This window comes from Pyxicephalus adspersus, chromosome 9, assembly GCF_032062135.1.
Source record: "Pyxicephalus adspersus chromosome 9, UCB_Pads_2.0, whole genome shotgun sequence".
Lineage (NCBI taxonomy): Eukaryota > Metazoa > Chordata > Amphibia > Anura > Pyxicephalidae > Pyxicephalus > Pyxicephalus adspersus.
In genome coordinates this window covers 10,399,478-10,540,198 of record NC_092866.1, presented here as the reverse complement: position 1 = coordinate 10,540,198, position 140,721 = coordinate 10,399,478, and the positions used below count along the sequence as shown (strand labels likewise).

At 39.1% G+C, this 140,721-nt stretch overlaps 3 protein-coding genes across 3 annotated transcripts; 2 read left to right on the top strand and 1 right to left on the bottom strand.

Moving 5' to 3' along the window:
• Positions 1-50,464: 50,464 nt before the first annotated feature.
• PSMD7 (proteasome 26S subunit, non-ATPase 7) lies at positions 50,465-57,376 on the top strand. The gene is made up of 7 exons (XM_072422550.1): positions 50,465-50,622; positions 52,784-52,875; positions 53,815-53,907; positions 54,720-54,817; positions 54,920-55,000; positions 55,482-55,573; positions 56,865-57,376. Exons 1-7 carry the CDS (start codon positions 50,549-50,551, stop codon positions 57,295-57,297), a joined length of 963 nt encoding a protein of 320 aa, XP_072278651.1. The 5' UTR covers positions 50,465-50,548; the 3' UTR covers positions 57,298-57,376.
• A 16,291-nt stretch (positions 57,377-73,667) lies between these two features.
• On the bottom strand, positions 73,668-128,891 carry WWP2 (WW domain containing E3 ubiquitin protein ligase 2). The gene is made up of 22 exons (XM_072422549.1): positions 128,841-128,891; positions 125,215-125,286; positions 112,976-113,098; positions 112,819-112,876; positions 109,539-109,618; positions 107,914-108,106; positions 102,155-102,244; positions 101,848-102,022; positions 97,749-97,803; positions 88,222-88,303; positions 87,324-87,452; positions 86,524-86,608; positions 86,241-86,312; positions 85,052-85,140; positions 83,324-83,483; positions 83,106-83,239; positions 82,223-82,363; positions 79,963-80,083; positions 78,921-79,025; positions 78,317-78,413; positions 77,728-77,800; positions 73,668-76,483 (listed from the first exon to the last, which is right to left on the bottom strand). The coding sequence occupies exons 2-22, from the start codon at positions 125,273-125,275 to the stop codon at positions 76,384-76,386; spliced, it is 2,223 nt and encodes a 740-aa protein (XP_072278650.1). The 5' UTR covers positions 125,276-125,286; positions 128,841-128,891; the 3' UTR covers positions 73,668-76,383.
• Positions 128,892-131,686: 2,795 nt separating this feature from the next.
• NOB1 (NIN1 (RPN12) binding protein 1 homolog) lies at positions 131,687-140,216 on the top strand. The gene is made up of 9 exons (XM_072422548.1): positions 131,687-131,845; positions 131,923-132,055; positions 134,479-134,612; positions 135,109-135,180; positions 135,277-135,417; positions 136,905-137,156; positions 137,257-137,354; positions 138,261-138,405; positions 139,185-140,216. The coding sequence occupies exons 1-9, from the start codon at positions 131,777-131,779 to the stop codon at positions 139,452-139,454; spliced, it is 1,314 nt and encodes a 437-aa protein (XP_072278649.1). The 5' UTR covers positions 131,687-131,776; the 3' UTR covers positions 139,455-140,216.
• Positions 140,217-140,721: the final 505 nt, after the last annotated feature.

Genomic DNA, 140,721 nt, shown 5'->3' with positions numbered 1-140,721 from the left:
TCAATGCAAAGGAACTCAATACAAAATTTTGAATTTCACGCCCCGCCTCCCTCCCGGGCCGACGCACGCAGCGACGTCACCAGGAAACACCTGGAACAAGACGGATGGACGATCGCAGCGGGACCAGGTAAGTGATCCAAAAACCCAAACTTTTCTCACTGTATTTACATACAGTGAGAAAAGTTCGGGCTTATCGAAAATAGTAACTTTTTTTAGCCCGTACCAAGGTCGGGCTTATCGGTCAGGTGGTTAAAGAGGAAGTAAACTCAAAACTACCCAAAACAAAAACAATCCACTTACCTTCAATCCAGCAGAGCAGTCGATCCGTCCGGAGGTTTCCTCCATCGGGTCATGCGTCGTCCCGTTATCCGTCTTTGGGCGGGTGATTTTATGTAAAGTGAAAATTCTTTGTTTAGGTACGCTTAAATCCTTTAAAGTTTATTACATCATAAATATTTTTTAAAAACTTCTTATCTTATACTTCTAATACTTACTGGATTTCAGTGACATAATGATATCATGATTAAGGCAACTACAAAACTTGTCGTTAGCAGACTTGTAATGAAGGGGGACATCTTCAGTTTACACACCCAGAGCCAAGTCCAAGAGGCGCACAACACGGCACACCATCTACCTAAACAGGAGCCCAGGGACCCAATAACCATCTAAATTAGTGTTTCTCTAACTTTTTAACATGGGGTAAACCCTTGAAATAACATTAAGGTCTTGGGGAACCCCTGATTTAATTAATTTATCCACAGATCACAGTATATTAGTATGGGGTTCAGTAGAAAGAATGCCTCCTAAATTGCTAACTAGTGGGAGGAATGTTCCCCTTACAGATAGCCAAAAGATCATTGGTGTCACTTAAACTGACCTGAGTGGCACAAACTGCTCATTACTCGAGGAACCCCCAGCAACCTTTGGAGGAACCCCAGGCCTGCAGAGAACTTTGATTGGGAAGCACTGATCTATAAGCTTTCCCAAATATTTGTCACTTCAACAACGCATATCACTTGGAAAAAAGACCCCAGTGAATGCTGGACTGATATTTAATATTTAGAAGTTAATCTGTACAGCAAAAGTACAGTGTAAAAAGCTGTTTCTGTGCAGTTCTCAGCAGAAGTTTCATAGATATATACAATTAGTACCAGAACATCTGCTTTTTAACTGCTAATTACTAGGCAATGTCAGCATAAATTTAAAAAGCTAAAAACACTTTATGTGTTATCTTGGCTTGCTGTGCAGCATCATAATCCCGCATCTTCTGTGACAGATTCACTTTAATGGATCATACATGGAGTTCTTTGATGAGGAAATTTTTGGAGCGCTGCTTGTGATGGGGCTCTACACTACTGCCAATTCCAGATACACCAGACAAAAAAAAAAAACATAAAAATCAGGAAACATCTGTTAAAATATTCAAGTCAGTAAGGCCTTCCTCCAGCTGCTGGTGTCCAAAGAAAAACCTCCGAGTGGCAGTTTCAGAGTTGCAAGTCTGTTTAATAGATAAATATAATTTTTTCATGTTCTTTATCTCCTGCTATCCAAAGTTGTTTCATGAAGTAGTGGTGTTCTTAAAGCTGAGCTCCCGGCAAACAAGCTAAATACAAAGATGAAACACATGTATGGAAGCTGTTTACCTGACAAAACCTTGTATCTTTACATCCAGTTTTCAAATTTACATATCTCTGCCACATATTACAGCCCTGTCTAGAAACTCAGAGGCCCTGTTCTTTATGTTGCAAGTAAGTAACAATTTTTGTCCCCAACCTAAAAACAATGAAGCAAATGCAGCAGCAGTCAGGTAAACTAATCTCCAGCTGCTCAGTCACTGTGTCTTCACATTTGACAGCCAATTGGTACCAGTACCTCCATTGATTCTGTAAAGAGCTGCTAAAGTGAGAAGGTACAGGTAATGTCTCCCCCGAGACACTGGTTCACTGGCATGAGGAAACAGTAACCACACCACAACCTCATGGCCAGTGTGAATATAGCCTAATGTATAGGCAATAAATGTGGAAAAACAGTGAGTAGAATGAGAATCCCCAAATAAAAACAAGTGTGAAGTCCTTCCAGTGAGTTTCAGTCTACCTTCAGAATCGGTGCTTATGCTTTGCTGCTCAGGAGCTGGTCAAAGAATAATGCCTTTCAGCCTTGCTGAAAAATCATACTTCAAGTCTCAATAGAGTCATTTAACAATATACCAGGAACACATCTCATAGGATAGTATTCCAATTACTGCTTGCTTGCTTGCTGCTTGGTTGCTTTAGCCTCAGGTACAAGTAATTTCTGACCATCCACAATCATCCCTCAACTAATTGCAGTTCCACTTCATGAGAGTTCAGTTTGGCAATCAGGGTCTCCCCATCAGAATGTGTAGGCAAGTCCTGCCACGAAACCCTGGTTGAAAAACACTGTACTAGATTCTTGTGTGCACACAAGACAATTTGTGTACAATCGCTAATTACCAACTCTGATCTATCTGCAATCCATCATAGTCCAAAAAAAGACTTCTTTTCAATTGTTTGGCTGCTGAATTCGTAACATATTTCCTTCAGATCCACTTATTTTATCATATTGCAAATGAAATCAAAATAAAAATCTGCCTATATGTACAACTCTAAATTGAAACATAGACTACAAAAAAAAACTGAAAGTACAAGCTGCCTCCAGCAGCAAGACACCAGATATACCACACACAATTAGCCCCTGTTGTCCCTAACCCTGTACTTTGCCTTTTAAGTGACTGGACAAACCTTACAAATCTTGCTCCAGAAAAAAGAAAGAAGAAATGGACGAGCTTGTTCCTGCCGGCAGCTAGAAGGCCATTATGAAGCAGTGGATATTATCTCAACCTCCCACTGGATAAGGTGCACTCCCTCTTAAAAATCATATTATACAGAGTTATGATAGAGGCAAAACAAGGAGAAGACATCACACCAATTTTTCCAGAAACAGTATACTATTATCAACATAGTTTTAGAGGACAAACATTTTAAAGAATTTTAAACATTCCTCCTGATACATCATCAATATCACCTTTCAGGGTACCCCAAAAGCCAACATTGAGGAGTTGTGCGCTCTACTTTTACTATTTAGATTCTCACTTCTTGTAACTGTGAGCAGTTACAACCAGTTAACCTAATTATCATTTGTGTATTGTTGTTTCTATTGTGTCTTCCTTTATTTTTCCCTTGTAATATTGCTATCCCTGCACTGTTTAATTCATTTCACTTTTGTCAAATGCCTGGACTGAACTACTGAAGATGATCACCAGTTATCCTGTTATTCCTTTCCTTATTCAGCATTTTGGTTTTATAATTGTATCCAAAAACCCAATAGACATTTGAAAAAAACAGGTGTTCTAAATTCTATATATCTAAAATTACAATTTAAAATGCTGCTTTACATACACATTAACAACCTATATATTGCAAAATGTTGGTTTTACTTTTGTTTTGTTGGAATAAATAATTGTGTAACAGGAAATAATTTCACTGGGTTTCCAAAGTCTGCCAGCAGTGTGAATGGTTGACAGGTGCTCTTCAAGCAAAATGCTGGAAAAATCACTATATTGTCAGATTTGACTTATCTTTGTTTAAAAGCAGTTATCTGAGACAAGCACAGCACATATAAACATTTTAATGCTTTATGAGAGAAGAGTAGTAAGTACAATCCCACATGAGTTACAGTAAATGCAATAAATTGTTATGACACAGTTCTATATGAATGTAGTCCTTTTGTTGCTTTTAGCGTTCACTAAAATATACACTGTATATTTTAAAGTAACCCACAGAGAACAAAGAAAATTAAAGATGAAATTATTATCACTGGTCAGATAAAAACCCTAGGCTTATTCACTCAATCATTTATCACTTCAAGGTTACCAAGTCACTGGATTATTATTCGTGACACAAAAAAAAAAATCACTCAACCTGAAAAAGTGACCTCAAATTCAGACTGTAGATTTCTTGAAATAAATATTTAAATATAGCTTAAACTGCAGCCTCTGGTGTTAACTCTGAGTCAAGCAAAAATGTGAAAGAAGAATACGCAGAAAGAAAGAATTTCACATTATAATGCAGACAGCTAATCCCGTTTTATTTCCACAGATATCATTACAGTAAACCATCTTTTAAATTCAATCTTCTAGCCAGTTATTCCATAATTTATCACACAGAGAAATATTTTGGGACAGAAAAAGTACTGCTAGTCTTTTAAAATGTGACCCAGTCTGACATAACTGCCAAGATAAGAACAAGATATGAATGGCCACTCATTGCGATATTAAACTTTCTGGAAAAAAGGAAGAATTATTGGTCTAGGAAGCTTTATATATAAACTAGGCTGTTTCTAGCAGCACAATGAAAGAAAAAAGTGATTGTTTTTACTAAGGCAACCAATCAGGACCATTTGTTGTTTTTATCTGCATGTATACTCACCAAGTTACGTAAAGTAATATTTGTCTATGCAGAATTGCATTATGTACACTTATACAATTATCTAATCAGCTCATTATGTGGCTACAAAGCAGTGAAGGGTAATCATGCAGATACAGGCGAGTATCAGTTTTAGCTACTATTCACAATAAACACCAGACTGGTGAAAATAAGATCTCAATGATTTTGAATGTGACATGATTGTTGGTGTCATGCTCATTTAATTATTTACAGCATTCTCTAGAGCAGCCCTTTCTCAACTTTTTTTAACCTTGGGGAACCCTTAGAATACCTAAGGTCTTCCAGGGACCCATTCTACAACTACTATATCCACAGCTCACAGTACATAAGTAAGGTGGTCAGTGGGACGAATGCCTTTTACATTGCTGGCCACTGAAAAGAATGTCACCCTTACAGATAGCTAAAAAGATCATTTGTGTCACCTGACGTGAAAGACACAAATTGCTTATGGCTCAAGGAACCCCTCACAACCTCCTGAGTGAAACTAGGGTTTTACAGAACTCTAAAGTTTACTGAGGACGCCCAGTGAGTGACAGTTCTGAAGATGGAAAAGCTTTGCTTATAGAAAAGTCAAAGGATGAAATAAAGGCACACAAGCTATGTTTTACAGGATGTGGTTTTTGGACCTGCATATAGACACCTGCATACAGACACCAACTTCAAGTAGTTTACCTTTTTTTGGACACCTCTTCTATTCATACCTGATGGAGCTAGAAGCTAAAGTAACCTCCTTTACTTTATCTTTTCCCCCTCCCTTTTTTTTATTTTTTTTTTATTTGTATTTTCTATTGATATAGTTGTTTTCTACTGGACTACCTCCTCATCATTTTCTATAATAAAAATTTGTCAGGGAAAGAACAGTAGAGTATTTCTCAGGAATGGAAGGTTTGAGAGACTGAAGTCTGTATATGTTATGTCTGTTCTCAGTGTTCGTTCTCCTAGTATGATCAAGTTATCTGTATTGAGGTGAACCTTTTTTCAATGTAGAATGTTAAGCAAAAAGTCAGAAGAAAATGGGCACACTGGGTTTCAGCACACAGAAAGGCTACAATAGTAAGATTTAATTAGATAAATAATTTTATTACTGTGGGGGCAGAAAAGAATCTTAGAATGAAGAATACATAAAACCTTGAGGATGATAAACTACAACAGCAAAAAAGCAACGTTGGGTTCCAGTCCTGTCAGCAAAGGACAGAAAGCAGTGACCGCAGTGGGAAAATGTAACCAGGTCTGATATTCTTGATTTATGTTGAGGCACACAGATGATAGGCCAGTCATTGGAACTTAATTCTATAGAACAACCTTTGGTATGTGGTAGATTATGGGTTTTGCAGCATGAATGGACCTCTCACAAATCTGCAAGTAGGTTACACAGAGATCAGACATTTTTTTTCTAAAACAAATAGCAGATTAAAGTGTTTTGTCTGAGGTTCTCTTCCTTAAAAAAGCCTACTGTAAAAGTAAATCTTTGTGGTAATGCGGAAATCCTAATCTATTACACCTGATCATCCTAAAAGTCATTTTAAAATGCAGCTCTGGTTTTCATTCATTTTAACCTATTCATTTATTTTTTTAATTTGACGCTGTTGTACTTCACATTTTCCTCGGCAGCAAGCAACCATTTAAAAATAAAAGATGTGAGTTAAAATAAAATAATAGAGGATAGACTGAACGTGCTGTCTGTAAAGTAATATTTGTCTATGCAGAATTGCGGTCCTTTTAACAGCCATCGTCAAAAAATATTGTTACGAATGCAATCCCATTTATGTTAATTCCCTTCTCAGATCAAATTCAGAATAAAATTAAGGTGCACGGTTTGTTTTCAAAATACGTACAATGTAGATGTGTTAGAATGAGAATCTGTAATGCCCCATCCTATCAGGCAAATTATTTTTTAGTTAATAACTTAAGTACACTGTTAGTGAAATTACAAGTCGCTTATGACACAATAAATATACAACAAAAAAGTTGCACCATGAATTATTCAATTCTGTGACTGCAAGTTAAGAGAGGAAAAAGCACTATGGGAAAGTGATTAGCATCTGAAAAGAAAGCTATTTCCAAGCTGAAACAATCAATGTCACCTACATCTGAAGCTGCCTAGCAATGTTTTAGAAAAAAGAAGGGAAAAAATACCATTAATATACACATTTAAGTCTTTGGAGTCTCTATAAAAGCATTAAGTATTTGATTTACATTAAATACATGTTATTTTTTTTACTGTCTGTCCCAGCTGAAAAATATATCTTCTTTAATATACGTTTGTTTAATGTGCATTAAAACAATTTAAGTTCCATGAAAGTGATGAATCAGAAGGAAGTTCAAACTTTCATATCTTATTATTTTGGTGACATATTTACATAGAAAGGGATAGTTAAGCTTTTCTATGCTTGGTCTATGTAGGTAGTCTATTTAGCAATCACCGTAAATAGAATGTCAATAATGGGATAGGTGTTCTAAATGTTTATGGTAAACTTTTTTTTAAAGGTCTACAGTCTATGGCAGATTAAGGGCCAAGGTTGGCACAGTAAAAGCTTTGCCCCTGGCAGTTTACTGACATTGGTAAGGACTGCGGTAGAGAAGCGATCTCCGATCTAACACCAATTGGCAAAAAGTGTATCCTTCCTTGTAAAATGGCAGGCAGGAGCACAACCTTGACCATTTACCCTCTCCCACTCTATCTCTGGTTTAACACAGCAGCATAACATTGATTGGCGTTCTGTACTCATCACCTAGTGCTAGAGTGAGAATTAACGGTGAGCTTTCACAACCAATTGCCTTCACCAACAGGACAAGGCAGGGTTGTCCCGTCCCCTCTGCTGTTTGTCTTATCCCTGGAACCCTTTTTACAGCTTCTCGGCTCTAATGCTGACATAAAAGGAGTGCAGATCGGTCCGACTGGGCATAAAGTAGCAGCCTACGCAGACGATTTACTTTTCTATGTCACCTCCCCAGTTACTTCTCTACCAAATCTTCTGTGGAAGCTAAACAGGTTCGCTGCGCTCTCCAACTACAAAATAAATTTGCAAAAATCACAGGCTGGAGTATTACCCTTTCCCAGCCTACTAGAGAAGCGTTAGCCCCTTTTTTTACCTTCAAATGGGCCACCACATCCTTTTGGGCACCCAGATCCCTGCGAACTTGGCGCATGTAGTAGATCTCAATTTCTTACCTCTACACAACCAAATCCGGAAGGACCTTCAAAGATGGAAACAACGGGCCTTCACCTGGTTTAGGAGGTGTAATGTGTAAAAAATTAATGTGATGCCTAGGTTGTTGTATGTACTACAGGCCCTCCCAGTACGTGTTCCGAACTATATCCTGCACAAGTTTCACTCTGAATTTATAAAGTTTATTTGGTATGCAGGGTCCCTGAGAATCAAAATGAAGGTACTGAGACTCCCTAAAGCTGGGGGCGGGCTGGCATTTCCACATTTCCAGACCCCATATTATACCATCAAGCTGTACATTTGTCCAGCTTGTTGGATTGGTGCACCAATGATGGCTCCAAGCTTTGGGTTAGACTAGAGGATGCATGTTCAGATACACCAATCGACTTATTAGTCTGGGCACCAGCCGTGGCTAAAGCCACTATGACCAGACACCCATTGATTGGTGAGACCCTAAAAGTAGTTTCCAAATTCTTCACCTTCCAGAAAATAGCCACATATCCATCTCCTCTATCTTCGATTTTAGGCAACACAGGGTTTCCTAGTGGACTCTCAGACCCAATATTTTGACTGTGGCGTAAACTATGCGCTTTCAGAGATATGCATTTCCTTCAAAATGGGGATTTAGTCCACCTACCAATTTTGCAATTAGAAAAGGTGCTGCCTTCTGTGACCCCTTGGCGACATATACAGCTCTGGTATGTATTTCGGTCCCTACTGCGACCTTGCTCATTTGACCGGTCCTTACTGCCCATAGAAACCCTATGTGTCACCAAACGCTCTTTGAGGGGCATGCTATCATCATATGCATATTAAACGTTGCTAGCAGACCCCTGATTATGGGAAGCTGATCTGAACCTTCATTTTTCTGAGCAAAGGAAAATGATGCTCCACTTTTGTCATAAGGCATCTATCTATATATAACAGGTATCAAGAGACCAATTATAGGTTGGCTACCCGCTGGTATAGGACACCCGTGAAACTTGCCAAACTCTTCCCAAGTGATAGCACTTGCTGGAGGTGTGTTGCTGCATAGGACACGCTAATATATATTTTTTGGGACTGCTCCAAATTGCAGCCTTACTGGGCCTCAGTGGCCGAGGTTATCTTTAAACTCACGAATGTGGATATCAGTAACAAACCTGCCCTGGCATTTCGCCACTTTTTAGATTTATCACGGAAGATGTATAAGAGTTCCCTACTGAGACACCTTCTGAACGCAGCTAAGGCATGAATCCCAGCCAGCTGGAAGAGTACCCCCCGACTATACGGCACTGGCTAAGAAGGGTAGCCGATATTTATCATATGGAGGATATGGTTTCCACTGATTCCAAGAGAACTGATAAATTTGCCCAGACTTGGTATCACTGGATCCACTTCTATAAATGAGTGCACTAGGATGTTACAACCTTCTCAACCCGATCCACCTTCACTTTTCTATATACCTTTCTATTGTTCAAAAAATGGAGACGCCTGGGTTCCATTCTCATGCAAGATTCTGTTAAAAGTCATGTTACTTGCACTTTATTAGTTGTTGGTTATGTAATCGTGTTCTGTTGTGTATTATTCTATTGTATGAACCTTGGTGTTTCTCAATAAAAATTACTTTTCAAAAAAAACAGCAGCATGTAGATAACAGTTGTGCCCCTTGGACATCCTTGGGTCCACTAGGACTTTGCCTTGGTTGCCTTGTGGATGCTGAGACTCTGAAATGAGGACCATCTAAATTCACTTTCTAACTTCTTAACACATCGACTGATGTGACTTTCTGTTGCAGTCACTATCTATACTCCTTTCACTGTCACAATAGGTCTGATTTATAAAAGTTCTTCGAGACTGTAGATGATGGACTATCATAGGAGAACTCAAGTGATCCAGCAAACTTGGAATGCATCTGTCCGAGACTGAAAATATTTGCTAGCTAATAACAAATGATGTTTAAGAAATTAATTCCAGGTTTACTGGATCACCCAGGTTCTCATGTGATAGCCTATCTTCTCCACTCTTAGAGAGCTTTTGTTACACCTTGTTTCTGCTTTTGTATATTGCTACACTATACTTTGGCTATATGTATTAGGTTCTATATATCTTGTTCTTTGCAGCTTCCTTGCATTTTGCTTCTTTTATCATTTAATGTTTACTTTTTTAGTGGTTTAGCACTCAACCCCACAAAGGTGGCTGTATTTTTCCAGGTTCTTCCTCAGAAAGCACAGACAGCTAATCTCCAATATACCTAATGAACTCATCATCCTTACATGCAGTGAAAGAAGCATGTCTCCGCCAGAGTGTGTCTCCCTATTGAAGTGACAGTCCCCGAAACTTAGCACATACTGGCTCCTGTCCTGAAGTACTTTTTCTATGGGTCCCTCCTCTGATGACTGCTCTCTTCTTGTGGTTGAGTCTATAGTCACTGGGAACCAGACCCAGTCCTCCAGTAATATATTGTCCAGGCCTAAGCCCAGCCAGGCCTGCCCTGTCTCCCTTAGCTTCTAGACTCCAATGGTTAGTTGTCCCCCTAGTTTCAGTTTCAATTCTGCACACATTTATTGTGTTTAAAGTTTAATGGTATACCTCGAGATAAATTTTGGATTACAAGTGTCCAGCAGGTACAGTGTTGGATTTAAGGTTGGTTTGTGGCATAAAATGTACATATATATATATATATATATATATACAGTTGACAATCGAAAATCGGACCATCGATATTCCGTTTCCTTCAGTTTTCAGATATGAATTTCAATACAGGGACTGTAGTACACTGTTTGGCCACTGATGTTTTGATGGCAATGTTCTACAGAAACAGCTGTTAGCTCTTGCTTACTACACTAAATACACATTGAGACATCCCTGCTGCCTGCTTTCTGGAACTGTGTCAGATGTCCGCGGTGCTGCTAGAGGAAGGCTGGCTGTGTGTGGAGGTAAGTATAACTTTCAAAAATCCAGAATTTTCGAAAAACCAGCACTCCTCGGGTCCTGAGGTTGCTGGATTTTTGAATGCCAACTGTGTGTATATATATATTGTGAGAGGTTAAGCTCAGGATCGCCTTTGCTGGGGACACTTGTCTGATTCAACTAATTCAGATCACACACTGAGGTAAAGGTGTTAAGCTGACTTGTAGTCAGGTTTATTTGAAGGTTGCAGATAAAATAACAAAAAAAGAAAACCTTGCCTGTCAGGCACTTACTATATATCCTGATGTTCCTGTCTATCAGCTGGAGGGCTTCTCCCTGTCAGCTCCAAACAAAGCTTTCAGCAACCTTGTACTCAGGTCTGAGTTCATTCACACAGTCCAACTTTCTGTGTCCCCAGGCAGAAAGAGCTCCTCACAGGCCGACTGTCTGCACCTCCAAACAGAGCTCTCCCACACAGTCCACAGTCTCTCCAAGTTAGTCTCCTGCACAGACCCCAGTCTGTGTCTCTCCAAATTAGGCTCCTGACTGAGCTCCTGGCTCTATGTTATATCCCCACCCTCAGTGCTTCTTAATTAATTATCTCACAGGTGAGAGTCTTCCACCTGCTACTTCACACAGGAGAGGAATTTTGGCCAAATATACCTCACATAAAAGAGGAATCCTGGGCAAATATATCTCCCTTCCACCTCCAATTTTGCCTTGGTGTCACAATATATATAACATTTCTACAAAAGCCTTTTTCTAATTTAGTATAAATAAATTATGTTACCAGTTTATTCTGCAGCCAGATGATTTTCTGGGGTTGTCAAAAAACAAAGAAAAATTAAAGCCTGGGTTCTATGCGTATGCTTTACTGCCTAGTGTGAAATTTTTACATACATATCAGTAATGTTCTTATTAGCACATTATCCCACTGTTATCTATGATTTTAATATTAAGCTCATTAATGGGTTTAGGACTATTTTTCTTCTATTGTCCTAACAGCTTGGGCCTGGTACTAAGAAATCCCACCTCCTTTATATGATGCTTTGCCAACCTCCACTTGCTATACTTCTAACTCATTATGGTATTAGGCCTTTTCTGTCACCAGGGCAACTATCAAATCCTAGTTAAAATATTATTTTTTTCTAGTTAAAACATTTTATTACTATATTGGTCAGCAGTGAAATTTTCCCCTTAGCTTAACAGCTTGAAAATATAAATAACTACAGGGTGAAAATAAATCACAGGAAGTGGTTGCAGTAAGCAGTTGGGGCTGTGCATTTTTACAATCGTTTCCATAGGGAGGTCTAAAAAGTGTGGATTGCTGTGCATGTTTTAAATGCAAAATAATGCAATCCAGAAGACTGGAAACATACTGTGAGTGCAGGGTGGTATGCACCCGAACTGGATGCCATCTACCATCACCTCTCACATACAATGATGCATTCATGAGGACTGTCCATTACCAGAGAGGATCTGAAGTGGAAATTAGGTTTCACATGAATAACCCGAAGACTTAAGAAAAGAACATTTAAAAAACATATAATATACTGCCTGAGTGTGAGTGTGACTCTTGGGGAAAAGGTAGGTCCTTAAGCTGAGCTATAAGCTAAAGTACAATTGTATTTTCTGGAGAGTTTGTGCCTAGCCTATGCATGGGAAACCAATAGATTAACATTAAAACCTCTCCTAGACTACAAGCCTACCTTTCCTTTCTATACCTCAATCAGTTTCTAGGAGCAGGAGAAGCTGCCTTGTGTAAACAATGAGTTTACAAAACCACAACTTACATGGGGTTATGAACTCAAGTTAGAACGCTGGTGCTTGGCCTAGAACTCTCTCACAAGTGAGTCACATGCTCCTCCATATCCAAAAGCCTACTGCAAGTTTCTAATACAAGACCCACAGTGTTAAAAATTAGCAGGTTTACATACACAGTGGGGCCCTTTTTAAAAAGGAGAAATTCAAACTGTTCTCCAGAAGAAGGAACCCTTTTGATGCCCATGCCCTGGTTGTTGTTGTTAATGTTCTTACTATTGCTGCAAAACAAACAACCTTGTCAGATTTGGACTGGTTATTATTAGTAATAAACAGGATTTATATAGCACCAACATATTACTGTGTTTATCCTGCTTATATGCACTCCAGCGATAGCCATATTCCCCCCAAGGTAGATTTCCTGATGATGATAAAAGTGTGCCATGTCTACTTAATTTGTGCAGAATTGGCCACCAGAAACACGCATACCAGGGTGACACTGCAAAAACACAATTTATAGATAGGGAAAAAAAAAACATTGTCACCCTTTACCCAGGGATTCCTAACTTCAGACTAATCTGAATTAATCAGAGTAATTTTTAGACTGTAGACCATTTTGCTTCATTACCTGCCCTTCTTTAGTGAAATACAGTGAAATATCTGTGGATTCTGACCTTCAAGGACTTTATTTGAGAACCCCCTGCTATAAAAGGAAGTGCCTGAGTGAGGACTTTCATGGCAGCATTACCAGGAATTATAGTATTGTAAGCAGCAGATTAAACCCGATTAAAAATTATTTTTGTAATGATATGCTAAAGCTTCCACAAAATGTTAGTGATTGGGTATACATCTACATTAATAGCATTGACTACTTCCCATACTGACAAAAATCCCCTGATTTTCACTTTGGAAAAAGATGCATGAAAGGATTCCCAGAGCAGATACAAATTTTAGGCGGAAATATAAGATATAATATATTTCATTTGCAATTTGGTTAACTTAATGAAGAGCTTGCTGTGTAGTTTTTTTGTGGCTCGCAGTAAGCAGAAATGCATCCCTAAAGGGTTTCTGATCGACAAAAACCCCAATAAGAGAGGATTTAAACAAAAATAAAGAAGTGTTCTGCTTTTGGCTTATCTTGTTTTCAACTCCCATCATTTATCATGCAAATAAGACGGGGGAGCAGAGTAAAGGAAACAAGTCCTCTGTATACCGAAACCCCTCTCAGGCAAGCGATAAGATTAAATATTAGAAGGACAGGAACAGAAAATTAGCTGTCTGTACAATAACTGGGAGGGAAAACTGTTTTATTTAGCCTGAAGGGATTTTTGTTGCAAACTGACTAAATTAAAATCCAGTCTATTAAATCCAGTATCATACAGGAAAATGGCTTTTCCATGCACTTTTAGATACATTTTCATTTATCTCATTTTACGCATGATTACAATTTTAATGAGAGTTGTGCAGAATTTCCTGGCTAATTTTAAATCTCCTTTCTCTATTTTCCACTTACTGCTTGCTGGATTAACATTTGTGATAAATTGTTGGACCAGAAAGAAGATGCATTACCAACCTGAAATAAATGAGTTCATTTTGCCACTTAAAAGTGATAGTGTGAGAAAATAATGCCTGATGTCTAATTATGCTATCTGCCAACTTGATTCAAAATAAAAATGAGAATATTTTTTTTCAAACATGTGATTTCACTTAGATTTTCTTTTTTTTTGGATATCACCAGGAGAATTATTAGACAGGTCTTTTTGTTAGGAATTACAAAGACGTTTCATTTGTGACCATTATAAGTTTTTTGTTTTGGCTGTTACAAATAGTTGTAACTGTGTTGATGCAGAATGTGTTTAGATCTACTCAGTCTACATTTAAGATTAGTTTACAACAATTCTGGGAGCATTCACTTCAAAGGTGCATTCAACCTACTTCTAAGCTTCAATAAACTGTTTAGGATGTTTTTGTGTTCTCTGACTTGCATGGTTAGAGAAAACTTTGCAGAACAACGTCCAAGCCACCTTTATCTACTAATGTGCAGAAGCGCCTCTTTGTTATGGCAATTAGGTAGTCAGAAGCCAAAGAAAGGTAAGCATCATCAAAACACTGGTTCACTTGGTTGGAAGGCACACACATTGACACAAATAAACTGCATACCAAGAACACAAAAATGCTGGCATTATCACCAGAATAAACAGTAAGAGTAAAGCTACATACACACTTCCAATAATTATCGTTGGTAAACGAACGACGACGCATGCTCAGACCATGGACGATCAATGAACGACCGTACACGACAGATGGTGAACGATCGTCGTCCAATCCGATCCGCCGGTCTGGTCGTTCATTTCCAGCGACTATCCTCGTTCGTCGGCATCGTTGGTTACTTTTTTTACAAACGATTTTTGCCCAATCGATCGTTCGTTGTTCATTTCCAACGATAAAAATTGGAAGTGTGTACGCAGATAAATCTTCCAAGGCAGACACATGTTCTAGTGACACCTGTTTCCTACTTTTTAATACATTTCTAGGGCTAGAAATATTAGGAAATGTATCTAACATGAAACAGCAAACTATTTTGTTGCCTATTTTACTCTATATTTTGAATATCCTTTTTCTGCAGAACCAAAAACATTTGTATTTTCTTATTTGTTGTGCAACAAAATTTGATAAATCAATACAACAATATCACACATATATACCAGGCCTTACCTATTAAGATTTGGATGTTTAACTCAAACTTTATTAGAGTTGGACACACAGGAAAACTATAACTTGCCAACATTTTTGTATCAAAACTTTCAGAACTAAAACAAAAAAAAATGACCTGCTAGGTTGGTAGGACATTTTTACATGGCTATAGACAAATACAGGCATAGTAATGCAGGCTGTACAGACCTATTTTGGAAGAGTAATTTTCTAAGTGCTGAAAGAATTCTGTTGCACGCTGGGTGGGCTGATCCCCTGTTAAAAAGCAACAAAGATCCATAAACACCTACCATAAAATGCCATAAAGTGGCACTCCTCACATAATATCATTCCTACGTGCTGTAAGACTCTAAGGACCCATGTGATGGATAGGTATGCACTAATATTACTAATATTAGGAAGTGATAGGGCATTACAGAATACATTTTCTGACACTTACAAGCAGAAACAAAAAGGGCCCGGGACTTATGACTATGAATTTAGATAAGTAAACTGAGCTTTTAAAACTTTTTTTTTCGATTCTTTAAGAGAGATGGAATGGGAAAAGTTTTTTTTTTTTTAATTTCTCTCTGGAGAAGAAGCTTGATGTTGATTGTTGATCAGGGGACACAGGTTTGGCTTCTCTTTCCTTTACAACTCTGTCAATCCCCTCATCTTAGATTCTGTACCCAGAGCATGAAGAAAGTGCCAACCAAACATGGCTACTGCCTGCAGTGTAGACATTTACACAAATAACACAAGTAAATGTCGGTATTTTCATTTATTTTAACCTTTTACACTTTCGTTGTGTAAATGCCTGTGTTTACTTGATACAAATATTTAGCCAAAGCAAAATACACTGTGGTACTCCAATCACAGTTGTTGCAGAGGGTAAAGTGGCAAACCTACAAGGATATGGATTGTCTGCTATAATTTATGATTGATGATATATAGTGGATGCAAAGGGCAAGAAAGGGGGTGGGGGTTGGACTTAGTTATAGTTATCCTTTACACACACATGACAGAGTGTTTTAACTTCTCGATAAACAGACTTTATGAATATCCAGAAAATGGATTAAAACTTGAATAAAAGAGGGTTGAAAATCGATTTCCTTTTTACGGCTCTTCATTTCCAGCACCGTACTTACAATCTTACAAGAGTACATCGTTTTATATTACATCACAGGTGATAGTTGGAATAAGTTAATTCATTAAAAGGAAAACAAGAGCATAGGAGAATAAGACCATAATCTGCTGATTCTATTACATGAATAAATCTTAAAGGTGTCAACTACTTGAGTTACTTGCAGAGTGCTAATAAAACAGGTGTCTCTTGGCCTCTTGGCCTATGACTTCACATCGACAATATTGTGCTTCCATTTGGATAAACTTCTTTTCTAAACCAGTAGATAGGGTAATGCCTGCTGTTTTAAAAGATAAATGTAAAAAAACACTCTATGAATCCTGAATTCCCAGAAGGGTGGGCAGGCTCTCTGAAGTTTTTCCCACTAGAAATATTATTAATGTTACAGAACATTGACATGGTGTGGGACAGTTAGGAAAAGTTGTTCATGGCTTGGAACAGGCTTAGAAAGAAAAAAATTTCAACCGGCTTAGCCTTGTCAAGGTAATCGATTTCCATTGCTATTGTTGCCAAACTGTTTCATGCATGTTTTCTGTCTAGGCAGGATGTCACCCTATTGAGTTGTATGAGTTAATTTATTGGCTGGGTATAGCAAATAGTTCAACTGCCACATGTTTTATTGAGGTATCTCTCTCTCTCGATATATATATATATTACACATCTATATGTGCTTGTCACTATGATGTTATATAGGTTTATAAGTCTGAATTTGACTGGAGGCTCCAAGGTAACAGTTACAGTATTTGTCAGATACACATTTATCCATTATTTTTATGTAACCTTAAAGCGACCCTGTCAGGTAATATTTAGCTGTTACTCTGTCTGCTGCAGTTACCACAGCATTCAAGACTTCCGGCAATGGCAGATGCCTAGTTGGAATATATTGCTAAATTTACTGATAAATTATACTATCTTCTTTTTCAGATATTCCAATGACAGCAATTAAAAATGCTTTTTTACTCTTATTTTCTTACTCACAGCTTCTGGTGCACACACGAAAATGTATCCAAACATTAGGGAATATAGGACGATAGAGTAAAAGCCATGTGATCTATTAAATTTGCCATCATTGGGATTAAGCCAAAATAATTGTTACGGTGAATTAAGACAGCTGCTGAGGCAACCATGTATTGTATGCGATATGGTTGTCAACACAATGAGAACTACTCCTCAACCAAGACCTTACTTAGCTCATGTATGCTTTGTAAACCACAGTAAAAACTAACATATGTCTTCCAAGGTGGTCCACTAAGAATCATGCCGATATCACTCTACAGTATTACATTTCCAGTTTGATTTCTATAACATAGCTGTACTATTCAGTGTGGTTAATATGCATACAGCTATTGTAGGCTCTTCTCAAGGATAAACAATATGGATTCAAATGAGGGTTTAAACTGCATCGAAAAGCTTTTGAATTATAAACTGTAAATGGCATTTTAATAATTCTGGTAGACACTGTTTCTTCAAATTACATACCATTAAAATGATAAGAACTTTTACTAACTGGGTAAACATAATCCATGACACTGATAAAAAGACACAAAGCATTTGTTGAACAGAGTCTAGAAAACTGTCTCTAAACTTTATTACACTTAGTATAATAAACCGTCAACAAAAGAATGAAATGGACTGTCACATATATTTCTTACACAATGGGAGGTCAGTAGAAGCTCCTTACTGCTTAACTGTTTATATCTAGGGTAGAGGGACATCCTGAGGGCTGCTATACATTATATAGTAGCATCAAGTAGAGCAAGGTAATGATATGGAATCGTCACTCCCTCCCAGCTTTGCAGCTATAACAATGTCCACACTTCTGGAAAGATTTGAGCATGTGAGAATTTTCTTTTAATTTAGCTCAAATGAGAATTTGTGAGGCCAGGTAATGGTTTTAGACCAGAAGACCTAATTTATGCCAAAGGTGTTCAACAGGATTGTGTAGGTAACTCACTCCTTCACTATACAATATAAAGCTGCCCACAGGACACAGGGTAAAAGCCATGCTGGAGAAGAAAAAGTCTTTCCCTAAACTTTTCACACAAGGTTAAAAGTGCAGATTGTGTAAAATATTTTGTATGCTGGCACTAGCAGTTCTCTTCCCTGAATTCAGTAATTTGGAGAATTGATCACAAACCTATACAGCCATACAAGTCGATAATGGCTTGTATTCATTTTATTTTTCATATAGGTTGAGAAATGAGAATGTAAACCAATTTTAGGATACCCGGGATGCAGAAGCATCTCATATACAAACCACTTACAACTTAAATTTTAATTTTGTCTGATCTGAAATCTTTTTTTTTATATAGATCTATAGAGAATGACAATAACACAGAATAAAGCAAGTTTATTACTGGACCATAAGAGCAAAGTGCATTAAAATGCTGTTTTAGCAATACTGGTCAGCTACCAGTTTTGAAACAATATTCTTCAGACAGGAAAAAGTAAAGGTAACGGTGTAAAAAAAAAAAAAACAAACCTTGGGGGCACAATTTCCCTACAAGTAACGGAGCACTAAAGGGCTTTTGTTCCGGGTCATAATTGGGGCAACAAAAGACTTGTAAATAGTGAAGCTTGTATTGTAAATGTAATATAGAGTTAAAATCTATTTGTTTTCTGGTTCTATGCAGCCAAGAGACATTTGTTTTAAATATTAAATATTTTTTTTTTTCAATTCATAAAATTAATGCAAATGCTTAGCCAAAAAGATCTAACTTCCACAATGTGTAATTTCTTTAAATGTACGTGTTACAATAGGTAAGTCAATTATGATATAACAGATACCTATCACAAAAGTGATGTATTGAGTGATTTGTGCTCCAAGACCAGCTTCTGTACAATTCTGGGATTTGATTGGGACCCATTGGGTCTGATTTAATAAAGCTTTTCAAGACTAATGAAGATAGACATTCATGAGGGAACCTGGGTGCTGTAACAAACCTGGAATAGTTTGAAAACATTTTCCTACTAATAGCAAATTATTTTTTGGAAATCCATCTCAAGTTGATTGGATCATTGTTTAGGTTCAGCTGTATGATTAGAAGTTAAAGCTGAAGATATTTATAAACACACATTAACAAAGGTATTCATTGATAAAAACAAAGAAAAACAAATTAAATATAGTAGATGCAAGTAGTAATAATACTTGCATTTGAATTAATTTCAGCCTTTTACAACCCCTTTTATAGAAACATGCAGACTAGGCAGAGCAGTACGAGCCACTATATATGCACACAACAATAAATATGTTGACAGGATAGAAGCAAAGAGATAACTTCAACAATCTGCAGCTGTAAGGTCACAGTCCATTCACAGGCTGGGGAGTGTGCGGGGTAAACCAGCTGTCAGCAAGAAAAATCAGGTTCAGACCTAGATGGAATAAACCATGCCCAGCAGTTCTTTGTAAAATAAAACATCTGCTATCACCTTTTTGTCAAAAAAGCTTTAATACTAAGCACTATCAAATGGCAACAGTCCATTGAGACTCGGTGGACAGTACAGGCCCTCCCACTGGAGAAGGGGTGGCAGCTCGTGGAGCTTAGATACACTTATGCACAAATGGTCTGCAAAAAAGCTAGGTGATGTGCAAAATTCAGCAACTAACACTACAATCAAAAATCCTCTTTTAACTGATCTGACCATTGCATAATGTCACATACCCACTTTGTACAGTTAGAAAACACAAATGGTGTTCGGGTCATACTCTGCAATCTATAAACATGACATTGGCTGAAGTTACATGACAGTTTTATCTCTTGTTTACCTATTCCAGCTCACAAACTGTGTAATAACAAGGCTCAGTATGATGTCTGTGCTAAGTATTTATTAATAAATATCCTTCAACTATCAGGTCCCCATAAACAATCAGGATCTAGTCAGAGCGCTTACAAATCATTTACCCACTATTTAAGCTTTCTAGGCTAACGCAGCCTTTAGATAGAAGTATGACTCCTATCTGTATTATATTTATACTGTAATTGTATAAAAAAATTCTAATGTTAAAAAAAATGAAAAAAAAAAAAAAGTGTGAGTGAGTGCATATCTAAACTTTTTAACTAACATTAAAGACACTGACCCTGCAATTAGCATATATTATAGCATAGTTTCGCATTAGGCTCCTTCAAATAGGCAGGTGTGCCTGAACAATGGCAAACTTGATGTTGTTTAATAATATGTGTACATTTACATAGAAATTTCCTAATGCAACATTACTGTCCTTACATGATAAAAAAAAGTTTGCTTCCTTCACTAAAACCTTGGTTGTTGTATAATAGGGTTATGAGTTACAATTCTACCATAGGTCTTTGTCTCTTTTACAGCAGTTTTGTGTTCCAGGACTCTAAATTATTCTACCTCAAAAGGCCTGTAACCATACTCAAGCAAAAATGTACTAGCCCGATGCCTAAGAACTTTATGAAAAAAAGACCTTGGGGAGTATAACTAAGTAGAGATGCTAAAGCCACTCAAGGATTTAAAAAGGCAAAAGGAAAATACAATGTGTGAACTATAAAAGATTTGGTAAGTTTATAATGTGTTTGTTACTTTCTATGCCTCTTTTGCGGTCTTTATTGTCTTTTGTTTTGAAAAATTTTAAATAATGTTTAAAAAAAAAAGTGTACGCGCATACTCGAGTCCGGACCGCGGTAATCCGCGATCGCTGGCCGCGCGTACTTTCGCGCTTCCAGAGAGCGCGGATTTCATTGATGAATCAGGGGCATTATCTGATGCTTGTAGTACATCCTAAATAAATCATAACTCTACCTATCTGTCCTAATGTCTATCTATTCTGCTAAAGAAAAACTACATCTAGGGGTCTATTTATAAAGGAGAACAGATATTGCTATCTGTTCTCCACAGGACATTGAATTTTAGGACTCATTTTTAAAACCATAACAAACAAAACAAACCTTTTTTCTATATAAAATAAAAGTTGTAGTGATAGATCTGCTTTAAAGGTATTATTGCAAAAAAAAAAAATATATATATATATATATATATATATATATATATATATATATATAGGCTCTTTTCTACATTTGATGTATTTTGAACAAATTAAATCAACATGGGCAAAGTGAAAAGGTAGAAGCCGTCCCACTTGTCGAAGGGATGGTAGAAGATGAGATGAAATTGGCTCCTCAATTATTTCCAGTACAAACAAGCGATAATAGTGTAATAGAAATTTGCAGCATGCCGGACATTTCTGAATGTAGTGTTGTCCGCCTCTTACAACTGGTTTAGCCACAGTTAGCAATCAAAGACAGCACTTGCCCATGATGATCAATAAGTATGTCTAATAAGTAATGCGAAGCCTATTGTATTTGCTTCCAGCCTATTGAACCTTTCCACAACTACTAAACTCATAAATTTTCTATTGTAATTATGTAACACTACGAGCAGGATTTAGAGACCCAGAAAGCTGTAGAGTGAATGACATTGCCATGTTTCTCTCCAAGACACATAAGTGGCCTCTTCCCACCAATGTGCACATTTTTTAGTTTACACAATGTTGATGGGACATTTGCTTCCCATGCCACTTTAGTGCATTTAACTGCTGGAGTGATTTTTTTGATATCATAACATACCACCAGAATTTTTTCCCTGTTACATTTGGGTGTTCAGGAGATGTTCAACCAAAACAACTCTAGACATGTTCCACTAATACTGGCAGGGAGCATGAGCTAGCTGTAGTTTTGTATCCAAGGATATACCTCATTCCTAATATAATATTGTTTTACCTTGAGCTTTGGAAATAACAAACAACACAATAAGGTTGATTCATTAAAGGAATATAGGCTGTTCACACTGCAAAATGAATTATTACCTTGAAGGGGATATTTCACTTAGCTGAGCAGATGAAGCTCTGCTGACTTCAACCACCCAATTATGTACAAAAAAATATATATTTTTAGATTTCCTTGAATGCAAATAACTATTCTTTCCAATGTGAACTATCATAACATATACTAAGCCGAGTGATATATCCCTTGCAATGGGATAATTCACATTGGTAAGTGAACAAAGTGTGTATTATCTAGAATTGGTAAATATATTGGCTATAATTGTGGTATTGTTTTTGCTTCTTTCTCGTCAATAAAACTTAATAAAAAAAATACAGAGGTCTTTAGGCAGTGATTTGGGCAGAACCAGATGGTAGTACTGGACGGATCTGGGCAGATGGATGCAACAATGTAATGTAGTATAGAATAGGAGCCCTGCCAGCTTTGTATTGTGATCATTTTTGTGCTGCAGATATTTGCTTATATTCCTAATAAAACATTTGCCCTAAACTCAACAAAAAAATAAAAAATCTGAATGTACAAAATTTGAGCTTTAATACATTTTTATTTGTTGCATTAAGAAACACATCCAGCATTTTTAAAATTATCTACAGAGCTGGAACTAGGTTACAGAACACTATCCTTCATCACAGTTTTTACTCTAAGAAAGCCTTTTGTATGTGAAAGCTTAACCTTGGACAAGACCGCCATGCTCACACCCTGCCCTGAAGATCTATCTGCTCCAAAAGTAGAGGTTTACAGGGCTATATTACATAGAATTGCCATGCAGAATGAGGATGGCACTAAGGCTACGAACACACGTATAATAATTATTGTTGGAAACGAACGACTAACGCCCGACTGACCAATATTTAACAAAAAAAGTGCACAACGACTGACCAACGACGCTGATGAATGAGGAATGTTGCTGGAAACGAATGACCTCCCCGGAGGATCTGACTGGGCGACAATAGTTCGCTATCTATTGTGTGCACTTTCTCCTGTAAACGTCAATTCCTGCATCGTTCAAACGATTGTATCTAGTTTGTGTACATTATTGGTGGATTATATTTTAACAATCCTATTGTTTCAGCATGTACAGAATTGTGCACAATACGATCGTTCAAAATAATTGTGAATAATCGCTGATCGGTCGTTAATTGTTTGTTTTCTAACGACAATTATTGCACTTGTGTACCTAAACTAAGGAACCTGGTCACCCAACTCCAGCTAGCCACTCCAACGACTGGCCCCGACAGGAAATACCGCTATTATGTCAGTTACCAGACAGTGTTTCCAAGTGAATTAACCATGAAAGTAGTCAGTGACTACTTGATGTGCACAATAAATAAGGTTTGGGTATTGCTTTAGCTGAAAAAAATAACCTGCACTCTTTTATCCTTTTACTAAGATCTGTGAACAAGAAAAAGAAAAATCTCATATAAAATCTCTGCATGCCAAAATTCTAAAACAATAACTGAATGCGCTTGACGGATATGAGTTGATAATTCTGCATTGTCGCAAGCATTTATTAACGACGGCAACAGTGCTGCAATAAAATTTCTTCTGCTAAAATATAATCACAAAAATGCAGCAACAATGAAAATATTATATTTAGGTCTAAAATCATTCCAACCTATTTTGTAAATTCTGAAAATGTTCTTTCACCAGTACAGATCCAAGATGTTTACCTAATGGAATCTGTTTCTTCACTTTACCTAGATACAGCACATTATACATAAAACTGCTCAAAAACCTGACTCAGTAGAAATAAGATGCCTTAGGCAGACAAAGTAATAATAAATTACAATTCAAATCTACTTTCACAAAAGGAAAGAAACTGATGACCAGTTCTACCTAGAACATCTAGCCAAGCATTAACAATTTCTATCTTCTATTTCAACATTCTTTATAATAAGACTATTTGATACATTCAGAGAGATATTATCAAGGAAAATCACAAAATTAATTTTAACAATGCGTTGCCTATAAATATGGCTTTCCTGCCACCTTCTGGGCATGTAAATATATTCCATGTTAAATTTGTTCTAAGTAAATTCACCATTTTATAAATGATACCAATTATAACTACTGGCTTATTCACCTGTACAAAGCACAATAAAGTAGATGTTAATCCTAACTGAATTTAGTGCATAATACAGATATTCCTCACTTAACAACCAGGTTTGGTTCCCACAACCTGGTCATTAGGGGAATTGGTCGTTAAGCAAGGAGCATAAAAAACAGCCAATCTGCAAAACTGCAAGCGAGCTGTGTGTGCCAGTGACAGGTTCCCTGACAGCCTGCAGACCTGCATTGAGGAAGATCGCTACACAGGAAGGAAGATAAAGCTGAGAGGAATAAAAAAGAGACACTGCACAGCCGTACACCATACAGTTCTTGTACAGCGTACTCGTCAGAGAGCTGGCCATAAGTGCAAGCGGTCACTAAACAGGTAAGTCTTTAAATGAGGAGAAGCATGTACATGTCACAGATCTTTAAAACATAGGAAAAAGGGACATACAGGGAAGCAATGACATGCAGCATGCACAGTGGCAAAAAAAGGGATATGATTAAATTGCACTAAAAACTGTATGTGGTGTAAGGAAGTGGTCACCAACCTTTTGGATGTCACAGACTACTAATTTCACAGACACCCCACCGCGCATGCTCAGGGATCCGTGTGTCTTTTAAAGAGGGAGAAACTTCCCCCAGAGTGACATCATGACGCGAGAACCTGCCCACTCTCCCATCGCAGGTCCAGAGACACAACCCGTCCACCGCTCTGAGCCTACGATCCATAATGAAGACATGATCTGCGGCTCTGGCCAGTGCGCCCTCCCAGTCCTTCTCATGACCCAACTGGGGGCACACCGTCCAGAGCCGCGAACCACCAAACTTTTCTCATGGACCACCGGTTGGCAAACACTGGTGTAAGGAGTCACGGTACAGTAGAATCTTGCAATAGAGTCTACTCGCAATATATGCAACACACACATGCTGCAGTGGTCATACATACAAAATACTCCTTTAGTAACCCTTTCATAAACATTCTCAGAGGGACAGCAAAAGTGTCATTCTTAAAGAATTAAAAACCTCCATTTCATTTGATTTTCTCTGTACAAAATATAGACTAAGTAATACTGTCTCAGACTACCTTAAAGAACAACTTTAATAAAGTATCTTAAAACTACTTAGCAACCAGCAACTGTAGAGACAAGAGGTCAGAATTACAGAACATATTACACAACATAAAGCACAGAGATCAAGAGTATGCAATGTTCACAATAGTGCATTGAGGTCAGGGGTCATTACAAGTTGTAACTCTGTGTAAAGTGTAGGGGTCAGGGGTGTGTAACTCTATGCCATTACTTTGCGGATGACAGAATCAAGCACCCCTAAATCACTGGAGAAGATAAACTACCATGTGAGAATTTGAGTAACCCAGAAATCCTGTTCCAGGACTTAATTTGTCTAGACCAGATCCATTCCGATTGCTGGGTCAGTATATCTTATCCAGTCTTGGAGGGTTTTAATAAATTAGGTCCATTATATTTTGTGGCTAAAAGATTCCCCTTCCTCCCTATAACTGCTCTCATCCCTATGGTTAGTGGAAAATGGTATAGCGCCCCCCTCCTATCTACCGTAATCAACGGACCAGACCAGAAGACCAGACTTGCTCACTAAAGAGTCCACTAAATTCAACCAAGCAAAGAATAATATGAGTTCAAATCAATTAGGCACAGAAAAAGTTCACATGGGCAGAAACATATGCTAAAACACAATATAAAACAGTAAACAGGGAAATAGACTAGTTACAAATAAGGTAAGAAAAGAAAAATAACAAATAAAGCAAGGTAACAAGGTAGTGAAGCAAAACATCATAATGATCGCTTAAACTGCAAGAAGAGTGGAGAGAAAGAGATAAAATCTCACAGAATACTAAGGTACCTGGCTGAGTGAAAGGTGAAAAAATACAGCAATCAGACATTCTGCTGTGGATTCCTGTGTACAGTGTTTAATACAATACTAACTGTTTAAATGTTAAACAGTTAACAAACACTACAACTTAAACAGAAAAAACATCTTTTCCTATAAACCAAAGCTAAGAAGTAAAGGATCCAATTTATGTTCTAAGGAAAGATCATTAAAGTTCGCAAAGCTTTCATCACCAATTCATTTCATAAGAAACTGAATTTTAAACTTTATCCGCCTACATGCAGGGTTAATATAATCTATCGATGACCTTACTAAGCTATCCTGCTGCACATAAATTTAACTTAATTGTATCATTCTATTTAAGTTCTGAACTTGCTGTGGTGTATTAGCATATTAAGATTAACTCTGCGGGCTGTAATCACTCCACATTAATAAATGCACTTCCTAGGCCAAATTTGATAACGTTCCAGTACACCCTAGTGGTGTTACCTTCATACCCCTATAGGAGATGTGATAATTTTACATTTCCAATAATCCTTATCCACGCAGCATACTGGATAACAAATTAACCTTTTCCAAAATCCAGTAAGCAGTCAAAAATAAAAATGAATTATCTTGCATTAAGGAAAAGAATTGTTACAGGTTTTTAAAGAACGTGACATTTTCTTTTAAATTAGGAAAAAACGCCAGGAAAAAAAACGTTGCAAGGCAATATATTAGGCATATATCATGCTGATTATGGTAATTCTGCAGAATATCAGAATCTTTCCAAAATAAACATTTAGCCATTTATAACTTAGTCATTGAGGTAGCAGATGGAGTCAAACACCCTTCAGTATTACATTGATAAAAATAGCAAAGTGTTTATAATTGGATAAGTCAACAATGCCAATACTACCTTAAATTATTTTTTAAGTAAATATTCTGCCCGCTATTAAATGTATTATCTAGAAACACTTCTTAAATTCACAATATTCTCAAGCAGGGGCAACATTTTTCTCCAAGGCATTCTTACTGGACATGGTTATTGGTGGAACTTTTAATGTAAATATTTTGATAGCAGGATGTGGGGGAACAAAGAAATGAGTGTTGGTGAAACTTAGCAATAAAAATAGGAAAATGTCAAGACCTAATAAATAACAGAGTAAAATAAATCAAGGTCAGAAGAAACCATCTTTGCTAATAAAGCAACAAAAAGCATCTTGAGATGTCTGTTCTTTAACAGAACATTTTTAAAATTTTAATGTGGTAACATTCCACATCTCGGGCATGCACAGCCCAAGGTAAACAAAATGCAGATCTCACACATGTGCAATGAGATGAAGACTCCAGAGGATGAGAGTTCCCACTGTTTCCTCTGCACCAGAAAGGTGAAGAAATCGGCACTGGAACAAATGGAATTTGAATGTGGAAGGATCGAGGGCTCAGTGAAAGTAAAGGTAAGTGTCCTTACCTTTAATGAACCTCTACTGAAAGTAATAATAGTAATGTTGAAACTTAGGAACACTATACACAGCAATTAGACTATGTGAGAAAACATCAATAAATTCTTATAAAAATGGATACTATATGCATGTATGTTGTATGTTTTTGTTCTTTCAATATCCAAGAGATATATTATTTCTCAGACAAAATCATATAACCATTTTCCTATTTTTCCATGTAGCTTATGAAAATGTCACAACCTACTAATAAAAATTAATACTAAATAAATATTTTTGTTTGTGTTTTAAAGTGCTGGCAAATTCTAAAAAATTATCAAAAATTTGTAAATGGAAGGAAGCCACCACCTATGAGCTAATCTTTCTTTTTTGATCTTTTTTTTTCAGCATTTTGCTTGTTAGCATATTGGCACTGCAACTCAACCAGCTGATTGATTCTTTTTCTCCTAGCCTAAGCTTTGCTATACAAGAACTGCAAAAAATCTAATACTGAGTCTTATTTAAGTATATAGGCTACTTGCGTTTACTAGTTCCATTTGTGTTTTGGTATCTGTCTAGATTTTTTAATTTATATGTTAGGTATTTTAATTAATCGTATCAGGTGAATCTGTTTTAAAAACCTTTAACTCTGGCATTCCAATGGAACTTGCAAGAACCAGGTTTTAATGATAACTGTGACATACAATTTGTTGTCCCGGCTGGTAAACTGGTAGCATATGTACTTTACCCATTTATCATCCCGCATGGAAAATGCTTCATACTAGTAGGCAGAGTTAGAAGCCTTGAATCTTGAGCAGACAGGCTTTTAAGAGTAAGGAATAGGTCTTGGTTATGGAACAAAAGAACTCATTTTATCACTTGACTTTACCGCTTCAGAAAATAGCTCCTGGTGAGCTGGACCAGATGACAAATGAGAAGCGTATAGTTTTCTTATTGCCACTGTAAATCACCGAACTGACATAAGGTAATAGGAATGCTTTTCAATGTTTTTTTAAGTTTGCAAGAACACATCAAATATCATGCTAGTTTACATTACAACCACAACAAGTTTGCATTCAGTTCTACAAAAAGATGAAAGCATACATATTACTGACCTGTAATAAAGTATACGTTAGCCCAATGAACAGATGAACAGAATGTGGATGTATAAAACAATATGGCTAACTTTTAGTTAGGGTACGCCTGGACCTGCAGTGGGAACAAGAAATCCCACTAAGCTCCTGGGCTGGGCACCTTGGCAGCAGCACATTTTACTGAACCAGCGCACTGCCGTACCCCATTCATTTTCTATTGGGCTGCTGCGAGTAGATGCAGCATTTCCCCCAATCCAGCGGATCATTGACATGAGAAAGTGGTAACTGCGCTGCAACATCACTGCCATTTTGGACCTGACCTTATGATTTTTTTTTTTTTTTTTCTTAGCTAACCTTAGATGTAGTTGGTGATCCTAGTCCCCTAATTAAGTTAGACATTTAGACTAAAGAACATTTTGCCCTCTCTTGTGTGTTATATTCCACATAGGATAGCTGAGACAGTAGCCATTACATCTAAGCTGCTACATATTAATTTTTAGCTCTTTAGTTAAGATATACCTTCAGATGACATAGGCTATGTATTGTAGGCTATGATTTAAAATCATTTGTATTGCTATCACGCATCTGATTTTGATGTTTTGGATAAAGTAGTCATATTGATGAGATTTCTGTCCTAGAGACACAACATGAATTGAGAGAACATTTCTTCAAAGTGAGGGAAATCTCATATTGAACAGTTCTTCTTACAGTTCTAGAAACAACTGTAAAATATCATATTTTCCATCCCTCTCTCTAGGGAGACAACTAGGACAAATAGAGAGGAAGAAAATATTTAGGACAAGGACAAGGACACAAACAAAAATTAAAAACTGACAGGGTTCTTAATTCTTTCTACTCTTCAAATCTAAAATGAATTTGTTTTTTAATTAAATACACTTTAACTTTGGGGCTGATGAATATGTTTATGTTACCTACAGCACATATAACCCATTTGAATATTTGCTGTGTATACCATTCTGAAAAGCAAAAAATATCCTGCCTCAAGTGGATTATAATAGGAACAAACGCTGGCTGCAAACATCACTTCCTATTTAGCACTTTAACTTGTGATTCTTTTTTCACTGCATGATGTTCTGAGTCTGGAAGGCTCAAGGCATAATTTGAGTGCAAGGTGTCATGGCCCTGCATCCTCAAGAAGCATCACCATTCCCAATACTCACAGTCTAATGATGCAGAAACTGGTATTGATGTCATCATATCTGCACAGTTCTGCATCACTGATGACTGCTCAACCTAGGGAAGAAGAAAAGGTGGATCATGGATATCACTTCATGAAGACATCAAGAAGGAAATGACGAGACATGGAATGAGAGGGGAGCCCGATGTTTAGAATCAATGCAAAACTACTATTGTTTGTTTTCTCTTATTTACAACCTGTGCATCATGAATAATAGAATTAACTTCTGTCAAATATTTATCTGCTCTTTTAAATGATCTGAAAATAATTCCAGTTTATATTGAAGTTTGGTGACATTCAAAAATGATAATGACAGTGAAAATAAAGACATTAAAATGATAAATGACTTCATCATTATTAAGAAAAAAAGAAGACAAAGGTGAAGGAAAGGGGGGGGGGGGGGGGGACCACAGAAAAGCATAGGATGTCAGTGAAGAGTTTCACAAACCATGGAAAAAAGATGAAGATGTGTTTTGATTAACTAATCATCTTATAATGCATATCAAAGTGGCAATGTCACAACTATCCATCTGCAGCAAGTGGAACAGATAGTCTCCAATGCTAAAAGTATAACTTGCAAGAGACTGTTACAACAGAAACACAGTTCGTTATATTTAATTGGTATACATATCCATCCCATTGCTCAACCCACTGGAATATTTATTTGCTTATACATGACCGCAAATGCATACAGGAAAATAAAAAAAAAAAAAAAAAAGCAGGTAGGAAATGTTTCTGCTGAGTCTATGTCTGTCTGCATCCAGATTATTGTTAAAATACTAAATTCAGTCTTGCACAGCCATTGTGAATGATTTTTCTAAGGGTTGGAGCAGTGCCAAATATTTTCAACAATATGTAGATTACTCTTACAGAATAAATGATTTAAAAGATAGCTGTGCTTTCAAATAAAGTGCAGTTATCATGTTTTCACCCTCGCCTGACCTAAACTAACACACCACACCTTACCAGACAGGTACGATTACGACAACCATCGATAACTCTGTTTACATGGAGCACAATATTAAATGCACCTATGCATGATTGTAAGCTCTTCGGGGCCGGGTCCTCTCCTCCTGTATCATTGTCTGTATTAGTCTGTCATTTGCAACCCCTATTTAATGTACAGCGCTGCGTAATATGTTGGCGCTACATAAATCCTGTTTATTAATAATAATAATTACCGCCTCATAGACTTTAATGGGCTGGGTCTCTAGGAGAGTAGAGACAGTCTCAAAGAAGTGTGAAAGTCTTCAGGAAGGAAGGGCGTAAGTGAAGAAAAGAAAACATTAGCTTGACTTCAAAGAGATCAAACGTTCAGCAAACTTATAAATAAATCTGAATATTCCAATACACAGGGATAGTTATAAAATGTTTATTTACTGTATACAGGTAGTCCAGGGTTACATACAAGATAGGGACGGTAAGTTTGTTCTTAAGTTGAATTTGTATGTAAGTCGGAGCAGGTACATTATTTTAAAAGACGCAATTAGGACAGATGTTTGTCTCAACATATTATTAGGCAGCATGGTGTCAGTTACTGTATAAAATCCTCACTGTGAGTTAATCACAAACAAAGCAAATAAAAGGAAAAGCTTTATGGAGCCTAGACATTCAATACTTCTGGAGCAAGCTGTGCTTTTATATGCAAAAAGAAACAACTGCAGAGTTTGTCTTGGCCATTAAAGAGGTACAACGAAACGACTTCTTCTGCAAGTCATGCAAACTGACCACCAATCAAGCCTCTGTCCTGCACACGAGCAAGCAGGAAAGCCCCGTTTGTTCTTATCTAGGAGTCCTTCATATGTCGGATGTCCTTAACCTGGGGACTACCTGTATTTAGCTTTACTGGAAACATATTATCATCCTAAAGAAGTCAGAGGTCAAACGAAGTCTGACAGGTACTACTACACATTTGATTCCCTTGCCCAGACCCTAGGACACTTCTGTGTGCACTACAGACAAGGGGATGGCGAAGGTAACTTTGTATATCAGACCAAGAAGATTTCAGCAGCGGCCCTAGCTCTGCAAGAAAGTGAAAGCTGGAATCAATAGAACAGCCCTTCTTCAACCTTTTTAACGTGGTGGCAGCCCACTGCTATAAGAACCCCCTGTCATAACTACAATATTTACAACTCACAGTACATTAGCGTGGTGGTTAGTGGGAAGAATGCCTCTTACATTTCTGCCAAATGGTGTTAGACAAACTCACCTGAGAGGTCCAAATTGCTCATGGCTCAAGGAACTCCTAGTAACTTTTTAAAGGGACCCCTGATTGAGGAACACTGACCAAGAATTGCTTTTTTCTGCTTGAAATAACTGTACCAAATGAAAAGACTCCCTTATGTTTATTTACAAATTTTTTATTTTATTTAGGATAAATTAAAACCATATTTTGTACTAAAATTGGATTTTTTTAGATCATTTTAGATCATTTTACTTGCTTTTTATTAGAATAAAGTTATATAAAGGGAATATAAGGTCAGATAATAAGAAAAAGGTGGAGGGGTTTTTAAAAGCATGTGCACGGCCACTATATATTGAAATGCTGATATTTTAAGATTCAGACCCTGATAAATAGGATAGCCTCTACTTCTTGACAATCCATGTGCGTGAGTTGCTTGGATACTGGGTTATGCAGTCTCGGCTGCAAGATGCTGAATTAATGGTGTAATGGAGCAAAGCTGTGGAGTAGAAATGTCTGTACTGTTGTCTACTACAAATATTACTTGCATCAATGGGCTGAAAAATGTAAATGTCAGTGAGAAAAAAATCCTTCAGCTCAGAATACCATGTAAATACAGCTGCTGTTTATATATTTTCACTGAAACTATTTAGGTACTGGTGAATTGTACAAGTTAGGTTGCATTAGACACATCAATCAGTTTATACTGCCTGTGTCAGTAGTTGACACCACTCATTTGTGGGAGGAGTTAAAGCACAAATCCAGCCATAAATACCAAACAAAATAAACAGTCCTACAAATGGTAAAACATCAAAACCAGATTTTGATGCAATGATTATTTTCCAATCAGAGATAATCCCCTGTACTTTTTTCCTGCTAGATTTTCTAAGTCATATGGCCAGCATTTAAATCACTTCTTCCAAACCCAGATCCTGGACCTGCTCTAGCCTGTGACTGGACAGTGAAAAAAGAAGAATATAGATCCAACCTTCCTGTCATTCTGCTCTCTCCCCGTCTCAGCATTCTTCATCATGGCATATGAGCTGATTAGATGGTTTGGATTCAGAGTTTTGATGAGGGGCGCGCTAGGCACTAGGTATGCTCCTTCCATACTAATGAGTTGAGTAGTAGAATGCAAACAGCATTTCAGCACCCAGCTTCCTAAACTGTGAAAACCACATTTTCCAGAACACTAAGGCACTGATTTATTAAAGCTCTCCAAGGCTGGGGAGGAAACACTTTCATCAGTGAAGCTGGGTGAGCCAGCAAACCTGTAACAGATTTCTTAAAAGTCATTTGCTATTTATTAGCAAATATTATCAATCCTGGACCAGATCCATTCCAGGTTTGCTGGATCACCCAGCTTCACGGATGAAAATGTATTCTCTCCAGCCTTGGAGAGTTTTATTAAATCAGGTCCTAAGTGTTGACAGCACTGTAACTGTAATGCCTATATAGCATTGAATTCTATCATTCAAACATTTTAAAGGCTAAATCCTTTTATTATGAAAAATATGGCCCTTTTTAAGGTGAATCTATCATGAGAAAAGTATAAGGGCTACCACTGCCAACCTCATCCTTTTGGAAAGTTAGTCCTGCGGCTTATAAACTGAAGGCATAGACGCTTTCTGATTCTCTGAGCTTTTACATGTAAAGAGATAAATCATTCTGAGACTCATTTAGAGCACGCTTGTTTTGGGTCTAGGACTGAAACTTACTAAACCAGGGGCCAACAAAATTTTATGGCCACTAGGCCATAGGTGGGCGGGAGCATGGTAGGCCCGCCCTGACGGCTCCACCCACCACCAGGGAACGCCACCTGAAATAAAATCCCTCTCCTCCGTATGCATACTCCGGAGCCGTAGGTTGCAGGCCGCCATTCTGGGCGTATCTGGCCAGCCGTATCTGGGTTAAGGGATGGAGTTTGCCTACCCCTGTACTAAACCTAAACAACCTGGCAATTTTTATTAAGAAAAAACCTCAGTAATGCAACCTACCTTTCATGTAATTTTAGGCACACCCTGTTTGGAAGGCAGAATAGCTTACTGCTGTTAGTTTTGTTTCCCAGTCAATCACAGCAAGGATCACAAACATTTAACATGAGGAGAATTATATTATAATATAGGCATAATATAGGCATAATATAATATAGGCATAATACCATATAAAGAGTGATATCCAGATTACAAGGCAAGAGAAACAGGAACATGCTAAACCCCTAAATATAGAATTAAAAAAGATTCTGAGAGTTACACCCAGCATACAGGAAAAGGGATGTTATTATTACACAGTATTTATATAGTGCCATCATGTTACGCAGCGCTGTACAAAGTCCATAGTCATGTCACTAACTGTCCCTGAAAGGAGCTCACAATCTAATGTCCCTACCATAGTCATATGTCATTATTGTAGTCTAAGGTCAATTTTTTAGGGAGAAGCCAATTAACCTCACTGCATGCTTTTGGGAGGAAACCCACACAGACATGGTGAGAACCTGCAAACTCCATGCAGATAATGTCCTGGCTGGGAATCAAACCTGGGACCTAGTGCTGCAAAGGGCGGAGTGCTATCCCCTGAGCCGCCATGCTGCCCTCTGTACATGATGTGGTGCTGTGCGGAGTCCCTATATACAGAACAGAAACAGATTCTGACCATTACACCCAGCGTAAAGGACAAGAGTGGCCTTGTGCAAAATCCTACATACAGAATGACAAGCCATTCTGACCCAGCACACAGGACCAGAGAAGTGGCGCTGTGCAGAGTTTAGGCAATAAGAATCAAAACAGTTTCTTTATGCAAAATTTAAAACAGATACTGATTACACACGGTACAGAACAAGAGAAGTTGTACTGTGCAGAGCCCATACACACAGAATATGAACAGATACCGAGAATCATACAGAGGGGACAAGGAAAGTGGTACTGTGCAGTTTCAATATACAAAATTTTAAAAAAAAGATACCGAGAATTACACCCAGAACAAGAGAAGTGGTACTGTGCCGAGTCTATACATACAAAATAAAAACGGATACTGAGAATTCCACCCAGGGTACATACAGAATATATAATGGGAATTACACCCAGCATACAGGACCAGGGAAGTTGTACTGTGCATGGTCCATACATATTGAACATGAACAGATACTGAGAATTACACCCAGCATACAGGACCAGAGAAGTTGTACTGTGCAGGGTCCATACATACAGAACATGAACAGATACTGAGAATTACACGAACATGAACAGATACTGAGAATTACACACAGCATACAGGACCAGGGAAGTTGTACTGTGCATGGTTCATACATACTGAACATGAACAGCTACTGAGAATTACACCCAGAATACACAGGACTGGAGCAGCACAGTTCCTTACTCACAAAGAATTGTTGCCATGAACAAAATAATAAAAAAGCATTGTATGCAGTGCTCCTATGTGACATTATAATCCTTTTAGTAGCAATAAATAAAAAATATAGGTGGCACTAGGCCTCACCTTACCTCAGGCCTGCCGTCTCCTGATCCCCACACATTCTGTTCTGCCATGGCAGATGTTATTTTGAAGGTGACATACGCACAGGTTGATTTTTTCAACTTTTTCTGTAAATCACTAAAATCGATGCATTTCTTTTTGCAGGTGGTCTGGGCTCAGCAGAATTACCATATAATGTCAGGGAAATCTGGAATTCCTGTCATGTCTTCCTGAGAGAGCACCAACCAAGGCTCATGGCACTTTCCTAGTCACCAGTCCAGGTGGGCTGCTTGTCATGGGAATGCCTCAGAACTTCATGTTTGAGGAGATTTCCAAAGAGACAAAACTGAAGAGACTGAGGATCACCTCACAGTTCCTCACCTCGAGGTTCCTAGCTGCTCACTTGCCATTGGCTGAGGGGAGTCTGCAGCAACCAATCCCGGGACAGGGAGGCCAAGATCCTTCTAGAATCACTAGGCAGATCTTTGCTTTGCCCCCCACTTCCTGTTTTTCTGTCAATATCAGAATGGGGAACTCCCCAATAATTAATATGGCTAAAATAAAACTGTTTTTTCTCTAGATTAGGGCAGGCTGGAACCCCTGTCAGATTTTTATTTGGAACCTGTAAAGATTTTCTCTCACTTCCTGTCTTGTGAATCTTTTGTCAGCAGGACAGGAATTAAGGGATAAATCTCTGTAAAGGAGCCCCTTGATAAAACTTGACATAATAATAATAATAATAATAATAATAGAAATGGGATATCATAGATAATAAAGAGGAACTAAACTCAATAATGACTAAAAAAAAAATACCACTTACCTTCAATCCCGCAGAGTAGTCGATCGGTCCGGAGGTGTCTTCCGTCGGTTCTCGCGTCGTCCCGACATCCATCTCCGAGCCGTCACGACACACCTCATACCTAATAACAGTTTACTTTGCTATGAGAACAGACTGTTTAGGTTGATCACTTCCCTAGGTGAATCATTACCTTGCAAAGGATAGTTCACTTAGCTTAGTGAATGTTGTAATGGTTCAGTTTGCAATGTATACTCAATTATATGCTAGGAAATCAGAAAAAACTATTTTTTTCTCATTGCACAATTATTAGGTAGTTGAAGTAGCAGAGCTTCTCATTTACTAAACTATGTGAAAAAATCCCTGTAGCGGGAAAATATACTTAGCTATGTGAACAGCCTATAAATAACTCCAATGTCAGAAAAGAAGAGATATATTTATTATGGAGGAAGAAATTTACGGTTGCACAGGGGCCATACCAATTTTTTGCATTGATCCAAGTTTATTATAGATCCTTTTTTAGGTTGATTTAGCAGTGGCCCCACTATTTATTTATGGATCCCTAAAACTAAAACTCTTCAGCTATGGTGAGCCTATGACAGCTTTTGTCAACCTTTTTACCAAGGGGGAACCCTTGAAATAACTTTCAGTTCTCAGGAAACCCCCTGCTATACTATATCCATAAATCACAGTACATAGCATGGTGGTCAGTGGGAAGAATGTCACCCATAGAGATAGAAAAAAAGATCTTTGGTGACAAACTGATAAATGCTCAATGAACCCCTAGCAACCTCCGGAATAACCTTGGGTGAAAAACACAGGTCTACCATAAACTTGATAAAAATATTTATCAATATGATTATGACTTTTCCACAGAACAGATTTTTATGTCCTATAAAGAAATCAAAATTAATTAGGATCAGGGGTTGAAGATAAAATATGGGGTGCCGGGGGTTTGATCAAATTGGGGTTAACAAGCTGGGTGTGGCTTGATGTAAAACCTTTTCTGCTATACTAAGGTAGGACACCCAGGATTAAAATTAGGATTAGGCAGCACCATGGGATTTCAGCACCAGGGGCAGCATGTGTTAGGGGAGTGGGTATTAGTGTGCAATACCCATTTAAAGCTACAAATCTGCCCATTGCCTCCATTTTTACCTACTAGGAGTTTGGAAGCCCTTTCTATGCCCAACAACCCTTATCTAAAAGTCCGACACCAGGTATCTATTTTTTTTATTCAAGGTGAATGTTTTGACATTGCAATTTATAAATCAGGTTCAAACTAACTGGGAAACTAAAATTTAATTTTGCTTCCTGTATTTTTTGTAGATTATAAAACTGAGCACTAAAATTTCAATTTATAAGTGTTAGGAAATGTTTATCGGGCCAGGGTTTCTGTGCTGTGTGCCACTACAGTGTTCCAGTATTGTCCAGCAATGTCACTTGCAGAAGCAGAGAACAAAGAAATAGCAGCAGCCCCTGCTCCCCTTTAGCCGTGCAGCCTGAGATACTTTATCGGCATCCCCTGCACACACTCTGGGGCTGTGCACAGCGGAAGGGAATTCTAGAAGCAGGTTAGTCCCTGCGCTGTCATTGGCTGATAAGACTTTTTAGCATTTTAGTCCCCAGCCCCTGTTGTAGCATTTAGCTGGACTAATCTGTGCTGGAGAGTTTCTTGTCTGATTTACTGATGCTAACCTTGCCTATTTCTGACCCTGTAAGTTTATGCTGCCTGGACCGACCTTTTGCCTGTGACCCCAACTCTGCTTGTGTCCTATCCTTGTGTACCTCGTCTGATGGACGGATTACCTGTGTATGACCTCTGGCTCTGTATATTGGACTTTTCTCTGGGTTCTGCTTGGTTCTCCTGGTCCTCTGCCAGCTCTTCCCCAGGCACCATGCCTTGCACACTAAGTCATATGGGCATCCGTGCGCTGGGAGATGCAACCAGTCTCCCGAGGCTTAGCAGGGGTTTGCTCTAGGTGAAGAGTGCAGCGTTAGATTGGAGGACTGGTGTCTGGTGAGTAATGGTGCTGGACCAGGGCCTTACAGGCCAATAAAACTACCCACCGCCATGGAGGATCTCTATGAACAAGTCCGGCTCCTGACGAATGCTGTAAATCAATTGACACAGCCTGTAGATGCTCAGGAGATTCAAAGACAGAATCCTGTTCCTGCTGTGGAAGCCTTTTTGTGGAATACACAGGTCCAATAAGTGTTTCCTAACTTGTGAATGTTATTTTAAACGTTATTCTCATTTAAAAAAAAAAAAATCTGCAGTTTTTATTAAAGTTGGATCGCCTGATCAAAATCCACCTCCTGTTCTAGAATCGCAAATTTTAGGTTTCCATCTTCAATTTATGCTTTTGTCCAGGAATGTAAGGCATGTCATTAGAAATCAGTGAGCCCTCAAGATAACCTTTGGATATTGCCACTTATGCAAGTGTTTGGGCCCCAGTGCATAAGGGAGGCAGTATGATAGGCTGGGCCATGTTTAAGACCATACTTGTTATGCTGGTATAGGAACATGGGAACCAGCAGTGTCCAAACCAGGGATACCAGGCAACGGTGCCCAACACCTGCGACACCAAATTCCCCACACAGGGGGTCATGGGGGTAATGATCATGCCACTGCTCTTGTCACAAAGGCAATAAATGCCTTTTTTTTCAAAAAATAATAATAATTCAAGGCTTTGTTGCAAGTCATTGTTACTGATCTCCTGCAACCACTATCTTTATTCACTTCAGTGTTATTGCACGACTTTTTTTTGAGTGGACCATGCTTGCGGGATGAAACAACCACTTGTACTTATCATCAGAAGCTCATGTGACAAAGCGACAACACATAAATGCAATTTAGGTTGACAAATAGTGTTGTCACCTTACTACAGGAAGTGGCTAAAATGACTTTCATGGCAGGAACAACAAGTGTAAATTTAGAAAAAAATTGAAAAGTTAAAAAATTGAAAATTACATTATACATACACATATGAGAATGTATTCTGTTCATTTCCATGGCCTATTGCTCTCAGTGCAACTAAAGTTCACTGTGTGGGAGCAAGCTTTGACATTAAGGTAAACTAAATTAGTGATATGGAAAGCACAGCGTTGCAGACAACTAGTACATTTTAGTTTTCTGCAGTATAATTAGTATAAGATTCATTTTTCATTGGTTTGTATGGGTTACCTCAGCTCACTGAATAAGTCCTTTTAAATCAAAGTACCAAGTTATCACACAGCCGGGGTAATAAAGCGACGCAATATGTTGCCTCTATATAAATAAATGTAATAATATTAGAAACACTGTAATTCAATTTATAAAATGCTATAAATATTTCATCTGATCTTCTATTTGATTTTCAATTTCACATAGCTGTCCTACAATTTACCTGTATATTACATTTGCTTTGCATGTAATTGCAAATTACAAGATCATCGAGAGAATCTAACTGTGCTGTCAAACTGGGATACAATCTCAACAGAATACAATTAAGTCCGTACATTGTGCAAAATCCTGTCGGCTTATGGCTGAGTCCTTTAGCCTAAATCAGCGCAGACCATAGGTTCTATGAGGCTTAGTTGGAATGGCTATTGCTAAAAATTGCCATCATTTTTTATCAGAAAACCAAAGAAATAGAAGACTTTCCAATAAAACATTTCTGATGCTTATTCTTTTATTCTTTATGCTTCTCATTTTATACATGATTCTGCCCACATGCACTTGTTGCAGTATCTGTACAATGTTCAATGTTCAAGCCAGACTCTTTTTTAAGAAATTGTAGGTGGGTGGCAGCCTATGTATTGTTACCCAACGTTTTATTATTATTATTATTATTATTATTATTATTAACAATAAACAGGATTAATATAGCGCCAAATTATTACGCAGTGCTGTAACCAACTAAAAAACAGCCGGGTGGTTTTTAAAAAATGCCGGGTTGTGCACCCAGCTAAAGGGGGCCGGGGAGAACAATGATGTTGCTCAGGACTGGCTTCTTGATAGTGACAACGTGTTTACTCTATTTGTGGTCAAATGACCAGTCGTATTCTCAGTTGGGGGGTGTAGGTAACGAGGTAATTTCGTCTACTTCTGCGGTCTTCTTTCTTCGTTATCTGATCTCGCACTGCAAGGCGATCAAGACTAAAAGAGGAACTAAACTCAAAACTCACCCAAAACAAAAAAATACACTTACCTTCAATCCTGCAGAGCAGTCAATTGGTCCGGAGGTGTCTTCCATCGGGTCCTCCCAGCATCCGTCTTTGGGCTGGCGTCACCATCTTCTCCACTTCTTCCAGGTTCTTCTTCCCACGTCACCTGACCCAGGCGCGAGATTGGGTTACGTAGATGGGAAAAAAACATGCAGTGAGATTGGCGATTTTTTTCCCCCTTTGATGAATGGGCTCCTTCTATGCATGACTGAGATGCTCGGGAATGAGCAGAAGGAGCACCCAAGAGCCTCCCAGGATGCATGACGTAGGTATTCCGGGAGGCCCTGGGCTCCATTCATTCTTGATTGCCTAGGCGGTGCTGCACGCTTTTTATTTAAAAAAAAAAGGTGTTGCACTTAAAAAAACCCAAACAAACAGAATTTTTACCATACATAAAAGGGTTGTCTACCCTTTTATGTAAAGTGAAAATTCTGAGTTTAGGTACACTTTAAGAAACAAGTGCAGGTTTCATACCTTATCCAATACCTAGACAATTAAAGGAGAAGCAGCAAACAGGTGATCTCATCATTTTGCTCTTTCTACCTTCAGCAAATCTGCACATGAGCATTGCAGCTCAACTGGTTCTAGTTCCTTGTGTTGCTTCTCCCCTTCCCAGTCTAAGCTCTGATATACAAGTGATTGTAAAAGGCTCATATCAGGTCTGATACTCACACAGCTTGCATATAAAAATACATAACATAATTTATTGATATATATAACACTACATTCATTTCTTTGTTTTATCACCTGGAGTTTGTTTTTATGTCACCGAATAGCCGTCTCTGTAATAGAAGTGCAGTATTCTCCCCAACTCCTTTTAGCTGGGCGCACCACCCAGCGCTTTTCGGTAATCACCCAGTTGTTTTTGGGTGGTTATTTAAAAGTTGGGTCACAATAAAGTCGTTGCCACCCAGCTATAGCTTCTTCCCACCTGGCTTTTGTCTGGGGGGAATATTAGAAGTGTATTGTTTTTTTGCAGCCTCCCTCTAACTAAATAGAAAGTCGGATAAAATAAAAAAGAAGGGATGGAAATTCAGGAGGCCTTTCCAGTATAAACCTGCATATCGTGCCATGTTCCTTTCTTTTTCTTCTCTTTATGAAAGTCTTCCTGGCATGCCAATCTTGAGAAAATAATAAACGCAAGTATAAAGTAAGTAAAGAATTCACGAGTGATTGCCATATAAAGAGACAAAGGTGAATGGAGTTTACTGGTACAGTGCGTTCATCTAGTGCTCCAAATATTAAATCTTTCAGTTCTATAGTTACTGTCTGACATGATTTAACAACAGTAATTCCTTATTTAACGATGTCAAAGGTTTTCGGGGAATTGACTGTATTTCACCAACAATATATTTCTTCTTGATTACCAAGTGGTTAAAATGATTTTAAACCAAGACAGCAAAATAAAGCAGTAATAAAATCAATAAAAGGTGCTTAAAACATTCCGCCTATTAGGTAATGGCATTTAAAGTATCCGTAGCTTGTAATGGCACTTAGGATATGCCCAAAAATCAATGTGCTAAATTACTTATTGAACTAGTTAATTTGAACATTGAGTTTTATACGTATATTGATAAAACAGACAAAAGAAATCAGCATACCAAGAAAAATCTTTTCTTAGGACCAATACCGCCCTCTAGTGTAAAAACAACAATATGCAAGTCTACAGATAGTGCAGCAGCATCAGATTGTCTATCATGTTTAGTACCTTATTCCACTATGGTGTTCTTGGTGGATCTCTGTAGCAAAGTCCATACCTACCCACCGACAAACCCACCCGCTGTAACGTGATGTGTATAGCAGCCAGACACCACGTCACAGTGCCTTAGAAATCCAGCACTGTCTGGCATATCTGTTACTGCCCTATACAAGGGAACTTTGAAAAAAACGTGCCTATACTTATCAATGAGATTTATCTGAAGGTGACATTGCCTGTTAATTATAAAACGTAACTCACTCTATAGGCCCTCTGAAGAAGCCTGTAGGTGAAACGTGTTGGTATACGAGAAGTTATACCCGTCCAACTTTTGCAATGTATTGGTTGGAGATTCCTCTGTATAGACACATGGTCCCATCCCCCAAGCTGTTTCACTGAATCTCTCAGAGCTTGATCACCCACAAGCAATTTCTGCAGAAGATTTGGGCTCAATGTATGTCTAGGGGGCCCAGCTACAATCTTCATGCTCCTGCAGCAAACCAGAGAAAAGCACATTTGGTCAACGCTGTGCACCAGGCACATTACTTGTCATTACACAAAGAAGGATGTACAGGTAGTCCCCGGGTTAAGGACATTCGACATACGGATGCCTCCTAGATATGAACAGGGCTTTCCTGCTCGCTGTGTGCAGTACGGAGGCTTGATAGGGGTGAAGGGGTGGTTTGCATGACTTGCAGAAGAAATCTTTTGTTAAACACAGCTGAGGTTGTGGGTGATCTTAAGAGTGGAGCTGATCTGCTACATCTTGTAACTCTTTAATGACCAACACAAACGCTGCAGTTGTTTCTCTTTGCATATTAAAGCTCAGCTTGTTCCAGAAGTTAATGAATGTCTAGGTTCCATAAAGTTTTTTTTTTTTGCATTGTTTGTGATTTTATATAGTAACTGACACCTCACTGTCTAATAATATGTTGAGACAAACATCTGTCCTAATTGCCTTTATTAAAATAATGTACCTGTTCCAACTTACATACAAATTCAACTTAAGAACAAACCTAGTCTTGTATGTAACCCGGGGACTACCTGTACTTATAGGCAGATCTAGTTCAATGGGGCCAGTACAAGCAATGCAATTTGGAGTTCTCTATGACGATTGCAATCCTTATCAATGTCAGTCAAAGGGATGGGGCCAAATCTGCTATCTTGTGTAGGGCCACTTTTTCCATAATCCATGTCTTTCTCTCACCCTCACTTTTGCTCTCTTTATTACTTTCTTTTGCTTTATTTCTCTCTTTGTATGTTTTGCAATAAAACAGCTTGTCAAAGTTGATCATTAATGTCCACGCATACATACGCTGCTACATTTGACATCTAGCTTTCAGAGACATCTGAGCATGAAAGGGTTAAGGGAAGCTTTTTCCAAAGTAAAAGCATACATTAAAAAAGTTGCTGATCCATTTTTTCAAAACAGTTTGTTATTCATTTCATTAAAAAAAAATACATCTAAAAATAAAAAACAAATCAAAGTAAGGATAACATCTGCCAGACAAGCTATTAGGAAAATTTCCTAGTATCTTCCAATATTGACATCCTGTGTCTGACACACTAATATGCCATTAATGTTCTGTGTAGAACATCATAATGAGATGGGACTCGAATAATCAAGTAACACCCTGAAGCAGACAGAAGCTGAAGTATTTGAAGATATTTATCCCTAAGGACGCTCATCAGTTCTTCTACAGCCGCAGATGCTCATTCAATACATTTCAGACCACAAGCTGATACCCAACATTTATAAGGATATGCATAGCCCTGCTTGTCAATAGAAAGATCGACTATCAGCTTGAAAAAAAATTAGCAACATTATCACATTAAAGGAAGCCAGGGGTTTATCATTATTCAAGCTTTACAAAACATACACATGTCAATAGCAATACTGATTTCAAGTCAATAGACTTTTACTGCTCCGATAGACCCTAACAATGATTTGTCCTTACCTGAAACATTCATTGATTTTCTTGCTGGCTAAGCCCCAGTTAACATTAACATATGTAAGCTGTAAATAAATAGATATGTAAGTACTTCAATGCAAATTAATAACTGTAAATGGCTAGTGAATCGTTAAAATAACTAATTTACCATAACCCGTATCCCCTTCCCCACTACCAACAGTAATGACAGGGGCATTTCTCAGAATTATAGTCATTTACAAAAAGAAGAAAAAAAATTGAAAGGAGAAATTAAAAAGGACAAGAAGTTATCCTAATAATAACACACAATGATATTATTTTATGATTTATAGAAGCTGCAGGTTAAGGAAACTGTGCTGCTCATTGCAAAAATGGTGATATTATCCTTCTGCAAAAGGGAAAAGACAACTAATTCTGATGTATTTTTATTATAAGTTATAGACATTTTATCTTTCCCTAAATTGCTGGTGAAAGTATTCACCTCCCTAATAGTTTGACCCCTTTACACAGACAACAGCGGGCCCTGGGGCAAAAGTGACTAGTGCCCCCCCATCTCTATCTTTACCTCCCCCTCTCTATCTCCTCTTTTTTTGCCATTGTTCTCTCTGTCTTTCTACCCCATCTCCCACCCTTTTTACCTTTTCTGCCCGCTCTGGGACCACCCCCCCCCCCCCCCCAATCACTCCTTTCTTTTTTTTTGCCATTCCTCTCTCTCTTTCTACCCCTACCCTCCATATTTCCCCCCTTTATCTCACTTTGCCCTCCCCCAACAAACTACCCCTTCCAATCTTTATCTCACCCTCTCTACTTCTACAATCCTTGCACCTCTCCCCCTTTTTTCCCTCCTATGCCCCCTTACCCCCCCCCCCCCCCCCCCCCACCACCACCAATTTCTTTATCTCTTCTTCCCTTTTTGCCATTCTTCTACCCTAAAGCTATGTACACATTTCCAATTATTATCATTAGAAAATGAATAATTACGAACGATCAACGATTATGCACGATTATACTTGAATGACTGTATTGTGCACAATTCTGTACAAGCTGTAACGATACGATCATTCAAATATAATCCACCAATAGTGTACACACACTAGATACAATCGTTTGAACAATGCAGGAAGTGACATATTAAGGAGAAAGTGCAGAAAAATGGACGATCACTGAACGACTGTACACACGACAGAAAGTGAACGATCGTCGGCCAATGGGATCCGCCGTGAAGGTCGTTCATTTCCAACGACAATACTCGTTCGTCAGCGTCCTTGGTCAGTCGTTGGTCACCTTTTTTGCGAACTTTTTTCGGCCGATTGGTCGTTCGTTTCGAACAATAATTATTGGAAGTGTGTACGCAGCTTTATCCTCCATCTTTTATCTCTCTCCAGCACACAGGTCTGTGTATGGAGGTCTCTGAGGGCAAACAGTCCTTGCAGCAACTTGCATGGTTCTTGCCTGCAAGCCCACCCAGTTGAAAGCTTGCAGCACACAGTGTGTAGCCTGCAGGCAGGATTGCAGGCAAGGACCATGCAATTTGCTGCAAAGACCTCTCCTGGCTGACAACCATCTGGGAGACCTTCATGCAGTTGCACTGCAATATGTCTTCCCCTGCTCTTCGCAACCCTTCAACACTACCCAGACATATGCAACACACACATGACAAGGTAAAGCCTTAGGCATCCAAACACAAAAGGCATCCATACACAAAAAACAAAAATGTAATAAAAATGCACAATAATAATGTGCTGCAGTTTACTAGTCTTTGGATGTGGTGGCTGCATATTTTATTTGTTTATTTTTTCTTTCACCTGGTGGTCCTAGGGAGACAACATTCACTCACTCCACTCTGGGTGGTTGTTTGTAATGGGGGATTAAGGGCAAAGTAGGTAAGTGCTAACCTTTAGGTTTATTTAATGTAGCCCTTGATTTATTTTCCATCTAGGTGGCCAGTATGATTTCATTATTGGTTGCTCGTGTCTGCTTAGTCCTTTTGGTTGAGTGGAAGCCATCTGCTGCAGCACTAGTGGTCTCCCACCGGAAGATTTTCTGATACCCAAAATTGGAAGCCGACAAACTCTATGCATGGGAATTCCCACACACGCATCAGACCAGTCCCACTGCGCAGGTGCGGTAATCGGATTTCACCCATGCGCACTATATGAGTAAGAATTGGGTTTCATTGCACATGTGCAGGAATCGAATTTCACACAGGCGCAGTAAGCATATCAACGATTATGTCCTACTGTGCAGACGTGGACATTATAATTCATGCATGCCCAGTAGACGGGGCGGAAAACAGGTCCTACTGCATGTGATTTATATTATAAACTATGTTATAAACTATGTTGGCCAGACTGACCCATACATACAATCCAAATCTATGGAGGGTCTATTGCGGGAAGCATGAAATGCAACAGACTGGCAGCTCTCCCTCCAGCATGGGGGTGGTGGCCATCCTCCATCGTCTTTTCTTTTGCTTCCCAATCTTCAGCTACTTTGATTGCCCAATCTGAAAGAACATTCACTCAGTCCCGGGAATCCCTGACAACAAACGTAGCGCAGTGAACTTTGACAGATGGGCGGCAATCAGGCAGGTAAAAATACTTATTGCGGGAGGGACGTTGCCTGTCTCTTCCAAATCATCCATTTATGTCCTCCCTACTGCTACATTTATTATCTTACTGACCAAAGGATTTGTATGGAGTACGAGGGGGTGCTGAGAAGTTCCTGGCTTTGCCCAGAAAGAAGAGAGCCAGAGTTATGAAATAACACATTTATTCAACATATCCCCCCCTGAGACTGATGCACTTGGTACAGGGTTGTTGCAGCTTTTCTAGACCGTTCAAATATTAGTCCTTTGGTTGGGCTGCAAACCAGCTCTCAGCAGCATCTTTGACGTCAGAAATGTCTTCAAAACGTTGCCCCTTCATGTGTTTCTTCAAATTCGGGAACAGATAATAGTCCGAAGGGGCCAGGTCAGGTGAGTAGAGGGGATGGTGGACCAATTGGAAACCCAGGGTGTTCAATTTGGCAGCCACAACGTTGGACGTGTGCGCAGGTGCACTGTCCTGCAAAAAAAGGATCCCTATGGTCAACTTTCCACGGCGCTTCGCCTTAATTGCCTCCTTGAGCTGTTCCAGGAGGTTAGCATGCTGTAGGAAGGACACTTCTCCCTCAGTCTTTGTGACATCTCGGTGTGAATGTCCTTTGCTGACTTTCCCTGGAGAAACAAAAACTTCATGACGGCCTGTAACTCCAACAACGTGAAACTTGCTTGTGCCTCTACCGTCACAGCTTCTCACTAAAAGAAAAAACAGTTTTAAGAATCGCAAAGACTGATATTTACACAGTTACATACTAAGATATTAGGCTGTCATATGCCCCCACACTCATTTTTCTATTTTATCTGGAAGGGGGCAAAGCCAGGAACCTCTCAGCTCCCTTTCCTATATAGAATCTCACAAAACTGCAGTCATATGTTTTTCTGGTCTGAAACTGTGCATAGATCTTGCCCTTGCTGACTGAAGATAAAACATTTATTTTCTTTTACAAATTGCACTGTGCAACTTTTTGTATCTTTACACAAAGTTGTGTCTTTGTAATTGTGGGAGATGCTTGCATTCTGGCCTACCTTTCATATATTGTGCTGTATCCTATGGTTTCTTAATTCTCCCTGACATGATCTTTAAACATTACAGAGCAGTTGTGACATTCCTGAAGATAGTGAATAAAGAAGCAGAGGAAGACCATAGGGGTTTTGGTGGCAAAAAATGTGAATACATATATTTATATAGTGTATTTACACTTTGTGATAAAATTATATTTTTTCACATTTTTTTTTTAGAAAGAGACACCCACAACGCTATATCATTCCTGAAGAGATGTTCAGATTATTTATCAATACACTGGCATTATTACTTGCACCCTTGGTGTCAAAACCCAATAGACTAGAGAAAATACAGGATACATAATGACAGATTACATTGAGTTACACCATCCAGTCTTGGCAGCACCTCATTATTCTCATTATTCTCATGTTTACTTTATACCGGTGAATTGTAATTTTGTTCATATGTGTTTAACTCAATGTTTCTTCACCAGGGTTCCTCCAGAGGTTGCTAGAGATTCCTTGAGCAACTTGTACCTCTCGTGACAGTTACCACAACTGCGGCAGCCAAAAGCCTGAGGAGGAAACCTGCAGCCTTCTGGGATACTTGCATCACATATTTCAAGAGACTGTGGGGTGCTCCTACTGAGCATGCATCATCAATGTTGTTTTTAAAATGTAAAAAAAAAAAAAAAAAAACTCTATCTCTTGTATGAGCATGAGATTATATATATATATATATATATATATATATATATTTATTTTTATTTTTTTTACATTTTCAGGAAGACAGGATAAAGCGGACCTTTCATCAAACTTTTTACCTTACATAAAAGGGTAGACCTTTACCTTTATGTAAAATATTATTTTTACAGACAATGGCGGTAAAGTCAGAATGGGAGCGCAGAGCGTCCTGGGGTACCCATGTCACGCATCCCAGGAGGTTCTGCACTCCTGGGCTGCTACTCCCTCTGTGCATGCCTGATCTCATGCGCAAAAGGGGCTTCTTCATGTAATGGAAAAAAACTGCTGATCTCACACATGCGCAGTGAGATTAGATCTCTTTTTATTGCATTTGCACCATACTACGTCACCTGATCTCGTGCCTGGTGATCAGGTGACGTAGTAAGGGATAAGGTGACGTAGCCAGAAGAAGGAAGAAGACAGACGAATATGGAGGCACCCAGTGCTTTTTCCGCACTGGGACGAAGTTGGATTACAGGACAACACGGAAACCAAACGATAAAAATGCTGGAAGAATCAGGGGCTCTGCAGAAGTTAAGGTTAGTGTGATTTATTTTTTAACTGATTTACTGCTTTAACTGATGTTGTGCCCGTGCAGTGAAAGTTCAGGTGAAGTGAAAAAAACCTGGAAGAAACCTGGAAGCCCTAATAAATATCTATGAAGAGACCTGGAAATTGCTGTCCACCAACAATCCCCATCCAACCTGGCTGAGCTTTGCAAAGAAGAAGTGTGCAAAGCTTGTTACATCGTGCCCAAAAGGACACCGGGCTATCATCGTTTTGACACCATCGCTGCCAAAGATGCTTTAACTATGTACTATTAAAGCGTCTAAATCCTTAATAAAATGCAATAATAAATTTTTTTCATTTAATACATTTACAAAATTGTCTAAAGTTTTGCTTTCACATCATCGTTACAGAGTACTGAGTAAAGATTAATGAAAAAAAACAAAATAATTTAGGCGATTGTAGCATCACGCTGCAACATAACAAAAAAGGGTCTGATTCCTTTGTGAAGTGTTGTGCTGCATTGACACCCTATTCATGTAATGCATGTGTTTAGCAAAATGTAAAGCAAACTTATGAGGCGAATGAGCCCTAAGCAACATGATTTTAAACTTTGTAAAGCACTTCAAACGTTGTTGACTTTAAACAAGAATATTACTAGGCAGCCAAGAGTTATTGCACATGCAAGACTACTGACGCTGAGGTGTAATTTTGTCATGATTAATATTATTAATAATAAAAATAATAATAATAATAAAAAGGATTTATATAGCACCAACATATTACGCAGCGCTGTACATTAAATAGGGGTTGCAAAAGACAGACAGATACAGACAGGGACACAGGAAGAGGAGAGGACCCTGCCCCGAAGAGCTTACAATCTATGCCCCTATTTAAAGCATACATTAACTCAGAATTTTCACTTTACATAAAAGGATAGACAACCCCTTCATGTAAAGTAAAAATTCAATTTTTTTTTTTTTTTTAAGTGCAACACCTTTTAAAAAAAAAAAAAAATGTGCAGCACAGCCCCCTAATTCTCAATCGCCTAGGTGATCGAGAATGAATGGGAGCGCAGAGCCTCCTGGGATACCTACGTCATGCATCCCGGGAGGCTCTTGGGTGCTTCTTCTGAATCTCGGGCATGCACAGAAGGAGCCTTTTCGTGAAAAGGGAAAAAATTGTCGTTCTCACGCATGCACAGTATTTTTCCAACCTACCTCACCCGATCTTGCCCCTGGGTCGGGTGACGTAGGAAGAAGAACCCAGAAGAAGAGGCAAAGTTGGCAGCGGATACAGCGAAATACGGATGCTGGGACAACGCAGGACCTGATGGAAGAGAACTCCGGATGGATAGGACTGCCCAGTGGGATTGAAAGTAAGTGTATTTTTTGTGTTTTGGGGGGTTTTGAGTTTAGTTCCTCTTTATTGAACAGTGCTGCCTAATATGTTGGCACAATATAAATCCTGTTTATTAATAATATTAATAATAATCATAATAATAATAATAATAATATGTCCACTTTCGCTATGTGCAATATACAATGTGTATTTTTTTTTCTATTAGTTGCATGTCATAAAAATTCAGTATGTACATGATATTATGTTTTAGGCTGCAGAGGACATTAAAAGAACTTCTTGCTATAACTGACTAAAATGACATTTCTCTTTGTATTGTCATATTTCAGGGCTTTCAGCCAAATTCCTCCACCAAGATGGCGGACACGTCAAGACATCCGTCCACTTCCGGTGTACGCGGTGCATTGTTGGAAGCTTTCTCTAGGACTTCCGGCAGCGGTGACTGGTGTGTCTGTGTTCCGGCCGGTGTGTTGAAGTTATTGTAGCCGGGAAGATGCCGGAGCTTGCGGTGGATAAAGTGGTGGTTCACCCGTTGGTGTTACTCAGTGTAGTGGATCATTTCAATAGGTAAGAGGTGGTGTTTCAGCTCGGGGCCGCTGAGTCACAGGCTGGGAAAGAGCCTGCTAGGCCCTACAGTGACTGGGCGCTTTCCTAGTGCTGAGGGTTCCCTGGGTTTCCCGGCACATAGGCTCCAATAATAAACCTCTTAGAGTCCCAGCTTGTCCCTAGGAGTATTTTTAATAGAATGCTTAAAATAAGTTTAAAATCAAGTGGCATAAAACCTCAAGGCCCATTCACATTATGTGGCAGCCCATTGATATTGACATTTGTGACAGTCACACGTATTAATATTAATACACAGGATTTATATAGCACCAACATATTTTGCAGCGTTGTACATTAAATAGGGGTTGCGTATGACAGATAGATACAGTGATACAGGAGGAGGAGAGAACCCTGCCCTAAAGAGCTTACAATCTTTAAGACATAGAGCACAGTGTCCAGTGCTGGAAAAGTCACCGCTGTGTCATAGATATTCTATGGCAGCAGTCCACAGAAAAATTTGGACATTATTTGCAAATTTTATGTTTTAATAAAAACAAAAATAATATTCTAATAAATTCTTATATTCTGAATGACAATTTTTGCCTTTATATTGCTAATACTAATTCATAAACTGTACTAGAGAGGGAAAAACAAGGGAGGCGCAGCGTGACGTCAGTGTAGTTTTAAGTTATACGAGGCAACACTTTAGTACACTTTAGGCTCGTACACTTTAGTTTTGTTTCCACCATTTCAACAGTCACCCAGCTTCGCCAATACTCATCCGTTTGTTTTATTTTATTTGTTTATTTCTCAGATGATCTTTTAGGTAAGTATGACCTTAGCTGTGTATTTTCTTTACCTGTTATATTTATTGACATCAAATAGTTTGACTTTGATAACTATCATTTCTTGTTTGGTCTTAAATTAGAATGAAATAAACCCATAATGAGTGAGAAAAGCAAACAAATATTTTGCATTTCTTTAGTAATACCAAAGATAATACAACTAATGATAATAGTAAAAATAGTAATACTTCACTTAACCGTGAGCTGATCAGTGAATCAGAACCTCCACTGTCCTTGTCAGCACCATTAGGAAGATCATTATTTTACAAATGTATTTGTTTTTATTTCATATTAATGGACCGCGGGATTTAAAATTATGAATTTAGTGGTCCTTGAGGTCCGAAAGGTTGGCGACCGCTGTTCTATAGTACTGTGCAGCCGAGTTGCAATTGGTACATGCGGAGTCATTTAAAATTAACGTTGCCAATTTATTGCAATGTGATGTTGTGAGCGGTCACCAGACGCCAGTGCTCTGCTGTCCTGCACCCATTAGCGGTCATTCAAGGCAAATCTTACCTGGCTGTCCATTAATGCTTATTCACGTGCATTTTGTCAAGCCAGCCATTTAAAAGAATGGGCACCTGGACACCAAAATATTACGTATGCACCATTATGTTCTGACACGGTGCACTCCACAACTCGCAATAGTGCGTTATTGTGTGTGTTCTCGCTCTGCTTTTGACAAGGAATGACAATGTGCATTCTCCTGGATTGTAAGCTCTTCGGGGAAGAGTCCTCTCCTCCTCCTATGTCACTGTCTGTATCAGTCTGTCATTTGCAACCCCTATTTAATGTTCAGCACTGTGTAATATATTGGTGCTATATAAATAATGTTTAATAATAATAAAAATTCCTGCAGTAAGCAAGCTCCTAAAGCAAAACTTTTATGAAAAAAAATAATTTAATTTTCCCTTACCAATGACAAGCCCTCGATTTGTCTTGCGGTGTCTCCCTTTTTCCTTATCCCTCCGACGCTCATCAAAGCATCCATCACCGCCGTCCTCTTTGTCTAGGTATTCGCACATCACCACATCTTGCAATGTGCAGGTATAAGATTGGATGATGTGTCTAACGAAAAATGTAAAGTTAAAAAAAAAAGTCTTTTTTCAGTTATTTCACTGCGCATTCATGGGAGTGAAAACGTTTTTTTATTACATTCAAGGAAAGCTCCCTATGATGCAACATGTAGATAACACAATTTGGCCCCTAAAAAATTAAAGAAGACAGGAAAAATAAGCTCCCTTATTTCTATTAACGGTGCAGTTCTCTGATGCTTTATCTGTATTGTATAATACAAAAGCAGAGCTTTTCAATACTCGTTTGTTCCTCATTCACAGGATTGGAAAGGTCGGAAATCAGAAAAGAGTGGTTGGCGTTCTCTTAGGATCTTGGCACAAGAAGGTTTTAGATGTTTCCAACAGTTTTGCAGGTAAGACGTTGCTTCTGTTACTGTTGCAGTCTTGTGCCAAACTAGAATGCATTTATGTAAGGGCAGGAGAAGGGTCTCATCTTCAGTTTTTACACGACTTGGTATGCACACACACTTTTTCTTTTTAAACTTGAGTGGCAAAGGAGCACATGAAAGATTATGCATCTTCAAGCTTCAGTATATTCTTCCTCATATGACAAACATCTGGGAATATCAGAAGCCTGTCCTGTCTCAAGGTGTGGTTACATCTGCCAGTCCCTACATCACTGCAGGTCAAAGTAGATATATTGGGGACCATGTAGGATCATCAGTACATAGCAGAGAGCCACGTATCCAGCACATATCTTGGAGACTGGAATATAAAGTTTGTTGCTCTGGAAGTTTGAGGTGCTGGGAATTGTTGGTGTAGAAATGAGTTTATATTCCATGAATGCACAATGGGATAGGTAAGCATTAACATTCTTCTTTTGCAGGCTACTTCCCTTTTGTTTTTTTGAAAACATTTCATACCATCTTCACATAATCACATTACATGAACAGTGTTGCAGTGAAGGTAAAGGTTCCAACTTTAGCTTGTGGGGTCAAAATTAAAATAAATTGGCAAATTACAAGTCCAAAGGCTTTAGGATTTACATTTTTGGACAAAAAAAAGATATATAATATATATATATATATACATAAATAATATAATCATCTTTATTGAAGTTTTATGGTATAAAAAAGGATAATAGACCATACAGAAACAGGGCATAGACATACAGAACTGAATACAGTTTAATTTCCTGGTCATGCAGACTTACGCTATTTACACCCTGGCGACTGTTTAGGTGTGAAACAGGGCACCAAGATAAAACCTACCGAGATACATGTAGCATTAGAGTAGTATTCTTTTGGGACATTGAGTTTTTCTGTTGTCTAATTACAATCCGCTTTCCACAGTTCCATTTGATGAAGATGACAAAGACGATTCAGTTTGGTTTCTTGACCATGACTATTTGGAGAATATGTACGGCATGTTTAAGAAAGTCAATGGTGAGTTGTTTTCTTGTTTCCTGCATTTTTTTATAACTAAACTCCAGGCACACAACCTGTTTTTCCTACCAAAGGATTATTATTTTTTATCATTCTGATCCTAACATTTAGCCACACAGCACAGGAGACCCATATATGAATTTTGACTAACTTTCTGTTGTGTTTTGTTACCATTAATGATAGACGATATTCCCAATTATACAGAGACAGCAAAAATATAACTTGACAGGCATTTTAAACTTTTGTTAGTGTATCCAAAACTACAAAATTTGTTTATATTATATGTATGCTTTATTGAATATATCATGGTGGCTCACAGGTTAGCACTCTGACCTTTGCAGCACTAGGTCCGAGGTTCGAATCTCGGTCAGGACACTATCTGCATGGAGTTTGCAGGTTCCCCCCGTGTTTGTGTGTTTCCTCCAGCTACTCTGGTTTCCTCCCACATCCCAAAAACATGCAGTTTGGGTAATTGGCTTCACCTAAAATTAACCTCAGACTGTATTAAAGACATATGACTAAGGTAGGGACATCAGTGACATGTAAGGACAGCAAGTGACATATACAGCGATACGTAATATGTCGACGCTTTATAAATACTGTGTAATACTAATACAGCGCTGCATGGATTTGCATCTTTTATACCTACCTGCAGTTCAACTTTTGTTTAAATCTTTATTCATTGTCATTTATATAAAAACGAGACTCAACAACAATATGTTAGAGACTCTAACATATAGGAGTTCAATTTTATCCCTCTATTTTCCCCATACTGAAACTTACACCTGATATCTTTTCATATTTCCTTGTAGCTCGGGAGAGGATAGTTGGTTGGTATCACACTGGGCCCAAACTGCACAAAAATGATATCGCAATCAATGAGCTCATGAAAAGATATTGTCCAAATTCTGTAAGTATTCTGTTCTGTAAGTCCTGTATCTCATTTTGCCTTTCTACACATGAAGTCATAAACATGATTGTCGTAATTACATTTTTTTTTTTTTTTTTCCAGGTTCTTGTCATCATTGACGTAAAGCCAAAAGATCTGGGCCTTCCCACTGAGGCTTATATCTCTGTAGAGGAAGTTCATGATGTAAGATTTTTGCATTTACTTTTTTACAGAAACTAAATGATATGTTTGTAAATCTAGTGTATATTATACACATATATGTGACAAGAAATGCTCAGAAGAAGAGATTGTAAGGCGTGTGTCTTGTGTATGCTAATCCTAATTAGAAAACTTAGGGACAACTTTATTCTCTTTCACAGTCAACATATTTGCAACTTTTATTTAGATGTGAAGTAGAAATGTCAGTAAATATCTGGTGATCTTGCAGGTCCCTTGTATATGAGGTCCTTGTATAAAAAATCTTTACATTTGTGTAGTTTTTGTAAACTTAATTGGGGGAAAGAAGTTGCCACTTCCAAATCTGCTAAAGCCTGGCAAAAATAATATTTATATTTTTTAACATTTGCATAAATCCCAATGTATGAAACAATATTACTTTCTTGTTGCTATAACATAATATTGAATGAAGTTGTGAATAGTCTAATGTTGTATTTTGCTTTTTTAGGATGGAACACCAACCTCAAAGACCTTTGAGCATGTCACCAGTGAGATTGGTGCTGAGGAGGCTGAAGAAGTTGGGGTGGAGCACTTGTTACGGTAATTTCCTAATCTTATGACAAAATAAATACAACAGTTAACATTAAGAGCCTGTTTCTGTGAATAGTAAGCTCTTTAACACCACGCTTAAACCTCTGACTACCGTAATTTGAGTCACTAATCTTAAACCTGCAGCTAGTGAAGTGAGACCTCCTTATTTGCATAATTGTCAAGACATATTGTAGATAATAGTGCAGCTATGCAACCATGGAAGCATTGGTAGTATTAGTCTGCATTGGTCGCCTCTTTATGCCTCTTTGTTTTAGTTGAAACTTAACATTAAGCCTTTCCTTCAGTTCTGTATAGACTCCTCTCGTGCACTGAAATTGCTTAACTTTACTTTCACTTCGCTCCTGCTGTGAAGCTGTCGGGCAGAGCAATGAGTCTGGGAAGAGTAAGTAAGCAAGAGGGACATATGTGACCAGATTGTCAATACATGTAGGTGGCAAGTATAGCAGGGATTCAATCAGAAGTGTCAGCTAAGAGGCATAGAGTCTTCTCTTATGTTCCATGGATTTTCCACAGTAAGTGGCCTGGAGCTTGTCCTTACACATCACTGAGCCTAGCAATTGTCCTATGATAACCAGGGCAAGTAGAAGTATAGCAATGTAAAAGACTGGGCAGAGCCTAATAGAATGGGATTAGGTAATAGAGGGGAAAGGCTAGGAGGCAGCACAGGCGGCTCAGTGGTTAGCACTCTGGCCTTTGCAGTGCTGGGTCCCAGGTTCAAACCTCAGCCAGGGTACTATCTTCATGGAGTTTGCAGGTTCTCCCCGTGTCTGCATGAGTTTCCTCCAGTTTCTTCCCACATGCCAAAAACATGCAGTTTGGCTTAATTGGCTTCCCCCCAAATTGACCTTAGACTGTATTAAAGACATATGACTATGGTAGGGGCAATAGATTGTGATCCCCTTTGAGGGACAGCTATTGACTTAGCTATGGACTTTGTACAGCGCTGCGTAATATGATGGCGCTATATAAATACTATGTAATAAAAATAAAAAGGATGAGGCCACCACAGAGACGAGACAGCAAGGATTTATTGAGAAGTTCCTGTAGTGATGGGATAATGCTGCTCTAAAATATGTTTCTTATCACTTCTGAAATACAAAACACCTTCCCTTTATGTTATCAAAAATGGGGGCTGTTCTGTAGTGTAAATTGTGAGCAAGCAACGTATGGTGACTCGAAGTAAGGCAGTTACCAAATCTACTAGCATTACGTTTTTGTTCCTGGGTTTAGACATAATACAAGACTGCATATATTGAGCTTATTGCTTTTAATCTTGCAGAGACATCAAAGACACTACTGTGGGGACCTTGTCACAGCGTATCACCAATCAGGTACATGGGCTGAAAGGACTCAACTCCAAACTGCTGGACATCAGGAGTTATCTTGAGAAAGTGTCCACAGGCAAACTGCCCATCAACCATCAGATCATCTACCAACTGCAGGACGTCTTCAATCTCCTCCCAGACGTTAACCTGCAGGAGTTTGTCAAGGCCTTCTACCTAAAGACTAATGATCAGATGCTGGTGGTCTATCTGGCCTCCCTCATCCGCTCTGTAGTCGCCCTTCACAATCTCATCAACAATAAGATTGCCAACAGAGATGCTGAGAAGAAGGAGGGACAGGAGAAAGAAGAGAGCAAGAAAGAAAGGAAAGATGACAAGGAGAAAGAAAAAGCTGACTCAAAGAAAGAGGAGAAAAAGGAGAAAAAATGACATCTCATCGTTTGTAGTTTTTTATTTGTATGTTTGCTGGTGGCTGGATCATGTAATAATAAAAAGATAATATTGCTGACCAGGTATTCCTATTCATACCATGGAAGGGTCCAAAGCCAACACGTTTAGAACGCTTCTCTTTGCAGTTGTACGGTTATGTAGTTTTATGATCTGGTTGTGCTCCCTGTCACACCTACCTAAGTTTTTTAGGGTTAGGTTTCAGGAAGGCTGAGTTTTAGACAAACATCTAAATATGAGGATGAAATGCATTTAAGAGAGCAGTTCTACCCGGCAAATATTTGTATTTTCTATTAAGTCCTGACAGTTACCCAGTATAACCAGGTGGATGACACCACTTTCTCTGCTACAGTTCTGAAATACGCTGCCGACCCCACTTTGTCTACAGCATGTAGTTTGGACAGTGGCGTAGCAACAGAATACTGATCAGGTCACTTCTCTAGTCAGCTTTTTCACTGTCCAATGTACATGATGGATATCAAGTCACATTTATGTACTAACACTATAAATATGCTGATGTTTTCCACAAAGATTTACAGAACGCAAAAAGCAAGGCCAATAATTTCCTTTAGGGGAAGAATATATTGCCTCTTCTGTAATCCAGGGTCACATTTTTAGGAAGCAGAGTAATCTACCAGTATGTGTTAGGGGATGATCATTGAGTATTTTTGAGTAAACAGTTTAAACATGTCAAGTTGAGAGAGCTTGTACCCTGTACAATATGTCATTAAAGCATGTTTGTATGATTGTGGATTTTAGATGGGGTAGGGCTTTGAATAAGCTATTTCAAAAATAAAATGGTATGCTTGAATTTGTAGAGCGTCAAATGAAAGGTGCTACTGCTGTTATACCCAATTATTTAAAAAAATTAAGTTACCATATAGGATAGTGGTTGCCAACCTTTTCGGACCTACAGACCACTAAATGCACAGACTCCGGGCCCATGTATACCCGGGGAGCTGTGTGTTACACAAAGGGGAAGAAACTTCTCCTCACAATATCTCCCATCGCAGCTTTAATAAATCTGGCCCAATACGTATGTATTCTTGTGGTCTACCATTTTATACCACTCACTGTATTATAAATGGTTGTTTTCAGTTTGCATACTGCAAACGCACAGTTTAGGAATGGTTCTTTTAGCTTATATATACATTTCTTGGAGTCTAAATGTAAAGTACATTATGTATGGGGAGAAACATTCAATACGTTTTAGTAGATCTTGGCAATGCACGCACACCTTTCTGTATGTAAAGCTTCAGGTACGAAAATACATATTTATCTGCTAGAAATCTAGTGAGGTGAAAACGACACGCTTTTGCTACATTTAAAGCCAAGCAGTGTTGTCAGCCTTTTCTGCTTGACTGCCATCTCTGTTCCTCATTGCATGCATACATAGGGCCTGATTTAATAGGGCTCTACAGGACTGGAGAGGATACACTTTTTGCAGTAAAGCTGAGTGATCCAGCAAACCTGGAATGGATTTCCTTCAAGTCATCTGCTATTTGTTAGCAAATGTTTTGAATCCTGGACCAGAACCATTCCAGCTTTGCTGGATCACCTAGCTTCACTGATGAAAGTATATCCTGTCTAGCTTTGGAGAGCTTTAATAAATCAGGACCACTAACTTACGTCCCAGCAAGATAATGCTGCTACCTGGTCAGGTAATAAGCTGTCCACACAGGCTCATTGGAGAATTACCGTATTTTTCGGACCATTAGACACTCCGGACTATAAGACGCACCAGGTTTTCCGCACGGGAAAACAAGAAAAAAAAATTCATTTGATTTCCCCTGAGATCCAGCGTGCGGCACTTGTGCCCGCCCATGAAGGCGGCGCCGATCGGCATTCATGAAATCAATCGGCGCCGCCTTCGTGGGCGGGCACAAGTGCCGCACGCTGGAACACAGAGGAGGAACACAGACATTGGCTGCTATCTGCCTCTGTCTGTGTTCCTCCTCTGTGTTTCCCTGTCTTCCAGCGTAGGACACTTGTGCCCGCCCACAAAGGCGGCGCCGATTGATTTCATGAATGCCGATCGGCGCCGCCTTCATGGGCGGGCACAAGTGCCACACGCTGGAAGACAGGGAAACACAGGAGGAACACAGACAGAGGCAGATAGCAGCCTCCTACAGAGGAGGAACACAGACATTGGCTGCTATCTGCCTCTGTCTGTGTTCCTCCTCTGTGTTTCCCTGAGACCTAGCGTGCGGCACTTGTGCCCGCCCATGAAGGCGGCGCCGATCGGCATTCATCAAACCAATCGGCGCCGCCTTCGTGGGCGGGCACAAGTGCCGCACGCTGGGACACAGGAAGAGGACACTGGCTGCGGGGACCGGCGGGGATACAGGTAAGTAAAAAAATATGCATTCGGACCATAAGACGCACCCTGATTTTCCCCCCACTTTAGGGGGAAAAAAAGTGCGTCTTATGGTCCGAAAAATACGGTAGTTCTGAGGATAGCCCCGTGGCAGTAGGAACCAATTTAGGAAATTAAGAGCTCGCTGAATACCTAGCAGGCACTTTTCTGCACTTTTTAAGAGGAAAAAACATGGAAATGTGCAGAGATGTACTGAATATTAACTTTTGATCGGCATACATTATAATTAAAGAAAAACATGCATGTTTGTGCAGTGCTTCTGATGAGAAGGTGTGCAGCACGATTGATACATTTCTCCTCTTGCTGTAACATTTTCCTACTCTACTAAAAGTGTTTTCTCCTAAATGCCCTTTGTAGAGGTAATCTTTTACACTCAGTTGGCCTAATTCACGAATGGTTTTAACATGATGATGTTCTTTCACATTATAATTTATTTATGTTTCAAAATAGATTATGTCAATCTGATTTATTTCTACTGAGATATCCATGAGACTGTGAAGCTTGGGATCTGTAGCTTTACACTCTCTGACCACTGGGGGTCACTAAAGAATCATCAAAATTAATGCTGAATGTAAGGCATGTCCATTGGTTTTATATCAGTGTAGATCCTCAGGGTTCCTCTAGGGGGTGCCATGAGCAATGTGCAATTTGTTCCTCTCAATTGATCTTTTAAATATTTTTGGCTATCTGTAAGGGTGACATTCTTCCCACTGGCCAACCTATATATATGAACTGGGTCTGATTTATTAAAGCTCTCCAAGGCTGGAGAGGATACACTTTTATCAGTGAAGCTGGGTGATCCAGCAAATCTGGAATAGATCTGGCCACGGATTCAAAATATTTGCTAGCAAATGGCAAATGACTTTGAAGCAATCCATTCCAGGTTTGCTGTATCATCCAGCTTCACTGATAAAAGTGTATCCTCTCCAGCCTTGGAGAGCTTTAATAAATCAGGTCTATATAGTCTGATTTATTTTTCTCTAATACTGGAGAATATAGACTATCATGGAAGAACCTGGGTTATCCAGAACACCTGCAATGGACTTAAAACATTTGCCAGCTAATAGCAAATTATTTTAGGAAATCTATTCTAGGTTTGTTGGATTGCTCAGGTTCTCCTATAAAAGTCTTGTAGCCTTACAGCTTTGGATTTGCAGCTCTGAAGGGACTGTATGGACAATGGTGATAGTGGCCGGGGGGGGGGTAGACGCACTGTTTAGGGCATTCATCATAATCAAAGGACCTACCTGGTCGCAATTTTTTATTTTAAAGGCTAGTTACCACTGGAGGTTCTCATATTTCAGCCCTGACAGGTTCATTTTACCTTTTACTGTCGAACACCTGAGTAATAAAATGAAATCTGTGGATTCAACCAATTAAGTGTCTTTCACACTCATAGCAAGAATAACATTTTTTCTATTTAAAGTTACAGCCCACATAAACCCCAGGCACATTCTAATATTGATCAGGTTGAATACTAACAGTGTATAGGTGCAAAGTGATAGATGGGATTATTAATATTATTAATAAACAGGATTTATATAGCGCCAACATACTATGCAGCGCACTACATTAAATGGGGTTGTAAATGACAGACAGAGACACAGGAGGAAAGGACCCTGCCCCGAAGAGCTTACAATCTAAGAGTGAGACAAATGTGCTTGCACACTGCATTGCATCTATTTCCTCATCCATTAATTTAGCCAGTGGGAGGATTATTTAAATGTGACATAAAACAGGAAGAACAATAGATGTTTGACTTCATTTCCCAAAAATCTGTGATTTACTATGAAAACCTGGTACCGTATCTACATAAGTAGAGACAGGACCTGTAGTCACAGGAAGTGGATAATAAGCAATTATAAGACCTCATAGTGTAAACAGGAAACTGGCTGGGTGGGCAGGTTCATACAGCCAGGCACAGTCACTGGTTTAGAATTTGTAAGTTTCAGTTTCAAACGTAATACAATGATCAACATGATTGCTTTAAGAATTTGCCTTGTGTTATTTAAACTTTTTATTGTTGTGAAATACACAAACACAAACACACTGCCTTGCAATGCACAAAAATGTTCATCACAGAGTTCTGTGTTATAGTAAGCTCTTTGGGGCAGATTCCTCGCCTCCTCCTGTGTCACTGTCTGTCATTTCCAACCCTATTTAATGTACAACGCTGCGTAATATGTTGGTGCTATATACATCCTGCTTAATATTATTAATAATTATGTGATTGGGTCTTTCTGCGTCTCGCTCAGGTCTCAGGCTGTATTACGTGCTCATTTTTTGCATGCTATGAAATTTTTAGCTAGATTTTTCTACAAATACAGAGCAAGTTTGTACTAATTTGTTCCCTATACACTCACAGATTGTTATAGGAAACACTACACCTACAGAAGATTTGTTCTGTCTCACATAATTTCTCCTCTAATAGCTGCTCATTTAGGCAAACTTGCTCATCTAGTTTTCAGGCACTGGAAACATTGACGGCCGTGCCAGCAGACATGTCACTGCTTTCGTGGGCACCAGAATAATCTGTGTCACACCTATGTGCTAGAAATAGAAATCTTCCAGTGTTATGGTCTGCTGTGTTCATATATATAGTCAGTTACAGCAATGGGGCTTCTGTATATAAAGGAAAGAGGAAAAAGAGTCTGTGTCGTGGGTGGAAACTCAATATATATTTAAAGAGACATTGCCAGCTGACTGTTCAGGGTGGAGAGACATTGGACCTGATTTATAAAAACTCTCCAAGGCTGGAGAAGATAGATTATTATGAGAGAACATGGGTAATCCTGCAAAATTAGAAAGGAACTGGTCCTGGGTAGGAAACACTTGCTAATAGCAAAAACATTTTCTTTAACTTCAAATTCCAGGTTTGCTAGATCACCCAGGTTCTCCCATGATAGTCTATCTTCTTTAGGCTTGGAGAGCTTTAAGAAATCAGGCCCAGCACCTCCTTGGGGGAGTCCAACAAGGTGTACCTAGCCATCCACATCATTGCAGGAATCCACCCTATGTAGGCTTCGGTGTTAGAGTTTACATAGGGGTGGTGGGTCACCTAACTGCCCCAATCACTAGGCAGTGTCTGTGCATGGAAATTGGATGCACAATGCACTATGACATAGGCATGAGTTGTTCTGCTTTCCCCTACCTGGAAGTCCAGCTCCACAATGGATGTCAGGGCACTGATGGAGCAGGGGGGCGTTGGGAAAGTGTGGATGGATGAGTACACAGTATTGGGAAGATAGGCTTACAAAGGCACTGCCATTTTGCTCTAAATGTACGTCTCTTTCAAATTTACATGCCTAGAAAAATAATATCTGAAGCTTAATTGGTTGCTTAGAGCAATACAGACATTTATCTAATATGTAGCGTGGCTGTGTCCATTGAGCTGGAAACCAGGATAATAGGTCAGACTGCTGTTTTAATATTGCAGATTTTGGTTGAGACCCCTTGCCAAAGCTAGACAACAATGTTTATTGTTTCTCATTGCTGCTAACTATACAAATGTGAAAGTAGTGGTTTCCGTGTCTTGCAATAATGACAACATCTGTGTACAATTTGCATAAGCTGCTCAATATTTTAGAATATTTTTCTGTTTAAAGTGGGCTAAGAATAAAATGTATTTTTTTCAAATTAAAAGGTACCTATGGTCACATTTTCATCATTATGTGAAAGGGTAGCTCTACTTTTTTTTTTTTTAAGGTCCCCTCCCCTTCCATCTTTACTGATGTGGCATTAACCACCTGGGCATTACACTGAGGTCTAGATTTCTGTTCCAAAAGCGTTACACTATTTTTCATGAAATTTTTTTTTTAAATTGTAGACCTGTAACTTACAGAAATATGTCCGAACAGGGTTCTAGTAGATATCATGAATATAAAAAATGTTTGAAACACACAATCATGTAAAAAAAAAAAAATTACTTTTAATAAAATTAAATAAAAGACACAAAAAATCAGCTTAAACAAGAATACATAAATAAATGAAAAATACTGAAAATGCGATAATTCGGTATACTGTATAGTAATATATTTTTCTAAAACACCTCCCTAGTGTCCGTCACATACCTATAGACAAAACCACATAAATATATTTTCTACCGTGTTTCCCCGATGATAAGGCAGGGCCATCAAATAAGACAGCCCCCCCTTTTTAGAGAAAAATGTAAAATAAGGCCCCCCCCCCGCAAATAAGCCACCCACCGATACCTGCGCTTACCCGAATCGGGTGGTGCGGTGGGTGACTCCGTGTGGTTCCTCCGTCTGCCTCCATGGCTGCGTGCCGCGCCTCGTCATGAAGAGGAAGTGACAGGACTGCAGTGCGCGCACGTGACTCCGCCCAAGCAAACACAGGCAGCTTCCCTCATCCCTCCCTAACGGAGACTGCAGGAGTTTGTTCACGGCCAGAACATCCAAAAGTGAGACACAGACAGGTTTCTTTTGCTGTGAGCAATACCACTTACTGTATATAAGCTTTAGAATGGGACATTAAATGGTACAGTATATGATGAATTACAATGGGACATTTAATGGTACGGTATATTATTGATTACAGTAGAAGGGGACAATGAATGGATCAGATTAATCAGAAGGGGACAATGATTGGCACAGATTGATCAGAAGTGGACATGAATGGCACATGAACAATAACTGTGTACTGTAGTCTTCTTCATGGGTAAATAAGGCATCCCCCTGAAAATAAGCCCTAGAGCATATTTTGGCCTTCCAAAAAAAATAAGACAGTGTCTTATCATCGGGGAAACAGGGTATTATTTTGTATTGGATTGGATACAGGACTTTGTATTCAATCCAATACAAAATGAGAACAAAATTCAAACTCTCATTTTGTATTGGATTGAATACAAACTCCTGTATCCAATCCCATACAAAATGAGAGTTTGAATTTACCAATTACATACTTTGTATTTACTTTTAATTATTTTGTATTGGATTGGATACAGGAGTTTGTATTCAATCCAATACAAAATGTGTTTGAATGAGTTTCAATTTGAATTTCCCGCACACGCGCCGACGTCATCACGCACGGAGGGAGAAGAAGCCGGCCGGCTTCTTCTTCCCGGAGAGGACACCCGACGCTGGAGGACGACGCTGGAACACGACCGATGGACAATCGCAGCGGGACCAGGTAAGTGATCGATAAACCCGAACTTTTCTCACTGTATTTTCATACAGTGAGAAAAGTTTGGGTTTATCGATAATTGTAACTTTTTGAAGCCCGTACCAAGGTCGGGCTTAACGGTCGGGTGGTCGGGTTAAAGACTGAAGACGAAATCTGCAGGATCCGGGTATATTTACATCACATATCCCAGGAGGCTGCAGGATGCTTATTCAGCGCATGCCTTAATTCGGGCATGTGTCATCAGGGGCTTTCCTCTAATGTACTATTTAATGTACAACGCTGTGTAATATGTTGGCTCTATATAAATATTAATAATAATACTAATATTCATAAAGCTCAGTCTCATGCATTCTCATTTTTACATTTAGAGGTAGACACATCACCTGATCTCTGACCTGCACAGTGCAAGATCCAAGGCTATCAGGAAGAACCTAGAAGAAAAAAGATGGCAGAAAGAACAGCGAGCCCTGGAAAGAAGACCCGCTGGGCTCACTTCATGCATCAGGTAATGCAGGTAATGGGCCTGATTTTTTAAAGCTCTCCAAGGCTGGAAAGGATACACATTCATCAGTGAATCTGGGTGATCCAACAAACCTGAAATGGATCTGGCTTAGGATTCAAAAAATTTGTTAGCAAATTAATTTGAAGAAGTTTTTTATTATTATAAATGATTATTATCACCCAGCTTCACTGATGAAAGTTGGTAAGTATAGTACTCTCTCTGAAAATGCCTCTATCTGCTTCTCTCTTTACTTTCACAATTGTCCAGGGTTACATCTCACATACATTCTCATCTGTTCCCAAACATCTGTATCCAATCAGCTTTTTTTGCAGGCTATAATGTTACAGGTTGAGATCACTGGGGAAGAGGAGACTGAGAAAATGATTCCTTCTTCCTGCAGCAGACATAACATCATGTCCTAGGCCAATTCTGTGAACTTGTAGCTGCAAAAGTTTAAAAAAAATAAAACTATATTGCTGTATATTGTTGGAAATGTACTCATGGAGTTAGGCTCACAGTGGCTATAAGGGTATGGTGTGATTACTTTTTCCTTATACCAGAGAACCATTGCCTGTGGGCTACCTGACGCTTCTCCCTCCGGAATCCCATAGGAAATGAATGGGGGAGGGGGGGTGAGCACTATTGGTAGCCGCCAGCTGTCATGTGCAGACACTAGTTCTTTAGGAATCAGCGCTGCGGGGTGAATGGCCGGTGCCAGCTGTCAGGAGCCATATGGGTTTTCTCCATCCCGCAGGAGGTCTCAATCGGCCCTCCCTGAAAGGGAAAAATCGATGAAAGAGATGGAGGCTACCATTGCTATATTTGTTCTGGGTCAACCAGGCAGCCCCCATATTTCTTTCCTCAAAGGTTAATTTTAACATTTACTATATGACAGCGGACCTGAATCAATGCTCTGCATTATTATCAAGCTGTAGCTGACTAGTTCCTAAATCCACAATGTCACTGGCATGCTTATGGGTGCAAAAGCGGAGCCATCTATGTTCGCACCTAGTGGACGTGCGCTAGGAATAAACTTTCCCTTCCTCTTGTTTTTGTGGTTAGGTGTTTTCCTGGAGTTACTATATTTAGACATAGTAGGATTTGTTCGATTTCATTGTGTCACATGTTCTGTATTTTGTATTTTCTCTCACCGTTCCACAGGCGTCTCCAGCCCACAGCCCACTGGCAGCAGGCCTTCGGAAATCGAGGCTGCTAAATTTAACTTGTAACCTTTGCAGAAAGAACTGACCACATTTTCTTCATAATACATTTAAATTAATTATACAAAGCCTCAGCGTAATTCAGTGTTGTCCTAAATCCAATCCACAAAAACCACCATCAGATTATGTTTTCCACACGTCCAGATTCTTGTTCATGTTTTACTGAGAAACATCAGCTTTGCTAAGAATAAAATCTCATGTTCACCAACAGGCAATATGAAGACTTTGGTTACCTTTTGCTGATTCTTACCATTTTATTTTCTGTAGATATTGATGTAGACTTCTACATGTACTCCTACAGTAGTTGAAACCAACCTTGCCTGGTGTCTCACATTTAGAAAATGGGGACACAGGTCCTAATGCACTGCAATGGTGCAGTTTGGATCACAGTTCTGAGGTTGCATTTGACTTGCTTTGGACTTTTTTGAATTAAAAAGGTCACATTTGTTGGCATTGGAAGCAAAGTAGGTTAAACACAGCCTTTTGCCTTGGTGTCCAAAGAGATAGTTGAGAACAATGTGCTTAATAGGATTGCTGTACAAGCAAAGAGCATGGGGAGTTATTGACCAGGTATTTTTTGCACATACCAGAAATATATAATAAAAAGCTTTCAATGGTATATTTATCAGACCAAAACAGAACAAATAAAAATAGTTGGGGTTTACATGCACTTTTTGTATGCACTTTTCCCAACCAGGGTTCCTCCAGAGGTTGCTAGGGGTTCCTTGAGCAATGACCAATTTGTGCCTCTCAGGTCAGTTATGACTGACACTAATGTTCTATTTTGGCCAACAATGCCAAAGACTCATCCCATAGGCTATCAAGCTAATGTATCATGAATTGGGCATATTATAATATATTGGCAGGGGTTCCTGGGGTTTTTTCACCCCAAGTAAAAAGGTTGTGAAAGGTTGCTTTAACTGACGACCCTGACACTTACCTAATCCATAGATTAACATTTTCAGTAGCATAACAACCTATGCAGAACCTACAAGCAGCCATACATGGGTTCATTTAGCATACGATCACTTCATCAAAGAAACTATAGACAGATTCTGAATTTCTAAATTCGATTGACCAAATGTGATAACAATAATCAGTGTAGAATTGAAGGGGCTTTGGAAGACAGAAAATTTCTATTGATTGTCCAAGTATCTGATGGGATGGATTTCTGTTGAAATTGTGGATCATTGTATGTCTGCTCATCTTGCTGTTCCAGGAGAGAACTACAGAAGAATACTGGGATTCATTTTGTAAGCATTCACAGTGTGAGGCAATACTATTAATTGATTTTTTATTGACATTTAAACAATAAACAATGACAATAAACAAGTCAACAGAACTGAACATTAAATAGGCTTAAGTTGATTTGCGTATGGCTAGGGCAGTGTTTCCCAACCTTTCTTAGTCGCGGCACATATTTTACAATTAGAAAAATCCCACGGAACACCACCAAAAAGTCAGACACGTAAATTAGCTACCTGCTGCCATCTAGTGGAAGAGTTTTTTTTGGTTCTGCCTATCACTATACATCGCTGGTATAGACAAATGAAGACAAATTTTTTGCAGTAAATAAATCATTTTGGGACCAATTAGCTGAAATTGGATAATTTCCCACGGTACACCCGAAGATCTCTCAAGGCACACTAGTGTGCCGCGGAACAGCGGTTGAAAAACACTGGGCTAGGGGACCTTCCATGGAGAGATGACATATGGCAGGTAGCACAGTGGATCAGTGGTTAGGACTCTGGCCTTTGCAGCACTGGATCCCAGGTTCGAATCTTAGCCAGACCACTATCTGCATGGAGTTTGTAGGTTGTGCTTGCATGGGTTTCCCCCCTCAATCCAAAAACATGCAGTTAGGTTAATTGGCTTCCCCCAAAATTGACCTTACACTGCATTTATGACTATGGTAGGGACGTTAGATTGTGAGCCCCTTTGAGGGACAGCTAGTGACGTGACTTTGGACTTCGTACAGCGCTGCGTAATATATCAGCGCTTTTTACTGTGTAATAATAGTGCGATTGCTGAACTCATTTTTAAGAATTTTTATTGACTGGATATGAAGCTGATGTTTTGGCTTGGGAAGTTTCTTTATTGCAATTTTTTGTTGTAAACTTTTTGTATTGTTGCAATTTGAAGATCTGAGCTTCATACTCATTCTGGGTCAGTGATTCAGAAGAGGCAGAGGATCAGAACACCAACCAGGCCAGAAATGGCAGCTGACAATCTCTCTGACAGGTCTGCTTTAAAGCACCGCTACTAAAACTACACACTAGACATGATTATGAACATCTCAAGTGAAAATCTGTGCTCCTCCCCCTGAATTACTAAACTAAGACCACCGCTTAAATCTCCTATGGGGAAGATGCAGCATGGCGCTTCCAGCTCGTCCTCCCCCTTTTCCTCACCATAGCACTGTGTGTTGAGCACTCGCTTTCCACGGTCACTGCAAATGATCATGAAAGATAATTTCCAGCAAGAGAAATTTGATATGTGCATACAGCTTCAAGCAAGGGCTATAAAAGAGGTGCCGACACAGAAAATCCCTGTTCTGCCCTATAAATATTATGCCAACCACTGCAGATTGGCTACTACAGGGAATCTGTAAACCATTTATACCCGTCTTCAACCACATGAAGTCTCTGGCGTATGAACATAGGGATCCGGCGGCCATACTTGCGTCTACTAACAGGACACACTGTTTAAAAATCAAGTTACACTGATAAATTTCCCTCGAACTGTAGAAGAGGGAAAAGTGCATAACAAAGAGAGCTTGTGCTTTCACAAAAACCGCTGTGTGCTAAAAGGAAGGCCGGGGGGTACTTGCAGTATTTGGCAAGCCGGTCTGAGGTTTGCATTAAATTTCCAAATTTGACAAATGGTCTAAAGGAGAAATAGATCCATTTTCTGGAAGGAAAAATCCATCACAGCGAGGTTTGCTACAAGGGAGTTTGTGTTAGACGCATGAAACTGGATAACCTGAAGATACCTTGGAGTGTCTGAAGTAAGAACTCTCTGCACTGCCCAAGAAAGCCAATGGTTTTTCAAGTTTTTTTTTTCTTTTGGCTGTAACAGACAAAAGTCCAGTATAGGATATCAGATTACTGGAAACAATTAATCATGATCATTTCCAGTGACAGATGAATGAATGAGTGCTGTACACACAGCACCAATATGTTCTATGGATGGGGAGAGGAGCACCTTTCTCCTCCTCATAGAAAAGCACAGTGGTTGTTCCTGCCAGGACCGGGGCAGATTGACAACCGTTCACCTTGGGCAAAACTCTTGTGTGTCCACAGCAATCAGTCGGCGTTCAGCAACCTGACCTAGCAGATCAATGAACGCCAATAGATCACCAGATATTTGCCCGAGACATGTTTGAAGACTTAGGCTTCATACACACGTGCAATAATTGTCGTTGAAAAGGATCTTCCAAAGACAAACGACTGCACGATGCATGAACGAGCGCTGTACATACAGCACTATTCTGCACTATGGAGAGGAGGGGAACGACAGAGCAGTACCCGCTGGGCTCTCTCCCCTTCACTTGCATTGCGATCGCCAGGACGGTCGACGAGCACTGTACACACACAAGATTCTCTTCCAATATCAGCCCTGAGCCGATTATCGAACGAGAACTATTGCACCTGTGTACCTAGCCTTAGAACACACATGTAGGCTGACTTGTATACACAATGTGGGTCCAGGACTTAAACCCAAAGGATCAGCATGATAGCCAAACAAGCATTTGTAGCAAACGCGGTGTGTGTTTCCATCAATACATATTACCCTTAAAGGGAATGAATCATTGTTTTGGAAATATTCATTTTTTTTATTCCACCAAGGGGGATAATCACAACTCTGGTTAAAGGTCCTTCAGAAGAGGTCATGTGATCATAGCCGTGGCATTGGTCACATGACTTGGCTTGATGCAAATGCTGTTTCTTCAACTAAGTAACAGTTTTCGTTATTTCATAACCTTTTGTTTTAATTTTTGTCTTGTTTCTACCTGGTAATTTATACTGAAAACTGAACTTCAATTTTTCTGACTCTGTAATTATGAATATATATATATATATTTTTTTTTTTTTTTTCCCACCTCTGTAAGTAACTTTGTTTAACTTGTTATCCGCTTATTACAATCCCTGAACAGCAGAGCTTACATTTCTTTCTCCCATCCTTATCACTTCTTTCTCCCATCCTTATTTTCCTTGTACTGCTTTTCCCAAAGCAATACAAGGAAAATAAGGATGGGAGAAAGAAGTGACACACTTGACAAAGTGACAAAGAGTGACACAGAGATAAGCTGATACTCCTATCACTGTCCAATCACAGGCTGAGGAAGGGAACAAAACCTATAAGTATAGCTTAACTGCAGCAGAGAAAAGTCCCTGCCTTTTATTATTATTATTATTAATAAACAGCGCCAACATATTACGCAGCGCTGTACAATAAATAGGGATTGCAAATGAACTTTAGTAAGGGCTGTTTCAGTGGAGTGGGCAGCTCTAAAACCAGACTGGAGGGGGTCAAGGAGAGAGTTGGTGCTCAGGTAATAGGTGAGTCTTTTGTAGACAAGGCGTTCAAGAAGTTTGGAGACATAAGGGAGAAGGGAGATAGGATGGTAGTTGGAGGGTAGGGAGGGGTCCAGTGAGGGTTTCTTTAGGATAGGGAGAATTATGGCATGTTTAAAAGCTGAGGGGTATTTACCAGTAGAAAGGGAGAGGATGAATAGTTTGGTTAGGGCAGGGGCCAGGGTGGAGGAAGGACTGTGCTGTGCTTGAGCTTTGGACATCTCAGGACTGGATGGACAAAAATACAAATCCTTTGGCTGCTCCTACATATAAATATCATTAGTGTATTCAGTTTCTTGATTGGAGTTCAGATTTAAATCTCTATTTATACAGAAGTGTTTTCTTGCTATTGATCATATCCAGAAATTATAATTTGCCACTTGTACAACCTAAAAAAAAAATTTGTAAAAGCGACTGAACAGCGTGTTTTTGAAATCCATAAAAATATCCTAGTGGCTCTAATAGGACTGGCGCAGAGCAGAGTCTCTGAGCTCATTCTTCCAGCCTGTATACCGCCACGTCTAGCGTTACACAAGGATGCTATTATGGAAGGTGAGGCGGCCTGTCAATGCCATCCTTGTAAGGTGTCTGGCTGTGTATTTGCTCAGCAACAGCTCACATACTCCAGATTTCTGCCTTACATGAAAGCATTTCCTGCTTCTCCCAGCTGGCACCAGACACAGAAAACCTCAGATGAAGCAACAAAGACTCAGACAGAGCAGGAGGGAAGGGATGGACTGGGGAGAAAGGAATAAGCAGGAGACTGAATACGCTCAGTTATTAGAGGTATATTCAGGTACAGAAAATACCGACCTTTGTTTAAAGTTGTACTGCAGGCACATATAAAAGACACAAAATCAATACAGCCCTGTGTTCATTATTATTGGGACTGGCTGTATCTGACTACATTTCAGCCTCTTGCAAAACCCTGCACAGCAGGGCTTGCACTTGAAAAAGGAGAAGCAGGAAAAAGGGATAATTAGTTGGTCTAAAGTTTAAAAAAAAAATGAGAGAGAGGAGTGACACAGATTGGCTCATTGATGTGCTGCTTCTCCTTTTACAAGCTGTGGCAGGGACACAAAATCAAATTGTACCCTAAATGCAACAAAGTAAAATCAGGTCTCCTGCCAGATACACGAAGTTGTCTTTTAAACAACTCATAGTAAGGGAATATCATACTAAATGGCATATATTCAGCTGTCAATGGGGCTGATTTATTAAAGCTCTCCAAAGCTGGAGATTATACAATTTAATCAGTGAAGCTGGGTGATCCAGCAAACCTGGAATGGATTCCCTAAAAATAATTTGCTATTTGTTAGCAAATGTTTTTAGTCCTGTACCAGATTCATTCCAGGTTTGCTGTGTCACCAGCTTCACTGATGAATGTGTATCCTTCTTTAGCCTTGAAGAGCTTTAATAAACAAAGCCCAATGCCTCTCCAGCAGATCTATGGTTCTCATCCTCTGCATTATCCCACTAAAAAAAGCTTAATTATATAAATGAGACTCCTGTGAAATATTTAAAACTTCATTGGATAGGGGGCTCCTTGCATATGCAGGATAACAATCCATGCATGTCATCTTGTGTTGCAGGGCCATTCATTTTGGTTGACATCCCAGCTCAACTTAAGCGACCTGCATAGAAGCTCATTGCAACACACAGTAACACGCATGGCCATAGCAGAAAATGGGTTGGGAATGAGTTGCATGAACAGCCCTTTAAAAATAAAGGTTTTAAATGATAAAAATGTTAATATCACACAGTAACGCATCACAAAGGTGTGAAGGTGACCTGACACTGGGTTGTCTTTGTCTGTATAATAAACAAAGTAAACTGTAACCAACATATGAAGGTAGGGAAACCCCAAGGTGTACCTTTTCCTTTCTTTAGCTGCCAAGCCTTAAATGCGTGTAACCAAATAGGAGCAAAATGAGGATAGGAATGGCTTTTTATGGCAACTTTTTTATTGAAGAAACGAAGAGTTTTAGACAAAACTCTACTGAGCTAATAATCAGAGTGAAAAATGGATCACATATTCAGTGTGGTACAATTAGATCTCAGAATACATAATTTAAAACATTAGGTTGTCCCTTTTTTCTGACACGTTTCACCATAATGGCTTCCTCAGAGATGGGTAGAGAATTGAAAAAGTTGTAATAGGGGTTTACTTAGAGATCCTAACAGGTTCAGATCATGGAGTATGGGAATATCCCAGTGGCTGAGGGGAGCAACCTTAATTAAAAGGGTCTTTCTTGATAATTGTGTTGTTCTAATGGTAGCAATCATCCGTATGATTGCTACCATTAGAACAACACAAAAAACCAGAAATGCTGAAGATATAGAGAATGGCAAAAGTCTCTATTGGAGCTGCGGTCTCCAAGTTGCCATTAAAAGCCGTTCCTATCCTTATTTCACTCCTATTTGCTCTGTAGCCAACATAGTCATTTGCAACCCCCCCCCAAAAAAAAAAAAATATTCACACATAAGGTTTCACATTTGCAAGATAATGAATTTTATATAAAAAAGAATGCACATTTTATACAAACCAGTGTATTTATTGCACAAGAAAAATGAGCATCATGGATGCAGAGGAGACCTATACAAAAATCTCTGGGGATTACTCCAAAGCTTTTGCAAACAAACAATTTGTTTCAATTTTTATATAGATATATATTTGCCATCATTTATTATATACACTCTGTACAATCTCTGTATCTGAACACAGTTAAGGATATTTACGTAAAAAGTACAAAATGGAATAGAACTGTACAGAAGAATAAAAGCCATTGTGAAAAACCTGTAGCATAAAAGTGATTATTTTGTTTGATTATGGATCAAGCAGAGTTTTAAAAATTATAGCGATTGAGTTTTGGTCGATAGAGATTTCCAGAATATCGATGAATGTTTGCATAAAACCAAAGAAAAGTAAAGATGGTAAATCTATAAATCATGCATCAAAAATGGATCTGTGTTTCCAAAGCTAGCCAATCAGCTGTTATCTTTTAAAATTTGACTTGAAAACGGAAACGCTGATTGGCTACACTGGACAACCTACAGATGACACTGTGTTTTTCTTCCAGTAACTGACTGTTCTAAATAAATCTGTGATCTCATTGTTGTCTTTTACACATTTCTATTACCTGCTCCATTATGTTTATGTTTTACATTACTAATCTAGAACATGTATGCAGTATGGAAGCAGCAAGTTCCCTGTTGCCTACCTAGCTCGGCTCGTTGGACCTAATTTATTAAAGCTCTCCGAGAATGGAGAAGATCTACGATAGTCTGAGAACCTGGGGGATCCAGCAAACCTGGAATAGATCTTGTTCAAGATTGAAAACATTTGCCAATTATAGAAAATGATTAAGAAATCCATTCCAAGTTTGCTGGATCACCCAGGTTCTCCAATGATAGTCCATCTTCCCCAGTCTTGAAGAACATTAATAAATCAGGCCCGCAGACTCACAAAGCCCTCAGTATACCATAAAAAAACAGAAAGGGTAACTAAAAAACAAAAAAGATCCCGTAGATCGACCCTTCAATAAAGACTGATAGCCATTTCAGTAATATTCCAGTACAATTAAAATTATTTCACCAAATGCATTGTAGATTCTCAACATAAATCCCTCAGTCACCTGGATTAAAGATTTCCATGTGTGTTGCCACTCTCTGCTCCCAAGATGCTAAAGTCTAGAATGCTGCCAGCACTGCACCCAATCAGAAACCTTTACAAATGACTTGAAACCATTTTCTAAATGCCCCTCTTTAGCCACAATGGCATGTACTATTTGTTTCTACCTAAAACACAAAAGATAAAATTCCTATAAAAATAACTCAGAAACAAAACATAAAAAGTATACTAAAAAACCTAATAAGGTGCTTACACAGTATGTGTTAAAAATTATTTTTATAATAAAACACACTAGAATATAAGTCGGTGACTAAAGCTGCAGGATTAGAGAGGACAAACTGTCATGTCTGCGCGTGAAAAGGCTTCCAGTGCTTGTTGTAGGTGAATGACCATGGTCATCCAATGATTGAGGGTGAATGAGATGGGAGATCTGTAAAATTTGTGTGTACCGAGTCTGCGATGCTCCATCATTAAATTGTTAAAATTATGCTGTTTACAAAGATCAATCAAATCAAACTGGAATTCCGATAGCTCTTCAGATTTATGGAATGCCTAAACTAACCCCCTAAATCCACCAACCTCCATGAGTAGCCTTACATTGCTGTTTGTAAATTTGGCAGATCTGACAGATTTACCCTAATGGTGTGCAAGCTTCAGAGCACAGTGCAAAGACAAAACCTAAAAAAAAAAAAAACACACACACAGAATTATATAAAGCATAAACTCGTATAGACTGTTACTCACACTCCATTACTCCAACCATAAATTAAACTTATAGTACAACTTTCAGCAATCTTCTCTTTTTAAGGGTGACCCCAAACTTGATAGCAACAGGCATCAGTGACAGCACTGAGGAACAAACTTTTTTTTGCACCTGTGGTGCACTAGTACCTAAAAAATTGCCTGTCTGCAGGATTACAATTATTGGCCAATTTACCGTAATAGTTGTCTACAATGCTGAATGTTATAGGTCATGGTAAATAACTATTTACCCCAAACTAGCTACTATGCTTTGGGCGAAGTAGAAAAGTGTTTACTCTTCCGCTTCTTCTGCACTGCTATCCAAAACTGTACCAAGAGATCTTCCTCTACAAACAGACCATAAGCATGGATGAAGCATCAGCTTTTGTTGTTCTTGGTTTCAAATTTTTCTATGGTGCAAATTACAAGAATACTCTACTACGCACCTTCTTTTTATGGAGACCTTATAAACTCGAGACAAAGGATATCCAGCCTAGAATCTCCTTGCTTCAGTTCCTGACATCAGTGAAGCCTTGTTAGAAGCCTCAAACACTTTTTGAAACTACCAATTACATAGTTGGGTGCATTAGCCCTTGGGACTTTAGATGCATAGAAAACACAATTGGACACACACTAAAAAAGAAAAATTAAAATGGCAATGGACCAAAGCAATTGACTAAGTATCAGAGAGGTGCAGGGAGTGTGGACAAGTTCCCAGATGTGTCATTCTCACAGCCGCAGAATCTAACCATGGGAAAGCCATATTTTGCATCCACTTAGACTTTGTGATCTTTTATAAGGAACCTGGTGGTGGGGAAGAATCTTGCTCAGCCTCCTCCCTCGTCTGCCATTGCAGCCCAGAGCTGTTGTTCTACGTGTTATTCTTGGCCAAATCCTTCTGTTTCCTCAATGGCAAAAAGAAGCTTTTCTTTCAGCTGTTCATAGCTTTTGTAAGGAGGCAGGTCCAGTCTGTTGAAGCTAAAAGCAGAAGCAACTTGCCGTTAACATTTCATTATTACATATGATATTTTAATGCATTTGTGACTGTGTTTATTACGGCAAACTTAAGAATCCAGGGTTAAAACTATGCTTCCACTGCATTCTACCACCTATGTCTCTTTAGTGGCCTCTTGTTATGAGCAGCAGCCTAACAACCTACAGCCAGGCTTAAGAGTTAAAGGGGGGTTGACCGCGACCTTTCAGTATTGCTATCCAAGTAAATGTCACTTTAATTTTGCTTTAAGACACACAATTTCTTTGCAATAGTTTGTGTCACTATTTTTTCCCACAAGGGCAAGGTGTCACTTTCATCACTGTGATCTCCATTTTATATTCTAAAAAAAAGTCTAAAAATACCAGTGGCTCAGAGGTTAGCACTCTGCCTCCCTGTGATCATTCTGACATTCTGTACCACATACCCCTGAAGAAGCCTATTTATTACTGACGCGTTTCACTAGTAAAGATAGCTGCAATTATTGTTTAGATTGTTACTGACATTGATTACCATGGTATTGGGGGCAGCACAGTGGCTCAGTGGTTAACACTCTGGCCTTTGCAGCACTGGGTCCCAGGTTCGAATATGGGCCAGGAAACTATCTGCATGGAGTTTGCAGGTTCTCCCTGTGTTCGCGTGGGTTTCCTCTGTGTACTCTGGTTTCTTCCCATATTCCAAAAACATGCAGTCAGGTTAACTGGCTTCCCCCCAAAATTGACTTTAGACTGTGGTAATGACATATGACTATGGTAGGGACATTAAATTGTGAGGGACAGCTTGTGACATGACTGTGGATTTTGTAAAGCGCTGCATAATATGTTGGCGCTATATACTGTGTAATAATATTAATAATGTATCAGGTAATTGCTGAATTTCTCTCTGGCTGTAACAGTTTAGTCAACTTGAAAACTCTTGTTGAAATATATCACTGATACAGTTCTTAAATGATATACAAAACCCGTTTTGTGTTGTTGATCATGTGTATCCTTTTAAGAGAACCAGTAGCATGTTTTTGTTGGTTAAAGTTGTTCTGCTGTTTGTGGATACTACACCTATAATATTTGGGTCAAATTTTACATGTAGCTGCTTTGCACAGTGCTGCACAGAGGAGCACTGTAACTCTTTTGTGGAAGTGGTAAACTCTGTGTTGTTTCCGCTACTGGCTGTTGGACCTGGAGGATCATATCATAGATACCAAAGAACTATAGGTTGGACATAGGGCTCTTACCAGGTGTGACTTCTTGGCAGCCAACTGTCTTTGCCAACTTTATCAATGCAGAACTTCTGGTGTCCGTTACTTCCTGCAAAATATAACCATACATGTCAGAGCCCTTACTAGCCAAAGGATGAAGGAGAGGACAAAAAAATACATCTACAAATAGAACTTTAGAGTACATGGAACAATAAATATCTGGTAATGTTGCTATACATTGTATAGGTTCATGGACAAATCCTTCAATGAACCACTGCAAGGACAATACAATATTCTGTGCCAGTGGTTCCTAATGACTCATATCATATAAATTCCAATTCTCATGCATTTAACTGTAGACAAGGAACACGGCTTTACCAGAAAACAGAAGACAATTCAAGCTGGAGGGATGATAAATAATGTTAGTACAGAGGCAGTAGGTAAATAATCATTGAAGGAATAAACTTTGTCTGACCAGAATACCTGGGATACTAGTAATCATATGTACACAAAGTGGTGAGACTGTGCTGTTTTTATTTCAGTGGTGTCACAGCAACTGGAAATAAGCTGTGTAGGCCACTGGAAGTTAAAATAACATTACAAAGACTAAAAGCTGGACTCTCACCTATGAGCTCTGAGAATCCTCCGACTGGAAGGCGGCAGGTTCCAGTCACAAACTGCAGCAATCTAATCCGCTTTTCATTATCCATTTCTTTCACCACCTGCAAAACAAAAAAAAAAAGAGGTGTGAGCTGGTACACACTAAAATATCATGCCAAAAACTTTTGTGGACACTAGACCATTGTATCCTTATCAGCTTGTTGTTTTGGACAATACAACACCACAGGCATTAATATGAATTCCCCCCTTGTGGCTATTACAGCCTCCATTTAACAAGATTTTGGAGTTTGTAACGAGTATTTGTGAGATTGGATACAGATATTCCAATTAAATAAAATAAAGGGATAGAAAAAAGCGCAGGGATGAGGTCAGGGCTCTGTGAACTTGAGCCACTCTCTTCTACATTAAACTCAGGAAATCAGACAGCAGACAGTGCTGAAGAAGCATTGAGCACTGGATTAAAATTCCAGCAAAATGCTTTATCCTAAATGGTCTATGTGGGACATTTCTGTGCTTGTATATGTTCCTTCTAGGAGCTCCAGTTTGCTTCCAAGGACCATAAAATGAGAATATTAGACATATTTACGTACTTGATTCTATACACCCACCTGCCAGAACCATTGCACTTGCTTGCTGTTTTTTGTGTAGTGCCGGTAGATTGTATTCTTCTGCCAGTCATTTATGTCGATCTCCTGCATACCGCATAGCATGAGCTGTAGGACAATAGATTTATTATTAAATGCTTTCTAAGGCATTCTCACTTCGCTTATGCTGTCCTGATGTGCATAGTTTCGTTTACACTAGCCTGCAAGTATCATTTCACAGCAATGGAAGTCTGTTTATTTTTTTTCAGTACAGGTTTCTTTTTGGAGCTGAAATCTGGGATTTAAAACTTCCCATCCCTGGATCTACCTTTGCAGTAAGTTATATTGCTTCCCTAAAAATAGAAGTAGCTGCTTTAGTTTCTTTAACCCTTGCTTCTCCGGCAGCTGGTGTGTTACTGTTGCATCTGCCCATGGCCACTCTTGGCATCCTTATTTGCAATGAACAGAAGACCCTTAAAAAACTAAACCCAAATTTTATACCAAATAGTTCCATTCATTTGGAACGAGTTTGCTCTGTCTAAGAACTAAAAGCACCTTATGGCTGCCCATGCTCCCTTTACTGTCTTAACCCAAAAAGCCTAACCTCTAAACCCTTTTGTTCTCTCCTTCCCACCACAACTGATTAACACTTAGTTTGTTAACCTGTACTTTTCTATGTCTCCTCCTGCACCTCATTTATTTTTTTAGCTAAATCCTCCATATCATTCTCACCATTGGCCTTCCCCTCCTTTCTGTTTCAGCCACCACCTTCCTCTCCTTCTTGAACCAACCACTCATTTTTCACACATCCTTCCATAACACTTTAATTCAAAAACGCATACTCACTCTTGCCCCCCATTAGACAGAATCGCAGCTTTGCACCTTTTATACACACTGTTCTATGCAACACTGTAACATTCAGTGCATTTAAAGACCTAATGATGATGATGGTGTGAATTACAACTGTAATATGCCTTTCACTGCTAATAAACATATAAAAAATAAATACTGCCATAAGGCTTTAAGGAAGCTCTATGTCTACATGACCTAGGTCTAAAAAGAATACCTCCAGCTCCTTTTCGTCAAAGTAGCGCAGCCACTCCAGAGGGACAACTTCATTAAAACCATCTAAAAATGCATTAGTCTGCTCCTCTACCCCACGTGTGAATCTCCAGTCTGTAAGAAGTCTGTGATGGAGAGAACTGGAAGTTAACTTTCTGCTAATGACAACACTTTGTCTATTTCAGAATTTATCATACAGTGAGGGAATTAAGTATTTGATCCCCTGCTGATTTTGTACATTTGCCCTCTGGCAAAGATATGACCAGTCTAAAATTGTAAGGGTAGGTTTATTGTAGGTGTGAGTGACAGAATAACTACAAAAGAACACTCAAAAACCCAGTGCTCAAAAGTCAGAGCTTGATGTGCATTGTAATGAGAGAAATAAATATTTAATCAACCAGCTTCCAGGCTCCCAGGTGTCTTCCCTGTATGCAGGTAACGAGCTGAGATTAGGAGCACCTTCTGTAAGGAAGTGCTCCTAATCCAAGCTTGTTACAGTACCTGTATAAAAGACACCTGTCCACAGAAGCAATCAATCAGATTCCAAACTAGCCACCATGGCCGAGACTAAAGACCTGTCTAAAGATGTCAGGGACAAGATTGTACAAGACAAGACAAGATGTCAGGGACAAGATTGGGCTACAAGAATATCGCCAAGCAGCTTGGTGAGAAGGTGAGAACAGTTGGCGCGATAATTCACAAATGGAAGAAACACAAACTAACTGTCAATGTCCTTCCGTCTGGGGCTCCATGCAAAATCTCCCCTCGTGGAGTTGCAATGATCAGGAGAACGGTGACCAAGCAGCCCAGAAGTACACAGGGAACTTGTCAATCATCTCAGGGCAGCTGGGACCATAGTCACCAAGAAACCATTGGTAACACGCTTCACTGTGAAGGCCTGAAATTTTGCAGAGCCCGCAAGGTCCCCCCCTGCTCAAGACAGCACATGTACAGGCCCATCTGCAGTTTGCCAATGAACATCTAAATGATCCAGAGGAGAACTGGGTGAAAGTGTTGTGGTCAAATGAGATGAAAATTGAGCTCTTTGGCATCAACTCAACTCGCCGTGTTTGGAGGAGGAGAAATGCTGCCTATGACCCCAAGAACACCATGCCCACTGTCAAACATGGAAGTGAACACATTATGCTTTGGGGGTGTTTTTCTGCTCAGGACACCTTCACCGCATCAAAGGGACAATGTACGGAGCCATGTACCGTCAAATCTTGGGTGAGCACCGCCATCCCTTAGCCGGGGCATTTAAAATGGGTTGCGGATGGGTATTTCAGCATGACAATGACCTAAAACACACGGCCAAGGCAACAAATGAGTGCCTCAAGAAGAAGCACATGAAGGTGCTGGAGTGGCCTAGCCAGTCCCCAGACTGGTTGATAGGGGATCAAATACTTTTTTCACTCATTACAATGCACATCATCCTCTGACTTTTGAGCATTAGGTTTTTGAGGGTTCTTTTGTTGTTATTCTGTCTCTCACACCTACAATAAACCTACCATTACTATTATAGACTGGTCATTTTTTTGTGCCACACATATTAGGTAACACTACACACATAGAAATGAGAGAAATATTTCCAGAATCATGATGTAAACTGATGCAATAAAGATTTTTAAAACATTGATTATAGACAACTTTGAGTATCATAGTTGGTTGCCATTTTGTGGTTTTACAGAATTTTGTCCTGATATATTTGGAATATTTTTACTTGACGTCTCATCTTTGTTAATGTGGTTTATTTTACAGAAAATTCTGACTTGAATACCAATTTCACATATGTGACATAAAAAACTGCATTTTATTCTACAGAGTCTCTACTTTTAGAAAATATATGGACACATGCAGCAGACTTAGCAGAGGCTGGGGGAGAGTATAACCAGATAAGTATATCCTACTGGGGGAAAGTGAATATCACTTTAAAGCAAACCTGCGCTTGGCGTAGGCAGTTGGAAGCAAATAGTTCACCTTAAAGCCTCCCTACCTGGCAGTACATATATACCCTTTCTGTGCTACAACCTGGTTCATTCAAAAAACACCCAGTGCTTTTGAGAATAGAGAAGCATGTATTTACGTCCCCTCCATCTCTTGTGACAGTGCTGATGCTAAGTAATTAACCCAGCGCTGTCACAGGGAGCAGGTAGGACAACTTGAATGGAACAGCTTGCTTGAATGGAAATGTACTGCTGAGCATAGGCAAAGCATAGGTTTGCTTGAAGTCACTCACAAATAAATAGTTATTCCAAGCTACATACGTGATAAATTCTTCTTTGTTCTCTTCTGTCACACGGATGTTTTCCCCTCCTTCTTTTAGCTTATGGGAAGTCACTTCTCCTAATATCTCCATGTCCTGCACAAAGTACAGCTCCAGGTCGCACTCCTCCAGATTATTCTCCCTACAAGGGACAAAGGAAAAACCCAGTGAAATACTTTAAACAAGAACAACACAGGACAATACAGCCAAATATGTCCACATCAATGGTACAAGGCAATTTTCCTGACTCTTACATATGCCAAGAGCTGATGGAATCTTCTGGAGTCAGCAGGCAAAAAGATGTTGGTGCTTTGTTCTCTTTTGTGCACAGAGAAGGAAATAATTGCCAATGTGAAAGTTTTTCCTACTTGTCCTAAAAAATTTAAATGTTCTGTGGTGATTTTTAATACTTCGTTGTTAACTCCTCTTTGCAAGCAGATTCTCGTTCAGGCATCCAAGAAATATGGCTGCCAAATAAAAAAGGAAGGGACAAAAAACACAGCAAAATGGACACTGTTGCTTTTTTTCTTTTATCCCTTCCTATTTATATAATAAACTGGTAAAGTTTACACATAGCATAAGTCTTTGATCAGTAAGAAAGCCTTAAAAAAGGCTTTTTTGTGGTCCAGCCTATAAGATCTTCTGCTCTGCGTTGCGTCTTTTATTTATTTCCAAATATAGAGAGTGTAGTAGGAGAAAATGAACATACAAAGATGGGTGGAAATACTCACTCATATTCAAAGGTGAATAGATTTCACCTTTGGAGTGTCCCAAGACATAAACGAAACCAGGGGCTGAATCAAACCATTAGACTTAAAGTGGAGATACAAAGTCAGAACACCATAGGCAAATAACAGAGAACAATGATGCTTAGTTGCACTCACTTGATCCACATTACAGAATTGTAGAATTCCGGGTCAATAGACTCCAGATCTTGTAGCGTTGGCTTCTTGTTAAGCATCCTCTTGTAGAAAGGAAGAGTAAATCCAGTGTCTATGAACTTGCCATGGTAGAGAGCCTGAATATTATGGAAACATAAAATATGAAAGTGCAATTCCAAAAACAATACATCACCCACTTGCACACAAGGTCTTATGCTTACCATAGCAATGAAACGGCCAATGAAGCGGAAGTAGGTTAGGTGGTCTGGATTGATGGATGAAGCTGGGTTGATCTGCAGGCAGTAGTTGTTTTTTCCCGCATATTCAAATAGGCAGTACATGGGATTCAGAACCTCATGGGACAGTAAAAAGAACCACTCTCTGAAGAGGGTTGCATCAGAGTCCAAAACAAACCACAGAAATGACGATAGGACAAGGTGGGGGGTAACAGGTGGAAACAAAGGAGAGAAAAAGAGACCATGATTTAGACAAATATAATACAAAACGAGAACTGTAAATTATAATTACAAACAGTGAACCTAAAGTGTCACTCCAGTTCTGTAATATAATAAAAAGCTGTACACTATATCATAAAACACATAGAACTGTCAAACTGATTACTTGATAACTCAAGTCTATTATGTTTTCTAGTAATCAAAGTAAAATTGAAAATGTATTTTCTGCATGATATTTGCTATACAGTTACTGCAAGAGGCTGATGTTCAGTCACATACAAGTACATGTGCTGCTTGCACTAATGAAGTATGATGTATTATTAAATACAAAGATGCATTAATTGCTTTCTTTTGCCTGGAGGTTAGCTTTAACCCTATAATTTCTCTTCCAGGTGATTGTGACTGAATATAAGAATTGATTGCACAGTATATATTATTTATGATACTTGCCAACATCTAAAGGACAAATCAGGGGATTATGACAGCTCTAGCTAAAATTATACTGTACATAACTTGTCAGTAAAACCAGGCCCTTGCACTTTGCACTTATTTGTAAAAAAAATTCTGCAAATATACAGCTAATGATATTAGATTCAAGATAGGCAGAACTCTGAAATAGCAGATTTTTGCATAGTGTTATTCTGAATCTGGAGTTTCACCTAAGGTACAGACATACAAGCCACACAGGTGAACTTAAGTTATAAAGGGTACGACAGTTTACAAGTATCTGTCTACTGACAGGCTGAAGGTTTGATGGCTCCATGCTGAGAGCTCCCCGTATCCTGTCCGTGGTTCTACCCTGTGGTAGAACAGCTTGACGTAACCTACCATAGGGTAAAACCACTGGGAGGACACAGAGAGAGACACAAGAGCCAGAGGACACCGAAGTTGCAAGACCACAAGTGATGCAAGTACCAAGGGATACAAGAAGACCCCCAGTTACCAGATATAAGAACCAAAGACAAAGGAGCAAGATGAACACAAAGGACCTAAACCATATTCCAGGGGATGATCACCTGTAGAGCTGCAAAGTTCTTTGACAGAGATACTAAATGAAAGGAGGAACCCTAACGAACCCAAAGATTGAAACCAAGAGAAAAAGCCATAGGGGAAAAAATAGATTAACAATAGGACAAAAATTGATAGGAAATCGGTTTTATCCCTTTGAGAGAATCTATAGCAGATTTGTAACTTTAAAATGTCATTTTAACAGTACCCAATGGTTTGCAGATTTCCAGCTAGTAGCTAGATGGGTACAGACATTGCAGTATCCTTGCTAAATGTCTGTCAAGACAAAAATCATCTTCAAGATAATACATTTTAATAAATTCATCTAGGTCTATATAGGTCTATGTTAACTCTTCCCTAGATGGAAGGTACAGGAGAAAACCAAAGTTTTGGGCAGCAAGCACAACTTCTATTTCACAACAAATATGAATGTCTGCTATAGATTCCCTTTAATAATACTAGTCAGTTGAAATAGCAACTTCTTACCTGGCAATGCCACCATAGTCCAGGCCTTCTTCACCACGCATAATGATATACAGTCTACGTCGGAGATCGTATGGCTTCATGTTCATGATCTGAGAAGATTACATTGAGGTTACAAAATATGGTCTTTTTATGTAGATTCAACATTTCACTAAAGACTTTGCGAATGTGGATAATGGTAGCTAAACAAAATGACTAAATGGTTGGGCTGATTCATCAAAGCCTATATAATGCCCTTGCCTACATCTGGGTTTTCTATAAAATTTTCTTTCTTAGAAGGTTTTATAGAAATTAAAAAAGTTAGTGCATGTAAACAAAATGTTGTTCTCTTGTAAGAAACCAATCCCCTACCTTTTAGCCTTCTCCTAGGATACAGTGCTTAGGCTTAGCAGCCAATTGCAAAATTTTGATGAGAGGCTCTGGGGTGCTCTGGGGAAATACTTATTATTAAAGGGGTGATTCTTAAACTTTGCTTCATCACTTTGCCTTGAATGGTATTACTTTTATGAATGCTCATTGACTGAAGTTTAGGAAGAGATCAGAGAATTATAACTACAAAGAAAGGGGGAATATTATACCAACATTCATGGTTTTGTAATAGGAAATCAAACAAGTTTATATTGGTGTATTGGTTAGGTGTCCACAATAGTATAAGTAAAATACAAATAAATATCTGGAAATATCTACCACAATTTCCCTGTAGTAAGGGACTTTGTATTAAAATAATAATTTATCCCGCTTATCAGACACAATGGTGCTGGAAAAGATGACTGCAATTGTTAATGACACAGTTTCTAAATTTTTATAAGATTTGGACAGCGTGGTTGGATCATCATACTACTCCGGATTTGGACTGCAGGCTACTCTACCTATGGTTCTCTGCTCCTTTTATGTCTGTCCATTTGAGTTTTTCAAATTTGAGTTTGGGCTTTTCCTATTACATATTTTTGTGTACGCCGTAATCACACTTGGTTTTTTTGTGTGTAGTGTATTTTTTTCTGATTGTTTTGTTTTTCTTTTAATTCTTGTTCTAATTCACAAGTGATTTTTGTCCTTTCTATTGTTCTTGCCTGTAAAAGTTTTTGAAAATGCCAATAAAAATTATAGAGAATAACACAATAATTTAATGTATATGAACCCTGAGGTGAATTTGCTTCACTAGTCAAAACAAACTTTGCATAGAGAATGTTACCTGTTGGAAGGAGTCTTCAAACAACGTCTGTCGTGATACACTGATCTTCACATGGCTGGGGAGTGTGTTTGACTAAAAACAAAAAACACCGAAACAAATACCATAAATACATGTTTTTTTAGAATACTGTAAACAATGATATAGTTTGTATTGAAGACATGTACTGCATATCTTTTTCTTTTGTTCATATGTAGAAAATAAGGAGCACTAAAAAAATGCCTGTTGCATAAAAAGTTTGTTTTGTGTATGTTGGGCTCTATGTGACTCCACAGTAATTACTTACATGGCACAGGAACCTAAACTGATGATATTTCCAGCGGAAGCTTCTGCTTCGGTCATAGGCTCCAGGTGAACTTCCAGGTTTAACCCTTTAAAAAATGAAAGGAAACATTTTATATAAAAGCCCTTTACTAGATTTAAAACACTTCAGTACCTTTACCCTTTCTTATTCTTAACCGCATAAATAGTTCAACGCTTTTTCAAGTTTTTTTGAGCAAACTTGAGCATGGAACAGAAGCATCTAAAGATTTTCTTCCTTTCACATATGGCAGGTAAATGTAGTGGCTTGCATAGACCTTCTGCTGTTCCTATTGCTTTTTTGCACAAAGTAACTTTAGATAACAAACTATTCTAGTTATCTGCGGTAAAAGTGTTTTTATTGAAGCTTAGATGATGTAGCTGTTCCAAGAAGTCACATCCTAAAAATGACAACTGGGTGTGCATTTATGTGAATCCCTAACATTAAAAGGCTAGCCACTTTAAGCAGCCAATGTGCCTTTCATTATTAATTCTAATTTTGTGTCCCCCATTAATAATTCTAAGTATGTCTAAAGTCAGTCATACAAGTCTATAGTAGGATAAAAAATAAACACAGTTTACAACCTTTGTGTAACCTCCTTGTTACACTGGGGCTCCAAGGACAGACCCACAATAGCATTTTGCAAAATGAATTTCTATCCTTCCTTATTTAATGTAGCACATTTTCTTCCCTACTTTTTGCATGCTTTTTTGTATTGATCTATCTTATATAACTGCTTTAAAAAAAAAAAAAACAGACAAAGAGTACTATTATACGGTACATACCCTGAGTCAAAGCCAGGTCTGGGATCCTTAAACGTTGTGGTGCGTGAATTGTGATCCACAAAGTAGCGAACTCCCTCGCTGGTATATTTCATTTCCCATCCTGGAGGCAGTGCTGGCTCCTGAATCATCCTGAAAAAAAGCATAGGGAAGAGATTAATAAATAAAAAATACCACAAGGTAGCAAATAAAATCAATCACAGGCATACTGATGTTATTTCAGGAGAAACTGCAACATGACACAAAATATTTTACACTATGTTGCTATGCGAGACTGCAGTCTCTTTTTTTTTTTTGACAATGCAGCACCACTGCCTTCTGTGCCAATGTTAATGGAAAGACTTCAGCAGTCTAAGTATTTGGGCAGTTCTAGTAATAAAGAAGACTTGGAGATCAGTTCTTCAAGTTCACTGTTATAGCCAGAGAAGAAAAATTCGCCCCTTTAATCTGAACTCGAAGCAGTTAAACAAAGCACCTAATTTCATTATTCATTAGATACGCTTCTTGTATTTAAAAATCTTAGTACCCAAACCTTCTCTTAGTCTACAGGTTGGGTCAGAGATGTAAAATCTGTCCCCTCAGATTTAATTTGAACTCCAGGCAGTTAAAAAACTGTATTTAATAAAACTTATCTGATGTACCTTTACATACAAGATTAGGTACCTAAATCTGTCTTGTTAGCCTACAGTCATTCCTAGGTCGTTCCGAGCCTTAACCAGAAAGTATTGGTCAGCAGAAGTGTAGACTGGAAGGAGGTCAGAGACTATCTGGACTATAGAATATGCTACATAGAATTACAGATCTTTAAAAAGGTAAAAAATATATGACAAATCCTTCTCTCTTTTTAAATACAGAATATTGGAGAACAGATTGTTAATGGTTTCTGTTTTCACATTCTTACCCCTGAGTACGTGGATCCTCCCATTGTGTGGTCCTTGTATTGTGGTTCACGTAATAGATTCTCCCATTATCTTGTCTCTTTTCTGGAAGAGCAAAACAGATAAAAAATGATCAGTAAAAAAGAAGAGCAAGACTATGGATGATGATTGGCTAAACTATAGAACTCCAAAAGGAATAATATGCCATACTGTACACTCACAATCTAATTTCATCCAAAACCAGAATGGTAAAATGGGTGCAGTTTTAAAATGTGTTTTTCTTCTTTTCACCATAATTTCAATTAGGTCCCCCATGAACACTTATAAAAAAGTTTTATTGCTAAATTAACTGATATTTTCTCACAAGGTGTGTTACCTCTGCCTTTCTTAGAAATACTTGTTTTAAGGCATATATTTAATAACCTAAAAAGCTTAAAAAGCTCCAACATTTATATTCACTTACTGCGCAGAGCAACACAGGAACCCCAAAGTCCAGGGTACTCCAATATTTATATTTAACATAAAGGTTAATAGGACTCATGCCTCACAAGCCATCTTGCCACTGGTAACAAATATTTGCAAAATTCTTCCCAATATTGGAAGCAGCACGGTGGCTCAGTGGTTAGCACTTTTAGGCTTTTGCAGCGATACGTCCCAGGTTTGTTTCTCGGCCAGGACACTATCTGCAAGAAGTTTGTATGTTCTCCCTGTCTTTTGCGTGGGTACTCTGGTTTCCTCCCATATCCCATTTGGTTTATTCAGCTTCCTAAATTGACTGTAATAAAGACATATGACTATGGTATGGACATTAGATTGTTTCCCCTTTGAGGGACAACTAGTGACATTACTGAAGTCTTTGTACAGCCCTGCGTAATATGTTGGCGCTATACAGGTACTGTGTAACAATAATCATAATAATTTTAGCTGTCTTAATAGTATGTTTTTAAAGGAGGATTGCAATTTCATAAATGTGAGTTTATTAAGTTAAGTAACATCCTTAAAGATAAAGCACAGTAATTCATACAGTGTGAAATAAAATTTCTAACATTTTTATTTTACTGTAGATATTAGATAACTTATTTTGACTTCCTCCTGTGATTCCCTGTGCAGATACACTCATGATAAGAGGGTGGGTAACTCAGGTGTGCTGCAGTATACATGTGCTAAAAATGATTGGAGGTGACAGCAGTGTGAACAAAAAACATGACTGCTGCTTTTCCTCTTACTGTATACTCTAGGCTGGGGCAGAAAGGTGATGCTTGCTGTATTGCTTAACTGCATTAGAAAAAAAGCAGCTGTATCTCTAAAATCCAGTTTTGATAAAACATTTTAAAGATACCAGATTCACAGTTCTAGTTTTATGTAAAGCTGTATTGGTTTCTTTATACGTACATTTACAGCATGTCTTTGCATTCTAAAAAAGAACTTTAGACACACTCGGAGAGTTGTTCAGGCAATGGCTGTTGGCATGGCCCCTGCTAATTGCAGACCATTGAGTTCGTTCCCCTAACCTCAGTCTTACCACACAATGCCCGACAGACTATATATATATTTCATCCTGCCACCCACACATGGCAGCGACCCCACAAGACTCCCAGGAGATCTATATACTGTTCTAATTATATGATTTAAAGAATTTCAATATAATAAAAAAGCAGGATATTGTTTTGAAATCTGTTAAAATCGTTAACTGTAGCCAATTAAAGCTAAACTCCAGGCAAGTGGCTAAATGCAAAGTTGAGAAACATATATTCACTTTATTTTACCAGCCAGGAATTTGTAATTCTGCCAGAAAGTGATGCCAGGTTGGTGATTTCACTTTTCCCCAAGGCAGTTAAGCAACACAGTTTGGTTGTTGACCCAATGCTTGCCTGCCTGCTTATAAAATGTAGAAGTAGAAGAATTTAGATGAGGTCATCATTTACCTGTGCTTGCTTTTTCTGTAAGCAAGTTCACATTGTTAAACTGACAGCAAAGTGGGTGCCCAGGGGAAAATAAATAACATTGTCTTTGTAGAATGAGGGGAATTTTAAGAAGCCAATATACATGCAAATACAGTTGCATGTGCTAGCTATTTAAAACTACTTTTGTTTATTTTTTAGGGAATTTACAACAACCCTACAGAGCGTTTAAAGAGTTCATGGTTGGGGTTCAAGCTTATTAGTTATCCATTAGATTTTTTTACACTTAGGATTTGCATTAGTTTAAAGAAGATCTAAACCCTAACTGGTGACATCTAATTTTTTTGCATCATGATCAATTGCCATGGTTTCACCTTTCTTTTTCACTTTCCAAAACCTGTACCCCCCTCCCACTCCCAGGTACTATCCTGTCCTTGACCTCTTAAAGTTCCCAAACTCATTCCAATCTGTTTGATATTCTGGCCATATCGATAAAAGACTGGAGCATGTGTGAATGTTACAATCAACTTTATAGTGAATGTTCAACCAAAATCAAACTAAGTTAACAGGGTTCTTTATACTTACGTCTGTGACATTGTTGAAGAGTTCCCCCACTTTGTGTTTAGTAAAACCTATAGTACAGTATGGTAGAAAAATCTCTCTAACACAGCCCCAGAGAGCAGTAAAACCCCAAAAGGATTCTAATCCTCCCCACTCTATCCACAACAAAGTTTTGGTTGAACTTCCACTTTCATGGTGAATCTTTTTTTAAGACATTTTTTTTTGTTTATAAATGTGTTACCTTGATTGGAATTTGTTTTACTTTTTTTGGATGAGAGTTTACCTTAACTCTATTTGCAGTTCCATATTTTGGAACAAATTGAATGAGTAAGAAGAAGTGTATGGCACCATAATGAAAGCAAGCACTAATAATAATCATTAATGGAACTGAACTAAATTCTAATTGATTAAAAAGTAAAAATTAATGTTGGTGCTGCCAACCTTACCACAGAGCCAAAGGAACCCTCTGGCACTGCGGACCTACTCAGGTATGATATGCTATATAAGAAGCTAGTTTGGGTTGGAGATATCCCAGATGGCAGGCCACCAATGTGCCCAAATAAGGCACCTACCACCAACTTTTTCTGGATCACTTCTAATGCTGCTTATGCTCATTGACTGTTAAAAACATCTGTTGGGCTCCAGGACTGAACTAGAAATCTCTGGTATTACCCAAATGACCTGCACACCTTTAGAGACATCGGGTCTGATTTAATAAAGCTCGCCAAGGCTGGAGAGGATAAACTTTCATTAGTGAAGGTGGGTGATCAAGCAAACCTGGAATGGATCTGGTTCAGGATTCAAAGCATTTGCTAGCAATTCATTCCAGGTTTGCCGAATGACCCAACTGTATCCTCTCCAGCCTTAGAGAGCTTTAATAAATCAGGCTCATTGTGCAAGTACAGATACATATGCAGAACAAGAACCCTGGGGTAGGTAAGAATCTAATGGAGTTAAAGCAGTTGCAAGCATTCTGCTTTTACTAAAGTGAATTATGTGCCTGTGGGGGTTGGGGGTCTGTGAGGACTAGCTTATCATATAACACCTACATAAACTTTAGGCTGAGGGTAGCAGCCAAAAAACTTTTTTTTAGCCAATGAATGTCTATATAAATTATTACACGTACACAACTCTCACTGTTTTAAAAGTACGGTCTTAACTTCCTGCCCACACCGCTCACAGACAGAGCAGTCTCTAAGCCAGGCGTTGAGTGCCGAGTCTCACAGGACAGAGCACATATCTGGCGTGCGCCCAAACAGAAGCACAGGCATGATGTTATAGCTTAGAATGAGGGCTTGTTGCAGACTCAACTTCTAAGGAGCTAAGGAGAGTCTATGAGCTACTTTTACAGCATAAAACTTCATAAAAGCACATATTTTTGTGAGTTTTACATTTCACATACATTATGAGAATTTTATTTCCTATGTATAATTAAATTTTTTCTCCATCAAGTGGCTGTCTGCATCTCAGTTTCCAAACTAATATTGAGATAAAATGAACTCCTGTCCTTAATTATCATTTCATGTGATGAATTCTATATATTTGGCATTTTGTATATGATAGTTTTTGTTTAAAAATGTACACTATTACCGTACTAAGATTCCAATTATGACTTTAAGACTGCTTTGAGCAACACTGCATTACAGGATAAGCCTCCAAGAGACTGGCATAGCTTTTAGTAGTTTGCTGAAGGTCTGTGATGACTCACAAACTTACCTGGGACAAGACAAGTAGGAGATTTAGGCTGGAGGAAAATCATGCATACATGTAAGATGCAAGTCGCTTGTTCTATCTACAATTTAAAGTGCTGCCTATCTGTGTAATATTAATACAAATAATAATTAAAGTACGGCAATACATGCACATTTGTATCTTGATTTTGGCACAGTATCAGTAAAGCTCAATGACAGAAAAAGACTACATTCTTCATTACATTTTTCTGTTGTTTTCTGTTCTCTTTTTAAACCTTTTTGTTTAAATTTACATCTATGTTCGCCCCAAGAAGGTTTAATTTTAATACAGTTGACATACTCCGTACCTCTCTTGGGAATCTATTTCAATCAGCAGTACTTGTTTAGCAAAACCGATTATAGTTTTGAAGCTTTCTTATGGTAGTTTCAGGGGACATATCCCTGTGTTCTTAATATGGACTTCATATTAAAATTTGTCTCTTATAAACTTTCCACACACCCTTAGGGGTCCTGCTGCTAAAGCGATGAATCTGACATTTATCAACGTTCTCTTGTGGAGAATCAATTGCTGCCATTTAAAACACATGGACCTGGAAGATTTTTCTTCAGATAAAGTTGCTGGATGTGAGATTCCATACTTTTTAATGTATTAAAAGGTTTCATTCAAGGCTCTTCTTTCCTTGAAAATATACATATTAAGTTCATGCAGTCTACCATGACATGTTTTATTTACCAGACCTTTTACCATTTTACTGCCTGTCTCTAAACGTTCTATCACATCGGTATTCCTTTGTAGGTGAGCTCTTACAAGAGCTGGGCATGGTATTCTAAATGAGATCCAAACTAAAGATCTATAGGAGGAATTAGGATCATTATGAAGGAGTCGGTCAATCATGCACACATTCTAGAAGAGTTTTATGATTATTATTAATATTAAGTCTTTTCTGAGGACACCTTTTACAGAATCACTCCACTTTGCAACATTTTTGATATCCCAATGATAGCTATGGAACCAATGACAATAAGTAGAATGATGAGCATAAATATATGAGCACTAAAAAAATATATGACCAGCTTTACCATCTGTTATTACTGTTCAGTATTTTTATCATTTTGAGCAAATGCCAACTTAATCATTTTAAGAAAAAAAACCTATGTCAAATCTATGAATCTTAAAGGACCATTTTAAAAGCACAGCAGAATAAGAGAATACTACTCATGCAATTATTATTTATTAACTTTTATTTTTTTATTTCTACAAAACTGCCCAAACAATGTTTGGTCAGAGATTGATTGCAAAAAAAAATGAGCTTTGAAGACCCATCTATGAACTGGCAGTATTTTATGCCAGCCCTAAAAACATTACCACCAGATGTATTTTTAAGGTTCATTGGTGACTAGGCTCCTAGGGACTTTGCAGCCTTATACTAGGTGATAACAACTGAATCTTTTATGCATAAAGGAACTTTTTTTTTATTTCCATGGATATAAAATTTCCATAGACAAAACATCAAACCTTGGTAATATTTGGAAAATCGGGGACAGTTAGGCACTGCACAATGACAAAATGTCCCTGGAAACCATTTCAAAAAGTTGGCAAGCATGCAAAACACTGTGAGCGCACGCCAGCCTTGGATAATAGGTTCTGGCTTTATATGTGGATTGTTATACCATTCAGAGCAGAATAGGACACACAGTCTGCTCGTCATCTACAACCGGCTTGGAATATTGGCTTGGAGCTTAAGCCAACCTAGGGTATATATTACACAATGAAAATCCTGTTCATACTCTGGAAGTATTTTATTTTATGGGTACATTGGTACTGGACTGAGAAACACTGTTCATCTACTGGTTCCAAGTAATTTCACACTCTCAATAGTGGTGATGTGTGTGGAAAAACACCCAACCACACCCTGAGCAGAGACAGTGGCTTCAGCCTGTTTACAAAACCAGAAAGAAGGGAAAACATCACTCCTTTTATTATTATTATTATTATTAATAATAATAATAATAATATAAATCCTCTTTATTAATAATAATAATAAAAGGAGTGATGTTGTTTGTAGCAACAGCACAACTTTAGGAATCTTCTTTTTTTCAAGTTGCACTGGAAAATTTTGGAAGTTAGGCGAGGGTGGGAGACACTGAAAGAAGGAGAACTTTTCACCAGCACCAACATACAAATAGCATTTGTTATTAAAAGACTACAGTTATCTTATTTTTTCCATCACAGAATCAAGTTAACAATGCATTTTGAGTGAACTTTTATCAGGGCTTACAAAATTATACAAAATGGAAGAATGGGACTGGTTAAAATTGTGGATTTTTGAGTAAAGTATTTTCTAGCAGGAAAGCTTCAGGAGCTGATAGCTTTATTGGTCTCAAAACCATTGGATATTGAAAAGGTCTTTGCCTATATTGCATCACAAGGGGGACTGTACACGTTTATTCAGCACTCTACATAGCTCTTAAGCTTTACTCAATTAGACCAAGCCTACATATCCAACTGCCCTCTAATAGCTATGGTCTGAGTTGGCATGGCCCAACATGAGCAGACACTTAACTGTAGATTGTGTGTTGATGCTCTTGTCTGTCACTACCCAAACCCTGCCAAAGAATGGGGGTACAGATTCAGTCTTGCATCACTTCCCTCTTTGGTTTCAGTACAGTACCAAGGTTTTGCTTTAAGTAAAAGGTATAGTTCTCCAGATCATGAAAAGAAAATAAACCCAGAAAGTTTTAGATAGCTGAAAATCCCATAGCTGAAATTTGTCCCATAGCTGAAATTTGTAGTGCAGTTACTTTGGAAAACTAACACTAGCAACAACTGCTATGACCAAATTCTTTATTTTCCAGTGTATTCTAGGTAAATCCAGCAGAAAAATCTAATTATTCTGGATGGAAAATGATAGCAATATAACCACAAAAGGCTGGTGATTCAAGCATAAATGATCACAAGTGGCCATATATTGGACACTGTGTGACCAACAGTAGATGGGATGAAATGTCTTATACTAAATATCATCTGTCTTTCTTCCCCACATGCAGAATGCAAAGTTGCAGGAGAGATTGTGATGGTGTCACCTAGCAAAGTGAAGTTTATTAAAAAGACAGACTTTGTCTTTTCTGCTATACAAGATGGCTTGTATACTAACAATCTCACAGGATATCTAAAGTTGGTATTAGTAAATGAGCTTTAAAAAATGTTCATCTCCGTTATAGTATAAGAGATGAAAAGAGAATGTATAGCACCATGTGTTGCTGCATCAAACCTAATAATGGTAGGAGCCTATTTCTCAATGGAGAATCAACTATATTTCTGATTGTAGATCTCTCTGTGTATGACCAGATTTAGACAACCGCAATGGCAAATCCATCTGGAACTCACATAAAAGTAGACAAACCTTTTTTTTCACATAAAAACAGGTGCGGGTTGAAAGGCAGCCAAGGAATAACCAATTACTTCTAGCGAAGCTGTGCCTGAGGGTCCTACTTGAAAAGTCTCAGACAGGAAAGGAACGCATCCAGCGTCTACATAACTACACAACTCAGGGCTAAGGCATAGAAATGACTTTTTATCAATTTTCCAAAGACTTAAAGTGCAACCTCAAACAGCCACCAGGCTACTAGTTTGGAAATTGACCATTCTTCTTAAAGCACAGGGCTCCTGGTCAGCCATAGCAGTGCAGAACTTCCCATAATGCTTTGTTTCTAGTTTCTGAAGACCCTGAACAATGCACATGCTTTAGGACAGACAGGTTTTCTGTAAATGCTCTGACCATTCACAGTGTAAGAGGTGAATGTCTGAATATACATGTAGCGGGGGATGTGCTCAGTATAAATAGTCTATAATTTTGGTTTAAGTCTTGGCAGCCATTGCAATATTTTTCAAAGCATTTTTTCTTAAGATACAATTTCATTCAACTTGAAAATACTGGTATGCAACCAACAACCTACACAACACAGACACAAAAGTTGTTCATTGAAGCTATGGAAATACCACCAGAAATTAACATTTTTTCTGTAACTGTATACACCCAACACTACGCCAAAACGCCTCCATACACCTACACCTGATCCAGTATAATTTTTATACATTAAACACTAAAAACAATTAAATTACTTTCCTAATCCGAAACACTTAAAGCCACCTTCAAATCATCATGCGATTAAAGCCAAACCCGTTGTTCCTCCTACTTCTATAGCTGTACATATTCTAGCACCTATTCTCCTGAAATGAAGCACAACAAGCATTTACCGAATTATTCTACTCATTCAACTAGGCCCCCACTAATTCAGATTTATAAACAAAGATAATTTAACCCATGTAGACTTCTAGAATTCTGGACCAACATGTTCTATGAAGAAACAATCGCATCCAAAATCAATCACATTAGTTTCTTACATGCATACCTGCAAACCCTCCTACCCTTCTTGGGCTTCACAAAATTCTTCCACCTCTAGACAGAAATACAGAACAACCAGTATTTCCTTCCCCATTTCTGTTATTTTCAAATACTTACTACTCTAGGAGTTAATGTAACTCATCAACTAGAACTAAATATATCCAACACTGGGCCACTTACTGCTTTAGAAACCCACATCCTCCACACTAAACCAATTGCTTCAATCTGTGTACTCAATTCAATTGCATCTAAATTTTCTGCTCCATCGAGTACCCAAATGTGGTCCACTCACTTTCCTGTGTCTAAAATGAAAGACATTAAACACCAATTTGGTCCCAATAAACTATATTAACTCACAATTGGGCATCTACCTTCCAATACCAACTTTTTTTTTTAATAAAGTTCACATAAGCACATACTACTGTTGAGTAAGAGATACAGAGGGCATAAAGCTTGAAAGAGTTGAATCAATACAATACAAATTATTGATAAATGTTAAAAGTTTGGTTATAGTCCTGTAGTTCAAAAATCTAAATTTAAGAGCAAGTCAGAAGGCATGGATGTAGAACCATACATTTCTATGGAAAAAGTGGGAGTAATGGCAGTGCTGTGTCGTTTTTAGGTGCACTGGATACCTGGCCATTTGAATTGGTCCAGCTTCTCTATAAGCACCCATAAAGAAGGAAAAAAAAATTTCCATTTGCTTTTCTATATTTGACCTAGACAGTACATCAAACAATTCAGACAAAAATCCATTTTAAATATTAGTTAATGGGCTTGATTTGGGGAATCAGGAAAAGCTGCCTATGGCAAACAAACTCTTAGTTTCAACTAATTAGTTGAAAGGTGGACCAGTTCTGCTTCTGCTCCATTCATAAATCATCTTAATTGCACTTTATTTGAGACTGCTGAGCTGATATTTTAACATACCCACATCTACAAAAATAAAAGAAATAGTTTGTTAAAAGTTTGTTAAGGAGTTCTCGCTTACCCCATCCATTGGGTAGAGGTCCAAGAGGATCGTTGTCTGGTGCGGCAGCCGGGGACTGTGAACAGAGAAACAGCAAGGCAGAAAGTGAGGAAAGGGAAGCAGGTAACTAGGTAAGTCCCCTCTAGTGACAGGACAGTGCTGGACTGGAGACTGGGAAGCTGTTCTGAGCAGGAGATGCCATGTGCTTTGCAGACGTCCCCAGCTGGACTCAGCTCTCACATGTCCGACTTGCTCCCAAACCAGAGGGGAAAATATTGCAGGCCTTTCAAATGAAATCATTCCCACAAGCCACCAGTAAACGCCCAGCTCTTCCCGGCTCTGGGCTCAGATCCTGGCCCCCCTTTCCAACACAGACCCCCTCTCTCACCTCCTCCCCTCCTAAACCAAAGCCTTGGCAGAGCGGTGAGCACAAGTAGCCCAAACTGAAGGAATATTCAGCAACTTATAGGCACCGCTGCTACCCCCCCTTTCTTTGGATCCTGGCTTACAATGCACCTTTCTTCTCCTGCAGTGAGGGGATGCTTTAGAAAGAAGAAGGGAGGTGTGTAAGGGGGGTGTGAAATTGCTGGGAGGTGCAGAAGGGGCGTGTGGACTGCTAATGTTTATATAACTCTCCCTCACTTGACCAGCTCGAAATTCCCTGGGGGGTACACGACTAGTCTCCACTGTGGGCAGCTTGTATCGACCTTCTGAAAGGATCCCCCACAAAATACCAGCAGCAGTTGTGAAAACATATGTAATGGGCATTTGTGCATTCTTATTCTGATGAAACAGAGCTCCATTGCACTATTCATGGGGGGGAATGTGTGGCATGTATTTCCATTGCTTGCCCAGTCATCTCATTCTTCTGTGTGCTCCTAATAACAAAAAAAAATTATAGGCACAACTCGAACAAGAGATTAAGAGAATAGACTAAGCTTTTTTAAAACCAGGTCATTCCAGAGAGTCTACAAAATGTATTTTTAGTATGCAGTGCTATGCTTTTTTAGCAAGTTCAAAATTTGTAATTCTTTTCATGCTTTATTCTAAGTGGGGAGAATAACTCAAGGATATGGATTTTCCATAGTGCAGAAAAGCCATTTAAATGAAGAGTATGTAAACCCAATCCAAAAATTAATTTTTAATGTTTGGCATCGTGCTCACTGTACACATTTTTCTATAGGCAAGTTTTTGTGAATCTGGTGCAGTTTCTTACATTTAGAATTTAACAGAATGACCTGTTGCTGGCTGATAAATCTAAGCCACTATATCAGCATGGTCATCCTATTTTGCATTCCCATATAATTTGCGGTTTAGCTCACATGCCAAATTAAGAAGTGCACATGGCTGGCTTACACCTGAACTAAAGTTCCACTCCAATTTGTTATCAGGCAGTGCTTTTTTGAAGAAAGGGAGAGGCAAAGTCCCTACTGCAATAAGCATTCATACCCACCTGATAACTCTCTGGAGCTGTCAAATTTCTGACCTGCGCATGCAGAACTCCATGTTAATTGGTAGGACAGAATGAACCCCTGCGCACCTTAGCAGGGGTTACATCATCCCGGCCTGTTCAATCAAGATGGCTGAAGATCGAAGAAAGAACGAAGAAGATAGTGGCCTGCAAAAGCATGGGGACAGGTGAATATAATACAGCTTAGTTCCACTTTAAGGCTGTCAGCCTGCCACAAGAAGTACTGCTATTGGCAGAGTCTCCAGGTAAAAAACCTTTAATAACAGACTGGCAAAAAAGTAAAGTGTCTCTCAACACCTTACTGCCTATGTAGTTATCATATCTGTTTTTGTGTCACTTCCCTATTTCACAGTTTTTCTATGTCACATTATTGATAAAAGCAATCATTATACAAGATTAGACCATATTATGTATAAAGAGAGAGCTGTACATTTTAGAATAAAAGCATTCTTGCGGCTAAATGAAAAGTCTTCCTATTTTATTTACTTTGTGATCAGAAACTTTTCTCCAGCACTCTGTATATCAAGAAAGAATTACACTTACAGTGAGGAGCTTTCAAAAAGTATTTTGCTCCTCAAAGTAATAATGATGTGGCAATTGTTGCAGCAGAAAGAAAAAAATAGAAAAGAAAGATAGAAAAGAATACTTATACAGGAAGGAAGAATATATTTACCTTTCCAAGAATCTTTTTTGTAAAATACCATCTTTCTCTGCTTCCTTGCCACTGCAAATATACTATATGAGCAGGTGGAGAGGTCAAAATTTGGCAGGTGGCAGGGAAGCCATGAATTCACATACATGCGGGTGTAACAGTGGCTAGGAAACTGTGACAATGCAATGTTTTAATAAATAGGCTGTATAAAAGGTAAACATGTACCTACTTTTACAGGTATGCTTTTAAGGGACCCCTTTAAGAAAATTATATATAGTGAGTAAAAATGTCTAACATAGAGGGAAAAAATTACACATTACACACCTGTGCGGCCACCCAAAGAGTGATACCCCACCTAAGGAAAAGCGAGGTCATATTTAAAATAAGGAGCTTTTGAAATGTAGGATGTTAAACTCTCACCACCTATACTTTTAATGGAAAAGCAGCTTAAATACAGTTTAGTGCAACCTTTCTCAACCCCTGTATGAACTCTTGTAAACATTTTTAGCTTTCATTGGACCCCTGAAATGTGTTTTTGATCTATGCTCACAGGGGTCCTCTTCTGAACGCAGTCTGACATTGAGTTGCATACAAACATACACTCAAATATTCTTGTTTCCTATTTTATTTCCAGCCAAGTCTTTTAGAAGTGGTCCTACTTTACTGATAAGCTGGTCAGGAGAACTGATTCTGTTTTACTCCAGATCAAAGGAGTCCACTATAGTGCATATAGAGGTTATTCAATGTTACTTAATACACCAAATTTTGAAATGAGAGGAACTTTTTTATTTACATTTACTCATGAAATCCTTATGTGTTGTACAAAATATAAACTTCTTGCAGCCTAAAGGGGAATTTAACTGGATGCAATAAAGAAAACCAGTTCTCAAACAAATCGAAACACGCTCATGTTTGGTTGTTAAAGTAATAATAGGCAAACCATATATGTACAGAGGCATACAATATATAGATTGCTGTTATTTATATTGTAGACATGAGCTGCTCCTTTATTGCCATTCTGAAGGTTCAGTGCTTTTTTTCTGCTCAGCACAGTATGGTCATCATGGTCATACATCACACAAAATAACTGCAAATATTTCCCATAACAAAATATTAAACACATCTATTAGATATCAAGGGCCAATTTCTTTGGTTGAGGTTTGCTTGGCATGACATGTCGAGGAAAATTTTACCAGATCCTAATGTTTAGGTTCTATTACAGGTAGCAATGATGTCAGACAAAGTGTTTTTGTTATTCCATGGAAAGAACAGAAGAATTTCTTACTGTAATTGCTTTGAGTTTGCATGTGAATAATATAAAAAACTACTAAAGCATTCCTAGCATGTGGTATTACTTTTACAAAAATTGTTTTTCTTTATATCCAGGTCTAAGTTTTTTTGCCATACAATAGAGGCAAGTGAGTGGCTTCACTTTATTAATTTGCAGTTGAAGTGGAACTAAACCCGCATCCCAATTTCCTCACAGAAAGCTGCCATCTTATTTCTTCCCTTCTGGTAGATGATCTTCGGTCATCTTGATTGGCCAAGCCAGGATGACGTAACTCCTGCACGGGCGCAGGAGTTATTTCATTCTAGGAGTACGCAGGGGAAGTCGGGAATGGAAGATGTACAGGCAACCAAAGCTTAACCCAGCGACTGCGCAGTTCAACTTTTTGCCATAAACCCAGAGCGATCAAGAAGGTTGGAGGGATTATTGCAGAAGGGACATCGCTTGTTCTTTTTTGCAATAATTACCTGCCTGATTGTGGATTATTAGTTCCAGTCCTCCCCCCTTTTGTCCCAACCTGAAATATACCTTGCAGAACTTTACAAGAGAATGATAACAAATTCAGCTATTTACACTTGCTCACATTTCAAATTATAACCCAAAAAAATCACGGCCCTAATGCAGAGCTCCAGGCAAACCCTCACCCCTTCACTGATGAAGACTATAATGCTTATTTTACTAGGTGATTATCCAGCATAGCATGCCTTACCTGATACAAGTATCGTTGACTCAGCTGCTGCATTGCCCCCTGCAACTGATTCCTCTGTGTCTGCCATTGTTCGTAGTTGCGGACGTACTCAGCCGTAGGTCTCTGCCATGTGGTGGTGCGAGTATTGTGGTCAACATAGTAGTATCGTCCTCGACTGTCCACTCGCTTTTCCCATCTGCATGAATGAAATATAAATGTTTAATTGCTGCAGGTGCTGAAAAAGCTTTCTATAGCACCCTTCCACACCTGTGTAACAAAGAGCACATGGCAGTGACATGGAAAGAAGTAGCAAAGTGTGAGGTCTCACCCAGGTGGCAGAGGTCTTTCCCACGTCGTGGTCTTTGTATTATGGTCTACGTAATAAACTCGCCCATTGCTTAGCATTCTCTGTTCCCACCTAAAACAGAAATGTGGGTTTTTAAGGGAAACAAAAACCAAAATAATAACTATTTTAAAGAATGTCAAAAACAAAGTTTAATGTTTAAAACAGTCAATGGCATTGTGAGCAAGCACTAAGGGGAGTCTGCAAATATGTAAAATTTTGCTTTATTTTTTTCTCAAATTTTTCTATCCTGCAGTGATTCCTCCAAATCAGGTCTCAAATGTATATTTGACACCCACCACAATGCACACAAACTAGGTGGACTGTAATGCGGCACACATGTATATCAGAAAAATGAATCCACTTTGTTTCCACCACATGGAATGTTGTAATAAATTACAAAATTTAAATAATTTTTTAGAATTTGCTTTCTTGGGCTCAGGGCCGCTGACAAAATAAAAAAAAAATTGTGCAAACAGATGCCAGGAGGGCTGCCAAGTCGCAGTGTAACCTGGTGAGTGTCTGCCACTGTGGCTTTGACTGGAAATTCCATCATCCTAATGCCTGTGTCATGTCCAGCCCCACAGTAAAACTGGCACCGACATCTGAGTTGTGCCATGCCCCCACCCTGCACACTGCATGCATTTTGTCTGTTTTGTGACTATATTAAAACCTGACAAGTTTACCACACATTTTGTACCTGTCTCCTATGGACGCTTGGCTGAGCCGATACTAAGACTACAGTTACAGAAAAAACTGAAGCTGCTGAATCATAGTAAGCTTTAAAAATAAGTTCATCTAAATCAATGGCTCCTTGAATATCCTTCAGGTGACAGGTACAAACCGATGCTTATTCCACAACACAGGGTCCTAATGAAAATGTGTCTGGGTAGCTTAGAACTTTTTATATCTTTCCTTTAATTTTATGGTGCTGTGAAAAAGGATTCTTGATTTAACTGTTTGCCAGGGCTCTGTTACTTCTCCTCCTAATGCCATTTCTGCAATAGAAGTGATATACATGCAACTTTCTGGCAGCTTGTGTTTGCTTTGTCAAAGCCTTCAGCATTTGAAACTACCAGTAGTATCGGACACCTGTGTTTCCTGCTGTGTAACGTACATATACCCCAAGCAAGCTACCTACTAAAAGACACAGCAGCGAACAAAATAAAATTCTCCTTTAAATGAGCTGTCCAAGGACCTCCTCTGCCTGGAGTGGAATACAGTTGTATGATGTCTGCACTGCTTTATTTAACATGGTACTACAAACCCAGGCCCAAATGAATTCACCATCAGGGGATGTATCTATGTAGGTCCATGTCCATAGGAATTGTAAGCTCTTTGGGGCAGGACCCTCCCCTCCTCCTTTATCACTGTCTGTATCTGTCTGTCATTTGCAATCCCTATTTAATGTACAGCGCTGCGTAATATGTTGGTGCTAGATACATCCAGTTTATTATTATTATTATTATTATTATTATTAATAATAATAATATAAAAATAATAGGAAATGTGTTAAATGATAATAGCTATAATTTTTTACAGACCACAACCCACCCTGGACCTCGGAATATTCAGTCAATAAGGTAAATATAAATATTAAAGGTAAAGGTAAATATTCAAGTTACAACAATTTTTAAAAAAAAAACAAAAACCTGAAGGACTAATCCCACTTTTATTGTCTGCTTGTAGTGAAAAGTAATAATTCCATTGCTGTGAAAATTAGATGGAATTATATAAACTGTTAAAGTAAATCTCACATTGTGGTGAATTACCCCTAAAGTCTTAAAACAAAAAAAAATTGTGGTTCTATTTTTTTTCCTTTTTAAATTTGAACAGCCAGAAATAAGCAGACAGACAGACAGCATAGCAGAAGTAAAACAAACACAGTTCAGCAGGGAAGATTGATTTGAGCTCATAGTCAAAAGCCTCTGGATTTGAGGTACCTTGCGGGTAGTGTAACTCTGCCCAGTTCCTCTATGGTCAGGGCACAGGGCTGCAATACATCTTCCAAGTAGCCTCACTTAATGCAGGAGGAAACTGCTGCCCAGTGCCAGAGTGACGGACACAGAGTTGCTTTGTGTTGAGACGGAGCAGCTAACGTCAGCCAACTCCGAAAAAATTAGATGAAAAACTTTTGCACATCGCACCCACAATCTTCACCTTGCTAACACCTCTGTTGATGTACAATGGGGGAAATAAATGCTTAACACGTGACTGAAGACACACTTAGAAGAGAAACAAAGAAGGAAAGGCAATAAAAATGGCTGCTTTGGAGCCAATGTTTGCCTTTCCATTCCACCTAGTCTTTCCGTCTGTGTGTTCCATATTCTCCGTCTACCTTCTGCCTGGCTCATTTCACACATCCTTGTCCTTGGGATTTTGGCCAAGAACATTCATGTGACTGACACATTATTATTTACCTACTAAATAGCTGTCCAGCTAAGAAGTACGGCTTTAGAGGTGCAATGGTCTCCAAAACATTTAAAGCTTGCTTAACTCCAGGTAAATAGCTAAGTACACTGATAGGATACACATATCAGTGCTGTTCTTGTACTTCTGTTAAGCTGCGTACACACCTGCAATTTTTCTCGTTGGAAAGGATCTTTCACGATCCTTTCCAACGAGAAAAGACTGCACGATGCATGAACGATGCTGTACATACAGCACCGTTCATGCTCTATGGAGAGGGGAGGGGGAGAGCGACGGAGCGGCACCCTGCTGCGCGCTCTCCCCTTCCCTTTCATTAGGATCGGTCGTCGTCCATCGTCCATGGATCCGCCAGGACGGTCGTCGGACGATGGACGACGACCGACTGTACACACGGCAGATTTTCGCCCGATAATTGGCCGATACCGATTATCGGGCGAGAAAAATTTGCCGTGTGTACGCAGCTTTAATGCAGTTCTGAGATTTACAACCCAGGATGGCATTGCAGGAGATCTATTTTATCTCTGTTGCAGTAAATTACACCTTTAGGTCATGTCCCTCCCTATGCTTGTGACTGGACAGAGACGGAGAAGCAGTAGACTTACAATTATACCTAAAAGTCATGTCCCTCCCTACGCTTGTGACTGAACAGAAATGGATAAGCAGTAGACTTACAAGCTTATATCTCTGGTCTCTCCTCCTATTATCATGTTTCTCGTTAGCACACAAGCAGTGTAGCATTATAGCTCCTTGTGCTTATTCTACCTAACCAAGGCAACGCTCTGTTGTTCAGTGGATTGCAAGAGGCTGACACCAAATCAAACTCAGGTACTTGCTTGTATTAGTAAAACAACTGGTGTGATGTATTATTGAATTGAAAGTTGCATCAATGTGTGTTATGTATGACTGCCTTCATCTTCAGCTTTAACCCCCCTGGCGATCTAATTCCTTCCAAATTTCCATGCAAGAAGTGGTACAATTTTTTGCATGGAAATTTATTTTTCATTGTAGGCTGTAATTCTTAGGCATAACTCACTGATATTTAATAAATTTAATATTAAACTTTAAAAAACAAAACACAAAAATTTGTTTAAAAAATATATAAACATGTAAAGTAACTGTATAGTAGCATATATAATATATATATATATATATATATATATATATATATATATATATATAATATAATTATATATATATAGTATATGAATATTTCTTTGTATTGGACTCTACAGCTATTTTGTATTGAATCCAATACAAAATTATTTGAATTTCCTGCCGATAAGTCCCGGCCGCAGCAACACATGTACCGACGTCACCAGGAAACCCTGTAGATTGAATCTGCACTTCGCAGCTGGAGATCTGAGGAGGCAGACTAAATAAACTGTATATTATATACAATTGTCATTTGTATTTATAAAATACTGTTTTCATCTGTTTTGCATTTTAGTGCTTCTGATCTCCTACAGCCTCATTAAACCCTTTCACAAAATTACCCCCGATACCCTCCTGAGAGTGACAATGGGGGTGCACACCTGGGCACCTCAGCATGGTCATATGACCAGATATTCTTTTAGTGAAGGTTGCAGAATTAGAATTACTGGAAATGACTTTCAAACTTACATAAACATGTTCAAACTTATATGAGATTTTTGTGGGTTTTCATCTACTTTAAACCCATAATCACTGAGAAGGTGTAATGGGTAACACTTGTGTTACTTACAGTAAAAAAAAAAAAGAAAGAATCTATAGTATGCTCTATCATAGCTGTATCGTTATGCAGAACAAATTCAATTCTGCAAAGCGGTAAATCTTCTGTAAACCCTATTTTAAAAAAAAGAAATGTAAAATAACAGCACAAAAAAGTAAAATAAATGTTTAATTTTAGCCAGCTTTTACAAAGTAGTTTATTTGCTCACTCTCAGCCTTTGAAACTGAGCATGAACAAAATCTCCTTGCAACATCCCATGTAGGATACACGGGACCAGGAGCTCAATGTGCTCACATAAAGGGGGTTTTCACAGTTCAGGCAGAAGTTTTCCAGGAGTTCTAAGCAGGAAATGTCCAGTGTAGAGAACAGAGCCCCTCACAGAGCTGTACATAAAGAGGCAGTGAAAGCACAACCCTAATTACCTATGACTGACACTGCAGCCTCTGACCTCACCCACCAAACAAACAAGCGCTCCTGGGCCTCCTGTTAACCCTTTTTTGTACAAAAGACAACACGACAGGTTAACGCCCCTAGCACACAAACAAACACACAAGGCACCACACACCAGGGCAAGGACTCCAGGGGCGTCATTATAATGGAACTATTTTGATCCAGATGTTGAAGATAAAGGACAAAGCCAGTGGATTGTTCGGATGAAATACATGGTTGTTTAGTGGTGCACCAACTCTCACATCTACCATTGTATAAATAAAAGTGACTGCATTTTTTTAAAAGATGCAGTTCTGCATGCTCTTGGTCACTGGTCACTTCCCTGCATTCTAATTTTACCTTACTACAGTAGTGATACCCTGCGAGTTTTAACTTTCAGCTGCCAAATGGCAAAACGCAATCTAAAGAGTTTAGGTAACAAAGTTGGCTAAACTGAAAAACAATTTAAAGAAGACTCTTCACCTATATATAATCAGATCACAGCACCCTTCTATCTTCTGCACGTTGCTCTGGACTGGTCGGAATTAGTTGCAAACCTCATTCATGTTATATTTATTTTATCCAAAACCTAGAAAGCTGCAGGGCAGCAGAAGGTGACACAGATTGCAAATTCCACCTAAATAATGCAAACACTGCTTTTGGGTGTTTAGTAAAATTCTTCTAAAATAAAGTTTGAGGTCATGTAATAATGAATTGTAACTTCAGGATCAAAACCTTAAAGCCGACCTTGCATTTTAGTGTAAGGTTTGGCTTGAAGGTTCTGGATCACACATATTATGTGCTCCCTTTAAAGGATCAGTCCCCCAAAAGGATAGTTGAGTTGCAAGTAGAATCTGTTGGTGTGAGTCAGTCTCTGTTGTCCCATATGGCTGGGATACTCCAGCTGTAACCAATTCAACTCTGTTCCAGTCCACTTAAGAGTTATTGGTATTGCCACCCACCTGTGTCCAATACCTAATTATATAAAATAAATAAAATATCCAGAAGGGGTAATGGGAGCCCTTAATACTGCAAGTATGTGCATATGGGTATGCAGCACAGATAATATACTCCCCATGATATTTAGGAATTTATCAGGTTTAATTCTGTCTACCAACAAATGAAAAAAAAATATGTTGAGTGGATAACCCTTAAATGAATATATAGCAAGTCTTACCCTGCAGGCAGACCATCTGAAGATGGAGTGGCTACAGTAGATTGGAATGAGTCAGCCCCAGTGGACTCCCCGTTTGTCCCAGGAGGTAAACTTGACCCTGGGGAGGGTGTAGAGCTGGTTACACTAGTGGATCGCGTACCACCTGAAGAGATTACATCAATGTTCGTGGGTGTGTTGGAATGATCTCCATTAACTGTAATTAATCAAAGAATCAACATTATAAGTCTTTTGGTACAAGAAACATCACCTAGCAAGCAATGAGCGGGAGAGAAACATCACCTAGCAAGAAAAATACAGCTGCAAATAATACAAAAGTGTATAATTCTATTCTGTCGATCTTGTAAGTCACACAAACATCTACCACATTGCAGGGCCAAACAGGTGACACCCTTATCTCCTGCTTAAGCTTAGCACCTTGTTAAGTTACCTGCCAGGTCCCTGGACACTGATGTTCCATTATCACAGCATCCCACTTCTATATCTCAACAAAAGTAGTTTGCCTAAAGTTCTGTTTTAATTCTGAGTATAACAATTTTAAGCTGCAGCAATGTCCCTATTTAATGTAATCCTATAAATTATACCCCTGACTCACAACAAGTTTCTAACTGTAGACACGGACACAGTTGGATGGAAATTAACTTAATGTAATGACTAGTTGGCGCCTAATTAGACATAAGTAGGATAGGAGACAAGATTCATTTCTAGCTACAAACCGAAAGTTGTATGGAACACAGGCGTTCATCCAAACAGTGCCCTCAAAAACATAGCGCAGGCTTAGTTAATTTGATTTTTTTCCTATTTACATATTGATGGTTAAATCTAAATTGTGACCGGAATCCTACCTTATATTTTTTTCACTGCAAGCATATACTGTTAAAGTTGAGGGGACTTTTAATAAATGCTGGCGGAAAATCCTGCAGAATCTGATGCTTGCTGGAGTTTAAGAATTTAGGTCCCCTGCTATGCTCTGTGGCTTAATCCAATTAGAATAGTCGCCATTGACCCCAGCATCATAGAATTGTTGGAAGGAACCACAGCATGCAGTAGTTGAAAATATATTCCAGGTGCATTAAAACAAAATATGTTTAAAAGTTTTACAGTTCCCTACTCCAAAGCAGCAAAGTGTGGCCCTTACCCTCTGTTTGGAAGAAATGCTCTCTTTGCCAAAATCCAAAAGCCACTGTTAAGCCAGATTTAGAGCTCTCCATTCGGCACGAACTTAGCCAATTGCAGAGCTTTAGGTGTTACTTAGCAGAGGGCGAGTTCAACCTCTACAAAGACCACCGGAAAAAGCAAAGGTCTCACCTTGCAGTTGCTGGTAAAGGACAGGCTTTTCTACTCAGATTGTGCTATGTAAGACATTTTCCTTCTAAAGTGTTTTTCTACACTAGGAATGTATGTACCCCATTTAAACTAAAAGTTCAGTTGGGCTTTAAAAAATTTAAAACAGGAAAAAAGTATCTTTAATCTAAAATAATTGCAAACCGACAATCTAAAAAATTACCAAATTATTTATTTTCTGTTTTCACTGATTTTTTCTTTCATTTTTACAAATAGTAGATTGTATAATTGCATTGTAATATGTGTACCCCATGTAAATCTGTATTTTCACAATCCTCACTTACCTAAAACAGTGATATCATTAGTGCCATTCTGGCTTTTGACTGGCGAAGAGGTGTTTGCTGCATTTTGAGAATTGCAATCCCTGTACAAATGAATGTAGAATAAATATTTTAATAAAAAGCATTTCTAAATTCACCATTGTCTAAAATACAAAAGCAATACACATACTCTATACAAAAAGAAGAGAAAACATTACTCAAGCAAGCAGAGTACAAGCAGAACGCTTGGCAATACATTTTTCAGATATATAGCTTATCTTTGTTAGTTGGTCCAGAAATAGGCTGTATGGTAGTGTGTTGATCTAAAAAAAAAAAAAAATGTATATTGTCGTAAAATCAAATGATGGCTGCTATGCATCATGGGACAGGTATTCAATGGGGAACTGAACACAAAAAGTGAGAATTTTATGTCTTACAGGGAACATCTACATCAGTGATTCTCTACCAAGGTTCTGTGCAACCCTAGGGTTTGTCACCTGATCTCGAGCCTGGGTCAGGTGAAGTAGGAAGAAGAACCTGGAAGAAGAGGTGAAGATTGCGCCGCCCGGCAAACCGGCTCGGGGGCAGATGCCAGGGTGAAGCGAGACCAAATGGGAGACACCTTCGGATGGATCAGACTGCCCTGTGGGATTGAGGGTAAGTGTATTTTTTTGTTTTAGGAACTTTTCAGTTTAGTTCCTCTTTAACATACTATAAGGTGTGGATATAGTAATTATAAGCAGAGGTTCCCTGAGACCTGCAAGTTATTTCAAGGGTTCCCCTATGTTAACAAGGTCAGGAAAGTATAGATATATTAATTGTGTCCAGTAAGTCAGTAATCTTCAGTGTGAAATTTTTCTGCAAAATTATTAGCAGTGTACTTTCCAATATATACATGGATCTAGGCACTCCTGTGCTAAAGTCTTACATTATTATTATTAATAAACAGGATTTATTTGGCGTCAACATATTATGCAGCGCTGTACATTAAATAGGACATCTCAGGCCATGCTGTCTCAGACTGAGATTTCGATGATGTCAGTACTGTATTGCTCACTGTTCTACTTACTAGAAAATCTGATGGGAGGAAGTAAATCCCTGCCTCGACCAAGTTGATCGGATAAGTGTTGCTAAATTAGTATCGATAAAAAAAATCAGCTGCCAGGAAACAGCAGACAAAAATAGAGACTAATCCATTGCCCTCTTGCTGTCTTTTTTGCAGCATTCAAGTCATTTAGAAAAGGCCTCTTGAACCTAGAAAAAAATCCACCCAAAAAGAGGGTTGGGTGCAAAGGAAATGACTCTCAAAGATCCAAGATTTCTTAGAGGAGATGTTAAAAAGTTTTGTGTTTTTGTTTCAGAGTTTGGGAATAGTTTTTTTGTTTTCTTTTGCAGTCCAGTTAGAGAGTCTGGTTCCTTCACTAACTGTCCCAGAGACAAATGAAGAGAGAAGAAAGCAAGGAGAACTCCTTTTTCAGTTAATACCGGGACATATTGGAGTATTTCCTTTTACTACTACTATGAAATTTTGTAAATCCCTTACATACATTTCATAGATGTCTCATCTATTGCAAACAGAAGCAATAAGTACACAACCAAATATAGTACAGAAATCACAAACATAAGTTTTAGATATCTCAAAGCAGATGTTGCAGCTGCTTGTTAGGATTAGAAAAAGTGCCTATAAGACAAGTGGGATTCAGTGTCAAACCACGTTTCAAAGTGTAACTGACCAGAAACTCTGATTAAGGTAAAGTGCACTTTCTATCTTGGGCATCCCATTTTTTGCTGGCTAAATTTATATGTTTACTTTCACTTGTTGTCTGCAAAATTCTTTAAAATGTATACAAAGGCAAACCAGGGAAGCATTTTACTTTACCTGTATAGTATTTTCCACTATTTGAAAAATATGTTCACTACTTCCTTATTTGCTGTGCAACATACCTGTCAATTCTGCCAATTTCACTTCTACAAGGGATTTTTTGTGTGACAATGCATACAGACATAAAACCAATATTGTCATCTTTTCCTCAGCTGTGAGTACACAAGACTAAGGCTGAATGTTGATGTAGCCTCTTTCCTATTCATTGCAGCATTGTTACTAGAAAGGAAGAGAATGTGGATTACTCCTTGATGACTATATGCAGTTGCTTCTTGCCATAATTTTCATCTTCCCCTGCTAACAGCATTAGGGGGTCATGCAATAGCTGATGAGAGTTTAAAGTCCAGTGGTCCATTCTCACATGGAAGGGGAAGAGATAAACTGGCTGATACTCTCCACCCACAAACAACAACAAAGCTGGTAAATTCTCATACAGTTTTCAGAGGGGTTCAGTGGTGGTTGAAAGGGTCATAGATTTTTGTTTCTGGATTTACATCTACTTTAGGTGAACACCAAGAGTTTTTTTTCTTTAATCGTGCAGCTATCTGCTGTAATTGAATGCAACCCCCAAGATTTCTAAAGTTTAGGGACCCCTGCAATAAAACCTTTACACAAAGGCCAATGAATATCCCATAGTTGAGCCTTTCTTGAGAACTGAGGTGCATTTCTTTGTGTGTGCTCAGCATGTGTCTGAGGAGAATTCTAGAAGTGGGGTGAAAAGAACAATGACCCGAGGCGCTAGCACCTTAGAGACAGAATTCACCAAGACATTCCACAGAGCAGTGTGAAATGAGAGAGGACAACATGTAAGCTGAGGATGAGGCGGATGAAAGAGAAATGTGAACGAGATCTCAGAGATTGAAAAAAATGGATAGAACATACAAAGACATTTTAGTAAATTACACATATCTGTTGTAATTATGTAAGATGGACTTACAATCTAAAGTGTCGAAAAAATGTGAAGAAAATTCCAAAATGTATGTTTAGTCTCATTTATCTAATAACTTCAGTGCTGTTCACCTTCCCAATATCATAGCACTGGTCACATGATGTACATCAAAGAGGAAAGAGCATGCTCTGTCTGTATACTTGACCCGAAATTCTCTTTATAGTGTATCTAACTACATGTATTTTTCTTGTTTTGAACAGAGCAGCAAGCAATAAATTACATTGATTTTACTATAGGTACTTTATTATCACACCTTTTAGGTTTTAGAGCATGGGACCCCTTAAAATACAAACTCCACAAGAAAATTTCTGATATTTTAGAATAGTTGACTTTCTGCTCCATTATGGTCCCTTAGACCTAGTTTTAGTATATATGCAGACTGTACCTAAAATAAAAGCAGACTTTAACATGCAGATGATGAACACAAGTCCATTTATGTATACAATGAACTACAAGTAACTGAGAATACAAACCTGACTTTGTCTAGAGCAAAGTGACCATTCTCGAATATCATCTCACAGTCAGATGTTTCTGTGTAGAAAGCAGACACAGTCAGAGGGGTGTGGATCATGACAAGTTCTTGTTCAGTTACACGGTAAGGTAGAGGAGACGCACGTGTTGTGTACTCACCATCCTCAGGAGCTGATCCTAGGCTTGCATAGGCTTCGTCCAGCTCTGTACTCCTCTTTCCTCTGGAGTCTGTGCTTCCTCTGTGCTCTGCCTGAATGCTGAGACGCATTGGGGTGTTCTTCACTGTAAAACATAGAAAGTAGTAAAGCTTACAAAAAACAGCATAAGCATCTAAGGCTTAGTCTACAGGGATGTTTCCCCAACATTAACCTGAGGCTTTAAAAGGCCATGTTTGAAAATCCCATACATTCCAATGGGCTAATCTACGCCGGGACGTTTCCTTGAGGCACGTTTATGAGCATTATCTATAATGCTGCTTGCAATGTTTAACAAATTAAAACGCTGGGTAATGCTCGAAAACGCGGTAAAACACAAGTAAACACTTCCATTGATTTCAATGGGGCGTTTTCCTGCTTTTACTTGAAACATAAACGGGGTAAAAATGCAGAAAAATGAGGCATAAGCACTTTCCAGGATTTTAAAGGCAAGCTTTAAAACCCTAATCAAAGTGCATACCATAGATAGCATATAGACGCAGTAGGAACGTTTACATGCAGTTTTAAAAACGTCCGTGTAGACCCAGTCTAAGAAATACATTTTGCAAATATTATGTAACAATAGTGACTGTTAGTATTCACTTTGTTGTCGAATTGTTACAAAGGACAAGAGGGCACTTTGTGTCTGGAGGAAAAGAAGTTTAAAGCATACCTAAACTCACAATTTTCATTTTACATAAAAAGGTAGCCTAGGTGATCGAGAATGAATAGGAGCACAAAGCCTCTCGAGATACCTACGTCACGCATCCCGGGAGGCTCTTGGGTGCTTCTTCTGAGCATGCCGGAGCATAAGGTCTGTGAAAATGTGTAATCCGCTGCCTCAGGAAGTAGTTCCAGCAACTACTATAGATTGCTTTAAGAAAAAGCTGAATGATTTTTAGAAGCACAAAATATAACTGGGTATAAAAGATTTAAAGTAAAGATAACAGGCTGTTGATCCAGGGAACATCCAATTGCCTCATGGAATCAGGAAATATTTTTTTTCCCGTTGGAGCAAATTGAAGGTTTTTTTTGCCTTCCTTTAGACCAGGGGTGTCAAACTTAGGCCCATGGGCCAAATCTGGCCAGCACTGTAATTATATTTGGCCCACAAGAAAATACTAAATGCCTAGTAGAGAGCTGGCCCAGCAGTAGACAGTTCATGCAACCCTAATACTACAAATCCTAGAATGCTCTGCTGGCACGTCAATCAGGACCCACAAGTGCCCTTTCCTGTTGACATTCATTAGAGTCCTTCCTCAATTGTAGATAATTTTTTAATAAATATCAAGGATGGCCCGCAACTTTGTCCAAATTTTTCCTTTTGGCCCACTGTGTATTTGAGTTTGACACCCCTGCTTTAGACCAACTATGACTATAGGGTTTTATATTTGGGATATGTTTTTTCCCTAGTAGTTGAATTTGATGGACTTATGTCTTTTTTCAACCTGACTTACTAACTGTGCAACTGTGAAAAAGACTAAATTATAAAAGCATTACCACCTACAAAGTAATTGTCTTAATAAAATGGAAAACTTTTTAACTAACAGTAAAATATTGGTGCATCCTGAATCTTACAAATGGTATTTAACCCCCTAGCGGTAATGCTGAGTGGGATTCGGGGTGGAATTTACTTGTTAAAAGCTGTTAAAAAAAAAAAAAAAAAAACAGGTTAGGTTCAGACCTGCCTCCTAATCAAGCAATCTCATGCAACTCCCGATGACTGGCACCAAGATGTACCGCACACAGCGGGCAGCAGTATAGAGTACTGTACTGTCCATTGCTGACCCCATTCATTCTCCATTGAGCTTCCATGGAACAAGTAGCATCTACCCTGATGCAGCAGTTAAATGGCATGAGGAGGCAGTAACTTGCACCACAACCTCACTACTAATTTGAACATAGTCCTAAAGTTTTTACAAATTTAATTGTTTCTCCTAGTTAAAACCACACTGATTTTATTTATCAATTAATAACCAACCATTTTTTTTTATTAGGTCTAAAGTTTCAATGATTTTATGATATTCTCATGTTTAAATCAGCACGATCAATGAAATCACGTTAGATGCACGAGGAGCTGGGAGTGTATTTGTTAGCTCACATTTAGAAAGGTTTGTGCAAGCCCCTATGATTTTAGATAATGGTATAGATGAAAAGTGTGTATATTGTGAGTTTTGATGAGCTGTGTCGTGTTGCCCTGAATGGTTCTTTCTGCACAAGTCATGCAGACACAGAGCTCATTGTGTGTGCTACTCCCCTCTTGTAATGACACTAATGACTTGGAGGAAGTAAGGCTGCCCAGAGCAGACTCCACTGCATTTACAAGGTGTATCAAATTGGGGGAATTAGCCCGCTCCTCATTGCCTTGCTTTACACACACCTCTCTGTTTCTAAAGTTAAATAAACACAGCCTAGAGAGAAAAAGAGGGGGGAGGAACCCGGGACACAGAGGGGCATTCTATGCCCCCCTCGGCAGCGTACAGCAATGCTCTATATCCACTACATGGCTGCTGTTTGTGGAGCCTTCCTTACACAGAGAACTAAAGCCAATTATACTTTTATTTGGGGGGGACGCCTAGGCCAATGGGGGAACACAAAGCGTTCCTTCACTTATCCCAGTTTAACCTCTCAGGTCTCAGAAACATAAGGACGCCAGCAATGGCATGAAACCAGAGTGGCAAGATGTGCTAGTCACCCTGTGCAAAGGCTAAGGGAATGTAGATGACCTGCAACATTAAAGGTCACAGGAAAACACATGCTCATAGGTCTTCTGGCCTTTACAGGCTAAGATCTGACACCCTGCCTGTTTGTCAGAGCACCAGGGAAGCTTATAAACTCTTACAGGATTATATGCACCACCCAAACTTGCAGATAGTAGCATGAAAAAGCACTAAAAGGAAGCATAAAAAAATTCTGAAGACATGCAATACTTTCTAAATTCCATAGATAAAGAAATGGCGTAATTCGTTTTACTTTCATAACAATTAGGATAGGTGTATGGTTATCAAATACAATGCACATATCAGAGATGATCCCATTGGTTACTTGGAATCAACTATAGTTACTAGACAGAGTTTTCCTATAATGAGATATGTGTCAAAAAATGTGACGCACAAATAGAAAAGTAGGATCTCAGTCCTAACGCGTTTCACCCACAGGGCTTCCTCAGAAGATTATGAGAGCCAGCAAACAGCTAAGAGGATTTAGATATCACTCTCATAATCCCCTGAGGAAGTACAGCAGGAAAAATTGTTGGAACTCAGACTTTCCTTTTCTATTTGTGCATTAAGTTTTTTTGACACATATACTTTATCAGAAAACTATGCCTAGTAACTATATTTGATTTCAAGTTACCAATGAGATCATTTCTGATATTTGCAGTGTAATTGTAGTCACCCATGCTAGATGATGAAGGTGGCCTATTGCTCCAATATTAAATTTAACAATTAAAATTAATAATTAAAAAAATAATATGAACTAGTAACAGATTTTTTAAAAAAATCTTTTGATTAAGCACTTCATTTCCAGTAATTTTTTTTTGTAATTAGATGGGCTCAGTATTCTGGGTCAAATGACCACTAGCATCATTTACCCGCTTCATATGAGCCCAAGTTGTCATGGACTTGCCTCAGACTGTGACTGGACAGCAAAGGACAATCAGCTCATTAATGAAATCCCTGCTTTCACCTATTATCATTATGATCCTTGTCAGCATGTGAACTGACTAGCTTATTGTGCTGCTTCTTCATCTCCCATTTTGCTGTAAAGGGGCTTGCAAGAGGCCAATACCAAATCAAATTTTATGTACAGAGAATGCATTAAAAATAAATTTGAATAATGAATACACTTGTGACTTTTAAACCTGCCTTTTTTCTAGTTCTGTTTTATTTCTATATCAGGGACTGCGATTAGCTGCTCTTCCTAGAACACATTTGTTGCCAGCTTTTGAGAATAAAACAATTACAAATTCTACAAAGCCAGGATCTTGTCTACCAGCGCGTTTCACCGATATAGGCGAATGCCAAAGAAGCTGCGGCTGCAGGACGGACATTCTTGTACTGGGTTACCTGAGGATAACCTTGATATCTGCCTACCCTAAAACCCCACACCAATGTGAGTTCTTTTATGACGGGTCACCTTTTGTAATCTCCCCTGTTGAAGCCCATACGGGCAAAACACATCGGGCAACAAGACCTCCAACTCCTTTACCCTCTTCTTGAGTGTTTTAGGCACAGTTTCAATGATTTGGGTCTTCTTTAAAGCTATTAAATTGCCATGACAGCTGGGAAATGGCAGCATAGGTCAGAAATGCCAGTCATGAAATGCCCTCATGTTCCTATAGAACCTGCTAAAAGATTTGTATTTCTGTCTATCCAGTTCAGAAATTTACAGAGCTCCGATGGACAGCACAGTCGGGCCTGGCAGGAGAGGAGATTTGATTTTTCTCTGGCACTATTTCACTTACAGGTCTTCACCCCACCCCAACTCTGTCACTATTCTCTCTCCTCCAGTATGCAGTATACCTGACTGACTCCTTTTTCAGTTTTTCCTCTTTAAAGCTAAATTCACACTGGCAGTGAGGTTGCAATGTGTTTACCGCTGCCTCGTGCCAGGGAAATGTTATCTTTCAGGAGACGCTACATGTAGCTTCTCCTGATGGCAGCTCCATAGAGAATGAATTAGGGTGGCAGTAAGCGGTACTAAATAGCTGTCAAATGTGCTGCTGTGGATTAAGAACCAGCGCTGCAGCGTAGTGACCGATCGGCTGGCAAGGTGCCATCCTGATGCAGGTCTAAACCTGCCCTTAATCTGAGCTCTGCTTTACAGAGATGGCAAGAGCCAGATACCAGTAGTTTCACTGTTGGCATCTTAAATAAAAAATGGTATGATTTACATCTACCTGTAGTACTGTTATATTGTAAAAAAAGTCTTACTTGCATATAGAAGTGGAAACAACATGCCATGTGGCTTTTGTCTATATATACACAATACCTTGCAAAAGTATCCAAACCGCATGACATTTGTTGGGCGAATACCTTTTAACTCTTTTTAGCCTTTAAAGGTTGCAAATAAAGTAACATATATGCTGTGACTCCTGGACTTTCCTATCTTTCGATATTTACAAAATGCATGCAACAATGCAGCACGGTGGCTCAGGGATTAGCACTCCGGCCTTTGCAGTGCTGGGTTTTCCCCGTGTCTGCGTGGGTTTCCTCCGGGTACTCTGGTTTCCTCCCAAAACCATGCAGTTTGGTTAATTGGCTTCCCCCTAAAATTGACTTTAGACTACATTAATGACATATGACTATAGTACAGACATTAGATTGTGAGCTCCTTTGAGGGACAGTTAGTGACACGACTATCGACTTTGTACAGCGCTGCGTAATATGATGGCGCTATATAAATACTGTGTAATAATAATAATGCCCCCGACTCTTGCCTAGTGGGCTGTGGAATTTTGCATATATCATGTGTGTTACAAAATGCTATTTGTTTCCCGTGAAGATGTCATTATCACCTCTGCCATTACAGTGACAGCCTTAGAGAATGCAGAATTCATCCATCCCGGGAATGTTACATGAGCCTGTGAACACTACGTGTCCCTGAATGACTCACTGCAGTTACCTCAGGCTACCTGGAGAGGGCTAAGACAGACCTGTATTGTATCACTGTGACCATACAATGTGTAGCTTCATAATGAACAAAACGTGCAGTGTGAGCATGAACGCTGCCTATTTATCCCTGTTCAGGTTCTTACGTGTCGACGCATTACCCCAATACACTATGGCTTGTCTACAGTTACCGACCTGCTCCGTGAATCCCAGTGCACAAACCCCCCTCTCCTACACTGCTCTGATTCTATACAAGTGAATGTAAGGGCTCTCTATTCTATACATGCATCTGTGTAATCATTGTGTGCGTTCAAATTAGCAGAACAAGGCTGTATGCTTCCAGACTGTGTGGAGTCTGTTCAATTAGGAGTCTATGAGAGAGCATGGTGCAGTGGCTGAAGCCTCATTGTACACTTAAGGGTTATGATTACTGACAAATAGCCCTTTCATATCCATAACATTCTATAGGACAGGCAAACTGGAATTTGAAGGGCATGCTTATAAATGTTTCGAGGGAACTCTTCGAAATAGTAAGGGAAGATACCAGTTACACTTTCAGGTTTGTTATAAAGTTTTTATATGGGGAAAATGATCATCAAAGTGCTGAAAATGTACATGAGCTTAATATGAAAGCTGGCATAAAGAAAATGCCATGCCATTCTCATGAGCGTTCTGCTGAAGGAGGATCACTGTTCAGACTGCCTCGAAATAAATCTCTCAAGCAGAGAGAATGTGACTAAAAAATAAAAATGTATCTAATACCAAAGTATATCTTGCTTTACAAGGAACAAAGTGTGCAGGGTGTGTTAAATTGGAGTAAGGGGATCTGTTTTAAAGCCAAATCAGGTTCTTCCTTTACAATAGAACAGCTTAGTCAGATTTCACTGCACACCATGCATCTTTCACCCTTAGAACCCGCAGCTAGTCATTATCTGGCAGAAGGACAAATAGCATCATGCAGTCCTTTCCTCCCGAGGCTGACTATCCTACCTCTTTGTTCATTGGATTTCAATTCTTTCATTCAAAAATGCCCAGCACCAGATGGGCATTTCCACAATTTACTGCTTTCGGAAAGCAATGAACAGGTAGCACGGTGGCTCAGTGGTTAGCACTCTGGCCTTTGCAGCGCTGGGTCAGAGGTTTGAATCTCGGCCAGGACACTATCTGCATGGAGTTTGCAGGTTCTCCCTCTAATTTCGTGGGTTTCCTCCGGGGACTCCGGTTACCTCCCACATTCCAAAAAAATGCCGTTGGGTTAATTGGCTTCTCGGCAAAAATTTACCCTAGAGTGTATTAATGACATATGACTATGGTAGGTTAGACATTAGATTGTGAGTTCCTTTGAGTGACAGCTAGTGACACAACTATGGACTTTGTACACCACTGGGTAATATGTCAGTGCTATACAAATACTTTGTAACAATAATATTAATAGGTATAGTGACCTGCCGGCTTCTCCCACCAGAAGCCAATAGACCAAAAGCTAATGTTACAAAATAAAAACAGAAAGGTTTTACAAATTATATCTTAGGCATGTTGGGGAAAGGAGAAACCAGGAAGGGCAAAATAGCACAGAGGGCAATTAGCAGATAACATTTCAGCCACAAAGATTATGGGCAGTGGATTGCGAAAACCAGATGAATAAAGCCTGCAAGAAAATGTTCATGGTCTGAGCAACCTTTCCTTCCATTGCAACAGACCGATCATGATGTAAAAACTTTACCTAACACAAACCCCTGGGACAAGTTGGTACAGGTGCTTTGGTGTATAACTGTATCACAGAGGGACTTATTAGCAGTTCTCCATGGACAAAAACCCTGAAGGGTCATTTCCAGCTTCTTGATGTATTCATGCTACAAATACCTTAGGATGTTATAAAAGCAAAATGTTTTCCTACCTGGAGCTAAATAAGTGTCATTTCCTCACATAACACAATTTCTGCTAGATTTTTAAATGTATTTCAAAAATATAGAGGTACTTTAAGTATGTAAAGGCAAATAATTTGTTTTGGATTAAGTAGGGAAGAGTTAGATCCTATGTCAAGTTTTTATTGTTGTATGTATGAGGGGGTGCTGAGAAGTTCCTGGCTTTGCCCCCTTCCAGATGACATAGAAAAATGAGTGTGGGGGCATATGACAGCCTAATATCTTAGCATGTAACTATGCAAAAATCAGGTCTTTGTGATTCTTAAAACTGTTTTTTTTCTTTTAGTGGGAAGCTGTGATGGCAGAGGCACAAGCAAGTTTTACGTCACAGGAGTTACGGGCAATCATGTTTTTGTTTCTCCAGGGAAAGTCAGCAAAGGACATTCACACTGAGATGTCACAAACACTGGGGGAGAAGTGTCCTTCCTACAGCACTGTGAAAACATGGATATTTTATTTCAAGACTGGGCATTTCACAGTTGAAGATGAGCCCCGCAGTGGGCGGCCCCCAACTTCAACTGACCCGGCAACCTGCGATGCTGTCCATGAGCTGATTATTGAGGGCCGGCGAATATCCGCAAAAAAGATAGCCCAGATACTTGACATCTCATGGGAGCGTGTTGGGTTTGTTATCACCACTATCCTAGACATCCTCATGCTTTCAGCGAACTGGGTGCCGAAATGTTTGAACAGTGATCAGAAGAAGGAACGAGTTGAAGCATACAAAGCCATCTTGACTCATTTTGAAGCTGCACAGGACTTTTTGGCTAGGTTAGTGACTCAGGATTAAACCTAGCTCCACATCTATGATCCTGAAACCAAGGAACAATTAAAGGAATGGCACCACAGTGGGTCCCCCCACAGCCGAAGAATTTCCAAACCCAGAAATCAGCCAAAAAAGTCATGGCGTCCGTTTTCTGGGACAAATACGTAATTGTGTTGGTGAAATACCTACCTCAGGGATCTAGTATCACCAGACCAGCTGAAGGAGGCAATTAAAACGAAACGCCGTGGAAAGTTGACCAAAGGGATCCTTTTTTTTGCAGGACAATGCACCTGCGCACACGTACATTATTGTGGCTGCCAAATTGAACCCTGGGTTTCCAATTGGTCCACCATCCCCTCTACTCACCTGACCTGGCCCCTTCGGACTAATATCTATTCCCGAATTTGAAGAAACACCTGAAGGGGCAACATTTTGAGGACATTTCTAACGTCAAAGATGCTGCTAAGAGCTGGTTTGTGGCCCAACCAAAGAATTTTTATTTGATCGGTCTAGAAAAGCTGCAACTACGCTGTACCAAGTGCATCAGTCTCAGTGGGGATAATGTTGAATAAATGTGTTATTTCATAACTCTGGCTCTCTTCTTTCTGGGCAAAGCCAGGAACTCCTCAGCACCTCCTCGTATACCTGTGGGAAGGTTTACCCTTTTTTTTCCCTTGCCAACACTATCAGTAAAACAGATAGTTGGAGTAAAACAAACATTTTGCGTTGTTACACCAATAGGTGAGGCAAATCTGTAAAGGATACACCTAGGATAACACTCTGGGATGAAGGTTTTGCTCATTGTTCATTTACTGTTGTGTTTTTAGGATAGGAAATGGTGGAAGCTGTCCTTGTGGGATGCAGGCATAGGAAACATGACCTGATAGGGGTTTAACCAATCCTTGCTTTGTAAAAAGCTAAAAACATTGACAGCTGGACATATACCTCAATGTTTTTGGGGTATTAAAGCGGAACTAAACCCTGGGCATACTCATCTGACCCCATTTCATTGTGGGTGTGCCATCTTCTTCCTCTTTTTTCTTCAGCATCCTGATCCCCCGGAAAGGGATGCCAGGATTGCTAGGTATGCCGAACAACAAACATTTTGCTGTGCAGCACAGATCAGCGAATTTTGACAGATTGGCGGTGATCAGGCAGGTAAGAATACTTATTGCAGAAGGAATATCAGCAGTGGCCTTATGCAAAAAGGACCTACCTGGTGCCTACCATTTAATGTGGAACATTAGTTCCACTCTAATAAGAAGAATACCTAAGACTTGTTTTTGATAGAGCTCCCAAAACTTGCTCAATAATTTAATACTATTAAAATATGATGACTTCAAGAGACTCCCTCTAGTGGCTACCTGTATGCATGTCATTTGCTGCACATGAAGTTGACTTTCTCAGTAAGTTTCAAAGTATATGATCACTGTGAAAGGTAATAAATACTTAAAACTGTGAACACTGTAAAACCTTATGAAGCACGCATATAACATTGCAAAATACAGTATATAGTAAGTTCTCAATTTTCAGTGGGTATACCTGTTCACTTTACTTTGTAGAGATTTACTCTCAGTTCCTGTTTTGTCACAGAAACAGGCATTTTAACCCATACTTACTCTAACAACAGTAGAGAAACAGTTATTGGCTTGAAACTAAACCAAGCTTTTTGTTAATTAATTTAGATTAGAGTGGTTTAAGTAGTTGTAAACCATGATTGAACCGCAATCTATGGATCTGTGGAACAGTTCATTCATCTGCAGATCAAAGAGATTATTTTTTTTTTATTGTACTTTGTTTGTACCATTTATTTATTTATAAGATTTTTGTATTACTTAGTTTTCTGATAGAATAAGTAAAAAAAGTAATAAACAGTAGAGCAATTGTAAATACCAGTTACCTCTGCTGAGGTAACAGGTATGTCCGGATTGCTGCCATTTCCTGGAAAGTTCATAGAATACAGTTCTCCCAGCATAAAGGCTGCTCTGGTTCCAGCTGCTGTGGGTGTTGTTTGCAACCTCTACTCCTCTCTCCTTAACCAATCACAGAACAAAAAATTCCGTATTGTATTTACAGAACACAAGGTGTTCTGTGATTAGCCAAGGAGAGAGGAGGAGGGTGACCCACTGACACTGCAAGCATAAATACATAAAACCCCTGGTGTCAATGTCAAAATTATTCGGGCATATAAGGAGTGTACAGTGTGAATTGGTTAATTATATTAACAAAGATTACAAATAAGATATGGAAATGGGAGTGAGCTCAACTTAATTCTAAGACACAAGATTCTTCCAAATATGCTTTACCTCAACCCTCAGGGGGAGATGGCGGAAAAGCACATTTACTATTGGTGTCTTTGATCCCAAAGAATGCAACTTGTCTGGGCAATAGAATTGTTCTCTTCTATAGTATGATGGCAGAAATGACAATACATCTTACAGAAAGTATAACAGGCAAGGGGCTGAAATAAATAAAAATATAAAAGGCAACCTAAACTGCACGTCTGCAGAAACTAGTATTACATTGTATCATGAAAATTAAATTGGGGCTACAGTGACACAGACAGTGTCTGTTTATAGGTAACAAAGTCCAGGATTTATGTGACTCACTGACAAACATTAAACTGTACATGGAGTTCAGTCACTGCAGCAATAAAATCTGTAATTTCATCCAAAGTTACAGAACAAGTTTCAGCTATAAAGGTAGAATATGAAAAAATAAAATTGTACTCTCTGATCATTTCATTTATGCAGCTGAGTCATTTCTAAGTTATCATTGTTTTCAGACTGAGGCTCAAATCGTTCCAAAAATTCTATTTATGTGGCTTCAGAGTACTTGAGTCACTGACTTGGAATTAGTGTGAAGAGGTTGAAAGTCAGTCAAAATATGAAATTCATTATCTCTACACCACTTTTGTGTCAGTGACTCAGGCGGAAATGAAGGATAACAACTGGGGAAGCAGCATTTGAAGAGGAAGAGGTCTAGAGGTGCCAGCTCACATACTTATTTCATGGCTGCTTTACGTACAATGTAATATTAAATGGCGACTGTACTTTTTGTACAGTTACTGTGTTCTCCCCGGCTGGGTGCACCACCCTGCATTTTTCAGTGACCACCCGGCTGTTTTTACATGGTTACTGAAGAGCTGGGTCACAATACAGGGTCTGCCACCCACCTACAAGTTCTCCACCCAGTTTAAAATACAATTCTGGGTTGAACACTGAAATTTCCTTGCCCAACTTCCCTGACATAAGCTGCCCCACTCTCCACACATTAATACTCGCCAGGATCCTAGCAGTGTGACCCCAACTCTTCACTTATACCCAGAAGTGCCTGCACAGTAAAGCCCTATAGACTTTCAAGGAGCAGGTAGGTGGACCATATGGTTTCTGACTATCTGCTCCATGAAAAGCTTTAGGACTTTACTGCACAATCATGAAAACATAGGCAAGGAGCCAAAGCTATACCAGGTGACCAATAAAATTCTGAATTCTTATTTACTTTCTATGTCTGTGACAACACACAGCAAAGCAAAAAATGTACAGGGCGATTCCCCTAATCAGGGACACAGAGGCCAATAAATTCTTGTAAATTATGCTACATATACTAAAAGTAATTATTTAATTTTCTCAAAGGAAACCTTGTTTCAATAATAATATTGTTTTGAAAACAAGCCACCATTTCCTCAACGTTTCACAGTTTCTTTATAAACAATATTTGTGCTATGACAAGCTTTACTTGGATATTTTTTATGATCATTGAGGATTTTCTTTACGTAGAGATATCGTGTTATCAACTGCTGAGTGATCAGTGTCAAAGAGTCAGTAGTATTAGAAGCCCTTGTTTTTTTGTAACTTGAATGGCTAGTTGAAGCAAATTCATATATCCCGGTGTTGCTTACCTTTGAGATTAAGGTGTAATTTCTGACCATCATTGGCCTGTCCTGAGCTTGCAGTTGCCATGACTGAATTCCCTGCCAGAAAAGAAAAAAAACAAAAACTTCACATCAGCCATTTATATCATTGTTCTTTCCAGCTTAGCTTCTGTATGGTACAATGCGTGTACTTGTATATATGAACCCCAACTCCAGGCTCAGACCAGTCACGGTGACATGCCCTATAGCAGCGGTTGCCAACCTTTTGGTTGACCACTAATTTTACCGAGTCCGGACCGGGCAAGACACCTCACCCAGAGTGATGTCATGATGCCGGAACCCTCCCACTCTCCCATCGCTGGACTGAGCCTGTGAGGGGAGAGTGGGCGGGTTGTCCGGAGGGGACACCAAAATTTTCTTGCAGACCACCGGTTGGCGACCGCTGCCCTATAGGACAGGACAGTGATGTTGTGTACTCACAATATTTCCTTAGCCTTCTAGGTTAAACCACCAACCAAGGAACGCTTGATGGCAGAAAAGACGCGTGGGCGGGTGATGCCAGAAAGTCAGCAAGTATTACAGCCAATCCTGCTTTTTTCTGTAAACAATAGCTAGGTCTCTTTAAAAATTAAATGTTTTTTCTGAAGTTGAGATTTAGGCCTTGATTTAATAAAGCTCTCCAAGGCTGAAGAGGAAACACGTTCATCAGGAAACCTTGGAGATCCTGCAAACCTGGCACAGATTTCTTCAAAGACATTTGCTGTTTGTTAGTAAATGTTTGTGAATCACCAAGGTTTACTGATGAAAGTTTATCTTCTCCAGCCTTGAAGAGCTTTAATAGATCAGGTCCTTAAAGTGGAATAAAAACCCCAATATACTCACGGTACTACCGTCTTCTTCCTTCTCGCGATCTTTGGCCATCTTGATTGGCCGGGGTGACATAATTCCTGTGCAGGCGCGCAGGAATGCATTCAAGCACAGGGTAAGCCAGGATTGCCAGGTGACAACCAACACTCAGATGTGCAAGCGCAGCCACAGTTTTCTTGAGGGATCAGGCAGGTAAGAATGTTAATTGCAGAAGGGACATTTCCTGACCCTTTCTGCAATAATGGCCTGCCTGATCCAACATGTGACATAAAAACGTAGTCTATCTAAATATATCAGTGAAATTGAAAGAGGGAGGGAAAGCAGGCTTCTTTCAAGGCACAAAAGGAAATGAGGGTATGTAAAATCAATTACAATTTTTATTAGTAAACAAAAATGTAACAAATAGTTTATAAGGATAAAACATACGTGTCATACGATGTCAAAAGATATTATTTAACCACACTGTACTGATGAATATAAAGTCACAAACTTGCGTAAAGGTGATGAGTCAAAAAGTGGGGACTGTTACCAACGCGTTTCGCCCAAATGGGCTTCCTCAGGGGATAATGGAGACCTTTAGTACAGTGTTGAGATTATGCCAATTCAATAATAAAAGTATCTCGGTAATTGGTCAAGATGTATATACCAATTATGAAATCGCTGGGGTGTTCAATTATTATGGATTGATCTGACGGATAAATTACTCATAGGTTTGATTAGGTATAGTTAATTGAGATTGAGATTCATGATTTCTTAGGACTGTCATAGTGACTTGTCCATAGCTTGTAGATAATCGAAGCCATATGATCTGTATTCGAGTGATGGTTTAAAAGGAGAGTATTGCAGAGTGTAGATGGGTGAATCCTATAGTAAAGGATTGTCATATACGTGGATCTGTGTGTAGATAAGTGCAGACCCGCTGGATGGCTGTTGTGGGTGGTGCGACCAGCTAACAAGGGCTGGGGAGGAACACCATATATAAATATATAAATATTGTGAGGGGTTAAGCTCAGGATCGCCTTTGCTGGCGTCAAAGAACACTTGTCTGATTAATCCAATTCAGATCACACACCGAGGTATAAGTGTTAAGCTGACTTGTAGCCAGGTTTATTGAAGGTTGCAGATAAAATAACAAAAACAGCAAAAGAAAACCTCGCCCGTCCGGCACTTACTATACTTCCGACGTTCCTGTCTATCAGCTGGAGGGCTTCTCCCGTCAGCTCAAAACAAAGCTTTCAGCAACCTTTTACTTAGGTTTGAGCTCATTCACACAGACCCACTTTCTGTGTCCCCAGGCAGAGACTGACTGAGCTCCTGGCTCTGGTATATATCCCCACCCTCAGTGCTGCTTCATTAATTACCTCACAGGTGAGAGTCTTACACCTGCTATATATATATATATAAATATATATATATATTTATATATATTTATATATTCAATACTGGGCAAATTGGGGTTATTATTATTAATAATAATATTAGTAATTATAGCAGAGGTTCCCTGAGACCTGCAAGTTATTTCAAAGGTTACCCTATGTTTAACAGGGTCAGGAAAGTATAGATATATTAATTTTGTATAGTAAGTCAGTAACCTTCAGTGTGACATTTTTCAGCAAAGTTATTAGTAGTGCACTTTCCAATATATACATGGATCTAGGCACTCCTGTGCTAAAGTCTTACATTATTGTTATTAATAAACAGGATTTATATAGCGCCAAAATATTACACAGCACTGTACATTAAAAAGGGGGTTGCAAAAGAAATGCAAAGGGGTTCTATATTCATCTCAAAGCTGGAATAAAAAGGTTCTGCTGCAGCTTGCCTAGTTTTGCACTACGCCCCAGATCTCTAATAAAAACCAACATTCCTTTAGATCATATGCTTTAAAGTTCCAGTATGACAAGCTGCATTTCCACTGCTTTTTTTTCTTAGCAATAAAAACCTTTTCTGTACCATAGACAAATACAAACTCAGGGTCAACGACAAAAACATGTAGTTAGGTTAATAACTGGCTTCCCCCCAAAGTTGACCTTAGACTGAATTAATGACAAATGACTATGGTAGGGACATTAGATTGTGAGCTCCTTTGAGGGACAGCTGGTAACATGACTATGGACTTTGTAAAGCACTGCATAATATGTTGCGGCTATATACTGTGTAATAACAATAATAACCTCAATCCTTTTTCTCTAATCCTTATCACTTCAGCCTGGGTTTATTCATAAAGGTTCCCCTATTGATCTTTATATAATTATATGAACCATCTTTACAGATAGACAATCGATGGGCGATACCTATGCTTTATATTAGTATGGTCGCCTGTGGTCTCCACTAACCAGTCTCCCGACATGGGAGAGTGACAACGCTAAAACATACTTGTGACACAGAGAGAAAGCGTTGTCACCATATACAAGGAAGGGTCCTTTAAACATTTTTATGGTGAGAATGATAGGAAATATTTGAATTTATTAGGGCAGAAAACCAATACAGTGACCAAAGTTCTTTGAAAAGCATAGATATGATATGTAGGTCCCCAGCCTGTATTATGAGGCCCCAGGCCTCTCCAGACACACAGCCTCCATGTCCCCCCTATATGTTACTATCGCTCCTCATCAGCCTTAGATGGAGGTTACCTAGGTAACCTCCCCTGTATGTGTATTTAATATCCCTGAGCCCTTCCTATATGTCTCCCCTAGCGGTGCGCCCCTCTCCCGTCACAAAGCACCCCCATCAACCTGGTCCCCGTTAATATTTATCATCCACCGTCAGCCCTATGTTGACATTACCTGCCTCCTTCACTTCCGCCTCCTGCACTTTCGGTCATGTGACCCACAGCATGATCAGCTGACCCGGAAGAGAGTCTATGCATGCACCGGAAATGGCTGAATGCGGCGGTCCCATATTTGTTGTGGCGCATTTAGTTGTTCTTTGTATAAAAATAGGAAAATGGACTGCTGGAATTTATTGTATCAGGGTACAGGGTGAAAATGTGTTGCATTGTAATAATAAAAGTGTACACTATTTCTAATTTATTACTAATATTATCATTATTAATAAACAGGATTTATATAGCGCCGACATATTACACAGCGCTGTACATAAAATAGAGGTTGCAAATGACAGACAGATACAGGTGACACAGGAGGATGAGAGGACCCTGCCCAGAGGAGCTTACAATCTAGGAGGTGGGGGAAGTATCACACAATAGGGAGCGGAGATATGGAATGGTGGGTAAGTAGTGAGGGTTTAGGAGACGGAAGAAGACGGGTAGGTGAGGTTGAAGCGTTGGGTTTTGAGAGCTCTATAAATGAGCACAAAGTAGGAGCAAGCGGAATAAGAGGAGGAGGACCATTCTAGAGAGTTGGGGCAGCTCTAGAAAAGTCTTGGAGCTGGCGTGTGATGAGGTTATGAGTGAGGAAGTCATTATTGTGTTAGTGAAAAATGTAAATATGATTGGGGTGATGTAGCAGTAAAAGAACTGCTTGTGATGTTGGCAGATGTGTTCCATGGTTTTTGCAATCAGAAAAAAATAACAAATACCAAAATTGCACTTTTCTGTCAAAGGTCAATAGTATTTTGTGAATAGATTCATCTGGCTCCACCTCTACACCTATAACAGTGGTCCCCAACCTTTTGGAGCTCACAGACCACTAAATTTACAGACTCTGGACTGCGATGGGAGAGTGGGTGGGTTGTTCCAGAGACACGACCTGCCCTGAGCCTGCGATCCATTCAAAAGATTTGGACGCGCTCTGGCCAGTGAGGGGTTCAGGGGAAGGTGGCGGGTCAGGGGGGCACCGGCCAGAGTCGCAGGCCGCCGCTGCTCTCTGTGCTTTCGCGGCCCAGCTGTTAGATGGCCACAGCCCAGCCCTATGTGACATCTTTAAATTTAAAGCGAGATTATAAAAAAGACCACCACACTTTCTGAGATGAGACAAATGACCAGATAAATGCCAGAGTTATGTCAACCCAGCCAATCAAGATGGCCAAAGGTTGGAATACAGACGAGAAGAAGGAAGACATTGGTGGCGCCCACCACGGAATGGGGACAGGTGAGAATCGCCTGGTTTTAGTTCTGACTTTAATCTAAATTTCTGTTACTTTGCAGTTTCCAAGGCTGGTAACCCTAATGAATTAATCCTCTGCAGCAGAGGTAAGTCTTGCTCTTCCTTTCCTGTGGCTGACTTCATGAGAGCCAGTTTCATCATGGCGTTTGTACTTGAGGATACGTTCAAAGTTGTACTTACTTTCCTGTTGTGATTGATTTCTTCTTCTGAAAAAGAATGGCATCCCCCTTGGATGCTGAGCCTGAATAAACTCCTACGTTCCTGCACAGCCAATCAAGATCAGAAAAGATTGAAACAGGTAAGTGGAGAAAAAAAGAAGCTGGCTGCACCTACAACTGTTTAGGGACTGGTGAGTTTAGTTTATTTATAAAAACATCAATCAAGCAGGTAATGTTATTTTTTTTATTAAACTGGATAAAACAGAAATCATCATCTCCCCCCCCCCCCCCTCCTCAAATTCCAAATCTGACATCTTCCTAACTGTTAACAACACTGTTATTCATCCCTCGCCTCAGGCACGTTGTCTTGGCCTCACCTTTGATTCTGCCCTCTCATTTACCCCCCATATTCAGAACATTTCCAAGTCCTGTCACTTTCACCTGGACAATATCTCTAAAATCTGCCCCTACCTTTCCCCAGAGATCACCAAACTCCTGGCACATGCTCTTATCAACTCTCGCCTGGACTACTATAACATCCTCCTCTCTGGTATTCCCCTAACTTGACTCTCTCCTCTACAATCTATTATGAATGCTGCAGCCAGACGTAATCAACCTTCACACCTACCTACCCCATACACAGCCTTCCCACCGCTCCTCTTCTGCCTCTCTTTGTAGTTCTCTTCATTGGCTTCCATTTCACCTTGCAATCTAATTCAAGCTCCTGTGCTTTGCCTTCAAATCCCTCAACACTTACCTTTCGGACCTGGTGAAAAAAAATACTCCCCTAGCCCCTCTCTTTGCTCCTCCAATGACCTACTACTGACTTCCTCACTCATAACCTCATCACATACACGGCTCCAAGACTTTTCTAGAGCGGCTCCGACTCTCTGGAATGGTCTGCCTCGTCCTATTCAGCTTGCTCCTACTTTCCGCTCATTTAAAAGAGCACTTAAAACCCATTTTTTTTAAACTTTCCTACCAATCTTCTTCTGTCTTTTGAAACTGTCACTACTTCCCACCACTACATATCTCCCATACTATTGTGTGATACTTCCCCCACCTACATTGTAAGCTCTTCAGGACAGGGTCCTTTCCTCCTCCTGTGTCACTGTTTGTATCTTTCTTTTATTTGCAACCCCTATTTAATGTACAGCGCTGTGTAATATGTTGGCGCTATATTAATCCTGTTTAATGAGAAAAAGAAGAGGAAGACATTGCCTGTGCTTTCTGCAATAAAGGACAGTTTGGTTTTTTTTAGCTAGATTTTAGTTCCTCTTTCATGTCCTAAAGTAATGATTTTTTTTTACTTAGCAGGGTGGTTGTTCCATCACAGATGTGATATGGAATCAGGAGCTCAATGTTCCCCCTACTCCTCTATTCTTTCTATAAGGTGCCGTTCCCCAGTGTCGCCAGCAGATGGCGATGTAGAGATCTTTCAGGCAAGTGAAGTGCCGGTGGAATGTGATTGGCTGAGCCGTGGGTTCCTGGGAAAACATGGCGCCGTCTAAGGTGACGCACGTTGTTGCGGATTCCGGTGCTTTCCTGAGAAATGCTGCTCTTCAGGTGAGTGTTGGGGGCTTCAAAGCTAAAGAGGGCTTCTGGTAACGCTTATAAGATGGTGACTAATCCTGTGTCTGTAGGATATCGGCCTTAATATCTACACCGTGCGGGATGTGGTGAATGAGATCCGGGATAAGGCCACCAGGAGACGGCTGGCTGTTCTACCCTACGAGCTGCTCTTTAAGGAACCCAAACCTGAGGATGTACAGCTAGGTAAGCAAACAGCGCATTGGGTAGGTAAAGTGTGCTGGGATGGTAGAACTACAAGTTCCAGCATGGCCTGATCACTGGGAAATGCCTTTCCTGCTCTCTTATACGAGGAAAGTAAACCTGTCACATGGATATAAATGTTTGTTACTGCAGATCCTAAAATCAGGCAGCTAGAGGTGTAAAATAAAGGTTAAACCATGTTTACATACCTCTCATTAACCACTTTGCCCATAGATGAAGATTTAAAAAGGTATAAAAAGGCTACAGGTCATCATTTTAATGATAAACCCCTATGAATGCTGCAGCCAGACTCCTCCATCCTTCCCACCACTTCTCTTCTGCTGCATCTCTTTGTAGTTCTCATCATTCTTCTATTTCACCTGAGAATCCAATTCATCTCCTGTGCTTTGCCTTCAAATCCCTCCACAGTTCTTGTCCCAATTAACCTGATAGAAAAATCCCCCCCCTCTCTCCGCTCCTCCAATGACCTACTAATGACTTCCTCACTCATAACCTCATCACACGCACGGCTCCATGACTTTTCTAGAGCTGCCCCGACTCTCTGGAATAGTCTTCTGTGTTTTATTTGGCTTGCTCCTACTTTCAGCCCATTTAGAAGAGTGCTCAAAACACACTTTTTCAGACTTGCCTACCTGTCTTCTGTCTCCTAAAACTCTCACTACTCACCCACCATTCCATGTCACCCCTCCTATTGTATGACACTTCCCCCACCTTCTAGATTGTAAGCCCTTCGGGGCAGGGTCCTCTCCTCCTTCTGTATCTATCTGTCATTTGCTACTCCTATTTAATATACAGCGCTGTGTAATATGTTGGCACTATATAAATCCTGTATAATAATTTTAATATAGCCCATAGATTTATTGTCATGGCATGTGTGGTTATACCCAATGTGTATTCCCTGGTCACCATTTACATACAACACCACTTCTTGGCTGGGCATGTTAGGGGCTGAGGTCCTTTAAAATATATTTACAAACTAATTTATCATTCAATTTTCGTTTTTTTTTTTGTTCTAATAAAAAGAGCTGATATCTACTTTGCATCCATGTGGAACTGAGTCATTGAGATCAATTCAACATTACAACTAGGAGCCAGCTCTACACAAAAAAAAATAAATATTATATAAATCATTATCAAATGTAGAGACAATGATGTTGGATTGAGAACTACAGTGTCCCCAATGACAATTATGTTCAATATCTCCCCCACAAACAGAAATATGGAGGCTGCTGTTGCTTATTACAAGGCTAGTTGCCTGGTTTTCTTTGGCTTTGGTACTTTTATCACTGTCCTAGAACAAGCATGGAATATATAAAGCTAGAGCAAATATTATTTGCATATTCTGGGTGAATAAATCAAAGAATTGATGCCACTGGGTTATAGATGTTAGCCAATAAGCTTTTTAGAATAGTAGCAGCCTGTATTCTCTGGCTGTATGAGCAATTGTAGTTTTAATGTGTGGTCTATGTATTTGTAAAACCTACAGATTATTAAAGCTACTCTGTTCTCATCTTTACAAAATTTGTTATTATTTATATACCGTCGATATATTACACAGTCATTTACAAAGTCCATAGTCATGTCACTAACGGTCCCACAATCTAATGTCCCCACTATAGTCATATGTCTTTAGTACAGTCTATGGTCAATTTAGGGGGAAGTCAATTAAACTTACTGCATGTTTTTGTAAAGTGGTAGGAAACCCGATTAAACATGGGGAGAACCTCCAAACTCCATGCAGATAAAGGTCCTGTCCGAGATTTGAACCTGGGACCCAGCGCTCACAGCCAAGTTCATCCAGCAGTCCCTTATAACATCATATTAGGTGTATCTGGCAGGCAGGAATACTTTCTTTTCAGTGCAATGCAAGTTCGTTCTTTACTTTCTTGCAGAGATAAGCACAAAGTAGCTATATGACACTATATGAGCGTGTTGGATAGCTTGTTCCTTTTTGTGAGAGCTTACTGCTGTGCCCTGTAGTGATATAGGAAATGATGGGGTCACTCCAGTCGCCTATGCTTTTCCCTCTGTTGTCTCTTTAAGAAGTAGAAGAATGAAATAGAGCCATAGTGGAGGTCTCCTTAATGACTCCCCTGTTCTTGTCTCCCATCTGCTGCCCTCCATGGTAGGGATAGGGGTGTTCTCTCACTTAATCTCCCTGCGGTGGTCTGCTTTATCATATAATTTTATAAAGTGAAGTTTAGTCAGCCGACTATCTTTCACCAAAAGGAGGATTGCCAGTGAGGGCTTGGAGATGGGCTTCTAGAGATAGATCTATTTGTTCTATCATCACAGTCCTCCACACCAATCTAGACATATAGGGACAAAATAATCTGGCCACATGTTGGATGGAAGTCATGGTGGCACCACTTTCTAACATCTTTTTGGCTGTATCTGTTTTACAGTGACTGACTTTTCAAAGAAGACTGGAGACTATGGCAGCCTTTCAGCCACTGACATCAAGATTCTGGCTCTCGCTTACCAGCTTGAGACTGAGCATGTTGGAAAGGATCATATCAGAACAGAACCACCTAGTAAGGTGAGTGATTCGGAGGATCCGGGTGAAGTGGTACATTGAGGAACCAGTGTCTGCTGCAGTAGATCAACAGCAATAGGAGTTTGGGTTCCTAGAAAAGACTTTAAATTCAATGAGTTTAAAGTGGATTTTATCTTTATACATTTGTTTGATACAACATGCCACCTGAAAGATAAAATCTTTGAGCTCAGATTCTCTCTGAAGCTTCTACAATGAAGAGCACATTGCTGTGTGTTTTAAGGCAGCCTTATAGCACTACAGTGTTCTCCTTGTCCTGTTTGAGCTGGGCACACCACTCAGCTTTTCAGTAACCACCCGGCTGTAAGTAGTTACTGAAGAGTTGGGTCACAATACAGGGGCTGCCACCTGCCTACAGCTTCTTCCTATCCAGCTTAAAAAAATTGCTGGGGAGAGTATTGCGCTACTTTTTGGGATAAACAGTTTTTATATAAATGTTAGTCATGATGATTTCTATGCCAAATACTTGTTTGTCTTTTAGGTCTCTGTCAGCACTACAGCTCAGCACCCAGAAGCTCCTGTTAATGTGGCTGGATTTCACTTCCCATCCAAGGTACCTGAACTTTTTAGGACTTATCGATCCTTATTGTACTTGGGTATTCGACTATTCATAGATCTATATTAGTTATAAAACATGTCACTTTTTCAGGCTGCAGGAAAAAAGGAAAGCTCAGAGAAGGACACAGTGGTTGGACGAAGTGACACAATTCAAGAGAACAAAGAGTTTGATTCTTTCCTATTCTGGAGAAGCCCATTGCCGAGTATTGAAGATGACTTGGTTGAACTCATGGTATGTCATAGCATAAGTTGCGACATGAATAACACTTCCAATTCCAGGACCCTTTTCATCGCTGTGTTAAGAATTGAATCAGTTATGTTGTGCTGGCTGTTTTTCTTTGTGCTTTTGAGTGATTGTTGTCGCTTTGTTGCAAAATAATAAATTCTTTGCATATGGCACGGCAGCATCTTATGTTTTGCAGGGCATTGCACTGCAGGTTTCTTACCTAAGGGCCTACTTCTATGTTGTTTGTTAACAAAACCAATATACCATAAATGGTCAATGCAAGAAAAGCCAAAATAATTTGGCATCATGTACTTCAATTTCACTGGTAAACGGAATTCACCTCCCTGGCAGTCTGATTAATGAGTAATTTTAAATGTAAAAGCCGTACATTTAAAAATACTCATTATTTTAAATTTCCCGCCTACCAGCCCAGTGGTCCCGCCGTCCAGCCTAAGGCTCACTAGCAGATGTGTAGCCGGCATCTGCGTCCCTTGGCCTTGCCTCCTCAACGTTCACATTCTGGGGACGCAGATGCCGGGCATCACTGAGAACCGGGTTGGACTTTAAAACTCCCTGGCAATTCCTGGCGGGGTTACCGCTTTTGGCATGGAAAATTTACCCCGAGTCACACTCAGGAATACTGCCAGGGAGGTTAAAGGGTCTGTATAGGGCTGTCAGTAATGGTGTTGATGCAGATTTGTGGCATTTTATTTGTAATCCAGGCCCGGAGTGTCCTGTAAGGAACAGGTGGTCCAGGCACTTCAGTAATTGAAGTACATGATGTCAAATACCCCCAAAAATTTGACATCATACATTTCATTCTAATACACTTTGTTTTCTTTAGGGCTCCACCTTGTGCTTCCTTAGTGCATTGGGATACTATTTAAAATGAATATTACTTGCATTATTGTGTTTTATGGTAATCCATGTCACATCATGGAAGTTTGTATCAGTCCTTAATGTGTTTGGATAAAATTATGAATGGCATTGCAACACACCAGCCCACGTAATGTGCGTCACTGCAGTGTGTCTAGTTCAAAATGGTTCACGTATGTGTGTTGTGTTTACAGGGGTTTTGTATTTTTTTAGTTCTGCATTTTATTTATTTCACACAATTGTCAGTCTTCATGATCTCTTCTGATAGATTGTTTGTCACCCTTTGCTGTGATGAAACCCTTACTTTTTATTCATTCACTGTACTGAATAAAACTTTAACAAACTTTAAAAAATTGGTATTAAAGGGAATCAAGTGAGAAGTTCTCTTGAAACTGCCTTCCCCTCCAATACTGGAAAAGTGACAAGTACAATGTTATATGCATGAACACTCATTTGTCCGTTTCTGTTCCCTTCAGCTTCAGGAGTTGGTGCATGAAGAGCACAAGTGCAAATTGAATTATACTCTGTACATAATAAGGGTTCTAAAACTAGATTTATTCTCCTATTAGGGGGTTAATGTATTTCCTGTATTTTCACTAATGCTTTGGTTTTTGCAGAATGCCCAGTCTGTGTCCGTAACTGCCAAGCCTGAACCAGTGCAATCCCAAGACACCACATTAGAGGCGTCATGTAGCAAATCTGAGGATGAAGATGAAGAAGGGGAGGAAGATGATGAGAATAGTGAAGATGATGATGGAGGAGGCTGGATTACCCCTGGAAACATCAAACAGATCCACCAGGACATGGGTATCCATGAGGCTCCAGATAATGTGGTTGTTGGCTGTTTAACTACAGATTTTGCTATGCAGGTATCTGATAAACAAAAGATTGCATTATCTTCCATTACCATGTATTTTTATAATGAGAGCAGCACTGCATCTGGTATTCATAACTCTGCTTTAATTCCAGAACGTACTCATCCAGATGGGGCTACATGTACTGTCAGTAGATGGAATGCTGATCCGCCAGACTAGAAACTACATCCTACGCTGTCATGGCTGCTTTAAGTAAGTTCCTGTTAGTTTTCCTCGAATGATTATTTTCCTTTCAGTGTTTTGTAAAGGGTTGCACTTGCTGATCTGTGTATCTCACAGAGGAAGCAGACGGATAAGCTTATGTTTCACTCTGTTATTCCCAACTATCCGTATGTTACTTGACAGCACATGGGCATTGCAGCACACTTGATTGACTCCTTTTTGAGCCTCACCCTCTTCTATAAACCCCTCTAGCGGTGAGTCACACTCAGAGTACCTTTAAACTAAAAAAAAACAAAAAAACCCCACTTACCTTGCTCCGTTGTCGTCCCCTGTCGTCCTGCAGGTTCCTCCTCGATCTCCAGCCGGCAAATGCAGTGACGATCTCCGGGGTTTTCCGGCGACGTCACTGCCGGTGGCCGGATCGGCGGGAAATTCAAATAATTTTGTATTGGATTCAATACAAAATAGCTGTATTGAGTCCAATACAAAGAAATATTCATATATATATATATTATACATGCTACTGTACACTTACATTACATGTTTAAATATTTTTTTATTTTTTTGTCCTGATTTTTGTGTTTTGTTATTTAAAGTTTATTATTAAATTCATTATATATCATCAAAATATTGTACAGCTTTTTGCATGGAAATTCAGACAGAATTAGACTGCTAGGGAGGTTAAAGACTCTGCTGTATGGGGTAATATAATTCATGTTCAGGTACTAACATTGATAGTGTTTTATGATGTATTAATGCAGGGCTGCAATATTTGGCTTTTACATCTGCGTGGAAATTAGTTTTAAGTTATTTTAGTGTTTTTGTTCTATCTCCTTTATATTGGATATTCCAGTGTTCAACAAGAAGATAACAATGGCTTTCTTGTACTGGTGTTCTAGAATTATTTAATGTAGCTAACAAGACTTTTTCTTTAAGGTCAACTTCTGACATGTCCAAAAGATTCTGCCCTCATTGTGGAAATTCGACCCTGAAGAAAGTGGCTGTGTCTGTCAGTGAGGACGGAAGCCTTAACATGCATTTCTCTAGGAACCCCAAGGTCATGAACACCCGAGGAATGAGGGTAAGATAACAAAAGGAAAATGTGATGGTTTCCAACAATTTATATATTTATCTCCCAATGCTCCATTTCTGGACTGTGCACCTCTTCTCAGATCACTTCCTTCCATTGCGACCCTTCTCGGGCCACTACCTTCCCAGCAGCTTGTTGGTTTTGTAAAGGGTCAGGGCAACCCCACTGCTTGGCACACCATTTGCAGGTGGTTGAAAATGCCCATCATCACACAAGGTGGATGTAGCCGGATTTAGGTGTAGGGATTTAACCCATCATGCTTATCCTGGGGTGAGAAACCCCTTCAGGAGGTTGGTAGGCAGTTGGTTTTTCTGTTGGGCATTTTATTTATTTATTTTGTTTCCTGTTGCCCAAATCTTAATAGACAGCTTTTGACAATCACAATGGTATCAGAATCCTGTCTCTAAATGGATTATGAAAGAGTCTGTTTTTTTTTTATTTATTTAGTAACAATTTATTCTAAAATATTTTTCTTAGTGGCAATTAAATGATACAGGTCCTGTCCATGATTTTGGTTCTGCCTATAGCAATCTGGGGCATGTTTGAGAGTAGGAGAGGGGGTGTTGTACCTTCTGAATGTGTCATCATAATCATGTCTCACATTTGATTTATTTTCCATTAAAGGGTACAGAATTTAACTCCATTCGAATGCCGCAGCACTTTTGCAAAATAAAATTTAATTAAGGGTTTGATTTACAATAATAAGCATGAGAAAGTGTTTATAGTCCAACAAGGTCAGCCTTTTAATTTCTTTTGTGTTCTCTCTGCAGTATTCATTGCCTGCTCCGCAAGGAGGGAAGCACGCAGCAAACCCACACTTGGTGGGGGACCAGCATTTCCCCCAGCAACGTCTCTCCAAAAAAGCGAGGTCTAAGACTGATGTCTTCAACCCAGATTACATCGCCGGAGCTTCACCGTTTGTAGAAAATGACATCTACAGCCGTGCCGCCAACCTGAACATCAGAGACGCCACGCTGGGAGCCGGACGCAGAAGGGCAAATCCAAATGCCTCTAGGAAAAAGGGTGTAAAGAAGAGATGAGTGAATTGCAGCATTCAACGATCCTTATTAATGGGTGCCTTTTTAAAAGTGAACCTAGAATGGAAAAGTGATAATTTATTGTTGTAACCTGAGCAAAAAAAAAAATGTGTGTTCTGGAGTGGAAACTTAGCTCGGCACACTTCATGCTACTTATTCCAACTTGGCAATCATTTTTGATGTATTAAGCCTGCCCAAGTCTGAAGTGCTGGTCATGTGATGTCAAGCTTCATCCATCTGTGTAATATTTTGTATGAGACTTTGGGGGCTGTGTGAGAAATTGGCACTGGGTACCAATATCTTTTCTGACAATATGAGCTCCAGATTAGACAAAACTACAATGAAATCATGGACTAGACATTTGAGCTAGCAGTTCTGGCACATAAATTATATTAGGTTGGATAGAAGTATTTTTTTACAGATGGGGTTTTCTTTAACCAAGCAAGTACCGCTAAAAAAAATCCCCTTTATCCTGGCTTGCAGTGTAAATGTGTGCCTGTATAAGTAATATTAAACATAAATTAAGTGAATGAGTGCTAGTAATATCAGAACACAGCTGGTAAATTTTAGTAATGGACCTGAGCAATTTCATTAGAACTTAGTGGTTGAGGATATTGCAGCTCTGTCTCCATCTTGTGGTCATATTGCAAAGTAAAAAAAAGTTTCATGTTTAAAACAATGAAAGATGTATTTTTATTACATGACAAGAAAGAACCATCAGAATGTGAATAGACAATTGTCTTATTAAAATGCATAAAATATTCAGCAATTGTTCAGCTGTTCTTTCCTTGCATGTTTTCTGTATAGTTTTATATGGTACTAACCAATAAGTTAGTACTGCAGGTTGGATTCTCCCTTGTCGCTTTCTGTTGGGAAAGTGAAGGGGAATCATACAATGGTACAACCATCCACAAAAAAACTATTGTAGTTTTTACAATTGGTAACATATAGGGGGCAGCTTTGATTTGGATAAACTCTATTTTTTTGTATTTGGCTTTAGACCCTGTGTTTTGGGTGGGACCTAGGCCACGGCTTAGGGTGGCATTACATCTCTACATCTGCTGCTGCTGGCCCACAAGATCTAAAGTAATAGGAAGCACAAAGTGAATGTGATTATACTGAGGTCACATACAGTGAAAAGATCTGTGCAGAGCCAACATTTGAATTGAAGGTATCACTCTTCTTTCCATTCATTCTCTCAGTACCCCCTCTCTCTCCCTACTCTATCCTTCTATTTCTCCTCCTACTATCACCGCCTCTATTGCTCTCT

Bases quoted from the DNA above. Each gene is read 5' to 3' on its own strand.
- PSMD7 (XM_072422550.1), top strand. From the start codon at position 50,549: ATGCCGGAGCTTGCGGTGGATAAAGTGGTGGTTCACCCGTTGGTGTTA. The intron at 52,876-53,814 runs GTAAGACGTTGC...CGCTTTCCACAG, and splicing joins TGTTTCCAACAGTTTTGCAG to TTCCATTTGATGAAGATGAC. The intron at 55,574-56,864 runs GTAATTTCCTAA...TTAATCTTGCAG, and splicing joins GGGGTGGAGCACTTGTTACG to AGACATCAAAGACACTACTG.
- WWP2 (XM_072422549.1), bottom strand. From the start codon at position 125,275: ATGGCAACTGCAAGCTCAGGACAGGCCAATGATGGTCAGAAATTACAC. The intron at 108,107-109,538 runs GTAAGTGAGGAT...GATTAATTACAG, and splicing joins TAATGATATCACTGTTTTAG to TTAATGGAGATCATTCCAAC. The intron at 86,313-86,523 runs GTAAGTAATTAC...TTTTGTTTTTAG, and splicing joins AGTTTAGGTTCCTGTGCCAT to TCAAACACACTCCCCAGCCA.
- NOB1 (XM_072422548.1), top strand. From the start codon at position 131,777: ATGGCGCCGTCTAAGGTGACGCACGTTGTTGCGGATTCCGGTGCTTTC. The intron at 131,846-131,922 runs GTGAGTGTTGGG...CTGTGTCTGTAG, and splicing joins TGAGAAATGCTGCTCTTCAG to GATATCGGCCTTAATATCTA. The intron at 134,613-135,108 runs GTGAGTGATTCG...TTTGTCTTTTAG, and splicing joins GAACAGAACCACCTAGTAAG to GTCTCTGTCAGCACTACAGC.